The sequence below is a fragment of the Trachypithecus francoisi genome, unplaced genomic scaffold (genome assembly GCF_009764315.1).
Source record: "Trachypithecus francoisi isolate TF-2019V2 unplaced genomic scaffold, Tfra_2.0 Lachesis_group8, whole genome shotgun sequence".
Classification (NCBI taxonomy): domain Eukaryota; kingdom Metazoa; phylum Chordata; class Mammalia; order Primates; family Cercopithecidae; genus Trachypithecus; species Trachypithecus francoisi.
Window position 1 is genome coordinate 117819699 of NW_022681473.1, and position 115603 is coordinate 117935301.

Here is a 115603-nt window from a genome sequence, read left to right on the forward strand (position 1 = left end):
TATTGATTTCCTGTTTTCAATTTCATTGATTTCTGCTCTAATTTTTCTTATATTTATTGTGTTCTTTTTCTAGTTTCCTAAGGTGGAACTTCAGATGATTGATTTTAGATCATTATTTTGTTTGTTTGTTTGTTTGTTTATTTATTTATTTATTTATTTATTGAGATGGAGTCTTGCTCAGTCGCCCAGGCTGGAGTGCAGTGACGCGATCTTGGCTCACCGTAAGCTCCGCCTCCCAGGTTCACGTCATTCTCCTGCCTCAGCCTCTCGAGTAGCTGGGACTACAGGCGCCCGCCACCACACCAGGCTAATTTTTTGTATTTTTAGTAGAGACGGGGTTTCACCGTGTTAGCCAGGATGGTTTCGATCACCTGACCTCGTGATCGGCCCGCCTCGGCCTCCCAAAGTGCTGGGATTACAGGCCTGAGCCACCGCGCCTGGCCTAGATCATTATTTTCTACCATATGTGTTCAATAATAAAATTTCCCTCTCAGTACAACATCCCAAACATTTTTATGTTTCATTCTTATTTAGTTTAAAACAAAAATTCTGGAGGCAAAGTCTCACTCTGTCACCCAGCCTGGAGTACAGTGGCACAATCACAGCTCACTGCAACCTTGACCTCCCAGGCTCAAGCAGTCTTCCCACCTCAGCCTCCCAAGTAGCTGGGACCACTGTGCTCAGCTAATTTTTAAAAATTATTTTTTGTAGAAATGGGGTCTCACTATGTTGCCCATGCTGGTCTCAAATGATCCTCTTGCCTCAGCCACTTCGAGTGCTGGGATAAGAAGTATGAGCCACTGTGCCTGGCCCACAATATTTTTTAATGTGAGATGTCTTTTTTTGGTTCATGTGTTATAAAGAAGTGTCTTTAATCAGCAAGTATTTTGAAAATTTACAGCTGTCTTTTTTATTTCTAGTTGAATACCATTGTGGTATAAGAGCAGACAATTGTATGTGTTCTTAAGTTTGTTAAGTGTATTTCATGCCCCAGAATGTGTCCTATGCTGGTTAGTGTTCCATATGCTTGATAACAATATGCACTCTATTATTAGAAGAAGTAGGCCGGGCGCAGTGGCTCAAGCCTGTAATCCCAGCACTTTGGGAGGCCGAGACGGGCGGATCACAAGGTCAGGAGATCGAGACCATCCTGGCGAACACAGTGAAACCCCGTCTCTACAAAAATACAAAAAACTAGCCGGGCGAGGTGGCGGGCGCCTGTAGTCCCAGCTACTTGGGAGGCTGAGGCAGGAGAATGGCGTGAACCCAGGAGGCGGAGCTTGCAGTGAGCTGAGATCCAGCCACTGCACTCCAGCCTGGGCGACAGAGCGAGACTCCGTCTCAAAAAAAAAAAAAAAAAAGAAGAAGTAGTCTATAGATCTTATTTCCCATTGATCTTTGTGTTGAGCATAACCATGTCCTTACTGATTTTCTGCCTGCTCGATCTGTACATTTCTGAGAGATGATTCCACCATTATAGTTGGAGACCAATGACCCTCTGTTTCTCCTTGTACTTCTGTTTTTGCTTTACACGTTTTGATGCTCTGTGGCTAAGCACTTACCCATTCAGGGTTCTTATGTTCTCTTAGAGAACTGATCCCTTTATCATTATATAATGCCTCCACTTTATCCCTGATAACTTTGTCTGAAGTCTGCTGTCTGAAATTAATCTAGCTACTCCCACCTTCTTTGATTAGTGTTAGCATGGTGTATCTTTCTCCATCCATTTGTTTTTAACCTACATGTCATTATATTCAAAGTGGTTTTCTCATAGACAAAGTATAGTTGGGTCTTGTTTCTTATCCAGCCTGATAATCTCTTTTAACCGGTGCATTTGAACACTGATGTTCAAAGTGATTATTAATATATTTGGGTTAATATTGACTATATTTGGATTAATGCTGACTATATTTGTTCCTGTTTTCTATGTGTTCCCTTGTTCTTTGCTCCTATATTGTCTTCCACTCCTTTTCTGCCTCTTGGTTTTGAGATGGGGTCTCACTCTGTCACCCAGGCTGGAGTGCAGTGGCACAATAGAGCTCCCTGCAGCCTCAACTCTGGGGCTCAAGTGATCATCTTGCCTCAGCCTCCTAAGTAGCTAGGATTACAGGCACATGTCACCACGCCCTGCTAATATATATTTTCATTTTCTTTACAGACAGTCTCACTATGTTGCCTGAGCTGGTCTTGAACTCCTGCCTTTAAGTGATCCTCCCACCTCAACCTTCCAAAGTGCTAGGATTACAGGTGTGAGGCACCACACCTGAACTCTTTTGTGGTTCGAACTGAACATTTTATATGATTCTATTTTCTTTTTTTTTTTTTTTTTTTTTTTGAGACGGAGTCTCGCTCTGTCGCCCAGGCTGGAGTGCAGTGGCCGGATCTCAGCTCACTGCAAGCTCCGCCTCCCGGATTCACGCCATTCTCCTGCCTCAGCCTCCGGAGTAGCTGGGACTACAGGCGCCCGCCACCGCGCCCGCTAGTTTTTTGTATTTTTTAGTAGAGACGGGGTTTCACCGTGTTAGCCAGGATGGTCTCGATCTCCTGACCTCGTGATCCGCCCGTCTCGGCCTCCCAAAGTGCTGGGATTACAGGCTTGAGCCACCGCGCCTGGCCTATGATTCTATTTTCTATTTTCCTAACTTTCCTAGAATATTAGCTTTTTTTTTTTTTCACTTTTTAGTGGTAGCTCTAGAGTTTGCAATTAATTCAAGTACATTTTCACATTAACACTATCCCACTTCATTGATAGTGTGCATATCTTTTTTATTTTTCTTTCTTTGAGATAGAGTTTTGCTCTTGTTGCGCAGGCTGCAGTGCAATGGCATGATCTTGGCTCACCACAACCTCTGCCTCCTGGGTTCAAGAGATTCTCCTGCCTCAGCCTCCTGAATAGCTGGGGTTACACGCATGCGCCACCATGCCCAGCTGATTTTGTATTTTTAGTAGAGACGGGTTTCTCCATGTTGGTCAGGCTGGTCTCAAACTCCTGACCTCAGGTGATCTGCCTGCCTTGGCCTCCCAAAGTGCTGGGATTACAGGTGTGAACCACCACACCTGGCCATCGTGTGCATATCTTATAACGAAATAATCCTAATTCCTCCCTCCCACCCCACCGTCCCTTATATTATTGCCATCATTCATTTCACTTACATATGAACATATATACAGATATATTAGTATATATCATTGCTAGTATTTTGAACAAACTGTCATGTGTTAGATCAATGAAGAGGCCAGGCACAACGGCTCATGCCTGTATTCCCAGCACTTTAAGAGGCTGAAATGAGTGGATCGTTTGAGCCCAGGAATTCGAGACCAGCCTGGGCAATACGGCAAAACCCCATTTCTACTAAAATAAATACAAAAAATTAGCCAGGTGTGGTGGTACGTGCCTGTAGTCCCAGCTACTCAGGAGACTCAGGTGGGAGAATCGCTTGAGCCAGGGAGATCAAGGCTGCTGTGGGCTGTGATTGCACCACTGCACTCCAGCCTGGGCGACAGAGTGAAACCCTGTCTCAAAAAAGTAAAAAGAAAAATAAATCAATGAAGAATAAGAAAAAGCAAGATTTTTCTTTTACCTTCAGTTATCAAAGGTAATAATGATGCTCTTTCTTTAAGTAGATCTGAGGTTCTGACTTTTATCATTTTTCTTCTCTCTGAAAAACTTCTCTTCTTTTAATATTCTCTTCAAGGCAGGTCTACTGGCAACAAATCCCCTTTACTTTTGGAGGATAATTTCATGGGGTACAGCATTCTAGGTTAGTCACTGCTTTTTTCTCTCAACACTTAAACATTTCATTCCACTCTCTCCTTGTGTGCTCAGTTTCAGAAGAAAAGTTATTTTTTGTTCATTTGTGTTTTGGTTTTGAAGGACTTTTTGCATTTACCCTGTATGTCCTCTGAGCTTCCTGGATCTGGGGTTTCATGTTCCATATTGATTTGGGGAATTATCAATCATTATTGCTTCAAATATTTCTTCTGTTCCTTTCTCTGGCTTCTTCTAGTATTCCCATGAGGCATAGTTATACTTTTTTTTACATCATCTCACAGTTTTTGGATATTGTCTTTCAGTTATAGAGGTTTCTATTGAGATATCCTCAAGCTCGGCGATTCTTTCTTAGGATTTTTTTTTTTTTTTTTTTTGAGGTGGAGTCTTGTTCTGTCACCAGGCTGGAGTGCAGAGGTGCAATCTCGGCTCACTGCAACCTCCACCTCCCAGCTTGAAGCGATTCTTTCACTTCAGCCTCCCGAGTAGCTGGGATTATAGGCGCCCACCACCACGCCTGGCTAATTTTTGCACTTTTAGTAGAAGCAGGGTTTCACCATGTTGGCCAGGCTGGTCTTGAACTCCTGACCTCAAATGATCCACCCACTTCAGCCTCCCAAAGTGCAGGGTTTACAGGTGTGAGCTTGCGTGCCCAGGCTATTCTTCATTTTCTATCTCTAGCATTTTAGCTCATTCTTAGGATTTCCATCTCTCCTTACATTGCTTGTTTGTTATTGCTTGTTGTCTACTTTCTCTAGTAGAGCCCTTTTCATACTGTTCACAGTTGTTTTAAATTCCCAGTCTGCGAATTCCAGCGTCTGGGCCATATCTAAATCTGGGTCTGATGTTTGCTCTCTTTCTTCAGACTTGTGTCTTTTGCCTCTTAGTATGCCTTGTAATGTTTTTCTTGATAGCTGGTCATGATGTGCCAGATAGAGAGAATTTCTGTAAGGAGGCCTTGAGCAATGTGGTGGTAAGGTGTTGGGGTGGGGGAAGCATTCTGTATTCCTAAATGAGGCCTCAGTCTTCTGGTGACCCTGTGCCTCTGGACTGTGTCCCTCACGAGCGCTACGCAGTTATCCCCTCTTAGATGAGGGACGATAGCTAGAATGAGCTGGGTTTGGGTGTTTCCCTTCCTCCAGGTGACTGAGGTTCTGCTATAACTTCAGCAGGTTAGGTGCTTGTTACAATAGAAAGATCAGAAAGCTCTGGAGTATTTCAAAATGGTTCCTTCTCCCCTTCCTCTGCTGGAAACATGTGGGGATTTTTCTCCGAATTTCACTGTGAAAACCTAGTCAAGCTCCTGGGGATAAAACTCATAAAAGTGTGGGTCTCCCTTGATCCCCCTCCAGTGACGGAGTTCCCTGGAGTTTTTAACGTCTCAGATCTCTCCATGCTGAGCCTGCAGCAATTCATCAAATAGACTTCACATTTTCCTAACCTGGCCCTGGTTCTCACAGAGGTTACTGCTCATGGATCTTTTTCTCATGGGTTTCTGCTCTATAAGCTATTATTCTCTGTATCTGCCTGTTTGTCTTTCCAATTTTGGGGATGGCAGTTTGTCCTGTGAGCTCAACTTTCTGACGGATCTCAGGAGAGATGTTGATCTTTCCATTTGCTCAGCTTCTTACTTATTGCTAGGATGGAGAGACCACTTCCATGCTTCCTACATGCCACGCTGGAAACCAGAAGTTGCAATTCTTAAAAGAAAAAAAAAAAATAGCTCTTGTAGCTTCACACATACAAACAGGCTTATTAAAAAATATATTTATTAATTTTTACACCTGCTGCATAGCACAAGACTATTAACACTATAACTCACTGAATGTACAATAAATGTTCACATTTAAATAATAGGATAGGGTCAACATTTTCAACCAGTGGGTCAGCTTTAGCATCTCATGAAGTGCTTTTTAGACCTAGATATCTTAAGAGTTTTTTGAAAGGATACTTCCGAGTCAGAAAACAAGATCAAAACAATAGGTTTTTCCAGAAAAACAGGAATTTTACATGATGAAATGTCTATTTCTGTCAGCACAAATCAACAATAAAAACAAAATCTACATCCAACCTACTCCAAAATACACTGCACTGAATGAAGTCTACAGTGTCAATGTGTCTTGAGAGAGGCCACAATATCCACACTGGCTACATACATGTTTTCCAAATTTAGTTTTCTGATGGCTCGTCATTTGCCACCTCTTGAAATCCAGGTCCTTTTAAGAATCTATGACCTTGGAATGAATGAGCAGAATACCTGATCTGAAAGCCACGTGACTTGGCTCGACTGCCATCCGCATCTCTGGCTGATAATACACAAATCAGTTTGAGAGTCTTTATTTCACATAAGGACCAAAGAAGAAGAAGAAAACTTAGAAGGGAAAGCAGCAAAGAAGTCCTTCCACAATATTTTCCTCTGTGTATTTTAAAACTTAAAATAACTGCCATAAAATGAACATTCCATTCAGTGATTCTTTTCAGTTTTCCAATAAGTTATTCCTGAGGGGAGGGAAGATACCTTATGGTTCAAATGAAAAAGAACATAACAGGGCCAAATATCAGTTATCAAAGCTAAAACTGGATCTTTAGCAAGTGCTGCTATTCTTCCCCTAGAAAGGCTTTCTGGACAGGACACTGGGATATTTGTAATCATTACACTGTAGGACTTAGGGAACCCGAGTCTGTATTTTGTAATGCAGGGTCAATATTTCCTGTTGAATATCTTTCTCCCAAAGACAGAGAGTCCATTTTCAGTTTCCGTACATTTATGAAGTAACTTTCTCAAGTTCTCTTAGCACTCAAACATTGGGGAATAGCGATACGAACGCAGTCTCAGAAATAAAGTGCGAAATCTACCCATCAATAAAGTTCTTTTAACAGACTTGTTCACTTTTCAGAAACTGTCTTTATCATAAAGAAGCTACTCTACTTAATTTATAGAACCAGTTTTTACCCAGAAATGTAAACTAATTAACTTCATTTGAAATGAAGTAAGGTCTTTCTGTTCTGGAGTAATAAATTCTACTATGCAATAATTATTCTAAAAACGTGTTAGCATGTCACAGAAAGTTGATAAAATATATACTGATTTTTTAATGCCCAACTAATAGTATACTCATAAAGACTGGATTTCTTCCAGATCCCTTATAACTACTTTATTATAAGTTTTCCTCACATTTTAATTTTTTCCCTAAGTGTGAAGTTGATCATCTTATTAAAAGGTCCAGATGAGTTACAATATGTTTAAAGTTAAAAGTGTTAAGAAATAAGAAATGCCACCTTTCCATCCAACTTTAAAGAATGTTCATTTTAAGACAGCGTTAAAAGTACTAAAATACACTGAACACTGTCAGCAAGAGTTAAATGTACACTTGGTCAAGGAATATATCCTTTACCAATGAATGATAAATGGATCCTGCAAGGCAGAACAAAATTTCAATTCTCTCTCTTCTCTCTCTCTCTCTCTATCTAGTTTTGGTAATTTTTCTTGATACCAATATCTCGTTCTTACCACCACCACAACCAGAGAATGGGAGGAAAAGTGTTAATGCAGGGGTTTAGATTTTGCTGACATCAAGCAGACTTTTCTCTTTCAGGGAGTCCACCTTTGTGAAACAATGAAGAACTATCAGAACGTGAGCTTCTGACCTAATCCACTGAGGACCAGCATCTCTGGAAAGCACTATCAACAGCCTAACAACAGTTTTCTAAAATAGGGAAGTTAAAAAAAAAATCAGCAAGAAAAATTTAGATGACAGTTTTTGCTTCAGAACGTCACTGTCAAAACTTTTGTTTCATCATTTTCATTTTCTTATTCAACAAGCTCCCTTTGTTAAATTACTGAAAACTAAAACAAGATAAAGCAGTTCAGACCTAATACACACCCACAAAATGCCCCTTCTCCTCCGGTGCCACGGCTTGGAATAAGAAGTCCAGTAACCATGGACTTGGCACATCCTGTCTCCACCTTTGGTATGAACACAATACACCACTTAATATTTCCACAAAGGAAAAGTAAGGCTTGTCAGTGTGTTAAAAGACCAACTCAAGAGCAAGGCAAATTCTCTCCATCTCGAAATCTACTTTCCCCTGAAAGATCTCCGTTCCGTGGCAAAAAACGAAGGGTTTGAAGAGTCAATTTGATAAAGATGACCTTGGCAAAATAAACCCCAGTGGATGGATGAGAGACAAAACTGTCGTTTCCAGACTCTTGAGTGAATAATAAATCTTACAAAAGAGCTCTAAGTGTCAGAGCTTTCAGACTTATGAGAACAGACATGAGGTGGGTGCTGGATTCGAGCTCCAGGGTGGAAGTCATGGTTTGGTGATGTGCACTTCGCTGCTTCCGTTCCCATTGGTCGTGGTGGTGATGATGTACTGTGTAGCCTGCTGTTGGCTGGTGGTCTGGGGATCCAAGGAGTCACTGTGTGCAGGTGGCTGGACCTGGACTCCACCAGAGAGGGCGGAAGTTTGCTTATCCTCCAATTCTGGTTGACTTTCTGATAACACATAATGACCCTTAAGGAAGAAGAAAAGGATGTTTAAAAACCTGGGGCCTTAAAGGGAGGATGAAGCTACTAGGGAAGGAGAGAGATGCGAAGAAATGTCACAAGGGACCCAAAATAGGCATCTGTGAGAGATGCTTTACCTAGGTCCTTTAGAGAGGGCGGGTCAGTCACAATAATTGACTACAAAGGTAAGCTCCTTAAAGGAGCACCTTAGCCGTTTCACCAAATGCTAGAGTGAACAACTTCAGGTACAGTAATTTGCATCATGGTGGTAACACTCGTGGCAAAGAAAACGTGCTGTTGCAATGCTCCTAAGAATTTACACATTCAGAAAAGACAGTTGACTGTCCATTCGATCTTAAGACTAATACAGAATGGATCCAAGAAGAGATAGTTAAAGTCTCCTTGAAGAGGCAGAATGACCCTGAAGACAGGTAGTCAAGATCAATGGTTCTCAGAGTTCAGAATTTCAAAAGACCAGCACAATTTTAAAAAAATAATAAATGGAGGCCGGGCGTGGTGGCTCACGCCTGTAATCCCAGCACTTTGGGAGGCCGAGGTGGGCGGGTCACCTGAGGTCGGGAGTTCGAGACCAGCCTGACCAATATAAAGAAACCCCGTCTCTACTAAAAATACAAAAAAAAAAAAAAAAAAAAAAAAAAACTAGCTGGGCGTGGTGGTGCATGCCTGTAATCCCAGCTACTTGGGAGGCTGAGACAGGAGAATTGCTTGAACCCGGGAGGCAGAGGTTGCAGTGAGCCGAGATCGTGCCATCGCACTCTAGCTTGGGCAACAAGAGCGAGCCTCTGTCTCAGAATAATAACAATAATAAATGGTTCCCAAATTTTATTTTGTCAAGTAAGGTCATTTAAAACATGCTACCATCAAATAGAGATTTTAACACTCAAGAGCACAGGAAGAACAGGATCTCAGAATGAAATCCCTTACACTGAATAAATTTAGCTTTACGAAAACTTACACATTGTCTTTGTTTTCTTATTTTTCCCCTCATCATGAAAACGTCTTCAGAGACCTGTAGCTGGCTATTTTGTTACATTAACATTTTTAAAGAAATGTGTCTGTCAGTCAGAAGGAGGGTTGGTCAGCTACAGAACAGAGGAAAAGAGACGTCACAGAGAGACTCTCAGGCAGTAGCCTGTCTGCACTGCCCAGAAAAGAGCCATCGCCAAATACCCATTTGATTCCACTAGGGTCAGATGTTCTGAGTTCACCCCCACCAGGCAACGTTGTGATCATGATTGTTTTTTCCATGTGGGGAGGGGGCTGTTTGTCAACCTAGGGTCCATTGACTCCTAGGGGGGTCCATAGGTCGGCTGCAAAAAATGCAAAAACCCCCAAAACTGTACATTAAATTAGTGTGCATGTACACTGTGGTAGGGGAAGAGAAACAGTCTTGGCTAAAACCATTCTCAAATGAGTTCCAGGCCAGAAAAAGAACAAAGTCAATGGGTCGTACAGGGAACAAAAAATGTCCTGGTCATGCCAGTGTGATTATCCCATTTTACAATCGTTACTGTTTTCACTGACAATTAATAGTGTCACTCTGGATTTACATCTCTCTCCTAAGTCTAGTTAATGTGACCTTGTGTGCTGAGAAACAGGTGAGCTCTCCGTATACTAAAAAGAAAGAAAGAAAGAAAAAAAAATCAGGGTTTTGAGACCACAAGACTAGCTAGCTACCCTCTGAAACCTCTTAAGAAAATCTTCCCTTGGTAATATCTCAATATTGCTAGCCATTGAAAAGCATTTTTCCTTTTTTTTCTTCTAGCTTTATTAAGATATAATTAAACAAAACAACCTGATTAACATATCCATCAACTCAAGCACTTGCCATTTTATTTTATGGCAAAAAACATTATCTATACTAACAGTTTTCAAGTATACGATACATTATGAACACAGCCAGCATGCTGTACAGAAGATCTCCGAACTTATCCACCCAGGAGTATTTTTCTTTTTTTTCTTTTCTGAGACAGAGTCTCACTCTGTTGCCCAGGCTAGAGTGCAGTGGCATGATCTCGGCTCACTGTAACCTCCGCCTCCCAGGTTCAAGTGATTCTCATGCTTCAGCCTCCCAAGTAGCTAGGATTATAGGGATGCACCCCCACACCCACCTAATTTTTGTATTTTTAGTAGAGGCAGGGTTTTACCATGTTGACCAAGTTGGTCTTGAACTCCTGACCTCAAGTGATCTGCCTGCCTTGGCCTCCCAAAGTGTTGGGATTATAGGCATGAGCCACTGAGCCCAGCCAAGAGTATTTTTCTAAATTCCCATGTATGTACTCTGTCTTCTAATAACTTAAGAGGCAGGCCAGAACAAACCAGTGAAGATAAAAACAGAAGGAGACACAATCAACATTGTACCTGCCCAACTTAGATAATTTAAGGCAATGTTTTTCACTTTCAGGTGGGTGAAATGTTTAATACAGCTCCATAATTGATTCATTATATTATTCTCTCCCAACCCAGTTGAGGGCCAATTGTCTTGAGGACTTAATCTTTCCAAGAAGCATATAAAAACACTCATAAGGGCCGGGCACGGTGGCTCACGCCTATAATCCCAGCACTTTGAGAGGCCAAGGTGGGCGGATCATGAGGTCAGGAGATTGAGATCATCCTGGCCAACATGGTGAAACCCCATCTCTACTAAAAATACAAAAATTAGCTGGGTGGGTGGCGCAGGCCTATAATCCCAGCCACCCTGGAGGCTGAGGCAGGAGAATCACTTGAACCCAGGAGGTGGAGGTTGCAGGTGAGCCAAGACTGCACCACTGCACTCCAGCCTGGCGACACAGCGAGACTCTGTCTAAAAAAAAAAAAAAAAAAAAAAGGCTCACAGCGATGGAGCTAGGACCATTACAGTTATTAATTGAACAGATATTTATTGAGCATTTGCTATATCCTAGTCTCCTGGATAGGGCACTGAGGATAAAGTGATAAGACCCAAGACCCAGCTTTCAAAGAATTCCTCAACTACTGTGAGAAAACAGAGTAAGCCAATCATTAAAAGGTAAGTGGTCACAAGAGTTGTATAGCACCACAGGTTGCTTACCGAAGTAACCGCCTTCACCTGGCCAGTAGTAACTGGAGTTGCCACACCACTGTCTGTAATCACAAACTGACCTGGGGGAAGTGTCATCATTTGAATCTCAGATGCTAAAAAACAGGAAATATTCATAGTTCAGTGGTCTCAGATTTTAACACAAATCTTAGAAACAAAACCATAACCAGTAGCCACAGTCCCCACTGATTTGCTTGCCATGAGAGTCTTACAATGATATGATTTCTGTGCTACGAATTGAGAAGAGACTGGTACGCAGCGACCCAGTGTCAGAGACAATCAGTGCATTCCCCTTCAAATGTGGCTTCTCAGTATCCACAAAGACAAATACTCAACAATTTTTAAAACCTTGAAATAAGTCACAAAGAGTTACCTTTTAAATCAATATTTTTATCTTTTATATTCAGATTTGAATTTGTGACACAAATGTATCCACACTTGGCTATCATAATTTAATCCAACTTGAATTTTATTTCACCACCAGTGTTATTAGAGCAAATTAAAAATAAAGCCGACCCTAGCATCTTGTTGATAAATAATATTTTCTACTAAAAGAATGAGACTTTCTTGGGAAAATGGCTGATTCCAGACCTGGGCAGAAAGCTTGTGAGACAGTTGTGGGGCACTGTGTCTTCTCAGCACACAAGATGTGATTAAAGGGTATCGGGTCATGTGGGAATAACGCAGGAGCCAGTTAGAAGAGGCTCCTACAAGCCAGAGAAGGGGATCACTTGAGCATCGGTAAGGATCACACCTGCAATCAGCTGAAACACACCAGGCGTTGAAATCCACGGGTACATAACCACACGAAGATGTGCACACACACCCCTATCACCTTGGATAGCATAAGAAATCAATTCATTTTGTGAAAACTGGTAAACAAAGGAAATGGATTAGGTATTTAAAGCATTTATCCTGCCTTTCTTGTACAAATTGTACCTGAGAGAAACTTGGTAGTTAAGGTAAAATTTTTTTCTTTATAAAAGTTTTCTAGCTAATTAATGAATAAGGTGCTAGAATCATGGCCAGGCACAGGGACTCACGCCTGTAATCCCAGCACTTTGGGAGGCCGAGGCAGGCGGATCACTTGAGGTCAGGAGTTCAAGACCCACCTGGCCAACATGGTGAAAGCCCCATCCCTACTAAAAATACAAAAATTAGCCAGGCAAGGTGGCAGGTGCCTGTAGTCCCAGCTACTTGGGAGGCTGCGGCAGGAAAATCACTTGAACCTGGGAAGCAGATTGCAGTGAACCAAGATCGCACCACTGCACTCTAGGCCTGAGTGACAAAGCAAGACTCCATCTCAAAAAAAAAAAGAATATCACAACTTTGCAAGCCCTAATGAAATAATGGAGCTAAGGAATAAACACCGATGGCTCCTAACATCACAAAAAGAGAGACACCTTAACATTATGTGCTCTTGATAGAAGTACACACGCCAGCTATGAAATATCAGGAGGCAAAAAACAAACTGCACCTGGGCAAGCCTGCAGATCGAATTGCCAGTCTACAGGAAATGAAAGGAACAGAAGAGCACATATTCACTGCATGGTAACACTGGAATCCCACCAGCAAAATCCAGAATGCGGAAAACAGCACAAATGACCCGGTTTCCTCAACACACAAATTATAACTTAAAAGAGTGAACACATACATTAAAAGAAACTCAAAACTCATCATCAATTGCAATGTATGGCCCTTATTCGGAACCCAATATGAGCAAACCAACTTTTTTTGTTTGAGATGGAGTCTTGCTCTGATGCCGGGGCTGGAGGGCAGTGGCGTGATCTCGGCGCACCACAACCTTCGCCTCCTGGGTTCAAGCGATTCTCCTGCCTCAGCCTCCTGAGTAACTGGGACTACAGGTGCGCACTACCATGCCCAGCTAATTTTTGTATTTTTAGTACAGGCGAGGTTTCACGATGTTGGAGAGGCTGGTCTCGAACTCCTGACCTCGTGATCTGCCTGCCTCGGCCTCCCAAAGTGCTGGGATTACAGGCGTAAGCCACTGAGCCTGGCTGAGCAAACAAACTATTTTTTAAAAAATTTCTGAGACAATCATAGAAATATAAAAACCCTGACTGGGCATTTTAAATGTATTTGTGGGTATTAAAGAATTACTGTTGGCTGGGCACAGGGGCTCACGCCTATCATCCTAGCACTTTGGGAGGCCAAGATGGGAAGATCACTTAAGCCCAGAAGTTTCAAAACCAGCCTGGGCAACACAGCGAGGTCGCATCTCTACCGAAAAATTTAAAGGAAAAAAAATTGGCAAAGCATGGTGGTATGTGCCTGTAGTCCTAGCTACTGGGAGGCTAGGGCAGGAGGATGGCTTGAGCTGAGGAGTTGGAGGCTGCAGTGAGCTATGATCACACCACTGTACTCCAGACTGGGTGACAGACAAGACCCCCTCTCTTAAAAAATAAATAAAGAAAAATTACTGTCATTTCTTTGTAGGTGTGATAATGTTGTATGGAGTTGTGCTTTTAAAAAATAGTTTTTTTCAACTGAGCATGATGGCTTATGCCTGTAATACCAGCACTTTGGGAGCCCAAGGCGGGAGGATCACTTGAGCCCAGGAGTTTGAGATCAACTTAGCCAATGTAGTGAGATCTTTGCTCTAAAAAATTGTTTTTAAATTAGACTACACGTGGTGGCTCACATCTGTAAACCCAGCACTTGGGGAGGCCAAAGTGGGTGGATCACTTGAGTCCAGGTCAAGGCTGCAGTGAGCCATGATCACGCCACTGCATTCTTCAGCCTGGAAGACAGAGCAAAACCCTATCTCAAATAGTCTTTTTCTTTTAGAGATATATACCAAAATATGTATGGATAAGGTGATATGATGGATCATTATCCAGTTGGAGGATGGGAGATAATGATTGGCGCATATATGAGACAAGGTTGGGTGTAAGTTGGTAACTGCAGAGGCTGGACAATGGGTACAGGATGGTTCGTTACACTCTCTCTACTTTTGTATATTTTTATATTTTTCCCTAATAAATTTCAGTCCCAGAATCTTTTCTACAGGTTAGAATGCTAGCTCATCCTATTTTTACCATGAGTATCTTCATCACTCCACTTTTTTTTTTTTCTTTTTTGAGATAGAGTCTCGCTCTGTCACCCAGGCTGAAGTGCAGTGGCACGATCTTTCTGCCTCAGCCTCCTGAGTAGCTGAGATTACAGCCACCCACTACCACACCTGGCTAAATTTTTTTGTATTTTTAGTAGAGACAGGGTTTCACCATGTTGGCCAGGCTGGTCTCAAACTCCTGACTTCAAGTGATCCGCCCACCTTGGGCTCCAAAGTGCTGGGATTGCAGGCATGAGCCACAACACCCAGCCCACTTCACTTTCTTTCACAGGAATTATACTGAGTACAGAGGTCAGTCTATTCACCAGATTCTAGTGGTAAGAGAGTCCTTCCCTGAGTGGAAACTAGACCCAGCCCTTGTTGTGACGTCCAGTGTTTAAGAGTATAGATTGTGGCCGGGCACGGTGGCTCATGCCTGTAATCTCAGCACTTTGGGAGGCTAAGGTGGGTGGATCACCTGAGGTCAGGAGTTCGAGACCAGCCTGGCCAACATTGTGAAACCCCATCTCTACTAAAAATACAAAAATTAGCTGGGCTTGGTGGCCCGTGCTTGTAATCCCAGCTACTCGGGAGGCTGAGGCGGAGCTTGCAGTGAGCCAAGATTGTGCCACTGCACTCCAGCCTGGGCGACAGAGCGACACCTCATCTCAAAAAAAAAAAAAAAAGAATATTGATTGTAAAAATTAACTAGATGGTAGAGTTTGAGCCTGACTCCACAGCAAATCTATGTAACATAGCCAAGGATCAATCATGACAAAGACGGGCCCCCCCAAAATAAATCAACAGTAGAAGAAAGATCAATACTTTCCCTTCTCAGCACCTATTCCTCCTAGTTTCTACTACTGAGGTCTGTTACGTCTACTATTCCTTCCATACCTTCCATGATAAAGGTCTCATACTTCCTGGCCTGCAACCCAAAGCTGTTTCCCCACCAAGGGGTTTACCTACTCTGACCTCTGTCAGCCAGCCTGTTACTGTTTCCACAGCACGAATATCAGGGTTTTGGAATCAACAACTCATATGTCTCTCTCCTTTACTAGATGGTGGTCAGCAGCACAGTGGGGTGGTGTAGAGTGTACACTCTGAAGCCAGACTGCCTGGGTTCCAATCCTCTGTTTACTAGCTCTTGGAAAAGTGAGTATGTGGAAATTGTCTTGTCTGTAAAATGCAAATAACAATTGTACTTATCTCATAGGTTGTTGTGAATACTGACTGTGATATATATGGTTCGGAATCATTTCTGGCCATACAGTAAGAGCTTAATGAAAGTTGGTTAACATCATTATTGTGTGGTGTTACTGATACCAATGAGAATATTATTCTTGGTATAGCCAGGGTCTAGTACAGTGATTGATACACAGGCATTCTACAAATATTGGTGGAAGGGATGACTCAACATAGCCTATATCCATCTATCTTACCACTTAATTACACAGCTATGCTTCCTCCAGCGATATACCTGACGTTTCAAAAATGTCCTATCAGGGTAGCTCTGTGAAATCAGAACGCTACACCTTGAGATTTGTCATGAAACTCATTGAAGTACATGCACTAGAGAGTGTACAAAACGGTCAACAGATACTTTAAAAATCTATCATAAGCTGAATACATTCAGACACATGGCTGGAGATCTCCCACCCCTGACCGACACGGCATCGTCCCTTCTTACTTACAATAGCCACGGAAGGAATTCCAAGCACTGGGCAGGTACGTGTGCTGCACAGAGGAATTCTGCTGCTGCTGCTGCTGCTGCTGCAGGGCCTGCCCCTGTGTGGAAGAACTGCCCTGGATATGGGAGGGGCTGAGCCCCTGCTGAGCCTGCTGGGCTGAGGGACTCAACGGCTGCCCAGATACCTGGGGAGAAAGAGAAAGCAATGGCAGGGAATTATGAACTTCTAATATAGTGAAGACTCACAGATAACTGAAGGAAGTAAATCAGACTAATATGAATTATGATGCTGAAACTATCATTGCTTTTTTTTTTTTTTGAGACGGAGTTTTGCTCTTATGGCCCAGGCTGGAGTGCAACAGCACGATCTCAGCTCACTGCAACCTCTGGCCCCCGGGTTCAAGCGATTCTCCTGCCTCAGCCTCCTGAGTAGCTGGGATGACAGGCGTGCGCCACTACGTCCGGCTCATTTTGTATTTTTAGTAGAGACAGGGTTTCTCCATGTTGGTCAGGCTGGTCTCAAACTCCCGACCTCAGGTGATCGGCCCCCCTTGGCCTCCCAAAGTGCTGGGATTACAGGCATGAGGCACCACGCCCAGCGTGTCATTGCTATTATTAAAAGTAATACTTTAAATAAGAATAAAATCAATGAAAAGCAAGCATAACTATGAAATTCTAATTTGTTTTCAAAGGATTCTCTACCAGAGTATGCAAAAAAATTAATTTCAATCAACTGTTAGAAAGATAAATGAAAGAAAATATAATTACCTACATTATATAAGGTTAAAAATAATAGGAGGTGAAGTGACTTCCCTGTGCCACAAAACTATCTGGAACACAAAATGAAATGGAACTCAAAGTTCATCATTTCCATTCACCAGCACTGACTAATCCCAGCTGGCGGGTGGAGTTCAGCACAGGTGAGTGAAGAGGCCCACTCCTGACAACAGGATGAGGCCAGTGCTCTCCAGCCTGCCACCTGCAATCCTGCTCCAAACTACCCACCCAGCTTCCTTTCCACCAGTGCTCTCCAGCCTGCCACCTGCAATCCCGCTCCAAACTACCCACCCAGCTTCCTTTCACCAGTGCTCTCCAGCCTGCCACCTGCAATCCCGCTCCAAACTACCCACCCAGCTTCCTTCCACCAGTGCTCTCCAGCCTGCCACCTGCAATCCCGCTCCAAACTACCCACCCAGCTTCCTTTCCACCAGTGCTCTCCAGCCTGCCACCTGCAATCCCGCTCCAAACTACCCACCCAGCTTCCTTTCCACCAGTGCTCTCCAGCCTGCCACCTGCAATCCCGCTCCAAACTACCCACCCAGCTTCCTTTCCAAACATCATTTCCTGTTAGTAATCCAAACAGAATAACCCCGTTTCAGAACTGTACCCCTCCTCCAAGACCTCAAAGACCACTTCTACAAAAATGCCCTGGACTCCCTCCTAAACCTAATCTCTCCCTCTCTGAACTCTGAGAACTTATCTATGTATCTCAATTCCAGACTCAAGCATACAAACACAGTAACATGCAATATACCATAATACTCCACAAAGCCACTGTTCCAAACCCTAGAAGCCACTTAGCCATTGCATTTAGAATGGAAAGCAAAGACCACTGTTGTTTCTAGGATGTCACACCACAGGACTCTGTGAGGGCAGAAACAGCTAACAGCTTAATGTGTGTCCACAATACCGATATAAAAATTGGAGGCAAAGGTAAGATCCTTTAATAAAAATCCAAAAATAACAGTATCTCAGTAGCTGAGGAGACTAGGTCTGAAGGGAATGTCCTCCCTCTCATTAACTCTGATAGTCCCTGAGGCCATGCTAACACCTCCAAATAGTCTGTGGAGCAGGGTACCTGGGCGGAGGACGGGGCCGAGGCAGTAGGCTCGCTGACCTGGATGTGCTGCACCTGGATGGCGTGCTGGGGGTAGGGCTGAGGATCATGGAGCTGGCCAACATCCACAGTGGACTGCTGTGACTGGTGAGGGGAAGTGGCCTGGAAGGAGAGAAAACAGGCCCAGAAACCAGATATATATTGATTGAGATTAAGGGAAATCCTTCCAGAGAAAAGGTTCAGTTAAAAACAATATCCTGGGCCAGGCGCGGTGGCTCAAGCCTGTAATCCCAGCACTTTGGGAGGCCGAGACGGGCGGATCACGAGGTCAGGAGATCGAGACCATCCTGGCTAACACGGTGAAACCCCATCTCTACTAAAAAATACAAAAAACTAGCCGGGCGAGGTGGCGGGCGCCTGTAGTCCCAGCCTACTTGGGAGGCTGAGGCAGGAGAATGGCATAAACCCCGGAGGCGGAGCTTGCAGTGAGCTGAGATCCGGCCACTGCACTCCAGCCTGGGCGACAGAGCGAGACTCCGTTTCAAAAAAAAAAAACAAACAACAACAACAACAACAACAAAAAACAATATCCTGGCCAGGTGCAGTGGCTCATGCCTATAATCCCAGCACTTTGGGAGGCCAAAGCAGGTGAATTGCTTGAGCCCAGGAGTTCGAGACCAGCCTGGGCAACATGGCAAAACCCTGTCTACAAAAAAATACAAAAATTAGTCAGGTGGCCGGGTGTAGTAGCTCACCCCTGTAATCCCAGCACTTTGGGAGGTTGAGGCCGGGGGATCGCTTGAGGTCAGGAGTTCAAGACAAACCTGACCAATATAGTGAAACCCTGTCTCCACTAAAAATACAAAAATTAGCTGGGTGTGGTGGTGAGCACCTATAATCCCAGCTACTCAGGAGGCTAAGGCAGGAGAATCACTTAAACCTGGAAGGCAGAGGTTGCAGTGAGCTGAAATCGTGCCACTAGACTCTAGCCTGGGCAACAGAGCAAGACTCCATCTCAAAAAAAAAAAAAAAAAAAAAAAAAAATTAGCCAGGCATGGTGGCATGCCTGTAATCCCAGCTACTGATAAAGCTGAGGTGGGAGGAATATCTGAGCCTGGGAGGCGGAGGCTGCAGTGAGCCATGATTGTGCCACTGCACTCCAGCTTGGGTGACAGAGTGAGACCCTGTCTCAAAAAAGAAAGCAAAAACAATATCCCAATATATGCCAACAGAAATAGAAGAATGGAAGGGATTTCAGCCCCAGTGCTGCACTCACAGATAGCCCACACCTAGACCAAGCCAGAAAACAGGATAGAAAAAGATCGTTTAAAGAAATGTGCTTCTAACACGTAAGCCACTAATGTTATTAGATTCTGGAAGAGAAGGAGAGAGAGGAAAGATAGTTCCTGACAATAAGCTGAAAAAGAAGTTGTCAGGAATCAAAACTTTCAGTTACATTTAATGATCTATACTTTATCCATTAAAAGAAATCAAAGAAGAGAATTTGCTTTTAGTTTGTCACCATTAACCTACTACAACCGTGGTTTTTAACCTTTTTTTTTTTTTTTTTTTTTTTTTTGAGGCGGAGTCTCGCTCTGTCGCCCGGACTGGAGTGCAGTGGCGGATCTCAGCTCACTGCAAGCTCCGCCTCCCGGGTTTACGCCATTCTCCATTCTCCTGCCTCAGCCTCCCGAGTAGCTGGGACTACAGGCGCCCGCCACCTCGCCCGGCTAGTTTTTTTGTATTTTTAGTAGAGACGGGGTTTCACTGTGTTAGCCAGGATGGTCTCGATCTCCTGACCTCGTGATCCGCCCGTCTCGGCCTCCCAAAGTGCTGGGATTACAGGCTTGAGCCACCGCGCCCGGCCATGGTTTTTAACCTTTTATGTATCATAAACATCTTTGAAAAAGTAGCTAAAGTACAGGCCCTTTTTCTTTTTTTTTTTTTTTTTTGAGGCGGAGTCTCGCTCTGTCGCCCGGACTGGAGTGCAGTGGCCGGATCTCAGCTCACTGCAAGCTCCGCCTCCCGGGTTTATGCCATTCTCCTGCCTCAGCCTCCTGAGTAGCTGGGACTACAGGCACCCGCCACCTCGCCCGGCTAGTTTTTTGTATTTTTTTAGTAGAGACAGGGTTTCACCGTGTTAGCCAGGATGGTCTCGATCTCCTGACCTCGTGATCCGCCCGTCTCGGCCTCCCAAAGTGCTGGGATTACAGGCTTGAGCCACTGCGCCCGGCCTGCAGGCCCTTTTTCTAGAACAGTGTACCTATACATCATAATTTACAGGCAACTTCAGGGACTCATATAGGTTTCTCTAAAGTCTGAAGTTAAAAACCCTCCATAAGAAAAACAAGACAAAAAATAGTCAATGACAGTGGCAACTTCCAATCTCCTGTTCCCATGTTAGTTTTAAATTTTCAGAGACCAAATGATTTCAAAGCAACAAGTTTGTTCATTTGTGCCTTGGGGACACTTCTCCTCAGTGTAATTAAATGAAACAATAGTTCTGGGAGAATCACTTTCATTTAGTTCCTTAGTCAGTAAGAATGAGTTATTCACTATCTGGTAGAAGGAACACAGTTATACCTCTGTACTACAAAGGCACTGACTGATATGCAGAGATTGAATCAACATTATTCCTTTTTTTTTTTTTTGAGATGGAGTCTCACTCTGTCGCCCAGGCTGGAGTGCAATGGTGTGATCTTGGCTCACTGCAACCTCTGCCTCCCAGGTTCAAGCAATTCTCCTGCCCCAGCCTCCTGAGTAGCTGGGATTACAGGCATCCACCACCACACCCGGCTAATTTTCATATTTTTAGTAGAGACGGGGTTTTGCCATGTTGGCCAGGCTGGTCTTGAACTCCTGACCTCAAGTGATCTACCCACCTTGGCCTCCCAAAGTGCTGGGATTACAGGTGTAAGCCACTGTGCCCAGCCATCAATATTATTCTTTACAACCTTTCTTTGATATAAGACATTTGATACGCAGGTCGTGATTCATCAAACTGGCTCGTTACGAAGCAGCCAACCAAGATGGTAAAAGATAAGGATTCAGAGGAGGGTCAGAAACAGGTGCTGTGGCCACTGTCCTGCCATAGCACAGGAGGCCTGTATAGGCTGGAGCCTAAAATTTTCTGACTACCATAGACAGAAATCTCTTACACTGCTAAGGCCAGAGGCCTCATCAGCCTGAAAGGGGAAGGGGCATTTGTAAAATGCCCAAGGCTCAGAACTTCCACGCAGAAGGACATTACATAGATCTCAGCCCCAGATCAGAGAACGAGGTGCTAGTGGCAACAGGGCACTCATAAGGCTAAGGGAAACCGAGGCACGCAGTACCGGGGCCACTTGCACCACTTGAAGCTGTATGTGCTGAGGCTGCTGGAGGCCAGACGCCGACTGCGACACAGGGATGTACTGAATTCTCTGGTAATCCCCTTGTGGCGTTCGGTAGTCTGTCGTCAAGGTCTGGGACAGTTCTGTCATTGCTTGGGTGAGCAGGTCCGTCGTCACCACAGTCTCTCCAGTGGCGCTGTCCGTAGTTAAAACCGCTGGGGTGGCACTGATCACAGCTGTCGTCAGTGGTGTGTGTATGGTGTTGGAGAGCTGGGCGAACTCCGGATGCTTCTTTCGAATGTGCTGGACCATCTTGGTCTGAAAAAGCAAGGCAAAAAACAAGAATTATTATTAGAATTTGTGATTTTCCATTTTTCTCATATCTAAATCCTCCAAAGATTCCTAAAGTCTTTTATCTTATGTCTTAAAAAAAGAAAAGTCAGAGCAACACTGACTCTATGCCTGTACTTCCTGGGGTAACATAATGCTATGAAAGCAGGAAAGAGGGTGGGAATGAAGTAAAGCCTCACTTGGTCTCACACCACCAGCAAGGTCTCAACATCCCCCCCAGCTAGTGCCTGCAGCAATCAATCACAATCCCCCCAGCCAAAACCACCTCCTTTGTAAAGCCACCACTTAACCTTCTACGTGGTGCTTCCATAAGCCTGAACTCACCAACTACAAGCACAGAACATTCAAACGTGAGGCCCTCCGCAGGCCAAGGGAAAAGGAAAACAGCCAGCTGCTTGGGCTGCTGTATGGCACTCATTCTGGGGGAGGTCCACAGTATTCTCTTTCCGTTCTCTGCTGTGGTCCCTGTTTACAGTGACTAGGACAACATCTCTTTCAGTCCCCCGTCAACTCAGAAGGAGCCATCCAGACCATGTGGATGAGAAGACATCTTCCCTTAAGAGATTCGTTACATGGCCGTTTTGACCTCAGCTTTAGTCAGAAACTGCCCCTACCTTGCTGCTGTACTGCTTGGAGCAGTGGGGACAGCAGACGGGAGGGGTGGCAATGGTGCCCGTCAGCTGGGTGTGTGTGCTCAGCATGGGGTCTGGCTCTCCAGGACCAGCGGGACGGAGCTTCCGAATGCTTGGTGGGAGCTCTGCTCCTGGGTGGTTCTTCAGAATGTGGGCTTTGCGCTTGCTGGCGCTCTTATAAACCTGCAAATGTAAGTGCCTTGCCATGAAAGCAGTATACGGTTCCACTTTTTTGCTTAAAGCAAACTAACAATTTCGTTATAAGACATTGAGGAAAAGTATTGAAGTAGACCCAAATAAAATATATTAATACGTATATTAACAGATCTATCGAAGGACAACAAGCATATACCATAAATTAGAATAAAAAAGAACATAATGTAGATATGCCAGGTTTCTTTAATCCATAAATCTAAGATAATAACTGTGAAAATACCCTTTATCCTAAAGTGTAAAATTTGGATATGATACACAGACACAGGAAGGTAATTGTTTTCGAGGCCCGTTCACCTCAGACGAGAGCTGCCTGTGAAAGCTCGCATACGACGTATGCAGCTGAAGACCAGGAGCCAGAGAATCTTCCAAATGGCAACGTCAATAGCAACTGCTATCTATAGTGGGAATCTATGTTAAAAAATGTTTCTCACTTTTAAGCTGATATAGCTACATTATATAAGGAAAGGATGGCCGGCCGTGGTGGCTCATGCCTATAATCCCAGCACTTTGGGAGGCTGAGGTGGGCGGATCACCTGAGGGCGGATCTTCCTGGCCAACATGGTGAAACCTCATCTCTACTAAAAATACAAAAATTAGCTGAGCGTGGTGGCGGGCGCCTGTAATCCCAGCTACTCTGGAGGCTGAGGCAGGAGAATCGCTTGAACCCAGGAGGCAGAGGTTACAGTGAGCCGAGATCATGCCACTGCACTCCAGCCTGGGCGACAGAGCTAGACTCCATCTCAAAAAGAAAGAAAGGATATTATGGTGGAACAACAAATATATATTCTGTGTCTTTTCTGAAACTACACAAAAATAATGGAGTAGTACAAGTAGAGTACTCCACCACGAAGCTTTCCCAACCCCCCCTACCTTATAGAAACCCCCAATCTACCATATATGTCATAGGTCATATGATAAATGCTCTCATTTTAGAACCTAGGAATTTGAAATTAATTCATACACTAGGCACTCAGTAACAAGTCTCTTCTAGTGTAACAAAAATCACAGAGAGAAGGGACAGTAAGAAAAATGAAGTCAACTATTTCTTAAGAAAAAAAAATTGGCTTAAAATTAGGCTGTATTTCTAGTCCTTTCTTGTCTGAATGGAGACTACGGAGAGACAGGGAACCATCTGGTCAGAGTAACAAACAAATCATAGCATAGATTTATAAATGCGGACGAGTCAGCTCTAAGCAGGGAACCCCAGTGGCACACCAGCATGAATATTTCCCTTTTACCTTATCGCAATACTGACAAAAGTAATCACGATTGGGTTTTATGATGGGTAGAGTTAACTCTGGCACCTCTTCTATCTTCATGTCTGGGTGTCTCTTTGACAGGTGATTTACCTAAAGTGAAAACAAAGAACAAATGAGAAAAAGAGATCCCATTAACCAAACAGAAGCTACACAAATGCCTCTGATAATGATCACCAGAAGCTGAAATTCTCTGCAGCAATGCCCCAAAACAATAAGGCATTTGGCCAGGACCAGCATCACCAGACCCCATCTGACACCAAAGCACTCACAGTCAGGGTTAACAGGAGTTAATAATTCACCAGACAACTGAAGGTGAACTCACTGTGGTGAATTCAGCCATCAACAGTCTTTGGCTGAAAGAACTACTATTGGAAAAAGGGAAATTACACTGATATGAATTTCTTTGGTGAGTTCTCCTCATGCAAACCTGTCTTTCATTATTTAATGCCCTAGCCTTACTAAGAACATGGAATGAGATACAGACCAAGGTTCTGAATTTTAATTTGCTCTATGACTTTCCAGCTCCTGGCAGAAATATATTCTGCACCTGTAACAAGGTCAAAATGAGTTGAGAGCAGAGCACTGGCTGTCCTGATACTTCAGCTAATCTGGATGCACATACTCTGCTTTGACGGACAGCTTCCATCTACTGCTGTTTGATATCTGGAAAAGAGAGGTATTAAAAGGAAACAGCTGTGGGCTGGGTGCAGTGGCTGACGCCTGTAATCCCAGCATTCTGGGAGGCTGAGGAGGGTGGATCACCTGAGGTCAGGAGTTTGAGACCAGCCTGGCCAACACGGTGAAACCCTGTTTCACCATGAAATATAAAAATTAGCCAGGCATGGTGGTGGGCACTTGTAATCCCAGCTACTCAGGAGGCTGAAGCAGGAGAATCACTTGAACCTGAGAGGGGGAGGTTGCAGTGAGCCGAGATCACGCCATTTCACTCCAGCCAGGGCAACAACAGTGAAACTCCATCTCAACAATAAATAAATAAGATAAAATAAAATAAAAGGGAACAGCTGGGGAGAAGGCAAACCCCCCACAAGAAAATACATTCAGGGACACAAAAGAGGGAAATAAAATAAGGTGAGAGCAGAGATTGAGATGGGTAAAGAAAAACAAAACTAGTAATGAAAAGTGATTAAAAAAAAAAAAAAGCCTCTTGCAAGAATTGACCCAAAAAGCAGCAAGAGGGCAAAGGGAGACTGGAAAAGACAGAACTCCAAACTGGGAATTGTTTGCCTCTGTTTCTTCCCCTGGACATTGACAAAACCATGGATCCATATGACTTAGGACAGAATACAACACAGAAGTCACCATCATCGACAGAAATGAGGTGTGCTGGGAAGACAGAGGAACCCGCGGCCACTTGGCACTGACCAGCATGCCGCGCCGGCGGAAGCCCATCATGCACAGGCGGCACTTGAATGTGAAGCTGTCGTAGTCTGTGGACGTGATGCGGGGCTTGAACGTCTTGGAGCGGCTGATGCGGTCGGCTTTCTTGGCCTCCCTTTCAGGATTATGCATCCTCTGCATGTGTTCCCGTAGTTTGTCTTTTCGCTATTTGGAGAGAATTTTTGAAAACAGGGTAGACACGTTGGTAGAACATTTTTAATGGAAGGGATAATTTTAAAAATCAATACAAATTAGCAGTAGCCACAAGCCTCCAAGACACATTTGAGTTGCTGGAACACTAGGACATAGAAAGATGTGTTAAAAGTGCCTGGGAGTTACTCTGTTCACTAGCAAATAAGTGCATTCCAATGTTAAAATGACCATTAAATAGGAAAGATACATACTGACTTTTGAGAATAAAGACTGTGCATTTATGTAGAGGAATTAAAGAGAACATGGAATAAGCCTGGTATAAAAGAAGACAAATTGATAATAGGTAATACTAGATTTTAGAAGCCATACGTAGGCCGGGTGCAGTGGCTCACGCCTGTAATCCTAGCACTTTGGGAGGCCGATGCGGGCGGATTGCCTCATGTCAGGAGTTTGAGACCAGCCTGGCCAACATGGTGAAATCCTGTCTCTACAAAAAATACAAAATTAGCTGGGTGTGGTGGCGCACGTAATCCCAGATACTCAGGAGGCTGAGGCGGGAGAATTACTTGAACCCAGGAGGCGGAGGTTGCACTGAGCTGAGACTGCGCCACTGCACTCTAGCCTGGGCAACAGAGCAAGACTCTGTCAAAAAAAAAAAAGCCATGTGTATACTCAATTCCCACACATTTCAGCAAACATTATATTTTTCTAAATCCCAAAAGAATTTAAGTAGGAATCTTGATCTTATGGATTTAGAACTTCTCACCTTACAGAATTAGAAGTTCAAGTAAACAAATCCATTGTTCATTATGATGGAGCATGGGACCCAGGGCTCAGCTCCTGGTTTCACTATTTAGTGACACATGCTGATGTGAGTCCATGGAGAGAATTAGGCAGAGCCCATCCTGAATAAAAACAAAGTGCCAGCTCCCTGATCCACTGAGGCTTTCTGCTCTGGGACACATGAATGAATTGTTATTAGTCCTGTAAAGACTCTGAGCCTTTCTACAAACCAGTTCTTCCCACCTTTTGGTACAAGGACTTTTTTAAGGACTTCATTTTTCAGCACATTTACTCAACAAATATTCCTTGAGTGCCTACCAAGTATCAGGGAGTAGGCTAAGGGCCCAGCTCGAATGCCGGACCTCCCTCACCCACCTGCCTCTTCTGCTACAATGCATATGACCCAACTGCTCTTTCTTCCTATCCCACCCACCTTCATTTCTGGAAAGCCCAGGAGGGAATGTTCAGAGCTTTGTAGGCTGCAGTAGGATTTGGATTAAGGACACTGCCCTAAATGACAGTATTTTTCTTTAGTGTAATACGATGACAAAGCACTGTTGCACCGCCGCTATTTTTTCTTTTCCTCTTCCTCCAACTCCTTTCGCATTCCCACTTTTTCCTAAGCATCAATGTTTACTAGTTCCCCCGTCTATTCCCTTTAAACAACCAATTTACCTTAACCGAATCATCACGTAAATTTCAAAGCCTAACACAAATACCACACCATGCAATGCACATCGTGACAGGCACACATTTGTTGGATGTCAAATCTCCACGAGGCCTTTCCGTCCTAACATCCCCCAAACCAAATCCACTATCTGCCCCCACTCCTTCTGCCTAAGTCGTGCTTTTTCAGATCAGTGGTGTTCCCAAACATCTAGCCTCTCGAGCTGCACATCTCCATTCCTCGTCGTCTGCCCTTCCCCCTTTCATTCAAGTGCAAGGTCTTGTCAGCCTCCCATGACGCCTGTCTTGAACACGGCCCCTCTTCTCCACACCCACTGCCTCCACCTGAATTAGCCCGGCTCTGAAATGCTTAGGGCTTACTTCCTGGTAAGTCTGATGACTTAGCACAGCGCGCTAGCTTAACCTGCTTCCCTGGCTTCCTCTTGCTACACCCTCCATCACTCCCCTTCTCCCCATCTCCTGAACATGGCATTGCTACTCCCTGCTGCTCCCTCTGCTTGAGATGCCGATATCCCTCCCTCACTCCTCACCTCTCCCTTTCCCTAGCTGGCAAACTCTTTCCTACCCATGAGTGGATTCAAAAGTGTCACCGTATCCATGAGGTCTCCCCTATACCCCAAATCAGTGAATCCCTCTCACGGCATTTTTGAGATGGAGTCTCACTCTGTTGCCCAGGCTGGAGTACAATGGCGCGATCTCACCTCACCGTAGCCTCCGTCTCCCAGGTTCAAGTTTTTCTCCTGCCTCAGCCTCCTGAGTAGCTGGGATAACAGTCACGTGCCACCGCAACCGGCTACTTTTATATTTTTAGTAGAGACGGGGTTTCTCCATGTTGGTCAGGCTGGTCTCAAACTCCTGACCTCAGGTGATCTGCCCGCCTCAGCCTCCCAAAGTGCTGGGATTATAGGAGTGAGCCACCGTGCCTGGCCACTTTATTCTTTTCTCTATTCTCGTGTGAACTCCCTAAAGTCAGAAGGTCCCACCTTGACTTCAATGCTGCCTTCATGGAGCTTACACTTAGCAGGACAGGCAAATGCAATACACAAATGCTATGACAGGGTCGCCAGCAAAAGGCCCTGTGGGAATTCATGGGAGAAGCAGCACTTAATCCAGGGATCAGGAAATGCCCCATATGAAGTGACATGAGCCAGGTAAAGAAATATGACAGTTTGAAAGTACGTTTCAAGTCAGGAGGAGGAGTGAGAGCAAGTGCAAACAAAGGCCCAAGGAGAGAGAGTACGCCACGCTTCGGTAAAGCTATGGAGCTCAGGTCACCCTGAGTGCACAGCGAGGCGGGAACCAGAGAGGCTGGCAGGAGCCAGATCTTGTAGCATCTTAGAAGGAACAAGAACTTCGGGATTTATCTGCGTGAAGAGCTATTAAAGAGTTTTTCAGAAAGGGCATGACATCAGAGCTGTTCTCCAGAAAAATTACTCTGATTCTAGTCTGAAAATACGCCAGGAAGGAAGGTGGTAGTGGTTTTGTGCTGGGTCAACTTGGCTAAGGGGAACTACATTCGAAGGGAATCTCCTTCCCAGCATGGTTCTGAGTTGGGTTAGCCAAACAGAAACTCACACCAGCCTGGAAGGTGGAAAGGAAGCAGCTCCGTGCTGCTCTAGACAGTGTCACACAGAGGTACCTGTGGGTCCCTACTTACCCTCTCTTTCCCACCCAGCCACAAGATGTCTTCCTGACTGCCAGCCCTGTGGGCCAGCTCCATATCCGCCACCAGATGCAGTGACACAGTCTTCCACAGACCGTACCAGCTCTCCTTCCTGGCCCCCACTGCAGGTGGAAGGGCCTGGTTCCTAGATGCCCAGGTAAGTTCCCATTTGACCACCCAGACCAGTGCTTCTGTGGGCACACTGCTGACTTCCGACCTCCCAGCTGCTCCCTTCGACCCTCACTTCTCCATCTTCTCCTATAATTCAGTTCTCAGTCCTATAAGAAAATCTTCTGTGACACTCACAGTGGCTTTGCTTCCCTGATTGAACTGTGTTGAATATACTGGGTCAAAGTAAAAGAGAAAATGAAAGCAAGCAAAGAAATTTTAAAGAAATATTCCAAGGTGTTAAAATATGGTATCTGGCACACAATGAAAAATCAAAAAACATTGGCTGGATGGGATGGATGGATGGCCAAACAGTATCACAAAACAGGAATCCTTTTAGATATGATTTTTTTGAAAAAACAGAAAAATCCCAGACCTATTTATACTTTTCACATTGGAGTTCTCTACACAATTCTAAATTGTGCTACTATATATTAAAAGGCAGCCGGGCGCGGTGGCTCAAGCCTGTAATCCCAGCACTTTGGGAGGCCGAGACGGGCGGATCACGAGGTCAGGAGATCGAGACCATCCTGGCTAACACAGTGAAACCCCGTCTCTACTAAAAATACAAAAACTAGCCGGGCGAGGTGGCGGGCGCCTGTAGTCCCAGCTACTCGGGAGGCTGAGGCAGGAGAATGGCGTAAACCCGGGAGGCGGAGCTTGCAGTGAGCTGAGCTGAGATCCGGCCACTGCGCTCCAGTCCGGGCGACAGAGCGAGACTCCGCCTCAAAAAAAAAAAAAATAAAATAAAATAAAAGGCATTAGATTATATTTTATAACACACTTACCATAAAACAAGCTTTGAAAATTCTATTTCTCTTTAATTTCTTTGCATCTGTTACAAATATACCCTTAGCTTTCCTCTCCTGAATCCATTTCTGATTCTTTTCCAGTGTCTATGAGAGTGTGGCCTACAATCATATTCAGTAGAATATCTTCCGATGACGGTTTTGCAGAATCACCTGATTTCCCAATGAAGCATCTTTCATTGTTTTTACATTTATTTATTTAACTTTTATTTCTGGGTCCCCTGCAGGGTTTTGCTTGGCTGCTTCTAAGTTCCAGGTGGGTTACCGACACTTATAATGTTCTACTTTAATCTTTGAGGTCATTAACGTTCTCCAAAGCAGTCTAAGCCTTCTCAGCACTCTTCAGATTTCCCACCTGTATTAGATGAGAGTCCTGCTGCCTGCAAGACTCAATTACTGGCTCTTATACTTAATCAGTGCTCAACAAAAACCTCTTGATCTGAATGTTAAGTAAAGGTATTGGTCTGTTAGGAAATCTCAATAGCAATTTAGTTATACTTGTCATTATACACTTGGATTCTTTTAGGAGACGCATTTTTACTCTACTTGTTTGGGGATTTGTTTTTTTTTTTTTTTTTTTTTTTTTGAGACGGAGTCTCGCTCTGTCGCCCGGGCTGGAGTGCAGTGGCCGGATCTCAGCTCACTGCAAGCTCCGCCTCCCGGGTTTTACGCCATTCTCCTGCCTCAGCCTCCGGAGTAGCTGGGACTACAGGCGCCCGCCACCTCACCCGGCTAGTTTTTTGTATTTTCAGTAGAGACGGGGTTTCACCGTGTTAGCCAGGATGGTCTCGATCTCCTGACCTCGTGATCCGCCCGTCTCGGCCTCCCAAAGTGCTGGGATTACAGGCTTGAGCCACCGCGCCCGGCCGGGGATTTGAATTAGCTATTTTGAGACAGTAAGTTTTCCCCCTTCATTTTATAACTAAGTCAAACACAAGGGCCCAAAGTGCATCTCAGGTCTGGTTCATCAGAAGTGGGTGAAAAACTGATGAACTGAACAGGCATTTACCCTCAGCTTGCTATAATTCCAGTGGCCACGAGAACCACCTTGGGCTGTGTCTTGGTGTCATACCTTAAATTGCTTCCCACAGGTGGAACACAGGAAGTCTTTGCGGTCCGAATGCCGGAGCATGTGGAGTCGCAGTTTATCGGGGCGACAGAAGGCCTTGTCACACTCTGTGCACTGGTAGATCTTTTCTGAGTGGAAGCTGCGCACGTGTTTTTTCACCTGGCAGTAAAAACCATGGGAAAACTCAGGGGACACAGGCACCAAAGGAAATGACCAAAGGCAGCTTGTCAACGCTAGAGGGAGCCAAGTGCATTACCATGGGTTTTCATCAACCCCCCCGCCGAGGAATCCAATCAGATGTGATAATTGGCCTCAATAACACATACTGTCCCTGTCACAAAGAAACCAAACAAGTAGCCAGAAAGCCTTAGAAATCCTAACCTCCCCGACGACTTGAAACGTGAGAGAGAGAGAGAGGGAGGGTGCTTGCTTGGAGCCCATTTTTTAAAGATAAAAAGCAAAAGTTCCTTGGGTTTAAATGAATCTTGCTAAAAAGGATCTATAGGAAGACAAAAACCAGTTCTTCCTTACTTTTCTCCGGCTTTAATCTGCATAAAAGCAATTTAGCCCCTTTCGATGCTTTTACATCTTCTTATAAAATCAAGTTCTGAAGAATTAAAGACATGAATGAGTGGATACAGAAGACATTACCGGTTTATGAGAGCAGTATGACGCTGGCGTCATTTCTCAACTGGGACTTACTTCCCTTACTTTTAGACAAATAAAGGAAGAGGGCTTCTGAACTCTCTTAGCCACACATATCCAATGAAGAAGAGCTGACGAAGGAAGCTAAGTGGTGAGTCCTATCAAACTATTCCTATAAGACAGTTTGCTTCATTATTTTTGGAGTTTCTTTTGCCATTAAATTACGCCTTAAAGCAACCTTTCTACTAGTTTATGTGAAGTGAGAAAATCTCCAAGACTCTCAACACTAGCAGAACTAAAAGTAAATCCTAGTCTTCTTTTCCTTTGGTAATTGAAAAGGTGTATTTTTACAAAATGTTTCATTATTCACTGACAGGCATAGGAAAATCCTATCATGTAAAGTCCAAATGAAATCATGAGTATTCTGAAATTTATCTTCACCCATTTTGCTCCAACAAAGAATACACTACAGGGGAGGAGGCGGCGGGTTCTTGATACAAAAGTACATTATATACCAACTTTCTCTTGGTTTCCTTCCGAAACGTATGGCCTTGGTTAAAGCAAGCAGGAAACCACAGCAGTAGTAGGGAGATGTTCCCAGCCCCTCAGAAATGGGAGTATGTCTTCTACAGGCTCTATATATTTTATAAGCAATAGATATTGACATGGATTATGAAAGATTTTTTAAAATTATAACAGATCTGGGTGTTTATTACTTGTATTATAACTTAAACACTTTAATGTCAATGTCTGATCTGGACAATTAAGGGTCATAATAATCTTTTGTTTATAAAAGTAGTTTGATTGAAGAAATATTGTTCTCAATTGTAAAGTTGTTTCAAAGAAGGGATGAAAATGAAGGTGCTAGGCAGTCTCGGTTTTCCAAAAATCAAAGTTTCTTTTACCAAAAGAAGGAAGCAGACAGGAATCTCTGTAGTAGACACTCACCTGGATAAAATCTGGGAACCGTTTCTTACAAGTTGGGCAGGTGAAGTAGCCATCATTGATATGAATGGCCACATGATCTTTCAACAAATCAAGGCGGTCAAAGGATTCTGGGCAAAAAATGCAAGAGTAAGTCTTCTGGTCTGAGTGGAGCTTCATGTGGCTCTCCAAGGATGCGCTGCTGATGAAGCCCTTGTTACAGAGGTCACAGGTGAGTGGGCAGTTCCCCTCCCGCCCATGGAAGCGCAAGTGCTGGTCCAGTTTGTCCTTTTCCCGGAAGGCCTTCCCACACTGCAAGCATTTAAAAGGCCGGAAGGACTTCCGAATAAACAGATGCTGAAGAGCTGCATTCTGAAAGACATACACAAATGTGATCATTTAGTGAGGAAATTAAGAGTGCAACTGGATCACACTTTTACAGAGAAAGAGAGGATGATCTCTGCAATCACCAACTTCCCATAGAAGTTCAACTCTAGGACACACACAGTTGAAAGATTTTTCTGGTGAAGACACTGAAAATGAAGCCATCCTCAAAGAAGTTCATCTTGAAAAGACGAAACTTTTCTGTGTTTTGTTTTACATCTATGTATGTGGGTTTTCTTTCGAAAGGGTTTAAGTAACACAAAAAAAGTGTTCCCAATAGAAGACTTGTATAATAAAACAAATCCCACAGTAGAACAGGATAAAAATGGAAGATTTGGAGGAAAAGACTTAGGGTAAGTCACACATGCAGGAATCAGGCTGGAGCAAGTCAGCCAAATGTTACTTGTTGAAATCCATGAGAAAAAGAATTTGAAGCTTGATTAAAACGTTTAGGGGGAAAAAAAAGACAATAAAAAGAACTGAAGGGTAGTCCTTGCCAGTGGCAGGGTGGAGAAGGAAATGGATACCAGGCATCTTTTCAGGGGGATGAATACCAGGATTCTTTTGGGGGTGATGAAAGTGTTCTGGAATTAGAGAGTGGTGAAGACTGCACAACTTCAGAATGTTCTAAAAACCACTTTAAAGGGTAAATTTTATGCCATGAGAATTATAGATCTCAATTCAAGAAAAAGAACTGGAAAGGATTCAGATTTATGTGAATGAGACATGAGCACACATCATAAATGGAATATAAGCATTTCATCACTTTCTACTTAGAAAACAGAAGATAAGGTCCCAGCATAGCTAGTTAGTTCTACTGGTTAGAATGCCATGCTAACAAAGTGAAGCTCATCACACTGCTCCCTGCCTAGACCAGGCAATTCTGCTGTTTGTTTTCAGGCACAGATTGCACTTGTAATGCTGATTAGCCATCTTGTAAATTCATGCAGTTGTTATAGGGAACCCAAGTGGTAGAGCATGGGTACTCGGTGCAAACCCATCACCACTACTGGAAAAACTACTCATGCTCTGCTGAGAGCAGATCGACAAAATCATCTCTCACACAGAGAATGCAGAATCAATCAATCTTTCAGTTATGCTTATAATGAAGATTCATTCATAAGTTCCTCAAAACACTGAGGGAAAGCTCTAGATTGCTACAAGGCGGGGGTGGGGGGAATCTTTCAAGTATGTCTGTGAATGGCTGTGCCTATGTAGCTATAAACGAAGAGTAATTGAAGGATTAATGGAGATCTTAGTGCGACTTGTGTAATGAAGAAAGTGCAGTGAACAATGCTTACACTCTTCAAATTACTTGTAAGCATCAACTTTTAAACTAAATTTAATGTGAAATCATCATGGGAGGAAAACAAAGTATTTTTGATTCAGTGACATTTCTAGACATAATTACTATGTAACAGGAAATTTCCTTCTCAGGGCTTCCCTAACGGGCCTAGGAGAAAGATTTTTAAGCTGCTACCTACTCACTTATGTTGAGTAGATAAACAACAATTCTGTTGTCTTCTTCAGCTCATGGGGCTGCCTCAGGGGATGTGTCATACTTTATTCTTCTTTATATCCAGATCCCTTAATAAGCTGCTTAGCTTACAGGAAGTCTTCAAAAGTAGTTTGAGAATCAGTGAAATATATTTCATACGAAACTAAAAAAAATGATTTCAAGGATTTTTCTATAGCATCTGCAGAGATTTTTAAGAATAGGTCTTTCTTGGCTGGGCACGGTGGCCCACGCCTGTAATCCCAGCATTTCGGGAGGCTGAGGTGGACAGATCACCTGAGGTCAGGAGTTTGAGACCAGCCTGGCCAACATGGTAAAACCCTGTCTCTACCAAAAATTCAAAAATTAGCCAGGCATGGTAGCAGTCACCTGTAACCCCAGGGCTGTAATCCCAGCTGCTTGGGAGGCTGAGGCAAGAGAATCACTTGAACCTGGGAGTTGGAGGTTACAGTGGACTCTGTCTCAAAAAAAAAAAAAAAAAAAAGCATAGTTTTGTTCTCAAATCAGCCACAGGGCTTGCTTTCACGTCTGTGCACAGTTCAGCAGCCACCTCATCTTTTTACTCTGTCTGGATCCTAATTTTACATAAAAGCTTTACTATTTTGTCTACTTTCAAAACTTTACGGAAATACTGCAGATGAACCAATACTATTCTGAGGTTCAAAGGTACAAGATTTAGAGCACTTTTGCCATGTAGGCATCTTTTCCTTTATCTATGTTCACTGAAGTGTCCAAGGACAGACACAATGCACATTGATTGTGGTCCCGCTGAGGATGCTATTTCTCCTCAGGTGCCAAATCCAGAACTCAGTTTTGTTTTGGTCAATTATGCTAATCGGTCTTCTGTCATTTCTGATTAGCGCGAGTACCTTCAGACACTTGATTTAAACTGAGCCACCACCTGGCTCCACTTTCATGGCTCTATTGACAAACCTCATCATCTTTTCAATTTCCATCCTGAACATTGTCTGTACTCAAGAAGTAGATTATATTTCTCTGATCTAATGATACCAATAGGATCGTTACAAGGTCGTGAAAATGCTGAAACTGTTCCCACCCCTTGACCCACTTGCAGGCCATTTCTATTCTAAGGTGTCTTCTGTAGCTCAGAGCCACAACCCGTACACATTTCTAGAAGAAATCATGAAAAATGTTGGAAAGAGCACATAGATCCACTCGAGTTCTCCTGCTTCCTGAGTTCATCAGGCAATCCACCACACTATAAATACATATCAGCTACTCTAGGGATACCAAAATCGTATTGTTGCTAAATTCTGTGATTTGGGATTCAGCTCACATTGCAATGAATTCTGAGACAACGGATTATTTGTAGACAAAGATCATAAAATGTTTCTAAAGTTTAGGGGGTTTTTTGGTTTGTTTTTTAGAGATGGAGTCTTGCTCCATCACCCAGTCTGGAGTGCTGTGGCATGATCATAGCTAACTGCAGCCTCGACCTCCTGGATTCAAGCAGTCCTCCCACCTCAGCCTCCAGGGTAGCTGAGACTTATAAGTATATGACACCATGCCTGACTAAAATGTTTCTAAAGTTTGATATTAATAGCTAAAAGAACCTAAATTATTAATCAATTTTCATACTCTTTTAATCCTGACACAAAAAGGAAATCAAACAATCATACTTGTTGATTTGGGGTTTTGTTGATTTTGATTTGGGGGCTTTTTTTTTTGAGACAGAGTCTCACTCCATCACTCAGGCTAGAGTGCAGTGGCACGATCACAGCTCCCTGCAGCCTCAACTTTCCAGGCTCAGAGGATTCTCTCATCTCAGCCTCCCGAGTAGCTGAAACTACAGGTGCGTGCCACCGTGTCCAGCTATTTTTTTGTATTTTTTTTTTAGTAGAGACAGGGTTTCACCACGTTGCCCAGGTTGGTCTCGAACTCCTGGGCTCAAGCAATCCACCTGCCTCAGCTTCCCAAAGTGCTGAGATTATAGGCGTGAGCTACCGTGCCTGGCAGTTTTGGGGTCTTTTAAACAATCTTCCTTTGGACAATTGTCTGCCCACTTTCAAAGCCTTTGGTTGGCCAGCCCTGCCCAACTCCGCTCACTCTGCACTATCCTTCCAGTGCACCCTTGCTAGGGCCAGGCTCACGTCTGCACTGTCCGAACCACAGCAAGAACCTCCTGTGTCTGGGCCTCTGATCCTAAGGCTATCATTCTCTGAAGCAGTCTACCTTCCTCCTCTCTCTCTTTCAAGGGCTAGTCTAAGTCTCACCTCCCGACTCCTCTATTTTACTTCGACCTTTCACTCTTCCAAGTTATACTTTCACATTTAACACCTAGCCGTAAACTCCCCTACATTAGTACTGATTTCCTACTTAGACTGCAAGCTCAAGTGAAAATTCTATTGTGTACCCAGCACAGTGCCAAATAGACAGTTAGAACTCAACACCATTGCAGAAGTTATTCCAATGGTTTTAGCGCTGGAAGGGACCTTGGAGATCACTTAGTCCTACCCTTCATTTTGTATATGAGGAACCTGCAGCCCACAATTTATTCATTGATCTATTTACAATTAAATTATCATTATTTCATTAATTTGCATTTACTGTAGCAACCAAATTGTGGTTTCCACCAGGATTTAGTAAGTACAGGTTGCAAAGAACAGCAGGTCAGGCAAACACTTAAGTAACATTCTGTTATGTGAAACACAGGAAACAAACCTACCTGCAGCTCCAACTGAGCAGGCAGCATTAGAGGAGAGAAAAATAGTTACATTACCAATTGGATTGGAAGACTTCCCTTCAGTTGGTCATTACCAATCTGGATAGAAAAGATGAAAAAATACATAGCCCTACTTTTTAGAATGTGTGAGAGAAAAGAAAAAACAAAATAGCTCAACTAAGACTGACCTCCAAAAACCAAATACATATGGCTTTTGCTTTGCCACAAGGAACCTTGTACCAAAACCAGTAACCCTGCTCATTCAAAAATGCAAGTACAATTACGGCTGGACTGTGTTTGTGCATCCACAACTTCACTGCATGTGTGGGCTTCGGGTTTTTTCCTTCCAAAAAAAAAAAAAAATAGAAATCTAGCAAGCATTTCTCTGGACTTAGTAAAAAAAATCAGAATGGCAGAGCAGAAAATGTAGTAACTGAGCAAGAGAAAGAAGTGCAGATTAGGAACTAAAGGAGAATGACGGATGAGACGACATTAATTCATAGCTTTTTTTCCTTGCTGTCCTATATTTCTGTATGTTGATATACTCTTGTGAAATAATATACAGTGAGCTGAGAGTTTTATATGTTTTGATTACAGGGCCCTCATAAAGGCTGTTTAGCCTCAGAGTTCTTAGAGCCCTTCAAAGCTATCATATGACTACAAACGTTGAAATGTGTTTTTACATGAAGGCATGGACTAGACTATTGTTCAAGGTCCCTTCTAGCCTATAGGCAAATAAGAAGACCAAAAGAAACAGACACTGAAACAACCATGCACGTAGAAGTTGTAAAGCCTAGGAAGTTCTTTAAAATGTCTCCTTCATCTACTGGAAGGTACCAGTAAGTCTTTATGCACTCAGCGGCCACGAACATGGGTTTTAATCATTGGTTTTTATCAGCCCAGGCACTTATCCCACAAAGCCATATTGTTTTCCACCGAATCCCCTGCAGTTCCTAACTCAGACTCAAATGCTATTTGTGAGATAAGAGAAAACGCATCTGAACTGCAAGTCAGGAAAGCCCTGCAGCCCCACGGCCTGAGGCCAAGACATAGGTCACGTGACTCAGACACTTCACGTGACTCAGACACTGACTCACTCTCCGACTGGCAGCTTTGGCTCAAGCTATCCCCAGGTGTGTGAACTGTACCTGCCATATCAACTTGGACACAAGTCACTTTACATTGATGAGTAATGATATTTGCCATTCTCCCCTGGGAAAGTGTAGATAAGCACATTTAGTTACCCAAAATTAACTTGAGAGCTATGATTAGGCACAAATTAGCCTGGTTTAAAATATAAATGGTTATTATAACTAAATGTACTTATTTCTCCACTTCCAATCTGTGAATAGAGGGATGCAGAGAGCTAGTCCAGGAGCTGCCAACCTCTAGGCTTCTGTGTCATTACTAACTTGGTTGAATCTAGGACCAGCCATGCCAGCCTGCCATGGGACACAGAGACATTGAGAAATAGTGAATACTTTCTTTCAAAATAATGGGATCGAGCATGTGACAGGCTAGATGCAAGATTTCAGAGTGGAAGGTGAATAGGTTGGAAAACCACCAGAGAGCTGCTAGTGGGAGGAAGATCACCAGCAGGTGCAAGGAGCCGCCGGCTTTCCCCACTTACTCGGATGCGCTTGGCTCTGCGCATGTCGTCGGCTGTCAGCGTGCTCTGGGTGGGCACCACGCTGTCTTCATGCTGCGGCTGCAAATGCAGCGTGTGCGTTTCTGGTTCATGTTCCAGGGAAGACTGGGTTTCTTGTGGCAGCTGAGGGATTGGGATAGTGGTCTGTTCTGGTTGATCCAGCCCATTCAGAGTGGCTGGTTCAGCCTCATCAAATTGCTCCTTTGTGGGAAAATGTAGCAAGTCCTGAAATTTGAAATAACCAGGAATAGAGATCAGTGCCAGAGGGACTATCGGCTCAGATTTAGAATTGCTGCTTATTTAGGAATGACTAGATTCATAATACTCAGAAAAAATATTCTCCCTCTGGGAAAGTTAATTAGGTAACTATGCACAGAAGGCAAAAGCAGGATAGGTTCCAGACCACTTAACAAGGAAAAGACTGTGCTCTGACTTTTCTGGAATATCAATAATTTTAATTGTTTAATTAAACAAAGTCCACCTCTACTAACTCTGGTCAATTTTATAGAGCAGCAAAGTTGGGTTTTTGTTGTAGGTAACACTTGAAAATACATTCTTTTCTGGCATTCTCCAATCATGCTTTAATTAACAGGCAGCAAGGTCTGATAGGAAAGGTCTACAAGCATTGGGAAGGTCTTTGTACTTAGATCTCGTCAGGGATCTGGCGAGTCCTCCACACAAGCATCTAAGGAGGGCTCCTTCCCGTCCCCCTGTACCTGTGTCCCATCGTCACTCTTTTCCCCATTTTCGCTGGTGATTTCCAGGCGGATAAATTTTGGAGGACGCCCTGGCCGTCGACCTGGACCAAATCGCCTCTTGCCTCGTCCCCTTCCTCTGCCTCTTGTTCTAGGGACAAGAGATTGGGTTACGGGTCGGCATGGTTACATAATATTCCATAACAAGTAGTGACCTAAATGATTCTTACTAACCCCAGAGTATGATTCCTCTCACCTTATTACTTTCCCAGATTTTCTCCAATGGAAACAACTGTTTTACTAACATACACTTTCTGAATGTCTCATCCTTCCCCTCTATTACAGCTTAAAGATATGTCTTCAATTATTCTGAAGAAAAGAGCTATAAACATTCAAATCACTGACAATATTTTGCTTCTGAAATGATGTGAGAAAGGCAGACAGGACAGAACATGCTAAGCCTACGAGTGTGTTCCCAGGAGATGTCATCTGAGACAAGATTCCCATTATTTCTCTTTCTCCCCTGGCCTCGCGTCATATTCCTTCTAAGAAACGTGGCCAAATTCAAACAACTTTCTCGTTTTACTACAAGCTTCTGGAAGGTCAGAACAAATCTCTAATTCAATTGTTTCATAATATGCCTAGTAAACATCAATTAAATTTTACATCCCCTCTAATGGATTTTTTTTTTTTTTTTTTTTTGAGACTAGGTCTTGCTCTGCTACCCAGGCTGGAGTGCAGTGATGTAATCATGGCTTACTGCGGCCTCAGCCACCTGGGCTCAAGCGATCTTCTCACCTCAGCGTCCCAAGTAGCTGGGACTATAGGCATGTACCACCACGCCCAGCTAATTTTAATTTTTTGTAGAGACAGGGTCTCACCATGTTGCCTGGGCTGGTCTAGAACTCAAGCAATCCTCCCTCTTGGGCCTCCCAAAGTGCTGGGATTACAGGCACGAGCCACCATGCCTGGCATGAATTGCCAACAAACACAAATTCCTTAATGAAAGAGGCTTAAAAGAAGTAGGTTATGAGAGCTTCTTTTAGAAGATATGTATGTGGAAAGTGTACAATGTCAATGAGATCAAATTTCATCCTTCCACTCATTTATTTAATAATTTAACAAATACTATATATTTTTTCCAGGAACTTTTAAAAGACTCTTCATGTTGGAAAATTCTGAACCTAGGTAAATATAGAGAACAGCATGATGAGCCCAATGTACCCATAACCCAATTCCAACATTTTTCAACCCACGGTCCACCTTCTCCATCTATATCCCCACCACTTGCCCACACACATACCCAGTAGATGATCTGGAAGCAAATCCCAGATAGCTTTTCATCTCTAGATATCTTGGCATGTCTCTCTGAATCATAAGGACTCTTTATATATATATGAGCACAATACCATTATCACACCTAAGAAATACCTGACAGTTGCTAAGTATTATTATATCCAAAGTTCAAACCTTCCTAGTTATCCCAAGTTTCTCTTAACAGTTGGCTAACAAACGTATTACCTACTGTGTGTCACATACTGTGCTAGGCACTAAGGACATCAGATTACACGCAACAGATTTTACCCTCAGGGCTCTAGAAGAGGGAGGTGGCATATAAACCAAAAATCACAATATAAAATAAAAAGTGCTACAATAGAGCCACCAACAAAGTCTTGGAGATACCCAGGAGTGAGTGACTCAAATCTCACTGTGTCCACCCCCCCTTGGACATTTACCCCTGTGGTCACATGCTAGACCCTGTCACCCTTGTAAGCCTCTTCACGCCAATCCCATGCACTGCCCACTCGGACACTACCCTAGCTCTGTAGTTTACTCCCTCTGGTACAAGCACTCAACAACCCTTCGGCCACGCGAGCATCTCCAATCCAATCCTTCTGGTGCTCCTGTGCAGCTCTGCATCACTGCCTTGATGTTCTCTCCCCTTTTTCCACAGCATACACTCCAAGGTCATCCATTGGAACCACTCCCTTTTGTGTACTCTCAGTTCCCATCCCACAGCTGCTCTGTTTTCTCAATGTGTGTTATGAGCACTTGGCAAAGCCACAACCCTGTGTAATCCAATTCCCTGCCCGCTCTGCACCAGCATCCCTGCAGCTGAATGAAGCTGGAGAACAACGCACAGTCATGCTAGTGAGCTCACTTTCATTTCATAACCATGAACCCCAAGTGGGCATTTAATGTAGCGGGTAATTTTATGGTACTTTCCTAGAACATTCACTTTCCCACTTACCTAACTACCATCTCACACGTCTCCTCTCTTTCCAAACCCTGGAAAAGCTGGCAACCCTCCATCTGTCCCCCGGCACGACCCTACTTCAAACCACCCTCATTCCTATCCCAAATTGTTGTGATAGATGCTAACAGGACTCCTTGTCTTCACTCTTACTCCAATATAAGCTGGTGGTTATTTTTTTCCAGGTGTTATTTTTATCCAAAATGGTTTTCAAAAAAATACAATCAACATCACAATACTCCCTGACCAAAACCCTCTAAAGACTTCTCATCATACTTGGAATAAAATCTAAATTTCTTACCATTTCCCATAAGGCCCTACCTGATCTGGTCCCTGCTCCCTTCATCCTATACAATTCTCCCCTCATCTGTCTTTTTTATATAGTGGAATGAAACATATGACTTGGTTTGATTAAGTAATCGTACTGCTGAAAAAAGTCTGAAAATCAGAGATCCGAATTATTTTAAAAGTATGTGCTATCTCAAAAATTCCTATTTCAGAATCTCCAGTTAAGGGAGATTTACCTAAGATGAAAGGATCTCCCATTGCTGGGTACTGGTTATGCTGGAAAAGATGGATAATGGTAAATGAGGAGCAGAGGGAAAAGGAGATGACAGGTAACACCATTCCCTCAGTAGCCCACCTGGTTACCTGTCTACACATGACACTTGGAGACACTCATTAGCTAGTGGACAATATAGAAATGATTCTGAACCTTTATAAGCTTGGTCTGTGGGCCTTTCTCCCTCATACATACCTGCTAAACACATCTAGTTTCTCATCATGAGAATTGAGATGCTGTTGCAACTGCTCCGAGCTTATAAATCGGCGGTTACATTCATAGCAGGGCCAATTCTTCTCTTGCTCTCGAAGAACTAGTCACAGAAGAGACATCATGAAGGCTGATGATCAATAGACAACAATACAACTCAAATGCCTGCGATCCCCACCATTCTTATCTTGCTGCAGCCCAAAGGCTTCATAGCTATACTGTGTCTGCTATTTGCATGACTGTTTTGTTATCAAATCAAAAGCTAAAACTTGGCAGAGAGTTGCTTTTTAGGATCTTACTTTCTAATGCATCCATGCAAGACATCAAAGGAACAAATACCCACACTTCACCCTCTCAGAGCCCTCAAAACACGCACACGACTTCACCACACCAAAAACACATGAGATGTTACGAAGATCTGTATTCAGATAGCCTAGTATTCAGACCCAGGTTTCATAATCTGAGGGTATGTTTTAGAACAAATAACTTAAAACTCAATGCCCAGTATAATCACTTCAGCAAAATGTTCAGAAGCACCCCCTAAGTTGAATATAGGCATACTCCATGACCCAGCAATTCCACTCCTAGACACATACCCAACAGAAATGTGCACATAGGTTCACTAAAATACATGTCAGAATGCTCGCAGCAGCACTCTTCAAAACAGCCAAAATCGAGAAACAATCTTATCGTGTAATAAAGAATCCGCCTGGTCTTTTTCCCTAGTTGGTAACCTTTAAGTCACTGGAATTTCCTGAGTCATAGGAGTGTCTTTGTTATTCATGGTGTCCCACCCCATAAACATACTCAAATGTATTCTAATGAGATGCTTCAGAGCAGGGACAGGCCATGTAGGAAAGTTCAACCATGTAATTAGAAATGTGGGGCTTTGAGCCAGGGGTTATCAGCCTGACCTCAGGGAAGGAGGAGGAGAAGGGGGAGCTGGCAGTCAAGCTTGATCACCCGGACAATGATTGAATCAGTTATGCCTATGTCATGATGTCTCAATAAAAATGCTGGACACTGAAGTCGGGTGAGCTTCTATGGTTGGGAATCATATATCAATGAACCAGGAGGGTGGCACGTCCTGAGGACATTTTGGGGCTTCCCAGACCTCACCATATGCATCTCTTCATTTGACTGGCCCTAATATATAAAAATCATACATTTTAATATATTAGATATATAGATCTTTACATTATAATAAATACAAAGGATTGTAACAAAATGGCCATCGTTAAGAATAGCGCTTTTTCGAGTTCTGTGAGTCATTCTTGTGAATTATCAAACCTGAGGAGGTACTGGGAACCTCCTAACCTGTAGCTAGTTGGTCTGGGGCTTGGGACCTCCAGAGCCTGCAGCTGGGGTCTGAAGTCTTGACTGCCCTGAGCCTGTGAAACTTGACCTAACTCTGGATAGTGTCAGAATTGCATTTCACAACCAAATCTACAGTAAAATGGAAAAATCAATTGTTTTACATTCATACACCAGAATACCAAATAACAACGAGAATAAATAAATTATAATTATATACACCAATGGGGATGAATCTCACAAATACCATGTTGAGCAAAAGATGCCCAGGCACCAAAAGTGTACATATCACATAATTCTATTACACACAGTTCATTAACAAGCATATCTTATTGTGTGGTACTAGAAGTCAGGAGAGAGTCCTTAGGAGTGAGTAGGAATTAGAAGGCGGCACAAAGAAACTTCTGGGGCACAGTAATGCTCTGTTTCTTGATCTGGAGGCAGGTTACATGGGTGTGTTCACTTTGTGAAAATTTAAGTTGTATACTTACAATGTGTGCAGCTTTCTGTATATAGATTATACTTCAGTGACATTTGCATTAAAAGCAAAGCCAATGCCTGCCTTGGTATATCCTCAGAGGTGATAAAATCTGGATAGAAATCGTCTTCTGATCTAGGTTCTAATTTGGTATTTGGAAGTTTTCATTATATTAAATATTATTTTCCAGCACACATGAAAGAAATGTAAATGTCATTGTAATTTGACACTGAATTAGATGGAGATGTGTGACTCCAAAAAACCTACTGGAATAGCTTCTGAAATATACTGAGACAAAAAAAATTAAGAGGTTTCATAAAGATGTGATATATACAATTTAGAATTCATATACAAAATGTAAAACATAAACGTCTAACCACCTTTCCTTTCTTCCTCAGATATGTCATGAATTTTCTGGTTCACGAACTCAGCATAGGATGCGGCATACCACACCTGCAAGAAGCAAGTATATCATCAAGAACTGGAGACATCAGCAGATGCTCCTTGCATGCTTAAATTATTTCTCCTGCTTCCAGGAAACAATTCAGGCTTTTCCACAGCCCATTAACAAAGGAAAAAAAGATCATGCTGTGAGCTCCCCTTGCAATATCTTTCCAGCAGATCAGTCAGGAAGTTCATTTGCCAAGGCACACTGCCTGTTTTTTCTTTTTCTTTTTCAGAAAATAGTTACTGTTAATAGAATAACTTCACAAGAACTATAATCAGAGTCTCTTCAACTAAATAAAACAGCCTCCTCTGATTTCTTATCTATATTTAAACACCAGTTTTTACAGGGTTGTAGTTACAGTGGTTGCCACCAAACACCCCTTACTGGAGTCACCAATGACAACTTCAAAGGCAACCACCTTCTCCCGCCCACACACTGGCTACTTCTGATCACTCCGTTTGCCTCTTTTTTTTCTCCCTAACTTCTACATGTTGGTGTGGCTCAAAGCTTAGTTAGAGTGTAGGGCCTTCTTATTTTGACTTCAGGTGGCCACATTCATTTCCAACCAACTCTATGCTAATGACTCCCAGATTAATATCTCCATCCCAGACCCTCCTTCTCTGCTCCCTCTGAGTGTGTCTGACTGGATGTTTTGGATGTCTCACAAACAGATCAAACTTAGCATGTCCAGAATGGAATTCTCAATGCTTTCCAACTCACACCCTCACCCACCTTCCCCATCTTGATGAATACCTTCCACCCAGTTGCTCAGACTTGAAACCTGAAAGGTGCCTTTGATTTCTCTGCTTGCTTCGATATGCCTTTAGCAAGGACTGCCACTCCCTCAGGTGTTCCCCATCCCTTCTTTTGCCACCCTGATGCATGCCAAGACCATTTCTTGCCTGGATGATCACTTGGCCTTCTGACTGGCCTCTCCTTTTCTCTGCAATCTACACAGTAGCCAGAGTGGTCTCCTTAAATCTCAGTTACCCCAGTTGGATCATTACACATCATATATAGGCATCAAAATATCACATGTATCACAAAAATATGTACAACTAATATGTATCAATAAAAAGAACACACAATCAGATCTTGTCATGCAGGCAATGGCTTCTCATCTCATAGTAAACCTGAAATGCTTGATAATCTCCAAAGGGCTCCACAATCTCCCCAGCCTGGAAAAGCAACCTCAGCCCTTGTCAGCCCCCCGACCCATGCTTCAGTCAACACGGCCTGCTTTCAGCTGCTCAGATATGCCCAAGTCCTTCACCACCCCAAGCATTCAGCCCTGCTGTTTCACCCCCACCCCTGCCACAACCCTCTGCAGTGCTGGCCCCATTCCATAGTTCTCAGCCTCAGTAGTGCCTCGTCAGCAAGGCTTTCCCTAACCATCACATCAAAATCGGTCCCTTTCTTGTTACCTGCTCTTTCTGCACCATCTGTTTCCTTCATGGAACTTACCCCATGAGTTATTATTTGCTTGTTTACATCTTTCTGTCCATTTCTGCTCTAGAGTAAAGGTTCCCTGAACACAGGACGCCAGTCTGTTTCCTAGGGTCTCACACACAGTAAGAGTTCAATATATCAATTACTAAATATGGAAATATTAATATGGAAATATAGATATGGAAATATTTATAAAGGCACTTTATTTTTTACTGTGGAAGAGACTACATAGTCTGTATTCTATAATTTCACCAACTATGCCCCTGTAGTTGTACTTTTAGATGGATTATCATTTTACTATTACAAATCCTACCCTAACCTATCAATTCCAAGGTGTCTTTTTAAATATTTTCACCGGTCAGAAGTCAGGATGTGCTTCACACTCTAGGGCCTTCTACAGTCATGGCCACGATGGAGCTCTTGCTGCCTGCCCACTGCTCCTGCACAAACCTGGTCAAGCTCTTTGTACTGTTCTCACCTCATTCTGTGATAAGCCCACTGACACCTCATGAGTGAACACTTGCCAAGCAATGCAAATGAAGGCCAAAAAGATCTGTCATTTCCCTGAGAACAAACACAAGAAATCTGAAAGCCATCCAAGGCTGGCGTGTGTCCTGCAGGGCTTCTCAGTAAGGCATCAGCTGTCAGAAACTTCCTACAGACTTGATCCGAAACTCTCCACTTCCAAGGATATATGATTCAATTGAGGAAAAAGACACAGATGAGTTCAGTCAAATGGGAAAGCACAGTATCAAAACTTGCAGGAAGGTGATCAGTGGCTTGAGGCAACATCCCAGGGGCAACAGCAGAACACTTATTTTTAAAATATTGCAGATGTATCAACACTTTCGATGGCACAGAAGATGAGAGCATATAGAAAGGCACAAACATCCACAATGAAGTCAAACAGTGATGCAGGAAAAAGAATTCAGGCTCTGCACACAAAGCAGTTTATACCTCAACCAACTTATTTTGCTTCAGTGTGTCTTTTTATGAATGCCCAAGTATGATATAATTTTAAAATTATGTCAAAATTAGTCTAAAATAGCTCCTTCTAACCATTTTTTATTTTTAAAAAGCACTATAATTTAATAGGTAGCATTTTTTTCTTAATGATGCATAAAATAATAGTGTATCCTAAAGTCACTGGTATCTTAGAGTCAGTAAAATACAGTAGAGTCTAGTACTGTCTTCTTTTTATAACTGTTTCCTCAGATTAATGTTCAATGATTAGATTTACCCAGCCAAGAACACTTTTGCTATATACTTCCAGAAATGTTTTATGAAATGTAATTCTACAATTAACATTCCTATTTTTTAAACATTCACATTCATTGTACTGTATCCATTTGTTTTTGCTAATTTAAACATAAATAGTAGCTCATAGTTATTTTGAGGGTTTTTTAAATTATTAACATTGAAAAATTTTTTTAACTTTTTAAAGTTCCAGGGTATATGTGCAGGATGTGCACATTTGTTACACAGGTAAACATGTGCCATGGTGATTTGCTGGACCTATCAACCCATAAGTAGGTATTAAGCCCAGAATGCATTCGCTATTTTTTCTGTTTTAAAACTTTTTTTTTACTATTTGTTTCCTCCTCCAGATAAAGTCAACTCCTGACATTTGTTCATTTGTCCCTCAGGGGGTAGTGAGGTCTGTCAGTTTTCAAAGTTGAACTTTTTAATGTGTATTACGAATATTTCCCCCCTTCTGTTGTTCCCTTTTTATTTGTTTTATGGTTGTTCATTAGACTGAACTATTAGATTCTTATTTGTTTCTCTCCAACTCTATAGTTCTATCTACTGGTTTCAAAGAGGAAATCTCCCCTTCACAGTTAAAAAATATTCACCTCGGTTTCTTTTCTAGTCAGGAATTTATTGGGATACATGGTATGAGATACAAATCTCCTTTTACGTGTTTTCTTCAGGGTTAATGGATTCTCTAGCTGATGGTTTCAAAAACAGAGTTTCTGCATACCTTTTTAACAAAATCCAGGATTCTTCCTCCCTCAAAAGAGGTCTCCGTTTCTAATTTGTACCATACGCAGGCACTGTGCAATTCTGTGTTTTTGCACTTACGTGATCATTTCTTGCCTATTTTTCATTTATATCAGGAAGCTAAAGAGTATTTTGGTCCCCTCTTTTGGCATGTTCTTAATGTAAGTTTTATTTTAAAAAAGGAATTCTCATTTAGAATCATAGCAAAATTTTGTTATGTCATCAAGAATTATTATTTAGATAAATTTCAATAGTTATTACTCAAAAATGTATTTCTGAAATCAAAAGTCAGCACATAGGATTCTTTGAGTAAAACATTCATACAAAGAAAAAAATCTTGCTCATACATCTAAACATCTTGCCCATACATCTGAAAATCTGTTTCTCGACTATGGAGTGTGTAAATGAAGGTAACTCACATCTTTAATCACTTCGTCACAGATACAGACGCGTTCCTGTCAAGGGTTTGACTTACAATTTGTTGACATTACGATGTTGCAAAAGTGAGACGTGCTCAGTAGAAATCGCCTGAGTGCCCGTACAGCCATTCTGCTTTTCCCTTTCAGTATTCAATACATTATATGAGATAGTAAACACTTTATTATAAAAGAGGCATTGTGTTAGATAATTTTGCCCCACTGTAGGTTAATGCAAGCGCTCTGATCACATTTCAGGCAGGCCAGGCTGAGGTATGATATTCCTAGGTTGAGTGTATTAAGTACATTTTCAGTTTACAGTATTTTCAATTACAATGGGGCTTATTGGGATCTAACTTCATCATAGGTAGAGGAGCATCTGTACCAGTCTACTCCCCAAAACAACTACCTCTTTACCCCGGACCTCATGCTTTCACATTGGCTCTGCACAGTCTCCTGGTTCAAGCGATTCTCCTGCCTCAGCCTCACAAGTAGCTGGGATTACAGGCACCCGCCACCATGCTCGGCTAATTTTTGTATTTTTAGTAGAGACAGGGTTTTGCCATGTTGACCAGGCTGGTCTTGAACTCCGGACCTGAAGTGATCCAACTGCCTCGGCCTCCCAAAGTGCTGGGATTACAGGCGTGAGCCACCATGCCCGGCCTCACATAGGCCCTTTGATAAGCATAAAAGTCATATACTTTTCATCCTATTTGCAGGACTATGACAGTGTATACTACATGGTAGCTACTCAATAAGTATGTGAATGAGCAGGAAACGACCTTTTTTTTTTTTTTTTTTAAACAAACCCACTTTAGGGAAATACACTTGCAAAAAGCCCTAAACAATCACTCTTGCTAGCAAATAGCAGCACAGGTCTGGCAGCACTGTACCTTCAGTTCCTGCTTGGGCTCCACATTTTTTATGGTTGTATAATACACATGGTGGCCATACTGGTAAGCCACCAGGTTCTGCTCCAGGTGATTCTGGGCTGGCCGTACAAACATCATCCAGTTACAAAGCGTCTCATCAGACAACTCAAACCATAGGTCCTCATGTAAATCCCTGTCTTTTCTGTCCCCTTTATCAAGAGAAACCTGTACAAAAAAAAGTCACACAAAAAACAAAACAAAACCTTCAATATGAGACACATTTTATAATGTCACAATGCACAAAGTATTGCTCCTAAAATTAACATACATCCTGGCTCTTCCCTTTGTATCTGCAAAAATCCTGGATCTATGACTTGCCAAATGTTAAAGGGAAAAGATACTTTCTGAAGCCTCAACTGTAGAAAAATTACCTGGCAAAATCTAAAAGTTAATCTAATTGCGTAGCTTTAGCTAATATTTCACAAAACATGACAAAAAAATGCTATAAATATGCCAGAAAATGCAAGCAAAATACTCTCTAGTTCATTACAACTTGCCTCCTTTTGGGGTTTCATTGCTTTCATTTACAACAGGCAGCCCAGGGATAGGCATTTCTCTTTACAAAGTAATATTCTTGCTTGGAGATTTTGAGAACACAAAGAAAACCTCCCCAAGTCAAAAAACGCATCCCAAATATTCAGCCCCCCACTGCCTTTCCTAGTTCTCTGGAGTGGTTACACAAAGCAAGCAGCAGAGAGGGCTGGAAGGAAATAAAAGGGTCAGCCAGCTGAAAAGAGATGACTACAAACATACTTCACCACACAGGGAGCTATTCTTTCACCAGAGTCTACAGGTCTGACCTGTTTCAAAACTGGAAAGTGGTTTTCTTGCAAACATTACTGGCACACAGCAGATGACATTAAGCCTACATAAGTCTCTTTGCATTCCAGTCAAAATTATTTTAAATAAAGCAAGCAAGCCCCTGTTATGGGCGGAACTGTATCTTCCTCAAAATCCATGTTGAAGCCCTAACATGCAGCACCTCAGACTGTGACTGCATTTGGGGACAGGACTTTTAAAAGGGTACTTAAGTTAAAATGAGGTCATTAGGGTGGGCCTTAATCCAAACAGGACTGGTCCTTATAAGAAGGGAAGATGGGCCAGGAGAGGTAGCTCAGGCCTGTAATCCTAGCACTTTGAGAGCCCAAGGCAGGAGGATCACTTGAGCTCAGGAGATCAAGACCAGCCTGGGCAACATGGCGAGACCCTGTCTCCATAAAAAATACAAAAATTGGCCAGGCGCGGTGGCTCATGCCTGGAATCCCAGCACTTTGGGAGGCTGAGGTGGGTGGATCATGAGGTCAAGAGATCGAGACCATCCTGGCCAACATGGTGAAACCCCGTCTCTACTAAAAGTACCACAATTAGCTAGGCTTGGTGGCAGGCACCAGTAGTCCCAGCTACTTGGGAGGCTGAGGCAGGAGAATCACTTGAATCCAGGTGGCAGAGGTTGCAGTGAGCCAAGATCGCGCCACTGCACTTCAGCCTGACGACAGAGCGAGACTCCATCTCAAAAAATAAATAAAATAAAATACAAACATTATAAATAAATTAGAAGGGGCGATTAGGACGTGGACACACACAAGCACTGAGGAAAGACTCTGTGAGGACATAGTGAGAAGGTGGCTTTCTGCAAGCCAAGGAGAGAGGCCTCAGAGGAAACCAACCTCAAACTTCCAGCTTCCAGAACAGTGAGAAAATAAATATCTGTTGTTTGAGCCTCCCAGTCTGTGGTATTTTACTATGGCAACCCTAGAAAACTACTGTAGCCCCTCCGAATAACTCATATAATGCTTTCAGGGTCTAAAATTGTAATCTCCATCTCATTAGTGAGTTTCCATTCAACCAAATTAAGATAGAAAGAAGAATACTAGCAAACAACCGCTAAGAAACAGGAATAAGAGACTCAGTAGACAACGCAGTGCTCCTCGGAACACTGCTGAAGAACAGGAGTGAGGTATGATAAAGCATAAATTACCTTGAGGTGAATATAACAGTCTTTCAGCTCCGAGCCCCTGACGAGAGGCCCCTCCACGGGGCCAAACTGGGTACGCTTGGGGATGCGCCGCTTGGAGAACACCCCGCCCAGAAACCTGTCTATGTAGAGCACCAGGGGGAGGCTCGCCCTCGCACGGGTGAGCACCGGCCGGTTGGGGATCGGGTGCAAGGGGCCATGCTTTGGGCACACTGAAGAATGCGCGTTATTGCACTCTTCACACCCTGCAAGAGAGAGAGAGTCTTGAAGAAAAGTCCAGTTCCTCAGTATAACTTGATATGAGGTAAAAAATTCTGACCTGAAAAATCCCCAACTGCGTTTTCAAGCCAAAATTCAATGTACTCCTAATGGTGCTACCCATTCAATGGTAATTCATTCTCTCTGGTAGACCAGTAGTCCCAGCTACACCTGTAGTCCCAGCTACTCAGGAGGCTGAGGCAGGAGAATCGCTTGAATCCGGGTGGCAGAGGTTGCAGTGCACCGAGATTACAGGAAAAATCCTGTAATTCTCCTCTAACATCAGACAGAATTTGCTTATGCCTGTCACAAACAACCAGCAGGCCATGACTGACTTCTCTGCTGGAGAGTCCTTTGAATAGTGGCCACTACATTTACAAATCAATTACAACATGTCTGAAGAGTAAAAAGAGCTTATCAGGCTAAATGTTGCACTATCTGATGAGACAAAAGAGGTGAATTTTATAGTATGCCAATTATCTCAATAAAACTATTCCACTGCCAAGGGGCTAGACTGCCTGAGCTGGAGTCCTGACCCTCAAATTATTGGCACAGCCCTGGGAAAGCTACCCACCTCATGGTAGGGCCACGGGGGGCATGAAGGAGGTAGCAGACGCAGGGCACTCACGCCTGGGATAGAACAGCATTCTTAAAAGGCTATCATGGAAGAGGCAAAGCAGCAAGGCAAACGTGTTAAAGCTGAAGTGGCTGAAGAGCGCAGGATCGGGCAAATCTACCGTGGTGGTTTGGTAGCTGAAGCTCTGGTGTGAGAGACCTCGGCTTGGCTGCCTGATGCCCCTTCGTCCCTATGTGACCCTGAGTGAGTTTCCCAACCTTCTGAGCTTCAGTTTTCTCATCAGTAAAATCAGAAAACGAAGAAGAGTGTCTCTCAAAGGGCTGCAGTGAAGGCCAGGTGGGATGATGCAAGCAGAGAATGTGGCACAGTGGCTGCACACGGAAGGACCTGGTTCATGGGAGCTATGTTCACACACACACAGGCAAACACACACACACACACACACAAGACGGACACAGCTTCCCTGGGGGAGTCCAGTGCCCACACTTACATAAGTCGTGCGGGTCGAAGGGCCGGGGCGGGTCTGGCTCCCAGTCATCCAGATCTGTGTCCTCTCCGTCTTCTTCCTCATCTTCCTCAGTGTCCTCATCCTCATCCTCATCCTCTTCCTCTTTGGCCTCCAGTCTGCCTAGAGGGGTCTGCAGAGTTGCCAAAGGGTCGGAGCCATCCACACTCTCGATGGAAGGCAGCACCTGGTTATGCACTGGCAATGAGGCCTGGGCAAAAGATGAAGGCACAGAGTAAGCAGACATGGACACCTGCTTTCGGTTCACTGGTGCCCGCTGGCAGAAACAGGGTGCAAAGGGCTGGGAGGAATCTAGTCTTTGTACCAACTCCTTCCAGGCCCTGGAAAAATGACTTCCCTCTACAGGCTGTGAGGAAGAGCTGGCTTCATTTTTGATCTGACTGCTCACAACCTCGAACCCCCGCCTCCCTCTGCCCCTTCTGTCCCACACCTGGGCAGGCTGCTAAGAAGGCTCAGGTGCTCCCTCCTTTGGCAGCGGGGGAGACTCAAAACTGGCAAGGCCCTGGCCACCTGCGCACTGACCCCACGCCTTACACTCAGGAAAACCTGGTCTCTTCCTGGCTCATTCAGGCCGTTTCACACTGCTTGAGAGGCCTGCCCTGTCTCCCAGAGACTTCGAATAGGTAAGCAACAGACCGTTTCGATGTGTGCACATGTGAGGTACTATTGGTTTCCACATCTGAGCTAAACCTGGGGTGGGGGGTCCCTCTCGCCTTTCCAGAGTGGTCTCACCACAGTGGAGGGGGGACATGAGTTGACGATCGTCAACCACTTGTCTTTTAAAACTCAACATGTCGTGCAACGCATGGTTAACAAAGTTCAATAGCTCACAGCTCTCCTTTTCAACAGCTCAGGCAGGCTGAGGTTTTTAAGTAAGAATAAAAGAGATGAGATGCCTGTTTGTGTCATCATGCTGAAGTCAGTCTCCTGCAAATAAGCCACAGCTGGGGTCATGTATTAGGTTAATGCTCTCTTATCGAATGTCCTGGCAGAAAATAAAAATGGTACCTGAAAAAGTTCTCCTGCCTCCGGTCTAAGTGTTATGGGATTATACACTGGCCTAGAATCCCTTTATTCAATCTTGCTCCTCCTGCCCAATTAGCCCAAGGTCATACTCAAGCCATGTCCTAGTTAATAAATAAAGGAAGCTTTTAAAGACGCCACTCCCTTCATCTTCTCATATGTTGTTTTCCTCACCTAGAATACTCTTTCCTCAGCAACCTGCTAAATCCTACCACATTCCAGTTTCCCAGTGAACCGCCTCTGATGCCTCCAGCCCTCCCTGAGTCTCCTCTACTCTGAACTCCTGCAGCCCTTGGAGCCATAGAATCCCTCTCACAACAGCACTCAGCGTCTGCTTCCACACTTCATGACCTCACCAGGCAGCCTGAATCATTCTGGAATAGTGCTATGACATTTTCTGTGGAGCCCAGATCTTCCACGCTTTGGTCGGGGCCCAGGACTTTCCTCTGGAGGTCGGTAGAATAAGTGCAACCCTTCCGCCACAAGAATCAAATAGCTGAAGGCCAAAAACCCCTAATTCATTCAGTCATTTCTCAAATGACCAAACTCCCAGCTCCCTGATCATCTTTTGTCTTCATTTATTTTGCAGTGGATTCCATATTTTTATTAATACAACATCAGGGTGCATTCGTGTTTACGTTGGCCACATTGTTCTACTGCAGACCCATCTTGAACCTGCAGATAACTAAAATTCCTAAGTCCTTTTTTCCCCACATAGAGTGCTATTAAACCATTTTTCCCCTCCTCAGGACTTCAAGAGCTGATTTTTACTTAAATGGGGGAGTTTGCATTTATCTCCAGTAAATTTCATTTCACTACTTTTATCTGTTCTTCCCGTCTGCCAAGATCTTTAGACTCTAGATCCAGACATCTCACACATTAACTATCCCTACAGCTTTGCATCCATTGCCAGACACCATCTATTTTGGTGATAAGTATGTGTTTTCACATGAGTCCATCTTGCCTCTCCAACTGCACCTCAGGGAAGTAGACTATGGGCTTTGGAGTCAGGCATTTAGAGTAAAATCCTTGCCCTGCCACTTAGCAAGTTACTATACTTCTCTGAACCTCAGTTTCTTTGTCTGTAAAATGGACACAGTAATACATGCCTCAGGTTCTGTAAGTACTAAGTGAAACAATATGTATATAAGGTCAGTAGCAGAGTATATAGCATTTAGTAAGTGCTTAGTATCAATCATTGTCATCCTAAGTTCTTTAAGGACCATGATGGTATCATATACTTTCTCCTCAAATTTAAAAGATTGCTGAGCATAAAGTAGGTCTTCAATGAAGATTAATTTGTTGAAATATATTTGGCCTTTTGGGAAATGGCATCAGTCCCTTCAGGCATCTAGAGGAAGTCTTTGTGGCTATTCAGAGACATCCTTTTCCTGCAGTGCATCTTAATCGAAGAACTTATCAAACTCTAAAAAGAGGCTGGGTGTGGCTGGGCATGGTGGCTCATGCCTGTAATCCCAGCACTTTGGGAGGCCAAGGTGGGCAGATCACCTGAGGTCAGGGGTTTGAGACCAGCCTGGTCAACATGGTGACACCTCATCTCTACTAAAAATACAAAAAAAATTAGCTGGGCATGGTAGCGGGCACCTGTAATCCCAGCTATTCGGGAGGCTGAGGCAGAAGAATCATTTGAACCCCGGAGGCAGAAGTTGCAGTGAGCCGAGATCATGCCATTGCACTCCAGCCTGGGCGACAAGAGCGAAACTCCATCTCAAAAAAAAAAAAAGAGGCCAGGCGTGATGGCTTATGCCTGTAATCCCAGCACTCTGGGAGGCTGAGGCAGGAGGATTGCTTGAGCCCAGGAGTTCGAGACTAGCCTAGGCAACATGGTGAAACCCTGTCTCTACAAAAAATACAAAATTTAGCTGGGCAGTGGTGGCATGTGCCTGTGATCCCAGCTACTCAGGAGACTGACGTGGGAGAATCGTTTGAGCCCAGTAGGTTGAGGCTGTCGTGAGCTGTGATGGTGCCAGTGCACTCCAGCCTGGGTGACAGAGCAAGGCCCTGTCTAAAATAATAATAATAAAAAGAACTCTAAAGAAACGGTACTGAGTGTGTTTATTGAGGGCCTGACCTGCAACGGCAGTGTAAGAGCACTGCCCAACATTTGAAACACTCGGGCTCCAGAAAGCAGATCAAAGCGGCTATCTCAAACTGCATCCGCACACTTAACACATGCTCATTTAACTTTTGCATGACATTCCACTTCTGCAACTCAGGGTCTTTTAGAAACTTTTACGTGGGAGGCCAAAATTCTGGAAGATGCTTCTGCCTCAGCTTCAGTAAAAACAACATAAAATGCCGTGTGAGGCTGAGGACTCCACAGGGAACTTTTAGCAGTACAGCTGCTGTAGCCACCTCCCCCTCAACCTCCTCAACAGAACCTGTGAGGAAGTGACTGTATTCCTGCTCCCCATCTCAGAGCACAGCTTACAATATTGCCCCTTGTCCTAAGTGCTTAAGCATTAGGCCAGGGTTAGTGATAAATGTTATCATACATTGAACAAACCAAAGCATATATGCACCTCTACTCCTCATAAATCCGCTCTGCAGAGCCAACCGGAAAGAATGAATTCAGCAATTCAGTTATTCTAGTGAAACCGCAATGTATTTTTCCCCAACAGATGCTGTCAGAAAGACTCTGGTTTGGCAAGGTGACTGGCTTCTTGCCACTGCTGAGAAAGCTGACATCAAGATAAAACCAACCTTCTCTTCCCCATGCTGGACCTCTCTCCTAACAGACTGTGGCAAAAGGAAATGCTTAAACACTCCAGCATCATCTTCAAGGGCTAACGTTAAAAGCAGAGTTTGGATATTTACCAGAAACATGCAAACTACTGTTGAAAAGGAATGGAAAGAGCTGGTGACTATCATTTCTAGGTAAGAACTGTATACTTCTAGACAACACAGACCTTAACATACAACAGGCATGCATTACAAATTTAATGAATCACAAATTCAAATTCAGCTGGTGTTTACTGATGCTAGGCACATATTTGAATTTCTTTGAGGCCAGGTGATGTTACAACCCTCCTAAGTGGCAGAGATGAAGTTTAAATTCTGACTCTGCACTGCTTTTTCCAGTACATGACAATGGCCCAAGGGAATTCAGTCTATTCAAGGAGGGCAGCAGAAGAGGTAAACATCACCCACGCTTTGAATACATGGGCAACAAGGTAACCACACATGCTCCTGAGGTCACCGCCAGGCAGTAGGTTGGCAAGCAATGTGTGTGTGTTTCACTTAGAGGAAGAGAATACAAAGCAAAACCATTTTAATCCTGTGCATTTTGTCATGTACAATAAAATACAGTAAAAGGAAAAAGAATCTATAAACTTATGGTATACTTTCTCCTTCCCACTTAATACCACTCTCTGTAATTATTTCTGAAAGGACATAATGCATTTCAGGATACAATTTATCTGAGAAGTGAAACATGAAACCACTACGCTGGACAGCAGCACACACAACAGAATGCTTCTTGATTCCTACTGAGACCAATTATCAGGGCAGCATATTTTCCTCTCAGTGTGTGGGGAGTCACACATGTTCATTTTCAAAAACAATGGGGAGACGATGCCTGGAGACCACTGATGCCTTTCTTAAGGACAAGGGAATGCATACCTGAAAAAGGCTTCAAGCACATTTTGCCCCCACTAAAAACAACTGAAAATATAACAGGAATCTTTTGTCTAAGAAGAAAACCAAAACCAAAAAAAAAAAAAAAACCATCATCTGTGTTAAACCCTCAATCTAACTTTCTATCCAGAATTTATCCAGGTCACCAGATACACTGACAACCGCTGAGGTGTTATAACCAGAAATAACAACTGTGCTGGTTGAAAGGAAACTGCCACGGAGGAAGATGCTAAGCCAATAGTTCCACTGTCTTGTAATGTCAGGGTTTGTGGAGCTGAGTACAACTTTCCTTTTGAGCACAACATGAAACAGGCAGATTGTTTCTGGACATTGGGAAAGATGAAGAGCCCTTTAAAGTGCAAATGGCAACGAAGCCTTTCATTAAAACTATCCCTTAATAAGAAAACAACACAAATCTGCCTACGAGATTGGCAAAATTTGAAAAGAATGCAGATACTCAGTGTGGCAAGAGTGTGTGGAAATGGGGCACTCTTGGACAGTATTTTGTTGGTGGGAATACAAACATTTTCAGTGTCTGAAAAGCAATTTAGAAAATCAATCATCAAAATAATTTCACACAAATGTCAAATAGAATAGTATAATAAACCTCATGTATCCATAACTCAGCTCAACAATTATCAATTCATGGCCAATCAACTTTTTTTTTTTTTTTTGAGATAAAATGTCTGTCTGGAGTGCAAGAGTGGCTTAATCACAGCTCACTGCAGCCTCAACCTCCCAGGCTCAAGTGATCTTCCCACCTCAGCCTCCCGAGTAGCTGGGATTACAGATACATGCCGCCATGCCTGGCTAATTTTTTTAGTTTTTGTAGAGACAAGGGTCTTCACTATGTTGCCTAGGCTAGTCTTTAACTCCTGGGCTCCAGTGGTCCTCCTGTCTCAGGGATCCCAAAGTGCTGGTATTATAGATGTGATTCACCGTCCCTGGCCAATTCACGGCCAATCTTATTTCAGTTAATCTACCTACTTTCTCCCTCATTGGATTACTTAGAAGCAAAACTAAGACATTATACATTTTCATCTGTAAATAGTTGAGTACAACAAAATGACTTTTAGATTGCATATCTTATCATACCCCAAAAAATTAGTCTTTTCTTTTTTTTTTGAGATGGAGTCTCACTCTTATCGCTCAGGCTGGAGTGCAATGGCACGATCTCGGCTCACTGTCACTGCAACCTCCGCCTCCCAGGTTCAAGTGATTCTCCTGCCTCAGCCTCCCAAATAGCTAGGATTACAGGTACCCACCACCACACCCAACTAATTGTATTTTTAGTTGAGATGGGGTTTCACCATGTTGGCCAGGCTGGTCTCAAACTCCTGACCTCAGGTGATCCACCTGCCTCGGCTTCCCAAAGTGCTGGGATTATAGGCATGATCCACTGTACCCGGCCATCATTTCTGCGTGTGTGTGGTTTTTTTTTTTTTTTTTTTTTTTTTATGGAGTCTTGCTCTGTCACCAGACTGCAGTGCAGTGGTGTGATCTTGGCTCACTGCAACCTCCAGCTCCCTGGTTCAAGCGATTCTCCTGCCTCAGCCTCCCAAGTAGCTGGAATTACAGGCACGCGCCACCACACCCAGCTAATTTATGTATTTTTAGTAGAGACAGGGTTTCACCATGTTGGCCAGGATGGTCTCAATCTCCTGACCTCGTGATCTGCCCACCTAGGCCTCCCAAAGTGCTGGGATTACAGGCGTGAGCCACTGCGCCCGGCCCCAGCTGTCATTTCTTAGTACTACCAAATATCGACTTAGTGTTATGATTTCCCCAATTCCCTCATATATTTTTTTACAGTTGGCTTGTTCCAATCAGGATCCAAACAAGGTCCATATATTGCATCTGACTGATTTGCCTCTGAAGTCTCCCTTAATACGTAAGCTCCCCCTTCCTCTTCTTTTCCCTTGCAATTTATTTGGAAAAGAAGCTAAACCATTTGTCCTAGAGAATCTCCCACAGACTGGGTTCTGCTGACTGCATTCGTGTGTATCTTTTAATTTGTTCCATTTTGTCTGCCATGCTTGAATCTAGATACTTAATCAGCCTCCAGTTTGATGTTTTGGGACACATACTTCATACGTGACATAACACAACAGGAAGGGCCGGGCGCGGTGGCTCAAGCCTGTAATCCCAGCACCTTGGGAGGCCGAGGCAGGTGGATCATGAGGTCAGGAGATCGAGTCCATCCTGGCTAACACGGTGAACCCCCATCTCTACTAAAAAAATACAAAAAGGCCGGGCGCGGTGGCTCAAGCCTGTAATCCCAGCACTTTGGGAGGCCGAGACGGGCGGATCACGAGGTCAGGAGATCGAGACCATCCTGGCTAACACGGTGAAACCCCGTCTCTACTACAAATACAAAAAACTAGCCGGGCGAGGTGGCGGGCACCTGTAGTCCCAGCTACACGGGAGGCTGAGGCAGGAGAATGGCGTGAACCCCGGAGGCGGAGCTTGCAGTGAGCTGAGATCCGGCCACTGCACTCCAGCCTGGGCGACAGAGCGAGACTCCATCTCAAAAAAAAAAAACAAAAAACAAACAAACAAAAAATACAACAGGAAGTACACAGCACCAGGAGGCACATCATGAATGGCCGTCTCTCTGCTGGTGATATTATCACTTGGATCTATCCATTACACCATTCCTCATCAGCTTTTTCCTGATGGTTTCAGGCTGTCATTGACAATCATGGCTTAGGTCAGTATGTCATTAGGGGCTGCAAAATGGTGATATTCTAAGTCAATCATCCCATCTTTATTTTTTTATTAGTAGGAATGCTTCAATAATGAAATTTCCCTCCTCAAGTAACTGGTTACCTGAGTACCTTCAAGGAGACAGGCAGGATTGTTTTTCTCCATTTGCCAGTTTTTAGAACAATATGGTAAATTCTAGCATCCTCAAAAAGTGACCAATCCAGCAAGACCTTTTAGTATCACTATGAACTTGTGGACCTTACGTATATTTAGGTACTTCAATCTATTGTAGATGTTATCCTTTTTTACAGGTCAATTTGACCCATTTTGGCCCCTTCAAGTTCTTGCCATAGGAAACCAGAAGTTTTTAATAGCAACCCTGCATTCTGAGAAGACAAGATGCTCCAAGTTCATCGGTGCATTCCCTGCCCCAGAGCTAGAATCTGCCATTTCTCCAAAAAGCCCTAATTCCTTTTGCTGGTGAATTGTATTTAAGAGAACACATGGCAGCATTAGGGATACTCACTGCTACTGGGATGATCATCGTATCTAAACTACTTCAATGGCCAGAACTAGAAAAACTGGATTTTTGCTTTTTTTTGTTTTTTGTTTTCTTTTGTTTTTGAGACAGAGTCTCACTCTGTCACCCAGGCTGAAGCACAGTGGTATGACATCAGCTCACTGCAACCTCTACCTCCTGGGTTCAAGCGATTCTCCTGCCTCAGCCTCCCGAGTAGCTGGGACTACAGGCGCCCGCCACCTCGCCCGGCTAGTTTTTTGTATTTTTTTAGTAGAGACGGGGTTTCACCATGTTAGCCAGGATGGTCTCGATCTCCTGACCTCGTGATCCGCCCGTCTCGGCCTCCCAAAGTGCTGGGATTACAGGCTTGAGCCACCGCGCCCGGCCTATTTTTGTATTTTTAGTAGAGACGGGGTTTCACCATATTGGCCAGGGTGGTCTCGAACTCCTGACCTCCGGTGATCTACCTGCCTCGGCTTCCCAAAGTGCTGGGATTATGGGCATAAGCCACCACGCCCAGCCTGTTTTTTGTTTTTTTGAGACAGAGTCTTGGTCTGTCACCTAGGCTGGAGTGCAGTGGTGCGATCTCAGCTCAATGCAACCTCCGCCTCCCAGGTTCAAGTGATTCTCCCAACTCAGCCTCCAGAGTAGCTGGGATTACAGGCATGAGCCACCACACCCAGGTAATTTTTGTATTTCTTGTAGAGACAGGGTTTTGCCATGTTGCCCAGGCTGGTCTCGAACTCCTGGTCTCAAGTGATCTGCCTGCCTCAGCCTCCCAAAGTGCTAGGATTACAGGCACCTGATCAGAAAACATGTTTTTTAAGAGAAAACATATTACAAATCCATATTCATATTCCAATTCAAATTTAGAATTCTGGGTTTTTATTTCATTGGTTTGGTTTTTATATTTGTATCTTTTTCCACTTTTACAAAAAGGTTGGTTCTTAACTTAAAATACAAATATCTGGCCGGGCGCGGTGGCTCAAGCCTGTAATCCCAGCACTTTGGGAGGCCGAGACGGGCGGATCACGAGGTCAGGAGATCGAGACCATCCTGGCTAACACGGTGAAACCCCGTCTCTACTAAAAAATACAAAAAAAATTAGCCGGGTGTGGTAGCGGGCACCTGTAGTCCCAGCTACTCAGGAGGCTGAGGCAGGAGAATGGCATGAACCCAGGAGGCAGAGCTTGCAGTGAGCTGAGATCCGGCCACTGCACTCCAGCCTGGGCAACAGAGCGAGACTCCGTCTCAAAAAAAAAAAAAAAAAACAAAGAAAAAAAAACAAATATCTTCTGTCTCTACCATTTCTCTTTGGGGTATTTATCCTAAGGAAATAATCTGATATGATATCCACGGCAGGGTTCTTTATAGTAGCAAAATAAGAAAAAAAGGAAATAATCTACATGTAAAATAATAAATGAAGAATATATATAATAGTATATCTATATATATATATAGATCTATATTTCATTGCTTGCTTGATGGAATCAATGTAGCATCCCTGTTGGAATCAATAAGTACAGAAATGAGTTTGGTTTGGGTCAAGAATATACCTAATTATTACAAAAAATTATTAAAATAAATAACAGTTCCATTTAAGTTCAAAGACCCCCACCACATTGCCATTCACTGCCAGTCATGAATGAATTTAACCCCAACTGATATAACAAAGGCTCCTAACAACCATCCTATATTTCAGATGATATTAATACAACTAGCGTTCATTTTCTAAATTTTGAAACAGAAGCATACAAATCTTCTACCAAGAAATAAAAAAGCAGAAAGTGCTTCTTCTTTTAAATTTTAATTAATTAATTAATTAATTAATTTTTTTTTTGAGATGGAGTCTTGCTTTATCGCCCAGGCTGGAGTGCAGTGGCACAATCTTGGCTCACTGCAACCTCCACCTCCCAGGTTGAAGTGATTCTTGTGCCTTGGCCTCCCAAATTAACTGGGATTACAGGCATGCGCCACCACGCCCGGCTAAGTTTTTTGTATTTTTACTAGAGACGGGGTTTCGCCATGTTGGCCAGGTTGGTCTTGAACTCCTGACCGCAAGTGATCCACCTGCCTTAGCCTCCAAAAGTGCTGGGATTACACATGTGAGCCACCACACCTGGCCAGAAAGTGCTTCTTAATGAGAATAATTTAATTATTAATCAATCATGGCACTCAGTAATACAGACAAATTACAGTCACACTACCTCACATGAAAGTAAACCTATTTGGTTTTTGTTTGTTTATTTTTTGAGACAGAGTCTTACTCTGCCACCCAGGCTGGAGTGCAGTAGTATAATCAAAGCTCACTGCAGCCTCAGACTTCTGGGTTTAAGGGATCCTCCCACATTAGCCTCCCAAGTAGCTGGAACCACAGGTGTACACCACCACATCTGGCTAATTTTTAAAATTTTGCAGAGATGGGGTCTCTCTCTATTGCCCAGTCTGGTCTCAAATGATTCTCCCACCTCAGCCTCCGAAAGTGCTGGGATTACAGGCAGGAGCCTCTGTGCCCAGCTGCTCCCACACCTTCTTTATCACTTTCACATTCTTGTAAAAAATGAGGAAGTCATCAAAGCCAAGTAGGATATATGAAGAATGAAGGTAATGGGAAAGAAATGTTTTAAAAGAAAACCAAGAAGAACTCAACTTTTTAGAAGCTGGCACGAGGAAAATTGGAACCACATTTATATGTAATTTAAGCAAGAATCTTTTTTTCAGTATTTAAAAATAGAGCAAGCACAAAAGCTATATCAATTTCCAAAAAGGGAGACACTTTTAAACCTCATGATTATTCCTTGGTTCTTGAACCAATACTCTGTTTATATGCTTATTTTTAAAAATGTCTCTGACAAATCACTTTCTATTACCAGATCATTCCAGTATACACTTATTGAAATATGTTAATATTGTGTTACATTTTGCTTTGTTTTCATTAAAGGAGCTGGAGAACATTCTTAGTACATAAGAAACAAACATGTAGAGATGGTGCAGCGTGAAGGGATGGGGGCATTCCAGGCACAGTGGCATTCACAGTGTTAGCCCCAAACAAGAATAAGACAATTCATTACCTGCTGAGCTGTAGCATCCTGCTGGACATAAGCTACCTGGCCTGGGTCTGTAAACAGAGTCTAAACAAACAAACAAACAAACAAAAACTTATCAGTAGCTCTTTGGATAGCCTGCCTAGACAGCAAAATTATCCTACTGCTAAGCACCAGTTTTTAGAAAAGCTAACTCCCATTTTAGCTAGTAATAATCTTTCATTAATACAGAAAATAAAGATAGTAATCTTAAATTTAGCTAAAGCCTTTTATTCAGATGGCTCCAAAGAGATTTGGAGCCATCTGAATAAACCATCCCAATGGCTAACATACTTCACAATTTTACTCCTAAGCAAAGCCTCTCTTGGGGCTGAAGGTCACAGTTAATTAAAAAGGCATCTCGTGAAAACAAAAGAGAATGACATGAACAAGGGTTCATAGGTTCACGCATAACACTGCTCACAGGCGTAGCCTTGTGATTAAATGAAAATGGATGGAGATAGACAGGCATCCAGAAGAGGATTACATTCCTAAGGATTACAGCCATTTCAAACGTAAGTGCATGTTTATTATCAGAAGAGAAGTAGAAGGAAAGTAAATTGAACTTAATGTTCCATGAGTTCTTTATTGGATAGTCAATAAAGCCATAATTTTAAAAAAAATCATCATCATAAACTAAGTTGGGTCATGATGCAGCAAAGCTAACTAGAGAAAATTCTTTGAAACTATTGTAGCCAGGGCACCACGGTTACTATCTCTAATCCAGAAAAATGTCAAAATGTCCTTTCTTCTAAAGTTTCTAAAAATCTGGCTAGGCGTGGTGACTCACGCCTATAATCCCAGCACTTTGGGAGGCTGAGGCAGGCAGATCGCCTGAGGTCAGGAGTTCGAGATCAGCCTGGCCAAAACGGCGAAACCCCATCTCTACTAAAAATATAAAAATTAGCTAGTTATGGTAGTGGGTGCCTGTAATGCCAGTTGCTTGGGAGGCTGAGACAGGAGAATCACTTGAACCAGGGAGGTGGAGGTTGCAATGAGCTAAGATTGTGACACTGCACTCCAGCCTAGGAAACAGAGCAAGACTCTGTCTCGAAAAAATAAAAAATAAGTAAATAAAATAAAAATTATCCAAATTCAGACATTTAGTAACATTGTAATAAACTAAAAGTTGGTCACAGGACATTCTTACATAAACTAATCTTATTTTAATATAGGCAGGGGTATTCCAAAAGTACCACTAAGTCTTCAGTGATTTCATACTTACGTAGATTTGAAAGGTACTGATTAGGCAGGCCTCATTTCTTTTTGGGAATGATCTGAGCCTCTTTATTAAATATCAAATGAGGACAAATTTTTATTACCAAGATGCTACTACAAAAGCATGGAATTTAGATGTTAAAGATACACATTTCAAAGTACTTTGTACATTGTAAAGTGCTAACAATGTAAATTAACATTTATATGTTGGGGGATATTGGTGTCCCTCATTTGGAAGCTATACTGCAAGTCACTGGCAAAAAATAAAATAAAAGCAGCTATAATTGTATAGCTTTTACCAGTAAACATCTTTGCTTCTAGTACAGCCTTGCAAATCAGTAAGTTATTAAGAAGTGGTAGCTAATAAGCTTAGCAGGACCCTTTCTTACACATTTAGCTGAAATAATCTGTGTGTTTTCACAGAGCCTGGTTCTTGATACTTAAGAATAATAACAAATTCATAACCTAGTCAACTGGAGAGAAGAGCTATACACAAACCCATGCTCTAACTCCTTATTGCATTTAGTGTCGAGAAGTAAACCACATCTTCCTCTGCCAAGCTGGTTACAAGCTCCTTGAGAGCATAGATCTTTTCTTTTTTTTGAGACAGAGTCTCGCTCTGTCACCCAGGTTGCAGTGCAGTGGCATGATCTCGGCTCACTGCAACCTCTGCCTCCCAGGTTCAAGCAATTCTCTGCCTCAGCCTCCCGAGTAGCCGGGATTATAGGTGCCCACCACCACGCCTGGCTACTTTTTTGTATTTTTAGGAGAGACAGGGTTTCACCATCTTGGCCAGGCTGGTCTTGAACTCCTGACCTTGTGATTCACCCGTCTCAGCCTCCCAAAGTGCTGGGATTACAGGCATGAGCCACTGCGCCCAGCTGAGAGCACAAATCTTATCTGAATACGTTCTGCATCACCAGTAGCTAGCACAATGACTGACAGAAGGTAAACACAAGTAATCGGTTAATTAGTTAATTAACAAATTATAAACAAATCCTTCACATGCCTGCGCGGCTTCCACTGGGTGGATGTATACCAGCGTGTGCTCTGGACCATCCACTGATGTGTAGGAGGCACCATCTGCCGTGTACACCACCTGCTGGGGTGGGCGAACCTGGTCATCAGCATAGACGATCTGAGCCACTGTTCCATTGTCCGGAACAAAGTGCACCTGGCATAAAAAGGAGGCAAGGACGAAGAACAAAATCAGTCTCACGAAGGTAAGAGATCGACAAGCGCACCTGGGATTCTAAAATATCCCCAATGAAAGGAGAATGGGGATGCAAACACCTTCTTCTACACCGAGCTGATGCCTGGGGAGGATCCAAGGACCCTGTCATTGATTTACTCCTGTTAGGCAACCGACTTAAATTCCCCTTTGCCTCAAATGTCCAATGCAGATAACTCTTTTGGAGAGTAATAAGGATGTGGTTAATTGATCCTAGAAACGACACTGAAGATTCCTGCTTGACAACACTACCAGAATAAAACATACAAGTTACTCTGTGGTGTGAAAAAATATGTCAAGACTCAAAAGCCAATTGCTCTCAACACATCGTAAGAATTCTATTTTATAACTAATAGTGTCTTTCAGCAGACACATTAAAATAAGGTCACTTTTGGCCAGATGTGGTGGCTCACACCTGTAACCCCAGCACTTTGGGAAGCTGAGGTGTGTGGATTACCTGAGGTCAGGAGTTCAGGACCAGCCTGGCCAACATGGTGAAACCCCATCTCTACTAAAAAAATACAAAAATTAGCTGGGCGTGGTGGGGGGCACCTGTAATCCCAGCTACTCGGGAGGCTGAATTGCTTGAATTCAGGAGGCGGAGGTTGCAGTGAGCCGAGATTGCGCCACTGCACTCCAGACTGGGTAAGAAGAATGAAACTCCGTCTCAAAGATAAATAAAATAAAATAATAAAATAAAAATAAAAATAAAATAAAATAAAATAGTCACTTTCTTTCCCGCAAGTTGTTTCATACACAAAGGACATACTGGAGGTGTATCAGTAAATGCTTGCTGAATCACTGAATGGAAGAGAACTCTTCCTTGCCAGGTAGATGAAGACAGAAAATTCTAAGAAAGTACTTTTAAGGCGTTCTGGACAACTATTTCAGCTGTCACCAGGGTAAATAATTTTCTCCCAAGACCTAAAGAACTAAAGCAGAAATCGAGTTTTGTAAAATATTTTCTGAGTGGTCAGCTTTGGAGGATTGAATTCTTGAAGGCCTGAGCTTGGCACATGGCCTGATGCCTGATATTGGAGGTCTGGAAGCAGATGGCCAAAGCACACATTTGGGAGAGAAATAATTTATGTGTTGCTGTTGAAGTCAGGCACTCTTAGGGTGGAATCCTTGCTCTTATACTGCCTTGGCTTTGGGCCTAACCTTTTTATGTCCGTTTTCTCTAGTGAAGGATTGTAGATCCCAAAGATAATATAAACTAATTTAATCCTCAGAAGGAAACCTAAGAGACAAAATGTAATCAAACACCACAGAAATACAACAAACTTCTACCTCTACACTAAATGATTAGTCTGGCTTCTACATAAATTTGATTTGTCTGGGAAGATAAAGTTTGTCTATTGGAAAAATTAGGCTCATATTTGAGCAGGCTTAATTGCTATAAGACAATTTTGTGACTTTAGATTTGTTCATTAACATCAAAGCCTTGAACTAGTTTCAGTGCTTAAGAAGGGAAAACATGTTTCCTCCAGACAAGTTATCCAAGCTCTTCCGCTTGGTCTTCATCACTCATTAAATCAGAATTCCCAGCTGGCGGAAGAACCAATTGGGGGGAAGGAGTGCCACAGGGACCCTGACCTTGGCTATCTACTATCTGGTTACCCATAGACAGGGCCCTGGTCATGCAGTGTCACAACTAGATTTTCTTTTGTTTTGCTTTTTAATGAACTACAATTTTGTCTACAAATAAAATATACCAAAATACATAGCTGCATGGAAGTGACCTCAAAATGATTTCCAGGAGAAACAAAACAGAATTATCATATACTCTGCTGAAAACATCGGTGGAACTTTTTTAAGTAATCAGACTAAGACTTCATTTATTTTTATTTTTAGAGACAGGGTCTCATTCTGTCACCCAGACTAGAGTGTAGTGGTGCAGATGGTTCACTGCAGCCTCCACCTCCTGGAGACATGACTGCACCACTACAGGCATGCACCACCATGTCCAGCAAATTTTTTTTTTTTTTTTGTAGAGTCAGGGCCTCGCTTTGTTGCCCAGGCTGGTCTTGAACTCCTGGCCTGAATTAATCCTCCTGCCTTGGGCCCTTAAACTGCTGGGAAAGGCATGAACCACCATATTTGGCCCATACTGAGACTTTTTAATCATACCTGATGACCAATTTTATTGATTGTATATTTATTATATTGCTTAAATTAAATAGAATCTGCATACTTAAATGTTTCAGTGTAACTTCTTGATTTTGATACGGTACTATGGTTATGTAATGTAATGAAACATTAAATTTGTATGTTTAGGCCGGGCGCGGTGGCTCAAGCCTGTAATCCCAGCACTTTGGGAGGCCGAGACAGGCGGATCACGAGGTCAGGACATCGAGACCATCCTGGCGAACACGGTGAAACCCCGTCTCTACTAAAAATACAAAAAACTAGCCGGGCGAGGTGGCGGGCGCCTGTAGTCCCAGCTACTCGGGAGGCTGAGGCAGGAGAATGGCGTAAACCCGGGATGGGGAGCTTGCCGTGAGCTGAGATCCGGCCACTGCACTCCAGCCTGGGCGACAGAGCGAGACTCCGTCTCAACAACAACAACAACAACAACAAATTTTGTATGTTTACTATAATGTTTAAAAATTAAGTTTTATGCTTTGGTCACATATAAAACATGGCTGCTCCATATGACTGCTAATCATCCCAAAATTCAATTCCATACCAAAAATGCAGAGATTTGCCGTCACTAAGAACAGTCAGAATAACGTGGCTGGTTCTAGCAGCAATCTGAAAGGATAACAGCAGCATTTGATCAAGTGACTAACTTCTAAAGTGGCTGACTCATAATGGAACAACTTTCACTTAGAGGTTTCTATTCTGAATTTAAAAAGAAAAGAAAAGGCCACTCACTTTATAGATATACCTGCACTCATTACACACAAAGGACCAAACTCCTATGGATAACATAAAAGAAACAAACTATAGTTTGAGGTTTTCAGCACCAATAACATAAATAAAACAGGGTAGTAAAACATTTATGACAGTAAATTGCAGACAAGGCAGAGAAGCCTATAGGTGGTGGTCTAGCTCTCCTAACTCACAGTGAGCCACGTCAATGGAGCATTCAAGGTGCCAAAACAGTCCCTATTCCCTGCGTACGAGTTCTTCATGTCGGCCCCTCCCAACCAGTCACTACTAGATAGTCGGCAAACTGTGTCCAGCTGAAAACCTCTCAATACCAAGCTGGAAAAGACCAGTCTTCACCTGTGCAGCATTCTGTTCATGCTCTGCAGACGTCGGCCACACGTGTGAGCTTTCATCTTTAGAATCCATCTTCTCCCAACTGGACAGCTCCAGGTCTGGCACACCTAGAGCAGCACGGGGTGCAGGACAGTCATCTGTCTACCACATGTGTGTTCATGAAGGACAGAAAGGTCTGTCTGCAGTGAGCCTGAGAAAACACAGAAAAGGAACCAAGACTTTCAGTAGATAAATACATTTCAATAGATTACAGTTTCTTTTTTTTTTCTTTCTTTTTTTTTTTTTTTTTGAGACGGAGTCTTGCTTTGTCGCCCAGGCTGGAGTGCAGTGGCACCATCTCGGCTCACTGCAAGCTCCGCCTCCTGGGTTCACACCATTCTCCTGCCTCAGCCTCTGAGTAGCTGGGACTACAGGCACGCACCACCATGCCCGGCTAATTTTTTTGTATTTTTAGTAGAGACGGGGTTTCACCATGTTAGCCAGGATGGTCTCGATCTCCTGACCTCGTGATCCACCCGCCTTGGCCTCCCAAAGTGCTGGGATTACAGGCGTGAGCCACCGCACCTGGCTAATAGATCACAATTTCAACCACAAAGAGTAAAAGAAAGATTTGTCATAAAGCAACACACCTGGGCAAAAAACGTAAAAATGAAGATATTATTTGTGATAATAATATAGGCCAGATACAGTGACTCACGCCTGTAATTGCAGCTCTTTGGGGTTTTTTGGGGGGTGGGGTGGGGGGAGTTGGTTTTGTTTTTGAGATGGAGTCTCGCTCTGCTGCCCAAGCTGGAATGCAGTGGCACGATCTAGGTTCACTGCAACCTCCGCCTCCCAGGTTTAAGCGATTCTCCTGCCTCAGCCTCCTGAGTAGCTTGGACTACAGGCATGAGCAACCATGCCTAGCTAATTTTTTGTATTTTTAGTAGAGATGTATTTTCACCATGTTGGCCAGGCTGGTCTCAAACTCCTGAGCTCAAGTAATCCACCTGCCTTGGTCTCCCAAAGTGCTGGGATTACATGCATGAGCCACCACTCTTGGCCAATCCTAGCTCTTTGAGAGGCCAAGATAGGAGGATCGCTTGAGGCAGGGAGTTTGAGACCAGCCTGGTCAACATGGTGAGACCGCATCTCTATTTAATAAAAAGAAATTTAAAAATATAATAATATAATGTATTGCATGCTTGCTATGTTCTAAACACTCATTGGGGGTGTGTGTGTATAATATCTTATAAAATTATATATTTTGCATATATATTTGTGTATACATACATGTGTGCATGTTTGTATAATGCAATCCTCATTAAAAATACTGAAGGTAATCTTAGTTCTCGTGAGGAGAATGAGTTTCTCAGATGCCAAAAGCAGGCTCTTTCCTTGTAGACACTAACTTCCCATACCACCTTTACTTCAAAATGAACAGCAGAATAATAAGTCTCAAGATGAGGGGAAAGTGGCAATTTTCTGTGTAAAAAATTTAGTGAATGCAAATACAAACTTTTTTTCTCACATGCCAGAAAAAGTGGCAATTTTCTGTGTAAAAAATTTAGTGAATGCAAATACAAACTTTTTTTCTCACATGGTCAGTGCTGGAGTGATTAGCGGCCAAATAAAAAGCCTTACTAAATTTCAACACACACAATATCTGCATCTCAAAGTCTTATTCCTTCCCAAAACAGGCTTTTTAAGGTAGTCAGTCTTCCCTTTTGATGATGACAAAATGTTAGTATTTTAGAAGTCCACTTGGCACTTGCTGTGTTAACAGGGCAGCAGCCGCAATGCCAGAATAAAGACCAAAGAAGAAAAAAAGAGAAGGTACGTGAACTTCCAAAGTCTGTGCCCAACTCTGGAAAACAGGGGATGCCATGTCCATCTTCTGAGCCATCCAGGTGCCTGTTCCTGCTTTGCCTCAACATGATCATTCTCATCCCCACCATGCAGCGCCCCCACCACACTTATTCACCCTGCATGCACCCTACTCTTCCAATCCCCATTTCGGGGGGACTTGAAAGACTGCCACATCCACTAACAGGTGAATGTAAGAAGAAAGGAACACAAGGGAACTTCATGGAGAAATGGGAATATCCTGCATCTTGTATCTGAATTGGGGTGGTGGTTACAGAAGGAATATGTGTGTCAAAAGCCATCAACCTATTAAGATATGTGAATTTTATTACATTTAAATTATACCCTAATAAAGTTGATTTTTTTTTAAGCATACCTTCCTCATACAGCAGTACTATTTAAAAATATACACAAAGATATTCAGGGTGAGTTTCATATGGTATATAAATTATATCTCAACAAAGCCATTATTTAAAGAAACAAAAAGTATTAAGAAAGGAATAGGCTGGGTGCAGTGGTTCACACCTGTAATCCCAGCACTTTGGGAGGCCAAGGCCGACAGACTGCTTGAGGCCAGGAGGGCAAGACCAGCCCGGGCAACCCCAGGTGAAACCCCATCTCTACAAAAAATACAAAACTTATCCAGGCGTGGTGGTGTGCACCTGTGGTCCCAGCTTCTCGGGAGTCTGAGGTGGAAGGATCACTTGAGCACGGGAGGCGGAGGTTACAGCGAGCCCAGATCACGCCACTGTACTGCATGGGTGGCAGAGTGAGATTCTGTCTCAAAAAAAAAAAGAAAGAAAGGAATAAATGTCACCAATCATCTAAAGATCTATAAGAAGAAAATGACAAAATTGTACAAAAGGACATAAAAGGCTCAGTAATTACAAAATCAGAGCCAGGCATGGTGGCGCACGTCTGTGGTCCCAGCTACTCAAGAGGCTGAGGTGGAGGATCCCTTGAGCCCAGTTCAAGGCCAACAAGGGCAACACAGAGAGACCTTGCTTTAAAAAAAAAAACAAAAAGGAAGGAAGGAAAGGAAGGAAGGAAGGAAGGAAGGAAGGAAGGAAGGAAGGAAGTCATAACATGTTCCATGTAGGAAGCTTTTTTTTTAAAGTCGTTTATTTTGAAATAACTTCAGACATAAAAGTTGTCAAAATAGTAAAAAGAATTCCTGTATTTCTTCACTCCAATTCCCTGAATGTTAACATTTTACCATGTTTACTTTATTATCTCCCCTTTCTCTTTCTTTCTCTCCCTGTTTTCACCTGAACCATTTGAGAGTAAGTTGCCAGCACAATGCCCCTTTCCCCCTAAATTTCTAAGTGCCTAATTCTATTTTTCTTTTTTTCCCCAAGACGTAGTCTCGCTCTGTCACCCAGGCTGGAGTGCAGTGGCGCCATCTCGGCTCACTGCAAGCTCTGCCTCCCGGGTTCACGCCATTCTCCTGCCTCAGCCTCCCGAGTAGCTGGGACTACAGGCGTCCGCCACCACGCCCGGCTAATTTTTTTTGTATTTTTGGTAGAGACGGGGTTTCACCATGTTAGCCAGGATGGTCTCGATCTCCTGACCTCGTGATCCACCCGCCTTGGCCTCCCAAAGTGCTGGGATTACAGGCGTGAGCCACAGCGCCAGGCCCTCAGTGCCTAATTCTTAAAAACAAGATTTTCCTATAACCACAGTACTGTTATCGAAATGAGGATGTTAACACGGAAACAGTCCTATTACCTAATTCACAGACCTTATTCAAATTTTGTCAACTCTAATGAACATCCTTTAAAAAGAATACAACATTTTTTCTCCTGGCCTGGGATGCAATCCGATATTGCACACAGCACACTCAGCTGTCCTGCCCTTCAGTCTCCTTCAATCCCAAACGGTTCCCTGCTCTTTCTTGGTCTGCCATGACCTTGACATTTATGAAATGCACAGGTCATTTATTTTTCAGAATGCTCCTCAATTTAAGTTTGTCTGATGTTTCTTCATGGTTAGATTCAGGATATGTATTTTTAGCAGAGACACCACAGAAGAGATGTGGTGTCCTTCCTATAGAGGAATTTGAGTGGTTTTGTTTCCTTCAGCTTGGCTCACTGATTGCACAAATGCTCAGGTGTGTACTATGCTAGGCACTGGGGTGCTATGGGGATCGGCAGGTACAGTGCATGCCCTCACAAAACCCACACAGCCCAGAGCATCTTTCTGTCTTTGTTTTCATGTCTAGAAAGGTATACTTTATTTCTTCTATTTTAATTATATTTATATCTCTTTTAATAGGTAGTACATGCAGCTGGCTCAAAATTCAAAAGGCACAAAAAGGTATACAGTGGACAATTGCCCTACCTGGAATGCTCTAGCCATTCCTCAGAAGCAACCATTATTATCAATTTATTGTATTTTCTTCCAAAAATTATTTTGTGTACATACACACAAGCATATATATACTCTCTCCCTCTCCAACCACAAATAGATGCATACTACTGATTCCATCAAGGTAGCATTTCTTCTATATCTCGTTTGTCCCATGTAATATCATACCTTTCATATTGTTCCATATATATACAGACATTCCTCATTCTTCATTACAGCTGCATATTTTTAATCTTGCATTCATAAACGCTTAGGTTATTTCTAATATTTTGCCATTACATGTGACACTATGATGAGAACTTTGGACATAACTTTGCTTTACAATGTATCTTGCATTTTATGTATTAGTACCCCACGTTTTGGAATCTCTGAGGGAAGATACTAGCGAAGTTAAAGTGATTATCATATGTAAAATGGAGATCATTTTATTGTGAGGGTTAAATGATGTATGTAACAACCCTAGGCACAAGGTCTAGTAAATAGTAGGTGATTAAATATATCAATTTTCACATTTCACAAACGAGTCATACAGAGCTTCAGAATTTTCAAAACATTTTATACCCTTTAAAAATCTAACAATTTGGCTGGGCAAGGTGGCTCACACCTATAATCCCAGCATTTTGGGAGGCCAAGGTGGGCAGATCATTTGAGGTCAGGAGTTCAAGACCAGCCTGGGCAACATGGTGAATCCCCATCTCTACTAAAAATACAAAAATTGGCCGGGCGCGGTGGCTCAAGCTTGTAATCCCAGCACTTTGGGAGGCCGAGACGGGCGGATCACAAGGTCAGGAGATCGAGACCATCCTGGCTAACACGGTGAAACCCCGTCTCTACTAAAAAATACAAAAAGCTAGCCGGGCGAGGTGGCGGACGCCTGTAGTCCCAGCTACTTGGGAGGCTGAGGCAGGAGAATGACGTAAACCTGGGAGGCGGAGCTTGCAGTGAGCTGAGATCCGGCCACTGCACTCCAGCCCGGGCGACAGAGCGAGACTCCGTCTCAAAAAAAAAAAAAAAAAAAAATACAAAAATTAGCCAGGCTTGGTGGCGTGCACTTGCAGTCCCAGCAAGTCAGGAGGCTGAGACAGGAGAATTGCTTGAACCCAAAAGGAAGAGGTTGCAGAGAGCCCAGATCATGCCACTGCACTCCAGCCTGGGTGACAGAGCAAGACTGTCTCAAAGGAAAAAAAAAGGAGAAAGAAAAGAAATCTAACAATACATTACCTGTACCTGAATATCTTTGATAGTAAGGCTTGTCATATTGATTTTCCTTTATTAATTTTCTTTTTAACTCCACAATGTTTGCAGCCCTGTTGATTTTGATTTACGGGAGACAGTAGAAGAATCCCAGGAACAGGAGCCATGTTACCGCTGTCTGGCCGGCAGGTGCTGACAGGCTCTGGTAACCAGGGATAGACTTTCGCCCCTCACCTTTTTGCCTCTCCTACAGACCCGAGAGAACAGACAGCCACAACTATACCTTGTCTAGAAAACAGCAGCCATTTTCTGTCCTTTTCCCCTTGTCCCAAAAGAGTTCGAGATTTCATCTCCAGGAAGAGAATGATATGGTTGCATTTCTATTTTCTCTCTAATGATTGACTTTATTCAACAAGTATTTATTAGTACTTGGTATGTGCCAGGCACTGTTCTAGGTCCTTAAGAAACAAGTTTATCAAAAAAAAAAAAAAAAAAAATCCCTGGCTTCTTGCAGCTTCTAGTCTAGTTGTTTCTTTCCTGAACAGTGTTGTACAGGGTCTAAAGTGTGAACTTTACAATCAGACAAATCTGGGTTCTGAGCTCCCAAATCTTCCATGTACTTAGTCGGGGCATTAGTAAGCCAAACACTCTGATCCTCAGTATCCTCACTTAAAAGTCCAAATTACCAGCTGGGCGCGGCGGCTCACACCTGTAATCCCAGCACTTTGAGAGGCCTAGGCAGGTAGATCACTTGAGGTCAGGAGTTCGAGACCAGCCTGGCCAACATGGTGAAACCCTATCTCTACTAAAAATACAAAAATTAGCTGGGCATGGTGGCATGCACCTGTAATCCCAGCTGCTCGGGAGGCTGAGGCAGGAGAATCAACTGAACCTGGGAGGCGGGTGTTGCAGTGAGCTGAGATTGAGCCACTGCACTCCAGCCTAGGCAACAAGACGGAGACTCTGTCTAAATAAATAAATAAATAAATAAATAAATCCAAATTACCTGCCCTGCATGGTTGCTGTAAAAATTAACTACATGTGATGTATTTCATCGAGTCTATAAAGCACTTTCCCCCCATGTTTTAACATTTCTGGAATAGGTATCTAGTTTACAATCAGTGGCATCTTGCAGTTACTGTCATCCAGGTGGCAGTCAGGACATAGGGTCACTGCCCACTCATGTGTGATCTCACTTCGACTGAGTCATGTGCACTGTTGACATACTTAGCCTAACTGCCACTTTAAATGTCTTCAAAAAGATGACACGATAACTCGGTATTCCAACCAAAAGACATGGAAACAGTAGCAGGGCATAAATTTTATTAGAGAAGCAAATATCCACACTGGAAAAATGACCTTAACCACCGAGGCCCTGACAGAACCTGGGTATAGAAGACGGCCCATGTGGATGAAGCTGTATGATGTGTTGTTATTACTGAGAGTCACAGGAAAAAAAAAAAAAATGGCCTGAGGTTGAGTGAGAAAACAGCAGGTTTAAAACTTGCAGAACAGGTAACAGATGCTTAGAGGAGATTCCTGGAGACAGTGGAGTGCCCTCTTTGAAGAAACGCCACATCACCAACGCTCTTGGTGGCACAGAGAATGACACTGTGTGGAAAACCACCCACATCAAGTACTCCGAGTCAAAAAAGATTCTGAAGAATCGGACTCTTGGAGAAATTTTAGGAATATCTTAGTCAATCTATTTCTCTTTATATTTTCACTCTTTTGTATGCCAAAGAGTGAGATGATAAAAATCAATGTCTAAACAAATCTAGAAGAGCTCTTTCAATAGATTTCAATAAATCTAGAAGAGCTCTTTCCAATAATGGTGGCTCATGCCTATAATCCCAGTACTTTGGGAAGTCGAGGTGGGTGGATCACGAGGTCAGGAGTTTGAGACCAGCATGGCCAACATGGCAAAACCCCGTCTCTACTAAAAAAAATACAAAAATTAGCCGGCATGGTGGCGTGAGCCTGTAATCCCAGCTACTTAGGAGGCTGAGGCAGAACTGCTTGAACCGGGGAGGCGGAGTTTGCAGTGAGCCGAGGTCACGCCACTGCACTCCAGCCTGGGTGACAGAGTGAGACTCCATCTCAAAAAACAAAAAAAAAACAAACAAAAAAGCCACTTGTGTCAGAAGTACAGTTGGCAATATTTTTTTCTTACTATTGTGTAAAATCACTGTGTATCTTACCATCAACATCTTAGACTCAATAAAACATGGCAATATTTGTGATCACATAACAATGATGAACACTGAAGAAAGGGTAGCAATTTTCTTCATGCTTGGTGAATGTCAAACACGTTTTTTAGTACATGGCAAGCACTGGGGAGAAAAAGGTGAGCAAAAAACTCTGCTCCCAGAGAACTCACAATCTAGTTGGAGAGATGACACCCCACTTTGCAGCTCACCCCATGGCTACACTTGCAGGGTGAGAGTGACAGTGATGAAGAGTAAGGGGAAGTAGGAAGGAAGGATAAACCTCTACTTTTCCAACTAGTTCAGCGATAAGGCTGGGCAGGCACCAGACAATGGAGTATCCTAGTGTGCCAGCCTCCACCATCACCTGCCCGCCTAGGAGCCCTGAGTTCCCATCATGCCGTTCACCCCACAGCCCTACCCACTCACCATCCACCAGCCTCCCCCGCCCCCAACATCACTAAGCCCTTCTCAGCTAAAGCCGACATCCGGAACTCCCAGGGACTTAGGATGCAGGAGCTCCTGTCTTCATCACCTGCACACAGAGGTGGAGGAAGAGGCCCAGATTCACCTTCAAAGGTAGATGAGTATCTGGAATCCCAGGCTGAACTACAAATACAATTTCACTTCAAATGTTGTGACACACAGTGGTTAAGTTCCACAGCACTGTTGGTACATTATTAACCTCAGACACATTAAGAAGCAACAAAGGTTTCTGTACTGGCCTTGCACCTTAAATGCCAGACACGTCACTACTGATGAGGAAAGAAGTGTACCACATTCCAGACAACGCACTTACAAATAAACTTTTCTGCTCATTAGGAACTAACTAGCACAAACTGTGGGCTCTCTCCCTGAAATCCAAGTCTAGACATGCCACGGAAAGAAGTTATGGGGAGATTGATGAGCCTGCAAGATGAACATAAAAACTGTGAGGACAAAAATGGAGGAGGGTGAGTGCCAGTCTGGGGAGGGAGTTGTGGATGGGCCCAGGAAACAGCCCAGACAGACAGGGACTAGGTTCCACAGAAGAGATTAGGGGGTGGAGGCAGAATGTTTCTGTTGTTCTCTCTCTGATATTACCCTGAGCTCCTGCCGCCCAACCCGCAATCCTACCCCCGCACTATCCACTAGCCTCATTCCTAGCATCACTAAGCCCTTCTCAGCTAAAGCCAACATCCAGAACCCCCCAGGACGTAGGACTCAGGAGCCCAAATTAGCAACCTGCTGGGGGAAAATGTGGCAAAAATTAAGCAATATCTGCTGATGCAGTCATCAACACTGCAATACAGAAACATAGCAAAAGATGAGTGCAAAAAATCAAATCATAACAAAAAAAAATTAACACAGCAGCTAGCTCTGTGCTGCATGGCAGTGGGAAAACCTCAAGGCAGCAAAAAAGGCTGGGAAGGGTGTAAATAGCAGGTGCCAGGAGGATGGCAAGGTGCTGGGCACTCTGCTACCACACACTCCCCCGCTGCAGAGCTAGCAAAAACATATGTTCAGACAGCACAGTTCCTCTAGGGGAAAAGGAGTGGCTGACCCAGAGACTCTGGCCTGATAAGCAATTGCTCGTTTTAAAAAAATTAACATTTCACCTTTCTTTCAATGAATATGCACTAGCTATATGGTGATTTTTGCTGACCCAAGCATAAAAAGAGCATTCTTCAGAATATTTATATAGCAATTAATCTCCATCTAAAGGAATGATACTTGGGCTTTGTTTAAGTGAGTTACCATAAATACTACAGGCCTTGGGCTGGATTTGTACATATTAGTGTTAGAGTCCTCTTTGGAATCAGACAGCCTAGCTTCAAAGCTTGGATTTGCCACTTGCAGCTTTTGGCAATTTGCTTAATCTCTCTGAGCTCCACCTTCTTCATATATAAGGATAAAGAACTAAGAATATTAGATATTTAACGAATAGGAAGGCCTGGCACAGTGACTCATGCCTGTAATCCCAGCACTTTGGGAGGTCAAGGTGGGCAGATCACTTGAGGTCAGGAGTTCGAGACCAGCCTGGCCAACATGGTGAAACCCTATCTCTACTAAAAATACAAAAAAAATAAAAATTAGCCAGGCGTGGTGGTGTGTGCCTGTAATCCCAGCTACTTGGCAGGCTGAGACACAAGAATCACTTGAACCCGGGAGGCAGAGGTTGCGGTGAGCTGAGATTGTGCCACCACACTTCAGCCTGGGTGAGAGTGAGACCCTGTCTCAAAAAACAAAAACAAAACACAAATAGAAAACAATGGTAAATTGTGCGTAACACAAAACACCTGTATGTCAAGAAACAGAAAACACACCCTTCTAAGTTCATACTTAAGATCAGATTCCACTTGGTAACTAAAAAAATAAGTGATTTCACTCTGTGTATAGAGAAAACACATCTTCTTTAAGATATTGAGTTATAAAAAGGGGGAAGAAAGATAATAGGAAATCAAATTCTATGGCGTAGAACAACAGAACTAATTTCTGAATTAGAAGAGAAATTCTAGGCCCACAGTTCTGAAATATGTTCAGATGACAGGGACCCTGAAGACACAGCACCATGAAATATTAATAGCTGACATGTACAGCATTTGTTATGAACCAGGCACGTTCCCTAAAAAGGAAGGGAATTCTGAAATATGCTTCAACAGGGAGGAATCTTGACGACATTACACTAACCACACATATTGGTTCATTTAATCCTCACAATAACTTATGAAGTAGGTACATTATATCTCTACTTTACAGGTGATGGATGGAGACAGAGAGAGGTAAAGTGACTTGCCCAGGGTAACAGAGCTAGGAAGTAGTGGAGCTACGATGCAATCTGGGCATGAGGCTGCCTAGCCCACATACTTAGCCACAATCCTACACTGCTTCTCGTCCCACAAACTAAGAACACTGGACCTGCATGATGATTCCAGTATAAATGACTCTACTAATGAGCCATGTAACAATCATACCCAGCCTCACTTTCCTTTTTTTTTTTTTTTTGAGATGGAGTTTTGCTCTTATTGCCCAGGCTAGAGTGTAGCAGCGCAATCTCAGCTCACTGCAACCTCTGCCTTTTGGGTTCAAGTGGCTCTTCTGCCTCAGCCTCCTGTGTAGCTGGGATTACAGGTATTCACCACCACGCCCGGCTAATTTTTTGTATTTTTAGTAGACACAGAGTTTCACCATGTTGGCCAGGCTCGTCTCAAACTCCTGACCTCAGGTGATCCACCCACCTTGGCCTCCCAAAGTGCTGGGATTACAGGCATGAATCACTGCACTCAGCCTACTTTATTATTATTATTTTTTGAAGTGTTAAATGAAGGAAGATTAGATATTCCCAAGTTTTCCACCAACTTTTTTGCCACTTGTTCGCTTATCACATCCTATTGCTGGCTAAAATGACTGGCAACAACAGCAACAAAGAGTTAACAACATTTTGTGAGACTGAAAATTCAAAATTAAACAAATACTATCCTTGATTTCTATTAAATGAAAGACACCTCTGTCCAGCTCTAGAACACTAGTGTTTTAGGGAAGATAGTTTGAGGACAGATCATCTGGAACAACTTCTGTTTTATAGAATCATGTCAAGTCCAGAGCAAGTCAATGGCAACACCAGACTCAGAGGCTGAGACTTCCAACACTCTTAGCCCTAGGTCACACTGTGGCCACAGGACTGATCATGGAAAGGATTTAGAGGAGTCTTCAACAAGAGAGTCCTGATTCTGCAGAACACTGTTTATCTTAGCTTTGTCTCTGTTTCTTTAAGACCGTGGCCCTTGACTGCCCACTTAGAGAAACAGTCTTGCGCTCTGTAGCCCAAGTTAAGGAAAACTGTTTCACCAGCCATCACAACAGTCCAGCAAAGTCAGCAACCTCTGCTTCAGAGCGAGTGAGATTCGAGAGGGCAGTGATCTGGACAGAAAACTCGTGCAAGGCCTCTGAAGGGTGGTCCCCCTGGCAAGAGACGAGCCCTCCTTCCTTGTTACAAAAATGTTTTTCACTTTTTTAGCGCCTTTCTCATTCTTCTTTTATTTCTATTTTCTCTTTCTTTTTGTCTAAGATAAAAGTTCTAGGATACAAATTAGCTCATTACAAAATACCCACTTTGAAAATTTTAGAGTAATCCTATGAGATTATAAAAGCTCCAAGTAACAACCATACATCAAAGAAAAGCTTGATGCAGAGTAATGAAGGAGAAAAGCAGTGTCACAGGAAAGCCCAAATTAGCAACCTGCTAGGGTAAAAAGTGGCAAAAATTAAGTAATGTCTGTTCTATGCAAATGTTCAAGGTCTGTGAACTGAAAATAGTGAATTAAGCTAGGTGGCAATGAATGAGGTAAGGAAACCAATGAGGTAAGAGGCACCAAGCTAGAACCTTCCCAGCAAGAATGGGCACAAGACAAAAGACAACTTAGATATGGATTAAATTCCAAATGCACATTTTAATTTATTTGATGACATTTTGAATGTATACTCCCTTTAAAACCATGTTACACACCATCTTTTGATTCCCAGAATAATAGAAAAGCATATTAACTCATAATTAAATTGAAATAAATTAAGCTGAAATAAAATAAAAATTTAAGCAATCATCTGTTACAACGTCGGTGATTAAAAAAAGCAAGGAAATAAAACTAAATGCATTTAGACAAACCAGTTACCTCTTTGTGAAATAAGCTCATCAAAGTATCTTTTCAGCTCTATAATTGAGATGAAATGATTTTTTAAAAATGGTACTTGAAGAAACAGAAGGTTAAACAGTGTAAGATAAAACACCGAAGAAGACTCTTACGTAGGTATAAAGATGAGACTTGTATCCAGAAGACTTGCATCCAAAATTCTAAACATTTTGGAGCTAGGTGGGACAAGAACTCACTATGTTTGATTTGACTTTGAACTACAACATTCCTCCGCCTTGAGCCCAGCACAAGGCATTCTGGCATCCTGCATTCCCAGCATGCTCAGCAGTGCAGAGTGGAGGGACCAGGCACCCACTGGAGCCACCCAGCCCGGCTTCCAGCCCCGCCTCCAGCTCACCAGCAGCTGACCTGGTACGAATTGCCCAGCCTCTCTGTGACTCAACTCTATCACTTGTAATATGGAGACAAGAACAGTATCACCCTCATAGAGGTGTAAACAGGACTAAACGATAGAATATTTGCAAAGTGCTGAGAACAGAGGCTAGACTATGGGAAGCACTTATATATGTTACATGAAAGAAATAATGACCAGGGTCATTTCTGAGACACAAATTTTAAATGGTAGAGCAAGAAGAAACTAACTAGGGGAAAGAAAGGAACACAAAAGGCAAGAGAAGAAAAGAGAGGAAAGCAATGGAAAAACAGAAGGAAAAGAGAGTATTCCAGAAGAGAGCATTTAGAGGAAATGACATGAGAGGACAAGAGGAATAAATGGAGTGGGGAGGAGTCTAAGAGAGAAAGAACTGGATAAACAGTAAACAGAATAAGTAGAAGGTGAGGGGAACGGAGGGAAAGAAAAACTAAAGAAAAGAGAAAACGTGAATCAGATTGTTCTGAGCTATCTAATAGGAATTAGAAGTGAGAGTGGAACAGTCTAAAAGATCACTCCCGTGAGAAAGACCTCCTGGACCGGGCGCGGTGGCTCAAGCCTGTAATCCCAGCACTTCGGGAGGCCGAGACGGGCGGATCACGAGGTCAGGAGATCGAGACCATCCTGGCTAACATGGTGAAACCCCGTCTCTACTAAAAATACAAAAAACTAGCCGGGCGAGGTGGCGGGCGCCTGTAGTCCCAGCTACTCAGGAGGCTGAGGCAGGAGAATGGCGTGAACCCGGGAGGTGGAGATTGCAGTGAGCAGAGATTGCGCCACTGCACTCCAGTCTGGGCGACAGAGCGAGACTCCGCCTCAAAAAAAAAAAAAAAAAAAGAGAAAGACCTCCTGGGTTAAAATCCACTCGACAGTTACATCTGAGGACAAGGATATGGGGACACTCGCTGAGCGCCCACCATTCTCAGATGCCTGAAGACACGAACGGCACCTCAATAAAGTGCCCGATATGCTGCTCTTAAAAATGCCAACAGCACCCATCCATTGAGGAATGGCTCAACAAAATGTGGTCTGTACAGTGGAATATTATTCAGCCTTAAAAAGGCAGGGGATTCTGGCATATGCTTCAACAGGGAGGAACCTTGAAGACATTACACAAAGTGAAGTAAGTCAGACACAAAAGGGCAAGTATTGTATGGCTCCACTTATATGAGGTACCTGGAATAAGCAAGTCCAGAGACAGAATGTACAAGAGTGGTTACCAGGGGCCTGGGCAGGGAACAGGGAGTTGTTGTTCAATGGGGATGGAGTTTCCTTGGGGTGAAAGACTTCAGAAAACAGATGATGGTGATGGTTGCACAACAATGTGAATGTACTTAATGCCACTAAATTTTACACGTAGGCCTGTAATCCCAGCACTTTGGGAGGCCGAGGTGGGTGAATCACCTGAAGTCAGGAGTTTGAGACCAGCCTGGCCAACACAGTGAAACCTTGTCTCTACTAAAAATACAAAAGTTAGCCAGGTGTGGTGGTGGGCACCTGTAGTCCCAACTACTGGGGAGGCTGAGGCAGGAGAATCGCTTAAACCTGAGGAGGCGGAGGTTGCAGTGAGCTAGGATCGCACCATTGCACTCCAGCCTGGGTAACAGGAGTGAATCTCCATCTCAAAACACAAAAAACAAAACAAATTTTACACCTAACAGTGGTTAAGTGGTAAATTTCACTTTATATATACATTTTACTGCTATAAAAAATGTAAATAAAAACTGCTGGAGATGGCCCTGGTAGTAATCACCATCCCACTGTCCTCATGGTGGGAACGGGACTTCACTTCACCTTTCCCACCATGACAATGAATAAACCCTTGCCATCCCAGGGCCACTACTGCCCACATTCAAGGCAAACCCTGCCTCCCACTGGCCCTTCCTCTGCCCAGCCACACTGACACCATTCCCTTCCTGCCACCACTGCAATCTCTCCCAGCTCAGGTCAGCGGAGCTGGTCTCCAACCCACCCCCTCTGGAATTGCTGCGAGCCAGTCGCTGCTCCTGGAACAGGGTGGCTACCCCAAGTGCCTTCCAAGGTGCCTGGCACATAGGAGGTGAACAATCAATAGCAGTGACTGCTGTTGTTGCCAATGTGCTATCAAACCCCAGTCTCACTATCCCGCTTCCTAAGCTGGTGTATTTAGTTGTACTAGAGGTGGGGTCATGGGGAAAAGGCAGTGATATTTGGTCTCCTACGGTACCTCATCCACGCATGGTATCTCTAAGGTTTCTCAGGGTGAAGGGAAGCAGAGCAACTAGAGGGTTACCTGGAAGGTCCTGTCCAGTTCACAGACGGGTCCCTTCCTGTCAAAGGCCTGATCAGCACAGGCCATCCTGTGGACCTATTCCAGCTGCTCCTCTTTTTCCCCACCCCCTGGTTTCCTAAGCCATAAACTCTGAGGCTCCGATTCTAGGTTTACTTCTTGGATCTCTGACCCCTGATTCACCTTGGGTGTCGCTCCATGCTTTTTATACAAGATTTGTGAAACTCCGTACCCCACTGGCCAACTAGAACCCACCATCAAGCAAAGGCTGTTGCCCTGGCACTGTGCCCCCAAGCATGGGCAAGGGGAAGAGAGTGGGTACAGGACCATCCGAGAGACGGGATGTGAGGACAGCCATCATGAACTGAGTGCTTACCGCGTGCTAGACCCTGGTCTAAGCAGCTAACATTCATCAGTTCAGTCCATTTAATGCCCATGACAACTCAATGAAGTTGTTTAAAACTTACGTTCAGAAAAGAAATGATGGTACAGAACCCTAAACTAGTGCTCTACTCCGAGCAGCTGCTGATGACCACATGACTGAGAGGTGTCACATTAAATCACAGAGCTACAAAATCAGACCAAGAAGAATGAAAATAAAGAGCTTCTATTATGTTCATTCATTTGGAATGAACATAATAGGAGAGAGTTTCCATTTAACTGATTTCTGGAACAAATAATTTTAGAACTCAGAAGAAAAGAAAAAATAATGGACTTAGTTCTAAATGGTGAATAGAAACTGGCAGCAGAATTAGTGATGAACAAATAACAAAATAATACAAATTCCAGCACAAATTCCCCATATGAGATGGGAAAGCCCAAATCCTCCATCACGTTTCTCAAATTTTAAAAGATTAACAACCAACCATTAGCACTCCTGAGAAAAAATAAAAATGACCAATTATGAAAAACACAACTCCCTTCGCCTTGCCTAGCAAGGTTCATTCCCAGAGCCCTCCCAGATGCTGTTTCACGTGCCCCCACCCCCACCGCGTGACGGAGCCAAGGTGGGCTTCTTCTCCACATCTTACAGCGGAAGAAGACAGCAAGGTCACTTGCTCATTCCACTGTCCAGGGTCTGGCCAGCCTGAGTCCCTGCAGCAGACAGAGCACGGTGCCCCTCTTATCATACCACTATGACCCCAGCTAAAGAGCTACTAAAACCTAGAAATTGGAGCAGAGTAACATGACTAAAATACACACACACACACACACACACACACACACATATTTTGAAATGGAGTCTCCCTCTGTCGCCAGGCTGGAGTGCAGTGGCGCAATCTCGGCTCACTGCAATCTCTGACTCCCTAGTTCAACAATTCTCCTGCCTCAGTCTCTCCAGTAGCTGGGATTCCAGGCGCCCACCACCATTTAGTAGAGACGGAGTTTCACTACGTTGGCCAGGATGGGCTCGAACTCCTGACCTCATGATGTGCGCGCCTTGGCCTCCCAAAGTGCTGGGATTACAGGCGTGAGCCACCGCGCCCAGCCTAAAATATTTTTATTTTATTCCACTAGGAAGTAAACTAAACACACCTTTCGTTAGGGGAAATATGCCTGAGGAACTGAAGTAAAGAAGCAGGAAGGCTGAGCACGGTGGCTCATGCCCACAATCCCAGCACTTTGGGAACATGAAGAGGGTGAATGGCTTGAGCCCAGGAGTTCAAAGCCAGCCTGGACAACATGGGGAAACCCCACTTCTACAAAAAATTAGGCAGGCATGGTGGTGTGCACCTGTTGTCCCAGCTAAGCCGGGAGGCTGAAGTGGGAGGATCGTTTGAGCCTGGAAGATTGAGGTTGCAGTGAGTACAGTGAGATCGCAGCACTGCACTCCAGCCTGGGCGACAGAGCGAGAGATCTTGTCTTAAAAAAAAAAAAAAAAAAGAAAGAAAGCAGGGAAACCAGGCTTTCATAAAGGATTTCAACAATTTTTTTTTTTTTTAAAGAAAAGCTGTTAAGCCTCTGATTAGGTTCCAAACAAAATTGTTTTGCTTTTCGGTTAAGGCATTATGGATGTGGGGTATTTCTACATAAACAGAGAGGCCTGAAGGTAAAGGTAAATGAAATGAGGCTGTGATAATGCTGGGGCACTCCAGGCGTGTCTAGGGGCCACTCACATTGACCAGTTGTTTCAAGTGTGGGCCGTGAGGCACACGATGGAGCTCTGGAAGCTCCAAGGCACAGGACTCCTCCAGATGATGTGAGTTTAAGCCATTTAGAAAAAACGCCAGAAAAGCCTTCAGAAACTGGGTGAGCAATGGCAGACGCATTTCAGAGAAAGTCGTGCTTCTGATATGAGACTGAGCTATCTGTTACAATGTAAACCCTAGTGTGTAGCATGTCCTAAAGAAACCTTCCTGGCTTGTCTCTGGTTGTCATCAAGGAAGATACTGTATAACCAGAAGAGAACTGAACTAAGATTTCGAGGCTTCAAAACAAACCAAGCAGGTGAGAAAACACAGGATGACAGAAACAAGCCCAGCAGTGAAGCCCGTCGGGCAGGTCTGAGACGGTGACCTCCGCCTGCTTCTCCCTCTCCATGTGGTGTCCCTTTGACCTGCCACTTCCCATGTAGAAATCTTCACACCAGGCAATAATGCTTCCTACTTTCCTTGTGCACAAAGGGCTGCAGAGACTATCAGCTCAGGTTTCCCATCAGGGTGTGGCACCCCTTTCTTCATGCCTCAAAGGAGGCATGCAAGCAAATCTTTCTTCATGTTCACCCAAGAAATGTGGACTTTTCCCTAATTCAATTAAGACCTTTTCATGTACCAAAAAACAAAGACCGATCCTCCCATTCCATTTGAGAGTTTGTTAGTGATGCATGAGGGCCCCATCAGGTGCTTCAAAGGGGCTCCTGCCACTCACTCAGACAGAAGAAACATGAGGCTGAGACACTTGTTGGGGGTCCTAGCCCGACAATCCTACATGAAAATCCTTCAGCGTTTAAAAGGAACCAACATTCAGTATGAGTTCTAAAGAATGATAAACCTTGATGTTTGCCTTTTTCTTTTTATAAAGAGTAGCAGCTGGTTGGCTGGTAAAATGTGAAGGCAATTTCACAAAGAAATCTGTCAGGGGTCCTGTGTTCTATCCTCACAAGATAGCAGGTGGGAACCTCAAAGCGCCAGAGTGCATCACGCGCCTGCAGAAAAATGGCACAAATCCTAAGCGTCTGACCTGAGAGCCGCTCTCAGAGGAAATGCCTCTGGCTCGAGGAGCAGAACTCCACTAGCACCCAGAAGCTCCTGCGCCCTCTCCCCAGGACACCCACCCTCCTCCCCAGGATCCACCCAGCCTCTGGTGGGCTGCAGAGGGCAGAGCAGCACAGTCCGGAGCTCGCCTGAGGCTGGTTTCTGACTATAAGACTCAGTCGGCTCCAGGGTGTGACTTTCCAGGGTTGCGGGGGAGACTGTGAGGTGCATCCTAGAGCTCCCCCTCCTTGGCAGGTTTTCTACTCCAGTTTCTGTCTCCCCAGCAACTTGAAACTACTGAAAATCCCCTCTTCTATCCCACTGTGTTTTGACTTCTTTTTTTGACCAGCCCAGCCTGGTAAGCAAAGCCCTCAAGGAGAAACCAGTGCTGGACTTGAGGCTCACGTCCCCATGCCTTCCTGGCCTCGGATTCTGCCCCTCCTGTTCTAACTGCCTTCACAGCCCTTCAGGCCCCATCCTTCACCTCCTCCACCCTACGAGGAGGCTCTCCTGGAGCTCTGCAGGCTTCTCTGCCTCTCAGCAGCCCCTTTCCACCTTCAGTTCCTTAGGCGTATGTCCCCTAACTAAAACTGTGTTGATTTTACTTCCTAGTGGAATCTAGTTGCCAGGAAAATGTAAATGAAAGCCATAATGAGATGCCACTTGACACTCACTAGGGTGGTTTGAATCAAAAAGTCAGATAAGTGCGGACAGGATGTGCTCAGAGCCCTCGTAGGCTGCTGGCAGGAATGTAAAGGGTGCAACCACTTTGGAAAACAAGCTGGCAGTTCCTGGAACAATTAAATGCCATAGTTACCATATGACCAAGCAATTCCACTGCTAGGCACAGACCCTAGAGAAAGGAAAGCATGGATCCACACGAAGACTTAGACGCAAAGTTTACAGTAGTGTTATTCATCATAGCCAAAAGGCGGAAACCACCCAAGTGTGCATTAATGCAGGGGTCTCAGACCCCCGGGGCCGCACACAGGTACCAGTCCTGTGGCCTGTTAGGACAACGGCAGCACTGGACTCTCATAGAAGCAGGAACCCTGTTGTGAACCGTGCAGGTGAGGGATCAAGGTGCTCACTCCTTTTGAGAATCTAACTAAAGCCTGATGATCTGAGGCATGAGATTCTCAGCTTCATCCCAAAACCACCCCCAACCCCTTGTCCATGGAAAAACTGTCTCCCACAAAACAAGTCCCTGGTTGGGGACGGCTGCATTAGTGGACAAATGCATAAACAAAATGTGGTATATCCATACAATGGAATATTTATCATTCGACCACAACAAAGGAACAAAGTATTGATCCATGCTACAACATAACTGAACTTTGAAACATTATGCTAAGTGAAAGAAGCCAGTCATAAAAGACCACATACTATATTTTTAAAGTCCAAACCAGGGAAATCTATAAAGACAGGAAGTAGATTAGTGATTTCTTAGGGTCAGGAGAGGATGGGAAGATGGAGAGACAGCTAAAGGGTATGACATTTATTTTTCCTTTTTGAGACAGAGTTTCACTCTTGTTGCCCAGGCTGAAGTGCAGTAGCGCAATCTTGGCTCACTGCAACCTCCGCCACCCAGGTTCAAGTGATTCTCCTGCCTCAGCCTCCTGAGTAGCTGGGATTACAGGCATGCACCACCACACCCAGCTAATTTTGTATTTTCAGTGCAGACAGGGTTTCACCATGTTGGTCAGGCTGGTCTCGAACTCCTGACCTCAGGTGATCCACCTGCCTGGGCCTCCCAAAGTGCTAGAATTACAGGCGTGAGCCAACCGTGGTCGGGCTATGATGTTTCTTTTTCAGGTGATGAAAACATATCAAAATTGTTTGTGATGATGGTTGTACATACCTGTAAGTATGCTAAAAAAAAAAAAAAAACAAAAAGTGAATCGGGGAAAAATTCTGACAGTACAGAATCATTTGAAATAAACAGTAGGCCGGGCGCGGTGGCTCAAGCCTGTAATCCCAGCACTTTGGGAGGCCGAGACGGGCGGATCACGAGGTCAGGAGATCGAGACCATCCTGGCTAACACGGTGAAACCCCGTCTCTACTAAAAAATACAAAAACAAAAACTAGCCGGGTGAGGTGGCAGGCGCCTGTAGTCCCAGCTACTCGGGAGGCTGAGGCAGGAGAATGATGTAAACCCGGGAGGCGGAGCTTACAGTGAGCTGAGATCCGGCCACTGCACTCCAGCCCGGGCGACAGAGCGAGACTCTGTCTCAAAAAAAAAAAAAAAAAAGAAAGAAACAGTAAAAGTTACCCCCTCTCCCACCCCAACCCATTCCCTAGATATTGCCATTGCTGACGTTTTAGTGTCTTTCCACTGATCTATCATATATAAACACAACACACATAAACTAGCTGTCTTTATACACAAATGTACTCATGGAGAAATGTAACCATACTTTTTTTTTCCATTATCTTATATATAGAAATATACTTTAACTTAACAGTAAGCTGTGGACACCTTTTCAGATACTGAAAGTATCTGCAGTAATCTCATTGCTTTCAACATGATAGATGTGCCAATCATTTATTTAAATATTCCTCTGATGGGCCAGGCATGGTGGCTCACAACTGCAATCCCAGCACTTTGGGAGGCCGAGGTGGGTGGATCACTTGAGGTCAGGAGTTCAAGACTAGTCTGGTCAACATGGCGAAACTCCGTCTCTACTAAAAATACAAAAATTAGCCAGGCATAGTGGCGGGTGCCTGTAATCCCAGCTACTCAGGAGGCCGAGCCAAGAGAATTGCTTGAACTTAGGAGGCAAAGGTTGCAGTGAGCCGAAATTGCACCATTGCACTCTAGCCTAGGCAACAAAAGCTAAACTCCATCTCAAAAAAAGTATAATAAATAAATAAATATTCCCCTGATGGAAATTTTCTTTTTTATCCTCATAAAAAAATTATAAAATATGGCCAGGCGCAGTGGCTCATAGCTATAATTCCAACACTTTTGGAGGCCGAGGCTGGTGGATCACTTGAGCTTAGGAGTTCGAAACCAGACTGGGCAAGATAATGAAACCCCGTCTCTACAAAAAATGCAAAAATTTAGCTGGGTGTGGTGACAGTTACCTGCGATAACTGTCTACTCCAGAGGCTGAGGTAGGAGGATTGCTTAAGCCTGGGAGGTCAAGGTTGCAGTGAGCTGTGATGGTGCCACTGCACTCACCCTGAGCAAGAGAGCAAGACCTTGTCTCAAAAAAATGTGTATGTGTGTGTGTGTACGTGTGTGTGTGTACACACAGACTGGAGTGCAGTGGTCCAATCTCAGCTCACTGCACTCTGCCTCCTGGGCTCAAGTGATTCTCCTGCCTCAGCCTCCTGAGTAGCTGGGATTACAGGTGCCCACCACCTCGCCTGGCTAAGTTTTTGTATTTTTAGTAGGGAAGAGGTTTCGCCTTGTTGGCCAGACTGGTCTCGAACTCCTGACCTCTGGTGATCCACCTGCCTCTGCCTCCCAAAGGTCTGGGATTACAAGCATGAGCCACCACGCTTGATCTAAAAATCTATTTTTATTTTGACAAAATATTACACTGTAATTGTTCATTCCTAGTGAGCTAATTTTTCCAGAGTTAGCTTAGTGTATACAGGAGAGGAGAAGGTTTAGGATGGAATAGACTAACTGAAAGAAGTGAAACTGAAGAGACCTTCGTTCCCACTTCCTAGGTATGGCACTAGACTAAACTATAAGAAGAACATACTCCTCAAGGTAGCCTAGAGGAAGGTAACATAAACATTGTTATTGAAATAGATTCCGAAGTCCGCCGTTATGTGACCCTCCTGGTGACCACTTTCCTCTCACTGACTCTCTGCCATACCCACACCGGAGGGAACCCTACGTGGATGCTGCCAGGTCTCCCTTTAAATTCAGGGCCACTGATCTCAAAGGAGCACTCAACATTCGCTCCCACCCTATTCTGCCTTGGAATTAACTTTGGATTCTTGTCTCCAAAAAGGACTACTCCTTTCCCTCCTCTTTCCCCTTAGGCTTCCCCTCCACCATCCTGACTCCAGCTGATGCCTCGCACTTCCCTGGGAAAAGAGAGCCCCTCAGGCGGGTATTCCCTCAGCTCCCACATCAGCACCCTGTCCTCACCACACTGGCTCAATGGAGGTGGCCTTTCCGCCTGGGTGGCTGGCACCAGGCCTTCTGGGACCCTCCAAGCCTTCTCTACAAACCAGCTAGCATGTGCTAGAATCTATCTTTATTAGAATAAAAAAGTGTGCACTTATCTAGACTTATATTTCAACAAAATCTTTATATTAAACAAAACCTTCCCTTGAGCCCACGTTCCTGCTCACCTACCCACCATCTCTCTGCTCTTCCCCCGACACACTGAGACTCTGCAGCATGGCCTGCAGTCCAGCCCCACGGCCTCACTGTCCCCTCCCTGCCTCGGCCTACCCCACTTGGGCTTCCATCCCCACGACTCCCTGCGATGGCACATTCTAGAGTGTCTACTGCAAAATCCAGCACTCCCCACAGCTCTCATCCTCCCTGTCCTCACATGGCACTCACACCGTCTGCAAATCTCTTCCCTTCATTCCTGATACTACGCCTTCCTGATTTTCCTCCCATCTCCCGGGCAACGCCTCCGCAACCTCTTCTGGTGGCTTGACCTCCACAGGTCACGCTGCTGGGTTCACTCTTGGGTCCTCCTTCTTGTTTTTGGCTTCATACTCTCCTTCCGCTCGCCCAGCCTTTAAGGTGGCAACAGCCGTCTGCTCTGTGGGAATGCTTTCTCCGCCACTGTCCACCACCTACCTCCTTCTCATTATCCAGATCTCAGGGTCAATGCTACCTCCTCAGTAGGCTTTTTTGATCATCCTTTCTCATGGGATTCTGCTGTAATACTCTGCAAAGCATTTACCATCAGTTAGGCAAGTTCAGTATGTGTGTACTACCTGTCCTCCCGCTGGAAGGCTGCTGCAGGAGCATCACCTCACTGGAGCTGATGAGGGAGTGTCCCCAGCACCTGGAGCCATGACTGGCCCAGGAGGCCATCTGGAAGGAATATAGTGCAGTCTTCTGCTTAGAAGGTAATTTGTTACTTCCCAAAACCCTCTCAGGATGAACTCTCATTAACAAAAAAAGTATTGCCATTAAAAATAATGGTATTTAACTGCTTCCACAGCTAAGAAAGCATGTGTATGTATGTATACATACATATAGATAGACAGATATCTATATATCTCTCAACGTTTATAACTGGATTTTAATGAGCTGAAAAGAAAAACAACAGTATGGGGGGAAATGCAATTGACAGATGACATCATCTAGTACAATACAACTGGCAAGGTATATGGAACTCAACTGCTCCCAAGCCACACAAAATCAAAACCAGTCTTTGTGAATGCAAAGAATACACTGTAAGCCAAATATGGTATTGGGCAGGGCACGGTGGCTCATGCCTGTAACCCCAGCACTTTGGGAGGCCAAAGCGGGAGGACTGCTTGAGCTCAGGAGTTTGAGATCAGCCTGGTCAATGGGGCAAAACCCTGTCTCTACAAAAAATTAGCCATGTGTAGTGGCATGCATCTGTAGTTCCAGCTACTCAGGAGGCTGAGGTGAGAGGATCACTTGAGCCTGGGAGGCAGTTTGCAGTGAGCCGAGATTGTGCCACTGCACTCCAGCCTGGGGGACAGAGCCAAACCCTGTCTTAAAAAAAAATATATATATATATACACACACACACACACACAGTAATAAAAGAAATTCTGTAATAAGTCCAATTCTTATAACCCAAGGTACAGATCTTGAGGTTCATATATAGTCTCTGAATATTTTCACATTCATGAGCTGTGACCCTCCCACACCAATGCTGCAAGATTAGTCCCAATGCTTCCGTTCTTAGTGTACACAGAGGTGCTGGGCTCACGGTGGCTAATAGCAGGCTCATGGTGGCATGGCAGAGTCTGGGGTGTGTGGTTCTAGGACAAGAAGGTAGATTTCCTCACGCTGTGCCTCCAACCCGTATTAGTTAATAGAGGGGGCAGAGGCTTAGGATGGCAACAAGAATGGCTGGAAATCACATATAGTGCTCCCTTGTGTAGTGGGCTGTGGCAAGTCCTTATGTCATAGCTGGTGCCTTAACATGACCTTCTAGCAGCCTGCTACTGACCAAATTTCCTCCTCCCCACTTCTAGCGCTGCTGCGTGAATTTGGTTTCCTTTGGGTTTTTTTTTTGAGACAGGGTCTCACTCTGTCACCCAGGCTGGAATGCAGCGACACAATCTTGGTTCACTTTCAACCTCTGCCTCCCAGGTTCAAGCAACCGAACCTCAAAAACACGAGTAGCTGGGACCACAGGCATGCAACACCACGCCTGCCTAATTTTTTTGTATTTTTAGTAGAAACGGGATTTTGCCATGTTGGCCGGGCTGGTCTGGAACTCCTGGGCTCAAGCGATCCACCTGCCTAGGTCTCCCAAACTGTGTGAGCCACCACGCCAAGCCTGCGGCGTGACTTTGAGTGGAGGACAACAGATCTCTAGGGTCAGGGGCCTGGACTGAGGCTCCTCGGCTGCCAGCTACAGCTCCATGACCCGGGTGAGTGAAGTTACTTCTCAAGATGTCATGACTTCATCTATAGCATGGTTACAGCAGGACCAACAGTTCCAGTTCCCTAAGGTAAAACTAGGAAATAAATGAAATACACTGTGCAAATGAAAACCCACACCTGGCCCATAGGAACACTCAAAAATGCTCATCGTTGTCGTTTTTGTATTTATTAACATATACTTACTAATTCTCCCATCAATTCATGTTCATTCCCAGGGTTAAAAGGAATGAGAAGAGCCAAATGAAAATAAGCACCTCAGATTCTTGTCTGCTATTGTGTAGGCAAAATGTACCTGAAATTCAAATCACACAGATCATAAACTCTCCACTAACAGGAAAGGTTTGTCCAGCTAAGAAAAATTCTGAAGCATACTGTAGCTTCAGAATAATACTTCTATGGCCTCAATTTCAGCAAAATATTAATCTATATCCTTTATTGTTTAGAGAGCTCCAAACAATAAAGGCAACAGTCTTCACGCCATGTCAACAAACCACAAAAAAACTGCCTTTATTAATGATACTCTGGTTTCTATTATGCTTATTTTTGTAATGCATTTTCATCTTTTCAATTTCATTCAAAATTCTGATAGGGCAACAGGTAATAACCAGTGTGGGTAAGCATGAGGAGAAACTGGAACCCTCATACACTACTGGTGAGAATGTAAAACACTGCTGCCAATATGGAAAACAGCCCAATAACTCCAGAGAAGGCTAAACATAGACACACCAAATGACACAGCAATTCCTCATCCACGTGTAATAAACCCAAGAGAAATAAAAGCATATGTCCCTAAAAGACTTGTACATGAATGCTCACCATTGCATTATTCATAACAGCTAAAAAATGGAAATGATCCAAATACTCATCAACTGATAAATGAATAAAATGTGGTATATCCATTTAATGGAATATTATTTGACCACAAAAAGGAATGAAGAACTGGAACATGCTACAACATGGATGAACCCTGAAAACATTATGCTAAGTGAAAGAAGCTAGTCACAAAGAAATACACATTGAGGCCGGGCACGGTGGCTCAAGCCTGTAATCCCAGCACTTTGGGAGGCCGAGACGGGTGGATCACGAGGTCAGGAGATCGAGACCTCCTGGCTAACACGGTGAAACCCCGTCTCTACTAAAAATACAAAAAACTAGCCGGGCGAGGTGGCGGGCGCCTGTGGTCCCAGCTACTCGGGAGGCTGAGGCAGGAGAATGGCGTGAACCCGGGAGGCGGAGCTTGCAGTGAGCTGAGATCCGGCCACTGCACTCCAGACCGGGCGACAGAGCAAGACTCCGTCTCAAAAAAAAAAAAAAAAAAAAAGAAATACACATTGAATAATTCCATTTATGTAAAATATTATGTGAAATACTAATTTGCAGAACAAGCAAATTAATAGACACAAAAAATAAACAGTGGTTGCCTAGGGCTTAGGAGGAGATAAAAGAATTAATGGTGACAGCTAAATGGTTCAGGGTTTCTTTTGGAGGTTATAAAAATGTTCTAAAATTGATTGTGGTGACAGTGACAGCTGCACAACTCTTTGCATGTATTAAAGCCATTGAATTGTACACTGTATTTTTAAATTTTTATCTATTTATTTACTTGAGACCAGGTTATGAGACTGGCAATTTTTGTATTGCGGGTAGAGACGGGGTTTCGCCATGTTACCCAGGCTGGTCTCGAACTCCTGGGTTCAAGCGATTCACCTGCCTCAGCCTCCCAAAGTGCTGGGATTACAGCCGTGAACCACCGCACTTGGCTGAACCATGTACACTTTAAATAAGTGAATTGCATGGTATGTAAATTGTATTTCAATAAAGCTGTTCTTAGAAAAAAAAAAAAAAAAGATGAGCGGTTAAGTCAATGCAAACTTTCTAGAAAGTTCCAGAGGCAAGAGAAATTGAGGGGATGCTTAGGTACCAGTAACTATGGGAGAGACAAGCCTCAAACAGTAGTAAGGATGGGGCTATACAAGACTACAGAGGAAGTAGAATAATTTAAACTTTATTCAATTGGTCTACAGTTCCCACACTTCATGAACTGGTTGTACCAGAATAACATAGAAAGCTAGGTGAGAGCCAAATTCCAGGCCAGCACAGTGACTCACATCTGTAATCCCAGCACTTTGGGAGGTTGAGGCAGGATGATCGCTTTAAGCCCAGGAGTTCGAGGTTGCAGTGAGCCGTGATCATGCCACTGCACTCCAACCTGGGCAACAGCAAGACCCTGTCTCTGGGAGGTAAAAAAAAAAAATCATTGAGCATGCATGTTTCTCAGCTATGAATAATGAATTTAGAAAGCTGGCCGGGCGCGGTGGCTCAAGCCTGTAATCCCAGCACTTTGGGAGGCCGAGACGGGCGGATCACGAGGTCAGGAGATCGAGACCATCCTGGCTAACACGGTGAAACCCCGTCTCTACTAAAAAATACAAAAAGCTAGCCGGGTGAGGTGGCGGCGCCTGTAGTCCCAGCTACTCGGGAGGCTGAGGCAGGAGAATGGCGTAAACCCGGGAGGCGGAGCTTGCAGTGAGCTGAGATCCGGCCACTGCACTGCAGCCTGGGCGACAGAGCGAGACTCCGTCTCAAAAAATAAAAAGAAAAATAAGTATTTTATTAAAGACAGTGAGCTCAGATAGACAACATATTGACATTTTACTGCCTTCATAAAAACTCTGTCTCACTGGCATATAATTAAGACCTACAAGCTACCAAATTTCAACCTCCTCCATCTTAATAAAACCGCTACTGTAGGACTATGCTCACTGGTCTAGGATTCAAAGTCGCCTTCCGCTAGCTGAGGCATTTCTTGAAGTGGAAAAAGGATTTGAAGGCAAGCAAATCACAGGCTCACTGCTAACATAAAGTGGGATAATGTCTGTTACAATATAGCTCAATAGTATATAGACTGTAATGCAAATGTTAATAATTATTTAAATTGTGAGGACCACAGGCTGTTTTAGATCATGAAGGTGTCTCATCCAGGAAAGACTCATTCTCAATTAAAAGACATTTTAATACATTTTCATTATTAAACGATTGTTTTGGAAATAGATCATTCTTAACTGCAGGCTTGGATTCTCTCTTAACTGCTGTATTTCACCAGAACATATATAAAGTTCAACTTAAAACTGATAAAATTTTAAAACTATGTGATTAGCAGCTGGGCGCAGTATCTCCCACCTGTAATCCCAACACTTTGGGAGACCCAGGCGGGCAGATCACCTGAGGTCAGGAGTTCGAGACCAGCCCGGCCAACATGATGAAACCCCACCTCTGCTAAAAATACAAAAATCAGCTGGGAGTGGTGGCCCGTGCCTGTAATCCCGGCTACTGGGGAGGCTGAGGCAGGAGAACTGCTTGAACCTGGGAGGTGGAGGTTGCAGTGATCCAATACCGCACCACTGCACTCCAGCCTAGTGACAGAGCAAGACTCCATCTCAAAAAAAAAAAAGTAACCAGCCTGGTGGCGCACGCCTGTAATCCCAGCTACTCAGGGAGCTGAGACAGGAGAATCAGAGAATCGCTTGAACCCAGGAGGCAGAGGTTGCGGTGAGTCAAGATCACGCCATTGCACTCCAGCCTGGGTGACAGAGTAAGACTGTCTCAAAAAAAAATAAAAATACAAAAATAAAAACTATGTGATTAGCATTTTCTTCCACAAGAGACACAAAATAGAAGCATTCCTGTTTAGAAATCTTAGCCATAACTATTCTTTGTAAACACTTAACCAGACCATTTCACTCAGGTGTCCCTACAACATGTTAGCTTCATTTGCAAATTCCCTGAAGGAATTACAGACCACAAAATTAGAATCCTTTAACAGATGCAGCTCTTTATTTTAAAAATCAGTCTAATCATAGTCCACCTGATTCAAAATGCATTCTGTGGAAATTCAATGTTACTTAAGTAAACAGCCAGTGGAACAGTAATAATTACAGCCACAGGCATTTACCGAGCACCTATCCCGTACCAGGCACTGTCAGACGTCCTTTAAATACCTGATCTCAATTAACCCTCACCACAACCAAAAATGATTATTTCTCCAAGGTCACAGTGCTGACAAGTAGAATTTAAGGCCAGGTTTCTTTTACTACAAAGCTTGAAGCTTTTTCCCCTCTTTGCCACAACAGCTTTCAACCTGGGCAAAGTGGCCAGGAGCCGAGCATGGTTTCCAGCTGCTGTTGTAGCCTTGCTCTCCCACCAGATGACGCAATCACCAGGTTAGACTTGATCTCAAGGGAACCAGAGAACGTTGTAATTCACTACACCCACAAATTTAATCGAGCGAACTACTCAGTGGCCAGAGTTGAGGTAACTACAAAGCCGTGATGAAGGGCTCCCATTGTAAAAATTCAAATAATTTTTTAAAACACAAGAATACTTGTTAAATGCCTATTCTGTTTCCAGCATTGTTTTAGGAATTGAAGAAGACATTGGATGGAATATTTAAACATTCAGCAGAGAAGGAAAACATAAATAACATTTATTTACCATTGTTCCAGAAACAAAGCTACCTGTGTGTTCAGAACACGACATAGCAGTCCTGAAATATTAACTGAATCAGTATCATGAAAATAAATTACTCCAAATACTTATTCTAGTTCTCTCAGGCATATGCGTTTCTCTAATACTGGAACTGATGGGCATTAGAGTATGCATGTTTTGAACTTTCTTGATAATACTGTTTCCAAACTAGTCATACGAATTTATATCTGTACCAGTCATCTATGAAAGTCCCTACTGTTCAACATCCAACTTTAATTGAGGTGTACAGTATTCTGGCACTGTGGCTGAAATTTGTATTTCCTTGATTATTAACATGGTTGAACACCTTTTGATGTTTATTAGACATTTGGATTTTTCCTTTTCTGAAGTGCCTGTTCAAGACTTTTGCCCATTATTCTATCTATTACTGCCTGTAGCATCTTGTTGAAGAAATGCTTCTCTATACTGAGGTCATGAGTATCTTCTCCTGTATTAATTCTAAAACTGTTATTGTTTTGCCTGCCTTTCTGCCATGCCTCCAGGTCACAAATCAAGTGTCTGGCTATGCAGGATACTGTTTCTGGACTCCATATGCTGTTCTATTGGTCTGTCATTATTAGCCTACCCAATGCCAATATTACACTATCTTTTTTTTGTTTTTGTTTTTGTTTTTGAGATGGAATCTTGCTCTGTCACCCAGGCTGGAGTGCAACAGTGCAATCTCGGCTTACTGCAAGCTCCGCCTCACGGGTTCGGACCATTCTCCTGCCTCAGCCTCCCGAACAGCTGGGACTACAGGCACCCCCCACCATGTCCGGCTAATGTTTTGTATTTTTAGTAGAGATGGGGTTTCACTGTGTTAGCCAGGATGGTCCTGATCTCCTGACCTTGTGATCAGCCCGCCTGGGCCTCCCAAAGTGCTAGGATTACACGCGTGAGCCACTGCACCCGGCCCAACACTATCTTAATTATTATATCTCTTCTTGAGTTAGAGAAGTTTTCCTAACTTTTCTTTTTCAAAAGTGTTTTGCCTTTTCTTGGGCCTTAGCAAATGTTTTAGAAACAGCTTGTCTAACTTTTTTAAATGTGGGATTACATTAGATCTAGAAATCAGTTTCCCGAAAATGACACATTTACAATATTGAATCTTCCACTCCTTGAGCCACTGTGCTCTTTATTTATTTAGGTTTTATTTAAAGCCACTCAATAAAGTTTTAGAATTTTCTATATCTGTCATAGTTTATAACTATTTAAAATCATGAATCTGAAAAAATATATTTTTTAAATGACATATGACATAATTTTTTGGTGAGATACCTACAGCTTGGGATAAGTATATGTAAGTATCAAAATAAACTGGGGCTGGGTGCAGTGGCTCACATCTGTAATCCCAGCACTTTGGGAGGCCAAGGTAGGTGGTCAGGAGTTCGAGACCAGCCTGGGCTCGAGACCTGAGGTCAGGAGTTCGAGACCAGCCTGGCCAACATAGTAAAACCCTGTCTCTACTAAAAAAATACAAAAAGCCGGGCGTGGTCGTGGGCGCCTATAATCCCAGCTACTCAGGAGACTGGGGCAGGGAGAATTGCTTGAATCCAGAAGGCGGAGGTTGCAGTGAGCCAAGATCGTACCACTGCACTCAAGCCTGGGTGACAAAGCACAACTCTGCCTCAAAAAAAAAAAAAAAAAAAAAAAAGAGGAAAAAAAGAAAATAAACTGGTGATGGTGGTTTGCACCTGTAACCCCAGCTACTTGGTTGGCTGAGACGGGAGGATGGCTTGAACCCAGGAGTTGGAGATTAGCCTGGGCAACACAGTGAGACACTGTCTCTAAAAAAATAAAAAATACTAAAAAGTTGGCCGGGCGCGGTGGCTCAAGCCTGTAATCCCAGCACTTTGGGAGGCCGAGACGGGCGGATCACGAGGTTAGGAGATCGAGACCATCCTGGCTAACACGGTGAAACCCCGTCTCTACTAAAAAAAAAAAACTAGCCGGGCGAGGTGGCGGGCGCCTGTAGTCCCAGCTACTCGGGAGGCTGAGGCAGGAGAATGGCGTAAACCCGGGAGGCGGAGCTTGCAGTGAGCTGAGATCCGGCCACTGCACTCCAGCCTGGGCGACAGAGCGAGACTCCGTCTCAACAACAACAACAACAAAAATACTAAAAAGTTAGCATAAACTTTCTTTTTTTTTGAGACGGAGTCTCACTCTGACGCCCAGGCTGGAGTGCAGTGGCGCAATCTCAGCTCACTGCAAGCTCCGCCTCCCAGGTTCACGCCATTCTCCTGCCTCAGCCTCCCGAATAGCTGGGACCACAGGCGCCCGCCACCTCGCCTGGCTAATTTTTTTTTTTTTTTAATTTTCAGTAGAGAGGGGTTTCACCGCGTTAGCCAGGATGGTCTTGATCTCCTGACCTCATGATCCACCCGCCTCGGCCTCCCAAAGTGCTGGGATTACAGGCGTAAGCCACTGTGTCCAGCCAACATAAACTTTCTTAAAATGTTTAAATGAAACAAAGTTCATCAAAGTCCAATTACTATGACACAATTTCATTTTAATTCTAGAAAACTGTTTTGTAGTAATGTAGTATCTCACTTCCACAGGACTAAAGTACTTGAGAGAACTTGCATATCACATAAAGTGGTGTCCAAACATTACCATTCATGGGTCCTTATATTTACCAAGTGATAAAGTACTTACACAGTCCAGAATAATTTTCAATTCATCAACTTCAAGAGAAAAAGAATGAAGGAGAAAATGAATACATGATGGAAGAGACTGAAACCTTATTAATATACATGCCCCGGCCTGGGGCTGAGGATCCAGACCCTTTACTTCCATGCGCTCCGACCCCTCTCTCATACCTGCATAACTCCCTGCCGACCCCTCTCTCATACCTGCATAACTCCCTGCCGACCCCTCTCTCATACCTGCATAACTCCCTGACCCTCTACCTACTTTCTCTCCTTTGCAAACGTGGACACGGTTCTGTCAATAGTCTGTGTTAAGGACTAAACGTAAACAAGTGTCTTGGAGAGGACAGTTAAAAAGTCAAATAAAGAGCAATAATTAGTTACAGGAGTGACAGCTAGTCCCTATTAGAAGGACATTCTATTAAGACTGCCTGTAATCATGGTTTGTGGAAAGACTGAAAATAACCCCCGATAAATTTGCCTCAAAATCTTCAAGCAATTCTAAGAAAATGGTAGAATTTGCATACAAAAATAAGAATCTTGAAAAAAAGGGGAGGAGGGGGCGGGGGCGGTAACGCATGCCTGTAACTCCAGCACTTTGGGAGGCTGAGGCAGGCAGATCACCTGAGGTCAGGAGTTCAAGATCAGTCTGGCCAACACGGTGAAACCCCGTCACTACTAAAAATACAAAAATTAGCCAGGTGTGGTGGCGTGCTCCTGTAATCCCAGCTACTTGGGAGGCTGAGGCAGGAGAATCGCTTGAACCCAGGAGGTGGAGGTTGCCGTGAGCCGAGATCACGCCACTGCACTCCAGCCTGGGTAACACAGCAGGCCTCTGTCTCAAAAACAAAAAAAAGAAAAAGAAAAAAAAGCCAAAAAAAAAAAAAGGAGGAAAACTTTACAAACAACTTCAAGTATTTCAATTCACTCAGTTATCCCTCAAAACATTTTAGAATCCAGTAAGTAAAAGGCACTCATTTATACTGCATTCTACATGAGGGGGCTAAAAATCACCTGTAGCTTCCAGAAATTTAAAATCTGTTTGGGAAGCAAGAAATAAGCACAAATAATTGGAGTACAATACAACGTAAGCACTGAATAAATGTTACTGTTACTATAAAGCAGTATAAAATCCTGCAGCACCTTCAGAGACAAAAAGGATTACTTTCAAAAGAGATGGTCTCGACACTTCAACAAGGGCGGTGTGGGTTCAGCTTGCTCTGGTACAGGGGATGGCGAGCCACAACCCGCAGGCAGCAGACACCTGTTTTTGTGCAGCCTGTGAGCTAAGAATGGTTGTTACATTTTAAAATATTTGAAAAGTCTCAAAAGAAGAAGAATATTTCCTGACACAGGAAAGTTATATTAATTGAAATTTAAGGTCCAAAATAGTTTCTTGGAACACAGCCATGCTTTCAGATGCCACAGCAGAGGGGAACTGTTTCAACAGAGACCATATGGCCCACAAAGCCAAAAACATTTACTATCTGGTCCTTTAAAAAGAGTTTTCCAGTCACTGCTCGAGAAGGATGGATAGGATTCTGGCGGGCACAAAACCAGGAGAGGAGAGGAAGGAGAGCAGAGAGGAAGAAACATTCCACTTGGGAAACGAAGGCATGACAGCACAGACAGAAAATCCCGAATATTTAAGGAACAGCGGGAGGACCAGTTTGGCTGAAGTGGGGGTTCCAAAAGAGATAAACAATTTTTGAACCATTTAGAACTGTGTGCTTTGTTATTGAGCCATTTGTGCAACTGTGGTGAGTGATTAACAGGCATCCTTACTCAGAGTCTGTGAGGTTGATTACTATTATTATCCCTAGTAATAATTAAGAAACTAGTTGAAAGATTTGATAAGAAAACCAAGGCTTACAGAAGTAACTTGCCCAAGATCACAGCCAGCAAGCCGAGCAGAGCAGCGAACCTCTTTGCCCCGAGGCCACACTGGGAGTACTACACCACAGCAAACCTCCGCACAGGGTAGTACAGGGAAAGGCATCAACAAAGGCAGGTTAGGGCAAAACTGTCAACGTTTGCAAACGTGGAAGTAAAAAAATATGGATTTTATGTGTAGGTTATGTTTCTCCAACTGTATTTAAAAGGACAATTCTCCCGTCTGGGTGCAGTGGCTCACACCTGTAATCCCAGCACTTTGGGAGGCAGAGATGGGTGGATCGCTTGAGCCACAGGAGTTCCAGACCAGCCTGGGCAACGTGGCAAGAGTCTGTCTCTACAAAAAATACAAAAATTAGCCAGGCACGGCGGTGCACACCTGTACTCCCGGCTACTTGGGAGGCCGAGGTGGGAGGATCACTTGAGCCTGGGAGGTCAAGGCTGCAGTGAGCTATGATGGTGCCACCGCACTCCAGCATGGGTGACCGAATGAGGGCCTGTCTCAAAAAAAAAGAAAAAAAAAATTTTTTTTCTCACAGGAGAAAAAAATGGATACTCAATGTTTCCAATTTCAGGTTTCTCTTAAACATGTGAAAAATGGTAAATTATAAAAATCAATGTATAAGTAACCGACCAAGTTTGGGAAAATTTAGCTGATTATGCTTAGTTCAACTTTTTTTTAATGGATTATGTGCTTACTGATGTCATTTTGTTATTTTAAGTTCAAATGATCCATTGAATACATTAATTCAGTAACAGTTAACTCAATTATCTGGAAGTGGTTTTGAGATTAAGATATTCTTCAAAATAATAATCATGCTTTTGTGAGAGCTATCATAAGCACTAAAAAAACAGACGTCTACATATTAGCAGTATCTATTCATTCAAATTATAGAAACCAAAATGCCATCTGGGAACACCCTACCCCTAGCTGACTAAGACTGCACTGTTCAAAGAAATATGCAAGCCACACACATCATTTAAAATGTTCTAGTATATACATGGTTTAAAAGTAGAAACAGGTGAAATTAATTATAATAGTATATTGTATTTTATCCAGTCTATCCAACATATTGTCACTTCAACATTTAATCAATATTTTATAAATCAAAAGATTGTATAGTTTTCTACTAAATCTCAAAATCTGAGTGTACATATTTCACACTTCACAGCACTAGCCATATTTCAAGTGCTAAAGCCACAGACGGCTACTGCACAGGACAGCACAGGTCTAAGGGATCTGATTTCTAGAAATCACAGCAGGAAAGAAGCTGTGGAGTACAACTTTACCCTCAGTGAAAGGGAAGGACGTGGGTTTAAAAAAACAAGGGAGGGGGAGGAGCATTTGTCTCCAATATTCTCATGTTTGCAATAAACGAGAGTTTAAAAAATGAATAGCAAACAATAACAGACTATGTTACCAGACAGTAACCTTTTAGCAATCTAAGGTTCTAAAAGTATTGCGCACTATTGATTTTATAATTGTTTTCACCACGTTTTAACTAGTCTTGCTGTAACTGTACTTAGGGTTAACCAAACCTTCCCTCTTTCCACTCCACTTCCTCACCCGCTCCCCATTCCCTAAACTGTTTCAAGTTACAGAAGAGCCTACTACCTTCAGGTGCTTTCTACAACAGAAATTTAAAATCTACACAAGGATGGTCAATGGAAAGGCACAGAAAAATTTTGGAAGGTGGACAGAAATGTCCAGAGTGCTCCACACAAGTCTTGAAATGGTGTAATAACTTTTTTTTTTTTTTTTGAGACAGGGTCTCACTCTGGTTGCCCAGGCTGGAGTACAGTGGCGTGATCTTGGCTCACTGCAGCCATGACTTCCCGGGCTCAGGTGATTCTCCCACCTCATCTTCCTGAGTAGCTGAGACTACAGCTGTGGGCCACCACACCTGTAACTTTTTTGTTTTTAGTAGAGGTAGAGTTTTGCTATGTTGGCCAGACTGTTCTCGAACTCCTGGACTCAAGCAATCTGCCTGCCTTGGCCTCCCAGAGTACTGGGATTACAGGTGTGAGCCACCACACCCAACTGTGTTATAACACTAAGAATAGAGAAGAGGGCCGGGCGCGGTGGCTCAAGCCTGTAATCCCAGCACTTTGGGAGGCCGAGACGGGTGGATCACGAGGTCAGGAGATCGAGACCATCCTGGCTAACACGGTGAAACCCCATCTCTACTAAAAATACAAAAAATTAGCCGGGCGAGGTGGCGGGTGCCTGTGGTCCCAGCTACTCAGAGGCTGAGGCGGGAGAATGGCGAGAACCCGGGAGGCGGAGGTTGCAGTGAGCTGATATCCGGCCACTGCACTCCAGCCTGGGCGACAGAGCAAGACTTCGTCTCAAAAAAAAAAAAAAAAAAAAGAATAGAAAAGAGGCCAGATATTCTTAAGCAGTGATTCAACTAAACCATGCAAACAGTTTAATGCCAGAACAGGGAAGAGATAAGTGTCACCAATGTGGGCCAAAATAAGTCACGAAAAGCTCCCCTCTCACCCTCCTGCCTCTACCCCATCCACCAGGAGAATTTGAGTGAAATCATTCTCCAAAGAATTGGTCGTAGCAAACGTTTCTTTTTAACTGACTGGCTCTTTCTAGACACCAGATCAAATTCTGCTTCGTTGATCTATTAAAGTACCTATGATAAGTTAAAATAGTAGACAATAAATTCTGCTTGTGAAAAACAAATTGCTGGACTGGGTGTGGCTACACTATCTGGGGTGGGGTGTGATGGGAGAAGACTATGTATTTTAGTGGCAATAGGTCAAAGTACATCAGCGTTCAAGTTTAAAACAAACAACTCAAACACCGCAACAACAGGATGTTTAACAGTTTCTTTTTACCAGATATAATTACGCGGTTACCAGGTGTTTACCAGTGCTTAAAATGAAAAATTGAGGAAACCAAAATTACAGCTCAGTAGTTCTCAGCCCTTTGATGAATTGTTTGTTACCCAGAAACCTATCCCTATCAATTAGATTACGCTTTTAAAAAGTTACAAGAAATCAAAATATTATAATTCTTTTAGTTCAGCGGACTTCATGATGCCCCCTTCAAATAACGGAAGTAATGAAAGTGCCAAATCATCAGCAAAGTCTTTAGACACCTATTTACGTTTTGTTTTAAAAACTAGCCGGGCGCGGTGGCTCAAGCCTGTAATCCCAGCACTTTGGGAGGCCGAGACGGGCGGATCACGAGGTCAGGAGATCGAGACCATCCTGGCTAAGAGTGAAACCCCGTCTCTACTAAAAAAAATACAAAAAAAAAAACGAGCCGGGCGAGGTGGCGGGCGCCTGTAGTCCCAGCTACTCGGGAGGCTGAGGCAGGAGAATGGCGTAAACCCGGGAGGCGGAGCTTGCAGTGAGCTGAGATCCGGCCACTGCACTCCAGCCCGGGCGACAGAGCGAGACTCCGTCTCAAAAAAAAAAAAAAAAAAAAAAAAAAAAAAAAAAAGAACTAGATACTAAAGCAAGATTATGCCGTTTGTACAAACATTTTATACACACACACACAGAAAACCAACTTGAAACACACCAAAGTATCAGCAAGGATTATCTCTGGGTAATTATGGGTTTTGTTTTTTTTCACTCTGCTTCTGAATTTTTTTTTTTTTTGAGCGAGTTTCGCTCTTCGCTCTTGTTGCCCAGGCTGGAGTGCAATGGCCTGATCTCCGCTCACTGCAAACTCCGCCTCCCTGGTTCAAGTGATTCTCCCGCCTCAGCCTCCCCAGTAGCTAGCTGGGATTACAGGCGCCCGCCACCCCGTCCGTCTAATTTTTGTATTTTTAGTAGAGACAGGCTTTCACCATGTTGGCCAGGCTAGTCTCGAACTCCTGGACCTCAGGTGATCTGCCCGCCTTGGCCTCCCAAAGTGCTGGGATTACAGGCATGAGCCACTGCGCCCGGCTTAAATTTTATGTTTTCTGCAATGATCATGCATTATTCTTAAAACTAGAAGGAAAAACAAAACAGGCAAGCAGAAACTGAGGTAGTGCCAATCAAGTTGGGATTATTTTGAATTGTGCTACCCTTTATACCTCCATAACCTCTAAGTAAAAACCATTCAGAGGCCCCCTTGAAGACAGGAACCTTGCCTTTTCTAAAACATATACTCAGTTACATTCAGATATACAATATATGATGCATACATTAATATGTGGTGGAGCATGCTACAAAACATTAGAAAAAGTAAAAATGGCTTCTTTGAAAAAGCAGAACAATCTTGCCTTGAAAAACAAGTAACAGCATAGCAAAGAGTGGGAGCTTACGGGGCAGAAGGCACAAGACATTTGTCTTGATCCAAAACAAACAAAAAATGTAAACTTTCCACTAAGCGCCCGTGTTCACTTTTAAACGGTTCATTCTCTGTCAATTTCACCTCAATTTATTATAAAAGTAAACCTAAAGACCGAGCACGGGGGCTCACGCCTGCAATCCCAGCACTTGAGCACGGGGGCTCACACCTGCAATCCCAGCACTTAGGGGTGCTGCGGCGGTAGGATTGCTTGAGCTCAGGAGTTCGAAACCATCCTGGGCAACATGAAACCCCGTTTCTACAAAAAGTAGAAAAATCAGCCAGGCGTGGTGGTGCCTGCCTGTAGTCCCAGCTACTAGGGAGACTGAAGCAGGACCTTGAGCCCAGGAGATCGTGTCTGCAGTGAGCCAGGATCGCGCCACTGCACTCCAGCCTGGGCAACCAGAGAACCTGTCTCCTAAATAAATAAACCTAGCAAAGTTACTTTCTAAAAACCCCATATTGAATAAACACTGTTTAAACGCTGCTTTGCCCCCAACCAATCCTAATTTTTTAAAAACATCTTGTTTTCTCTATTCTAGAGCAACAAATAAGTAATGTTCATCAAAGTGGAAGCTATTGTGGCGCTGAAATGGGTAGGAAAATACAAAAAAATACAATGTAATAATACACCTTCTTGCCTAACAGCAATGGTGGAGAAACAAAGAGAACAGGTCAGAAAAAGAGGCCACAAAACAGTCATGAGTGATTCTGCTGTTTTTAATAAAGATTAAGTACCGTTGACTTTAGAGAATTTGGGGTGACGAGCCAGGCAAGATTTTAACCGGCAAAGGAGCAGATTTAGGGCACAGGGCAGAGCTGGGTGCGTCTCATCACACTTCTAATCCTTGATGACAGCACAAAGCCACCCCTCCTTGTGCTTAAGTGTACACGCACATTGATTGAAAATGCACTGAAATCCAACTCATCCACAAAGCAAGGCTAAAGGAGCGCACACAAAATCAACAGCGCTGCGTTCGCGTGGCTGGAGGGCAGACCGTGAATATTCCATTTTACTTCGAGTACCAACACCTAGCTGCACAGTTAAACCTGCTTAAAAAAAGCTGGCGAGAGGCTGGAGAGCTGCACACCATCAGCCCTCTCCCGACCGCCGACCGGCCTCGTCCTGCCTCCGCGCTGCACCCCGGATGCAGCTGGACTGGGGCAGGGCCGCGACCCCGGCCCCGGCGCGGTGCCACGGGACAGACCCGCAGGGGACGCCCCACACCCCTGCGGGCCGGCCCCCGCCCGGGTCCCGGACGCCAGCTTGGGATGGCAGGCCGGGGACCCAGCCATCGATGGCAGGTGGGCGGCGCGGCCTCCGCAGATAAACCTGGGCGCCCCATCGGACAGGACCTTCTGCCCCACGCGCCCGCAACCAGCCACCCCCAGCCCGGCGCCCAGGCCCTGGCCACTGGCCCCCGGCCCCCGGTGCTCGGCTCCCGGCCGGCGGAGACCTGCCCGCCGCGCCCGGAGAGCCCGCGCAACCGCCGCCGCCGGAGCGCGCAGGCCGCCCAACCGCCGTCCCGGCCCAACCAACGCGGGCAGGGGAGGAGAGGTGCGCGCGGCCGGCGGAGCGTGCGAGCCACTCGGGGGTCGCAGGGGGAGGCTGCGCGCGGCGAGGGCAGGGGCGAGGAGGCGCCGAGGCCGGCGCTGAACGCGGCGCCAGGAGGGCCTGCTGGAGGGGGCTTTGCCCCTTTCCCCTTGGAAGGTGCAGATGGTTTGACCCCCCACCCCGAGTGAGGTGCCTCGTCCCAGCCCCGGCTGGACTGTACCATCGGGCGGTGCCGCCGGGATTTCTCCCCCCCACCACCATCAATTCCCCCCCACCCGGGTCCGCGGTCGGTTGGCCCCGGCCGGGCTCTGAGACGCGGAAAGAGCTGGGCGCCATTTTGGGTGGGACTAAGCAAAGACGAAACACCCTCCCAGTCTATGGGGTACTCTGGACCCTGGCTTGTCTGGTTCCCTTAATCCTTTAGGTACTTACACGACGTTGGGTGAGGGGAGCTGGAAGATCAGCGGGTCCCCGATCCTCTCTCCCTAGGGGTGATAGAAATCAAACCCCCCCGCCACCTCCAGGTGGTTCTTCCCGCCGCAGAGTGGGAGCAGCATAAAAGGCGGGGTCTTATTAGCATAATCTGCCTGGCAACCTGATCTCGACGTTATATGATTGGTTAAACTCTGTAAGCCCCATGCCGTGCCTAGAGACGAGAAACGCTGGGGCGAACTGACAGGCCCAGATTTAGGAGTCATGACGAAGATCCTGAGACGCTTATTCAGTCTGCAGAGAAGCCAAAAGGAGATTCACACAATGGCCCAATGACTGAAGGCCTCTTTATTTCGTGCTCTGCTGTTCATGTAAAACCCAATCGCAGAGCGGGTCTCAGGCGGCGCTCGCCTGCGTTTCTACTCTCAGCCAATCAGAAAACCCGACTCTTCGCATCGGGGTCAAGCCCCCGCTGCGGCCCGCCTGTCGACGGGGAGGAAGCGTCCAGCGGTGCCTGGGTCTCTCAGACGCCGAGGGCCGCCTGCGCCCGAGGGCCCGGGGTCCCGGGAGGCGCGCGGGGGTGAGGTGACCCTCGCGTCCGCCCGCCCCGCCACAGGTTGCCTCCGAAGCGGCCTGGCCGCGGAGCGCCGGCGAAAACCGAACTCCCGCCCGGCTCCCGGGCTGTGTGCGGCCGGGTAACGCCTGCCGGGGTCTAGCCCTCAGGACCCCTAGGGAGCGGCCGAGCGCCACCAATCACCCTGACCCACCGCACCTTGCCAGCGCTTTCACTGCGCCTCTTTTTTTCCCCTCTACCAATCTGGAAAGGAAGTGATTGTCATTTCAAACATTGAGAAGCATTATTCAACACTAGTTACCCAGTGACTCAGCTCACTCCTTAACCACAGGCTTCCACATCCTGCTGTCCCTTAAAATTGCCTTCTCAAAGGGCAGCCAAGAGCCCAACTTTGGAGAGATACCCAGCTCCAGCTACCCACTGGCAGGCAATACGCATGTCAGCTAGATGGCAGAGAGACCTTGGACCTTCGGACCTTCAGGGAGCGATTTTCCCTTCCTTGATATCTACCTTGCTACGTTATTTTGAAGATGAAGTGAGCTCTTTACTGAGTAAGAGCTTTGCTCAGCACACTGTCTGGAACTTAAAAGAGAAGGTACTGACAATATAACCTACAAAAATCCTAAACTATTGCCTAACTGAGAAAAGGAGGGAGGCAGGACGACTAAGCAAAAGACCAGAATCCTAAACTATTGCCTAACTGAGAAAAGGAGGGAGGCAGGACGACTAAGCAGAAGACCAGACTAGAAAACACCCACAGCGGGAGAAACGAAAATTAACTCAATAGTATTCTCTTTACTGTTTTGTTTTGTTTGGTTTGTTTTTTGATACGGAGTCTTGCTCTGTCGCCCAGGCTGGAGTGCAGTGGTGAGATCTGGGTTCACTGCAACCTCCGCCTCCCAAGTGCAAGCGATTCTCCTGCCTCAGCCTCCCTAGTAGCTGGGATTACAGGCGTGCGCCACCACGCCCAGCTCATTTTTGTATTTTTAGTAGAGATGGGGTTTCGCCATGTTGGCCAGGCTGGTCTTGAACTCTAACCTCAAGTGATCCTCCTGCCTCGCCCTCCCAGAGTGCTGGGATTACAGATGTGAGCCACCGCGCCTAGTCTATCATTTTGTTTATTTAAATAGCTGGAAACAACGGGGAAAGAAAAGAGCTTTTTTTTTTTTTTTTAAACTTCGTGACAGGGTGTGGTGGCTCACACCTGTAATCCCAGAACTTTGGGAGGCCGAGGCGGGTGGATCGCTTGAGCACAGGAGTTCGAGACCAGCCTAGCTAGGCAACATACTGAGACTGTCTGTACAAAAAAAAAAAAAAAAAAATTAGCCAGGCATGGCGGTACATACCTGTGGTTCCAGTTACCTGCAGGCTGCGCAAGAGGGTTGCTTGAGCCCAGGAAGTCAAGACTGCAGTGAGCTGTGATCGTGCCACTGCACTACAACCTGGGTGATAAAGCAAGTCTGTCTTTAAAAAACAAAACAACAACAAGAAACTTCAGACAGTTAACTACCTTGTAAGCAACTTCACGACTAGGCGGTATCTTTTTCTTCCTTAAACTACTGTACAGGTAGCACTGGACTTAGATGAGGCCAACCTTAACATAGCTAGTGAGAGATGCTAGTAGCTCTTCTTTGGGTTTATAGACATGGAAGTCAGTTGCCTACGGAAAGATCATAATGGTTGAGAGCGTCACTTGAATGCTGCCTTTTACTGTTGTGAGTAGATGAACAATGCCACAGGTCGGACAGGTCCTTCTGTGGCCTTGCAAAAGCTGCTACTCCACATACCCCTGGCCTCGGTGAGAACTGCTCCCTTTTAGATTTAACATCATTACATCCTTGCTGATGAACTGAGATGGTCCCAACTGAGGTCCACTGACCAGAAACACCACCACAGAACTCAAAAGAGAACGCACCATGAGGAATGGGGCTATTCAAACTGGAGAGCCTGAGTTACTCTCATGGCTCTAGAGAAATGTTCTAAAACTTCTAAGTACATAAATATGTGCAAGGAGATTCCTCCCCACAGAGTTTTTATACAGAGGGTCTGGAGTGAACCTCAGGAATTTGCTTTTTATGTGGATTTTTAAATGACTTTTAAAATTTACACTGTAAAATTCACTCATTGGGGTGTACAAGGAGTATTTGTTGAATATGTACTGTGTGCCACTCACTGTTCTAAACAATAAAGATAGAATAGGGAACAACAGCAACCGAAAAAGGCCCTGCTGTCATGCAGCTTTATTCTAGTGTAGGTAACAAGAAGAAAATTAACTCCAGGTGATAAGTGCTATAAAGAAAGTAAACCAGGAAAACGCAAAGCAGAGAACGCTGGTAGTTTAAATAGGGTGCCAAAGAAGTTTTCTCTAAGATACCAACGTTTGAGCTGAGCCTTGATTTATTGGGGGAAAAAAAAAAGCCATGTTAAGATCTTGGAGAACATTCCAGTCTAAGAGAATGGCAAAAGTAAAGACCATGAGGTGAAAAACAAAAGAAATTAGTATGGCATGCACATATTCATTCTTCAGTTGAATAGATTATTCATTGAATGCCTCCCAAATGCCAGGCACTGTCTTCGATGCTCTGGGATTCGTCAATTAACACTATAGACAAAAGGAAAAACACAATACAAAAATCCATGCCTTGACTGAGCTTTCAGTCTAACACACTGAGAAACAGTAAGAAGGCCAGAGTTGTTGGAACAGAGGACAGAGTGATACAAGAAAGCATGGAGTGAGACAAGGATACAGTGATACAAGAAAGCGTGGAGTGAGACAAGGATACAGTGATACAAGAAAACTTAGGGAAATAGGTCTGGAACAGACCACATAAGGCTTTGAAGGCTATGGTATTGGAATTATTATTGAAAGTGCGACTTAATAGGATCATTGACTCAGTGTGGGAATTAAAAAAAAAAAGAAAAAAGTGCAACTTACACTAGTTGGAGGTTTTAAGTAAGGGAGTAACACAGTTTTTTCTCTCAAAATAACTCTGGCTGCTCTAGGGTGCTTATTTTGTTTGGGGTGAGGGCAAGAGACAAGGAGTCTGTGCCAATATGCTCTAAATAAGAAATGATGGCCCATCTTGACTAAAATAGAAGTAGCTTAAATGGGGAGAAGTGTATGGACAGCAGATATATTTTGGAGGTGAAGTCACAAAACTTGCAAATGAATAAGATATGGGACAGAGTGTAAGTTGCTCGTGGACAAGGCAGTAATCGAGAATGACTTATAAGGTTGAAAATTGGCCAATAAATGTTGATGCCTTAACTGAGATTGGGAACACTGGGAGATAAATAGTTAGAAAATCAAGAGTTGTATTGTAGCCATGTTAAATTGGAAATACCCTTTGGAAAATCCAACTAGACACACCATTTAGGCAGTTGGAATCCAAAAGAGAGATCAGGGCTGGAAATATAATGAGAGAAACACAGTTCATCAGATTATACGTTGTATCTAACTACATAGAATTAGGTGTGGTCTTCTAATTAGGATTAGATGAGAGAGTGTTTATAGAGAAGACAAGCGTATCCAGGACTAAACTCTTGAGAGCTGCTGAATTTAGAGGTGGATAATAGGAAGGCAATCATCCAAAAGGCTGAGAAGGAAATAACACAGGAGGAGAACCTGGAGAGGATGGTGTCTGAGAAGCCAAGGGAAGACAGAAGACAGTCTTTCAAGAAGGATGTTGTGGCCAGCTGCAGCAAATGTTGCTGAGAGCTGATGATAACGACAGTTAACCTGTGGATCTGGAAAGACGGATGTGGAAATTGCTGGTAACTTTGACAATAGTAGCTTCAAGGGAGAGCTAGGAAGCTTATTGGGAGTCGCCTGAAGAAAGCATGGGAGGTGAAGAGTCACATCTGTTGCCAATAGTATAGCAGATAAGATAGGCCAACGAAAACGACTAATATGCTGCAGTGAGCTATGATCACACCGCTGCACTGCAGCCCAGATGACACAGCGAGACTTTGTCTCAAAAAGAAAAAAAACAAAAAAGTATGTCATGAAAGGCAAAGAAAGCCTGAAAAACTGTTCCAGATTAAAGGAGAATAAAAAGACAGAACTAGGCTAGGCATGGTGGCTCATGCCTATAATCCCAACACTTTGGGAGGCTGAGGCAGGAGGAGAGCTTGAGACCAGGAATTGGAGACCAGCCTGGGCAATATGGTGAGACCATGTCTCTACAAAAAAATTTAAAATTAGCCAGGTTTGGTGGCATGTACCTGTAGTCCTAGCTGCTTGGGAGGCTGAGGTAGGAGGATCACTTGTGTCTTGGAGTTGGAGGCTGCAGTGAGCCATGTTTACACCACTTCACTCCAGCCTGGGTAACAGAGCAAGACCCTGTCTCAAAAATAAAAAAAATCCTAAATGAAATATATGCCCTGTATTGGATCCTAGATCAGTAAAAAGCGTTTCTTATAGATATAAAGGATGTTAGTAGATCAACTAACTGGTCACGTTGGAGTAAGGTCTGTGGATTAGATGATACTGTGATAATGTATAAATGTTAATTTCCTGATTATGGTCATTGTATTATGAATTTATAGAAATATGTCCTTGCTTTTAGGAAAAACACACTGAGTAAAGGGAAAATAGATCTGCAATTTACATTCAAAACAGTTCAAAAACAGAAAAAATATATATACACACATGCAAAGAGAGAAAATGAAAAACCAAACATTGTTAAAATGTTAACATATGGGGAAACCTCCGTGATGGGTATATGGGAATTTTTGTATTAACTTTTTGCAACTTTTCTGTAAGGTCAAAATAATAAAACAGGATGATAGTCAAAACAAAACCAAAAAAGGTCCACCTTTTGTCTTCAGGTCTCTACACCACGAAGATAGGAGATGACAGAAGTGAAGGTCTGATGTGAGAACTCGGTAGGCTGCAGACAAACAATCAGGGAGTTTGTGACCCAGTCCGAGTGATTCAGAGCTTGAAGCCTCAGTACAGCTGGTTCAGGAAGAAGCTAAAGAAGGTTGCTGTGGTTTGCATGTGTGCCCCGAAACGCATGCACTGGAAACTTAATCCCCAACGCAGTCGCACTGCGGGGCGGGGCCTATGAGAGGCGTTTGGGTCAGGAGGGCTCCTCATGGATTAATGTCAATTAGAAAGGGCTTGAAGTTTCGGCCGGGCGCGGTGGCTCAAGCCTGTAATCCCAGCACTTTGGGAGGCCGAGACGGGCGGATCATGAGGTCAGGAGATCGAGACCCTCCTGGCTAATACAGTGAAACCCCGTCTCTACTAAAAATACAAAAACTAGCCGGGCGAGGTGGCGGGCGCCTGTAGTCCCAGCTACTCGGGAGGCTGAGGCAGGAGAATGGCGTAAACCGGGAGGCGGAGCTTGCAGTGAGCTGAGATCCGGCCACTGCACTCCAGCCTGGGCGACAGAGCGAGACTCCGCCTCAAAAAAAAAAAAAAAGAAAGGGCTTGAAGTTTCACGTTCAGTCTCTTGCTCTGTCTTGTGCTCTCTTTGCCCTTCTGCCATTGGATAATGCGGCAGGAAGGCCCTCACCAGATGCCAGCCTCGTGATCTTGGACTTCTCAGCCTCCATGAACTGTAAATTTCTGTTTATTATAAATTATCCAGTCTCAGATATTCTGTGATAGCAGCACAAAACAGCCTAAGATACGGGTCTGGGTGCGGCTGACCAAGAGTCTAACTGGGTGTTTGACATCTGTTCTGGGTTGAATAGTGTCCCCAGCATTCATATCTAGAACCTATAAATGTGACCTTATTTGAAAATAGGGGCCGTGCATGGTGGCTCATGCTTGTAATTCCAGCACTTTGGGAGGCTGAGGCAGATGGATCACCTGAGGTCAGGAGTTCAAGACCAGCCTGGCCAAGATAGTGAAGCCCTGTTTCTACTAAAAAATACAAAAAAATAGCCGGGTGTGGTGGTGCACACCTGTAATCC

General features: G+C 44.0%; 1 protein-coding gene across 5 annotated transcripts; it reads right to left on the reverse strand.

The window, feature by feature from the left end:
* Positions 1 to 5498: 5498 nt before the first annotated feature.
* On the reverse strand, positions 5499 to 109434 carry PRDM10 (PR/SET domain 10). 5 transcript variants are annotated; one of them, XM_033204306.1, is made up of 22 exons: positions 109105 to 109433; positions 69044 to 69230; positions 65591 to 65755; positions 63352 to 63411; positions 52339 to 52564; positions 51017 to 51258; positions 49000 to 49203; positions 44173 to 44245; positions 41986 to 42103; positions 38996 to 39125; positions 38262 to 38504; positions 36635 to 36646; positions 32073 to 32420; positions 30483 to 30638; positions 25133 to 25312; positions 23729 to 23839; positions 22257 to 22457; positions 21295 to 21609; positions 18020 to 18121; positions 16127 to 16307; positions 11351 to 11454; positions 5499 to 8287 (listed from the first exon to the last, which is right to left on the reverse strand). In XM_033204306.1, exons 2-22 carry the CDS (start codon positions 69110 to 69112, stop codon positions 8084 to 8086), a joined length of 3444 nt encoding a protein of 1147 aa, XP_033060197.1. In that variant the 5' UTR covers positions 69113 to 69230; positions 109105 to 109433; the 3' UTR covers positions 5499 to 8083. The 5 variants fall into 5 exon arrangements, with proteins under 5 accessions (XP_033060197.1, XP_033060195.1, XP_033060198.1 ...); XM_033204304.1 differs by having other exon boundaries at positions 17981 to 18121; positions 109105 to 109432; XM_033204307.1 differs by lacking the exon at positions 36635 to 36646 and having other exon boundaries at positions 109105 to 109432.
* Between the last annotated feature and the right edge of the window lie 6169 nt (positions 109435 to 115603).

Coding starts and splice junctions, on each gene's coding strand:
- PRDM10 (XM_033204304.1), bottom strand. CDS start 69,112: ATGGATTCTAAAGATGAAAGCTCACACGTGTGGCCGACGTCTGCAGAG. Junction 42,104..44,172: donor ATCTGAGGAAGAAAGGAAAG/GTGGTTAGACGT, acceptor TTCTGTGACTAG/TTCTTCGAGAGCAAGAGAAG. Junction 16,308..17,980: donor CGGCCCCGTCCTCCGCCCAG/GTACCCTGCTCC, acceptor CTTTCTCCCCAG/GTATCTGGGCAGCCGTTGAG.